The sequence below is a fragment of the Chiloscyllium plagiosum genome, unplaced genomic scaffold, assembly GCF_037043375.1.
Source record: "Chiloscyllium plagiosum isolate Xiang-an unplaced genomic scaffold, Cpla_swu_hap1 HiC_scaffold_12, whole genome shotgun sequence".
Taxonomy (NCBI): Eukaryota; Metazoa; Chordata; class Chondrichthyes; order Orectolobiformes; family Hemiscylliidae; genus Chiloscyllium; species Chiloscyllium plagiosum.
In genome coordinates, this window is record NW_028270150.1 from 65,314,391 (window position 1) to 65,458,569 (window position 144,179).

The following is a 144,179-nucleotide window of genomic DNA, read 5'->3' on the forward strand; positions in this document are numbered from 1 at the left end:
AGCTGACATCTAAAATATTTCTTGATCTCTTTTCTGGTTATACTTACTACTTGAAATTGCACGAATGGTGTTAGATAATTGAAAATTTCAAAGTTAACTTTAAGTGCTTTTATAATTTTCAAATCTATGATGTCTTTATTAACAATTTTTATTCAACTTTGTGTTTTATTATTCTACAGAAACACTAATTATTCCAATGTTTAAGGTAAAAAAAGGATAAATGCTTAACAATCATTAATTTTCGACCTTTTTCAATGACCTGCAGCTTCAGTAGACATGGCACCTTTCATATAAATTTCAAGGGGAATTTGGCCTGCCTTGCTGGTTTATTAACCATTTTTTTGACTCCATTCTTTTTTTTTTAATCAGTAGAAAATAGACAATTCCTACTGTGCTCAAATGACTAAAAATAAACCATCAATTCTACTGGTTGTGGTTATACCAAATCGAAATACTCAGCACTGCTGGCAGCATTTGTGGAGAGAGAACGGTTTTCCTGTTTCGAATCTATGATCTTCCATCAGGGGAGGAAAAATGAAAGTCATCAATTTTAAAATATCAACTCTGGTTGTTTCTTTACAGACTGTGCCAGATCTGACTATTTCTGGAGGGTTTTTATTGTCAACATTGCTGTTTTTGTATTCCTTTGCAAATTTTTTTTATTCAGGCAACCATTGCCTGTTTAATCCTATGGGCTTCAGTTTTGCTAACAAGTCTCAAGTCACTTTTTAAAATTTTGATTCTCATATGGAACTATCATTCCTTGGGCCACTGTACGTTCTTCAGCTGCCATTTGTGATTGTTGAGATTTCTTCAGTATTTTGTCTTCAAGTAGTAACACTACAGTATTGGTTCAGTTTCAATTCCAAATCTGCAGTTTGGTATTGCTCTATCAATTCAAGATCCCTTTGTTCCATTCCTGTCAAATAAGATGGATTAAACCTGTTAGTTTCACTGTATATATGTTCATCCCCTTTAATGTTTTGAAAAATTGTATCTGAACTGAATTGCTAAGACACTTCCCTTCAAATCTATGGGCCTGAGATCTAGTCATGAAACAATCCAGTATTAGTACAATATAAGCATGTTATCTTATTTATATCATCTTTTTGGTTCCAATCTTTCTCCTTTATTACTTTGGTATCCTTCAGTTTGTTCTTAAAACTAGTACATCCTTTAATTTGCAGATGGTTTTTATTCCTCAAATTTCCTTGTAGATTCCAATAACACCATCACCACATCCATAACCTTTGAGATATCATGGATATTTGCTAGAACTGCTGCTTTTGAAATTTGACTCTTGCCTAAATAAATTTTTGGTTTTGCAAGGTGACAATCCGGTTCTCTGTGGGTTGCCACCTTGTGGTGGAGAAGCTTGTGTGGTCCTGAGATCTTGTGTGTGATGCTGACTGGTGGTAAGGTCAAGGATGAAGACTCTGACCAAGAACAATCGATCAAGACCCCCAACGATGGAACAGGCAGACAAAGTTACTTTGAACTCAATGGCTATGAAAGTTACAACAAATCTGTCAACTCCAATCGTTGTGGTCTCCATGCCATTGGAATCAGTTGGTTGATTTGCAAAGTATTGTGTGCTTCTTAGAGTGCAACATCAAGTATATGTCAAATACACACACAGGCATCTTCGCTCTGTGGTCTACTTGCGTTCGGGGGAGGGGGACGGGAGCAGGCAACTGGAAGCTCCTAGTTAAGAACCGGCAGGAAAGCAGTGAATACTTGCTTCAGTCAGTCAACTATTGGACAGAAGTAGGAAAGTTGTTCGGTACCAGTATTCACATCTGAGCAGCCCTATTTAGGATCCATTCTGCTCAGCCTGAACTGGGAAGGGACTAGAAAAGGTGCTGTATAAATAGTCTGCTTCACCCCATCCTGTCTGGAAAGCTGCGTCCAGAGGGATCACCATTATGCAGTTGAAAAACATCAAGAAGTGAGACTATGAAATTTGGAACCTGGAATATACGAGTGCTGATGGAAACTCAGACCAGCCAGAGAGAAGAACTGCCTTTACTTGGGAACTCCAACAATTCAACTTTGACATTGTTCTGAATGAGACCTGCAGAGCTAGAGAAGGGCAACTTTAAGGAAAAGCAAGGTCAATACTTTACTTTTTCTGGAAAGGACTTGATCCTGAACAACTGAGGATCCATGGAGTAGGTTTTGCCATCTAAAATAGCCTACTTCAGAAGTTGAAAAAACAACCACTGGGAATCAATGACCGTTTCATGACTGCGAATCCAGCTCGTCGAGAACCAACGTGCCACTAGCATCAGCACCTGTGCTCCAATTCTGGACACTGAATAAGAAATAAAGGAGAACTTCTATGCCCAACTTTATAACATCCTTTCCTCTGTTCCCAACAATGATAAGAGCATTCTCTTGGGTGACTTCAGTGCCAGAGTTGGGAAAGATCATAGGCTTTGGACTGGAATAATAGGCAAGGTCAATGCCAATGGAACACTCTGCCTCACCAAATGTGCTGAACACAGTCCAGTGATTACAAACCCCTTATTTCGCCAGAAAAACAGGCACAAAGTCTCCTGATAGTATCCATGCTCCAAACACTGGCATCTCATTGACTACCTCACCATACAATCTTAGGACCAACAAGATGTACTGATAACAACAGCTATTACTGGTGGCAGATGGGTACCGGGCAGACCATCAACTCATTCGCCATGAAAATGAAGATTTGGCCCAAAAGGAAACACCAGAATCAGAACACCCAAGAAATTCAATTTGATATCCTCTAATACATCAACCATGTACAGAAGTTTCAACAAAATCTTTAAGAGCAACTGCCTCAACAAATCCCACCATCTGTAGAAGAATACTGGAATCAATTGAAGAACATTATCATCACCTCCTGCAAAGAAATAGTTGGATTCAAGATGAAAAAACATCAGGATTGGTTCGATGATCATGACAAACTACTCCAGCAACTTATTGACGAAAAGAGAAAAGCTTTCATCATCTTACAAAATGACCAACAATCAGCTACCAAATGGAAACTCTATCAGGAATGCAAGGCTGCAGTCCAGAAGAGCACCGGAAGTCTGAAAAACCAATGATGGAGGAAGGAAGCTCAGGAAATCCAACAACGAGCAAATGCCAATGACATTTGAGGCTTCTTCCACAGCCCCCCTCAAAAGCAAAGATGGTTCAACCATCCTGAAGGACTATGCTGATATCAATTCTAGATGGAGGGAAACACTTTGAAGATTTTCTAAATCAAACTGTCCCATTTGACTGGAATGTGATTTAACAATATTCCAAAACAGCCTGTTAACAACTCCCTAAGCAAAGTACCAACACATGAAGAAGTGAAGGAAGCCATCAAAACCTTGAAAAAACATCAAGGCTGCTGGAGTTGATGGAATACCAGCCAAGGTCTACAAAATTGGAGGTAACCAACAGCATCAACTTCTCATCAAGATCTGGATAAATCAAGACATACGAATAGACTTTAAAGACTCAGCAATTATTACCATCTACAAAAGGAAAGGTTATCGATCTGAATGCAGAAACTATCGCAGAATTTCCCTGTTAGTAACAGCAGGAAAGATTCTTCCTGCGTAATGAACAACTGAATCAAGCCTTTAGCCGAGAAGATCCTTCCAGAGACACAAGCTGGCTTTAGACCATTACATGGAACAATCGACATGATCTTCACTTCGCGACAACTACAAGAAAAATGTGAACAACTTGGATATGGCATTCATTGATCTTATCAAAGCCTCTGACTCTGTATCAAGGGAACTCCTATGAGATGTCCTATTCACCTATGGATGCCCTGAAAAGTACATTCAAATCCTGAGATGACTCCATGATGGCATGCTTGCCAGTTATGGTCAGCAACAGTAACCGTGAGCCTTTTCAAGTCAGATCAGGAGTAAAATAGGGACACGTAATTGCCCCAACTTTGTTCACCATCTTTACTGTGACAATTATCCACATCATCAAGGATGACCTACCCCTAGGAATCGAAATTGTCTGCTGAACAGATGGCAGACTTTTCAATCTTGGCCGTCTTGAGTCCAAAACAAGACATCTATGAGTTCCCTCGTCAAGTTCCAATCCGCAGATAATAACAGCATTGCAGCTTTCTCAGAAAACCATCTGCAACAGATTCTGACTCCCTTCAACCATGCACACATGAAACTTGGAATTACCATCCATTCCAAGAAGACTCTGATCATCTATCAACCATCACCCACAGACAAATCTGATGGAACTATCAATTCAACTTGGTGAAACCTGGAAAATGTGAACCACTTTTCGTATCTTGGAAGTCACCTTCTCCTCCAATGTCAACCTTAATCACGAGATCTAACATTGTCTTAAATGCGCTGGAACAGCTTTTGGACGTCTCCAAACAAGAGTCTTTCATGATTGTGACATCTGGACAGACACCAAAATGTTAGTATACAAAGCAGTGTTGATCCCAATGGACAGCATACTGACTACATCTGAAGGTACTGGAAAAGTTCCATCAACAATGTCTTCAAACATCTTGAATATCAGCTGGGAAGATAGGAGAACTAACATCAATCATTGAAGCCTGCGTCATCAAGAATCAACTAAAATTGAGCCGTCACGTTGTTCAGATGAAAGATAAACGTCTGCCGAAACAAATCTTCTACTTCGACCTTAAAGAAGGCAAACATCAAAGAGGCAGACAACAGAAGAGATTCAAATATGTTTGTAAAGCTAACATGAAGAAATGTAACATCGACATCAACAGTTGACAAACCAGTGCCAAGGGCAGGAAACTCTGGTAAGCTATCATCTGAAAAGGAACAGCAACTTTCAAAGCCAGCAGATGTGCAGGACTAGAAGAAAAAAAACAAAGCAAGGCAACAACAACCAAAGCCCAATCTGCCATCTGGAACTACTTGTCCAGAATGCGGAAGACCTTTCAAAGCCAAGATTGGACTCGTAAGCCAACTGAAGACCATAAGTAGATCAAAAGAACGAAGACCATCATCTTCGACCTCTAGGGATAGTCACTGTTATGAAGATGTAGATGTATACTGTACCTTTGAGAGAGGGGAAGCTGGCATGGACTAAAACCACAGAGTGTGCTGAACAATTTAAAAATGTCACATTTGGTTGACACAAATAGCTGATGCTGCGTTGCCATGGTCCAAATTCAAATTCAGCCAATCAGTTTAAATTTGAATTTTACTGTTTGGGGTGATATCAAACCAATGAAATTATCTGATGTTTTGCAGTATAAAACTGGACATTTTGAACGGTACGGGGAGAACTGCAAAGAGCACCAACACGTACAGACTGCCAGCTGAATAGCTCTCTGAAAGGTACCTGTTCATAAGAAAGGTTGTGCAGCAAAAGAGCTAAGAAAAGATGACCCAGGAAAATACAGCAGAAAATCTACAAAGGAGAATCAACAAAGCTGGCTGGTTTCAAAATCTGACTTTTTATGTAAATCTTAATCGGGTTTTTTTTATTGAACTAGTACTGTAGAATGGGAGGTCTAAAAAAATAGGTTGAAGAGAAAGAAGTTGTAAATAGTTTTAGTGTTCTCTTTTGGACTTAAAGAATAACATTGTTAATTTTTACTTTTAAATAGTGAGATCTGGGATAGTTCTTTGCCACTCAAAATTTAACAGATTATGGTGCAAGGTGTGGCTGGTTTAAATTAGCAGAGGGGTTTACCCCATATCGTAACATGACAATTTCTGAATTCTTCCATAATCATAGCTTCCCTTATTCTGAATTTATTTTCTAACTTTAATGATCCCATAACATTTCTTTTTTTTTTCTCTTACGAATTCTACAAATATTTGATTTATGTTTAGAACCACAGAAATGATACAGCACAGAATGGGGCTATTCAGCCCATCTCATTCATGTTGATTCAAAGTCACCTAGCTGACCTTTCTGATCCCATCTTTCTGCACATGGACCATAGCTCTGTAGCTTAAAGCACTTAAGTATCTGGATCTGCATCTTAAGAGTTCAGGATCTCTGCCTCCATCACAAACTCAGACACTGAATTTCAGATGCCTACCACCCTCTGCATAAAACAACGTTTTTTTTTCATGTTCCCTCTAATTCATCTGTCACTTATCTTGAATCTGTGACCCTGGTTCTTGAACAGTCTAAGGAAAACCGGTTCTTCACATCTGTTCTAACTCTACCCCTCCCAATGTTTCATACTTCAATCATATCTAATCTCTGTTCCAAGGAAAACAACCCCAATTTCTCCAATCCTCATAGCTACAATTCTGCAGCACAGGGACATTCTAGTAAATCTCTGTATTCTGTTCAGAGTAATTACATCCTTCCTGTAATGTGGTGACCAGAACTGCATACAATACTCACCAATTTCTTGTATAGTTTCATTATTATGCCCCTACTTCTATATTCTACTGCAACCTTTATGGATCTGTGCACTTGCATGCCAATATTTCTCACTTCCTCTACCCCTCTCAGTATATTCCTGTTTATTGTGTATTTCCTCTTCATGTTTGATGTACTAAATGCATTACCTTATGCTTAGCAGAATAAGTGTAAATCAAACTGTCCCATTTGACAGGAATGTCAAATGAAATCCATCTGCCAATTTCCTCCCACCATCCTATCTATATAACTTTGGAACTTATAGCTATCGTCTACACTATCCACGACATGGTCAATTTTTGTGTCATCTGAGAGTTTCCCCAAGTTGCTGCCCAGATTCACGTCCACATTCTTAATGTATGTAACAGAACAGCAGGGGTACCAACACGAAGCCCTGTGTACCACCACTTGAAACAGCTTTCTGTTTGCAAGGGCAACCATCGACTATTACCCTTTGTTTCCTGTTACTGAGCCAAATTTGGATCCAATTCAAAACATAACACTATATCCCTTAAGCTTTTGCTTTTTTGACCAGTCAGCCATGTGGGACCTTATCAATGGCTTACTAAAATTGATGGAGACAATATCTACTTGTCCTTGTTTCCATGTATTTTTAAAATATTAATAAGCATCAGTATGTTGCCTTTTTAAAACCATTTTCATATTCAGTAGATTGTTCTTCCAACAAATGTGTATACATAGTCATAAACACACTAATGTCTTTTAGCAACATTGTAAGCCCAGTTATTAATTCAAATGAGGCAAAATACTTTCTGGCTTCCCTTCTTTCAGCTATTCACTGGCTGAGTCATGTTGTCTAATCCCCCCATCTCTTAGGAGTTCAAGCTTCTTTAATTTCATTAACAATTCCTTTTCTTCCCTTTCCGCTATTCTGTTTTTTCTTTATCCCTTTTCCAATTCAAGCTGCCTTCTTTACAAATCTGTCCTCCATTTCCATTCCTCTTCTCTCAATCTCTTCAAGTATTTTTATTGTTTCTCTCTTTCCTCTAAGTTAAGTTTCTTTATTTCTAACAGTCTCTTAGCTAATTCTGGCTGTGCTATCTTAATTTCAGATCTCCCTTGTAATTCTAAATGCTGGATTTTAGACATCTCCTTCAAGATCTCGCTTCCACCTCGAACTTCAATTGAACTGTTAACTCTTATTATAGCCTTCATCAAAGATTTCTAATGTACTGTTATGTATATTTTACTCCCAGAAAACTGTTAATAACATTGAAAATCCAGTCCACATGTGAACTTCACCATACTACTCCTGTATTATGTTCAGAACCTTTGTTGTGAGTAACATAGTTGTATCAGTCCCTAGTCTTTCCTGAGACACAAGCATTTGCTTCTGCTATGCCATTGTAATGAATCACCTTTTGGCGCAGTTTATCACTCCACTTGAATCTTCAGTTGTGACTGAACCCATCTTACCCAAAGTGCACAACATCTGCGCTGTTTTTATCTCCCTTTTCTCTGTTTCTTGTATCTTTGTGCAAAGGTAGATCAGAAAAGAATGACAAAACAATTTCAACAAGGAGAGAAAAAATTAGAGTACTAGAAAATGCTAGCAAGAAATCTAAAAACAGACAAGAGCTATCTAATGAAGAAAATTGTTACAGACTGAGCATTCGTCTAATTGTCCAGACTGACTTTCTCTTAATGAAAATAGGGAGATAACAGATAAATAGGTATTTCGCATCAGTTTTCACGTTAGAGGAAACAAGTAATATCTCAAATAGTTGTGAATCAGGAAATGGAATAGAGGTATTAAATCAAGAAACATTCAATTAGCAGGAAAGTGGCACTGGACAAATTGTTGGAGGTAGAGGTCTGACAACGTCTTGGTGGATTTAATCCTCAGGTCTTAAAAGAAGTGGCTGGTGAGGAAAGATCATTCAACCCAAAACGTTAACTCTGATTTCTATCCACTGATGCGACCAGACCTACTGAGCAGACGGGTCTATCCGCTCAAGGATAGATTACCTGTTTGTGTCCCGAACGCTCTCGGTCAGATCCACCGACGTCAAGCCGGTGTTCTTCTCCGACCATTGCCTCCTGCTGGCCGACTGTCACCTACAGGACGAGTAGCGGGCTGGTAAGGGAACGTGGAAGCTGAACACCAAGCTGTTGACCCCGGGAAACATTGAGGAGCTCAAGAGGGACTACGCAGGTTGGAGAACCGTAAAGCCTCTCTTTGAGTCCCCAGCGGACTGGTGGGAAACAGTAAAAGGGAACATCAAGAGGTTCTTCATCCTCAAAGGTGTTCAGGAGGCGAGAGAGAGGCGGGGAAAATTGTCCCAGCTCCAGGAAAGTATGCAGAACCTGCTCCTGCTGCAGACAAGGGGGTGGATGTCACGGAGGACCGCAAGGAGGTGAAGGGCCAGCAAGCCTCGCTCTTTGCTTTGGAGGCCTCCAAGATAATCTTCCGGTCCAGGGTCGGCTCGGTGGAGCAGGACAAGACGTGCTCACGTTTCTTCTTCCAGAAGGTGCACAAAGAGAGCTCTGTGCTCAGCAGCCTGAAGGAAGAAGATGGCTCGCTAACGTCATCTCAGGCTAACGTCATCTCAGGCTGACGTCATGAGGATCAGTAAATCCTTCTACGCCAGTCTGTATGACGCGAAGCCGACCGACAGCGCGGCCTCCCAGTCGTTCCTGTTCTCTATCTTAGACGACAGAACACGGGAGAGGCTGGACCAGCCGCTATCTCTGGACAAGCTGACCAAGGCCCTCCAGTCCTTCGAAAAGAAGAAAACTCCCGGAAGCGACGGCTTACCGGTTGAGCTCTATTCCGCTCTGTGGGACTGGATTGGGCAGGATCTGCTGGAGGTGTATGTCAGTATGCTTCGGGCAGGTAGCATGAGTGAATCCATGAGGAAAGGCATCATCACCCTCGTCTACAAGCGGAAGGGGGAGAGGGAGGAACTCAAAAATTGGAGACCAGTCTCACTGTTGAATGCAGATTACAAAATTCTGTCAAAGGTAATCGCCAACCAGGTCAGGCCTGCTCTAGGGTCGGTGATTCACCCTGACCAAACCTGTGCTGTGCCAGGCAGGAAGATCGCTGAGAGTCTCGCACTCCTCAGGGATACGATCGCCTACGTGCAGGACAGAGGGTTGGACACCTGCCTGATCAGCCTGGACCAGGAGAAAGCCTTTGACAGGATATCACACACGTATATGAGAGATGTTCTCTCCAAAATGGGCTTTGGGGAGGGAATCTGCAACTGGATCAGACTGCTCTACACCAACATTGTCAGTGCAGTCTCAATCAACGGGTGGGAATCAGATAGCTTCCCAGTCAGATCTGGAGTCAGGCAGGGCCTCCCCCTCTCTCCTGCCTTGTTTGTATGCTGCATAGAGCCATTTGCCGAGTCCATCAGGAAGGATGCAAGCCTGAGAGGGGTGACTATTCCTGGAAGCGGGGACCTGCAGGTTAAGGCCTCCCTGTACATGGATGACGTCGCCGTTTTCTGCTCGGATCCGCTGTCCGTGCACAGACTCATGTGCATTTGTGACCAGTTCGAACGGGCCTCGGGAGCCAAGGTAAACCGAGGCAAGAGCGAGGCCATGCTCTTCGGGAACTGGGCCGACCAATCCTCGATCCCCTTCACCGTCAGGACCGACCACCTGAAGGTGCTGGGTATTTGGTTCGGAGGGGCTGGGGCGTGCGCCAAGTCTTGGGAGGAGCGTATCAGCAAAGTGAGGCAGAAACTGGGCAGATGGAAGCTACAGTCGCTCTCCATCGCGGGAAAAAACCTGGTCATCAGGTGTGAGCCACTGTCATTGCTGTTATACGTGGCACAGGTCTGGCCTATTCCCAGAACCTGTGCCGCTGCAGTCACCTGGGCCATCTTCCAGTTTATATGGAGGTCAAAGATGGACCGGGTCCGAAGGGACTCACTGTATAAAGATCTGGGCAACGGGGGAAAATATACACCCAATGCCACCCTCACCCTGATGGCCACCTTTGTGTGTGGCTGCATCAAGCTGTGCGTGGATCCCCGGTACGCAAACACCAAGTGTCACTACGTACTGAGGTTCTACCTGTCCCCGGTGTTGCGAAGGATGGGCCTGGCCTCGCTGCCGCAGAACGCTCCGAGTAGTTGAACCGTTCCGTATCACCTGTCCTTCGTGGAGAAATTTATGAAGAAAAACACCTTTGATCAGACCCTTCGGGAAAAGGAGAGGGCGGATCCTATCGAGCGGTTCCCTGAGCAGACTGTCAAAGCCATTTGGCAGAATGCCTCATTGCCAGAACTTTCCAACAAGCACCAAGACATGGCTTGGCTGGTGGTGAGAAGGGCTCTGCCTGTGAGATCTTTTATGCACGCCCGGACTCTCAGCCGCACGCACGCTGCCCTCGAAGTGGCTGCGGGGGGGGACGATACTGTCACACACCTTCTGGAATGTGCCTATGCAGAGGAAGTCTAGAGAGGAATGCAGTGGTATTTGTCGAGGTTCGTCCCGAGCAGCGCCGTGACGCGGGACTCCGTGCTCTACGGTCTGTTCCCCGGGACGCACACCGAGACGAACATCAACTGTGCCTGGAGGATCATCAACTCGGTGAAGGACGCTCTCTGGGTGGTCCGAAACCTGCTGATCTTCCAGCTGAAGGAGTTGACCCCGACTGAGTGTTGCAGACTGGCACATTCCATGGTCCAGGACTACATGTTGAGGGACGCGCTGAAGCTTGGGGCACCTGCCGCCAAGGCGCGGTGGGGAAAGACCACTGTGTAAAGTCTGCCTGCCTAACGAAGAACAGGGGGCCCATGCAGTCATTTGGGCTCTGCTGACGCCTCAGCTAATTATATGGGCATATGATCAAAAAATGTACAGACCTGTATAAAAATGATAAGTTTTGATCTCTGTATGTAAATGTTTACATATGTATGGCATGACCAATTGTACAGACCATCAAATTATTTATGAATAAAGTATATTTTTGAAAAAAAATAGGTTGAGCCACAGAAAATTCCATCCGAATGTTGTCTGAGAGCCTAAAAAAAACTGATTTTATACAAAGCATTGAACATTAGCTTCTCAGACTAGACTCAAATAACATTGATTATCCCTTCCCGGCATTTTCCCTTTGTGTGCTTATTTCCTGCAACAGTGACAACTCTTCAGAAGTGATTAATTGACTGAAAAACTTGGTAGGACATCCTGTGGTCATCAGAGGAATTACAGCATAGTTAACCTGTCATCAATCAGGAAAATGCTGCAATCTATTATTAAGGAAGTCTTAGTAATGGCATTTGAAAATCATACTGTATGAGAGTCAACATCCTGACCAACAGAGCGGGTCTAAGTTGATAATTTAAACTTACATAAGGGTAAATGAGAACTGATCTATCTGAAGTGGTGTGGTACTGGCCGAGGCAATAGGTCAGTGGAGAAACAGTGGGAGACATTCAAAGGCATATTACAGAATACTCAATAAATATACTGCAACTGTAATCTGAAGAAGATTTTCAACTGAGGGACCCACCATTTGTTATTAACAAAGTTCAGGAAAACATCAGAACTAAGGAAAAAGCATATGAAGTCACAAAGGTAAGTGACAGATTAGATGACTGGTCAGAATATAATGAACAAGTAGGGGGCTGGAGGAACACAGCAAGCTAGGTAGGATCAGGAGGTGGAGAATTTGACGATTTGGGCATATTATGCCTAGCTTGCTGTGTCTTTGTCAACTTTGGATTCCAGCATCTGCAGTTCTTTTTTGACTCTAAGAAAATAAAGAACAGCAGAGAATGACTGCAAGATGAATCTAAACAAATTAGAACATGAGATGAAGCTAGCTAGAAATGTAAAAAGTGTTAAGTTCGATAGGTATCTAAAAAGGAGTAATTTTTTTTTTCTTTTATTCATTTATGGGGCATGGGCATCACTGGCTGGGTCAGCATTTATTGCCTGAACTTGTAGTTGCCCTTGGGAAAGTGGTAGTGAGCTGCTTTCTCAAATTACTGTTTTCCATGTGATGTAAATGGACCTGCAATGCTGCTGGGGAGGAAATTTGAGAATTTTTGTTTAAACACATGGAAGGAATAGTAATAAAAGGATGATGAGTGGCCTGAAGGGGAAATTTAAGGTGATGGTGATCCCATGTATCTGTTTCCTTTGTCCTTTGAGATGGAAATGGTTGTTGGTTTGGAAGGTGCTACCTAAGGAGCTTTGATGAATTTCTGCAGTACAACTTAGGTAGGTTGTATACACTGCTACTACTGAGTGTCAGTGGTGGATTCAATGGATGCTTTTAAGTGTGGTGTTAATCAACCGGGCTACTTTGTCCTTGATGATATCAAGCTTCTTGAATGTTTTGGAGTTGCATTCATTCAGGCAATTGGGGAGTATTCCATAACACTGCTAACTTGTGACCTATACTTGGATAGGCTTTAAGCAATAGGAAGTGAGTTACTCACCAGTTTTCCTAACTTTAGATCTGCTGTTGTCGTCACTGTATTTATAAGGTGTAGGAGCAACCCAACTGGCTCAAAGTTCAGAAGGCAGCAGAGTTTAGGCACATGGCTGTTTAATCAAGCAAGCACCAGTATTATGCAGAGAGAGGCATTCGAGACAATCCACATAGGGCTGTGTCAAATGTGCTCTACCCTAGTACAAGCAGATTCTCATTTTATACATTTTCCTTGTCCCTCCCTAACACTGCACTGGATTCTCCAAATGTGATTGGATCTATGTACATCATTCTATATCAGCAATTTGCTTGCTGTTGTGTGTTTAACTGTCAATTAATTAGATCAGGAGACTTTAAATTTCTCATCACAGGAAATACAAAAGAATGCTGATTCTTGATCAGTTCCAACAAAGCCGTATGGTTACACCTAATGCCAGAATGCTTTAGCTAACAAATTGTGTCTCAATATGCTCATTCAATTCACATTCCAATGTCTGATAATCTCTGTCTTCCCTGTAATGATAAGGGAGGACTATGTGAAACTGGTTTGGATCTTTTCTTCTCATGCTTTTGGTGATTTTTGTGCATCAGTGGATCTATAACTACTTCAGAATCTATATCTATGATTATCTAGAGGATCTTAACTAAAACCTACTCTTAATTTTATAACAGATTGATTAAATAATTCAAGAGAAACAACTAATTTGTGTGAAATGTTTTATCTATATAAGCGATTGCAGCTGCACATTGGATCTCATTTAGTACAGACCTGCTATTGTTCTACTAGCTGAGACTACATTAAGACACACACTCTGGCCACTGTCAGCCATGTTCTGCAGAGCTTGCCAGGGGCCGTTGTCAGCCATTTTGTGCCACTCAGGCATGGGCTAATCCAGTTGAGTTTCTGTTCAATGGTAATCCCCAGAATGTCGATAGTGCAGAATTCAGTGATGGTAATACCATTGAATGTCAAGGGGTAGAGTTTATGTTATCTGGTATTGGAGATGATCATTGCTGAGCAGTTGTGTGGCACAAACGTTATTTGTCGATTTTCATTCCAAGCCTGGATATTTTCAAGTGGATTTTGGTCTTCTAGAAAGTGAAGAAATGGTAGCAGAAACAAATAAATGTTTGCTTCCATCTTCATTATAGAGGAGATTAAAAAAAATTTGAGTACTAGCTGTAAATCAGGAGCATTAGGAGCAAAGGTATGTGGTAAAATTATAATTACTATCCAGGTCCAGATCACTATAAATGTAAGGAGGCTACGTTTGATTTATATCGATCATTTGTGAGACCACATCTTAAACTTTGTGTGCAGTTTTAGTCTCCATATTTAAGGAAGGATATAAATATGCTGGAGGTGGTTTAAATGATATTTACTAGAGTGATACCTGAAAATGAATGGAATGTCTTGTGTTAAGGTTGGAGTTTAGGAGAATGAGTGCTGCTTTGTGTATGAGAACATGAGTGCCGAATAGTCTTGACAAGGCAGACGTGGAAATGACATTTCATCTTGTGGATAAAGCCCAAAGATTAGGGGCTATGTTTTAAAATTAAGAATTGGGCTTCTAGGATGGAGGTGGGGAAAATTAACCAAAATTGATAATTTAAATGGTCAAGAAGTTGGAGCGTTGTTAAATTGTAAGCTATAACTAGTAGCATGCTGCTAGGTCTCAGCTATTTACAACAAATTAATTACTTAAATAAGAAAAATGAGAATAACGTATCTAATTTTGTTGGTGATTTAATGTAGGTAAGAATACAAGATATGAGGAAGAAACAAAGAAGTATGAAGTATGCCTCTATGACTCCATGAAATTGACAGGTAATATGTGTAGGCAATAGATGGTAGATGGTGTAAAATGTGGCAAAATGTGAAAATATTTACTTTGGTAGTGAGAATGTTGTTTAAAGGTGTAAATGATTAAGTGTTGGGGTTCTCAGGCCTTATTTGTACTTACACAAGAAATACAAACGTTTTGCATGCTGCACACCAATCAATTTGGAAAGAAAATGGTATGTTGACCACAGTTGCAAAAAGATTGGAGTGGTGGAAAAACAAGTCTTGCTACAACATTTTGGGGCTTTGATAGATCACCTAGAATAGTATGTGCAATTTTGATTTCCATATTTAAGTAGAAATATACTAGTATTGGAAACGTTCACTAGATTGATTCCTAGGAAAGAAGGGGTTATCCTATGTTAAAAGACTAAATAAGTTTTGTCAATATTCTCTGGAATTTAAAAGAAATCAAAGTATTCTTAGTGGGTGTACACCATATTTTGCATCCACCAGCAGCTCAAGTACTTGTCAGCGTTGGAACCTTTTGGGATTTCTGTCACTGGTGACATACTTAAAATTGTTGCTAGCCATACCCTCTGCCCTTGAACCCCACCCCTCCAACTACAACAAGGATAGAATCGCCCGGTCCTTCCAGCCCACTAATATCCGGATACAGCACATTATTCTCTGCCAATTCTGCCAGCTACAATCAAACCCCACCACTAGAGGATATATTTCCCTCCCCACCCCATCAGCATTCTGCTGAGACCATTCCCTCCGTGCCTCCCTCATTAGGTCCCCACCCGCCACCAACTCAGTTTCCACTCCCGGCACCTTCCCTCGCCGCCACAAGAGGTGTCCATGCCTACCCCCTCAAGGCACCAAAGGATCTTTTCACATCTGGCATAGATTTACCTGCACATCCAAACACCTCATCTACTGTGTCCGTTGCTCTCAATGTGGTCTCCTCTACATTGGGGAGACAGGATGCCAAATAGGGAAATATTTCAGGGAACATCTTTGAGACACATGCATCAAACAACCTCACTGCCCTGTGGCCAACGACTTCAACTCCACCTACCACTCCACCAAGGACATGCAAGTCCTGGGCCTTCTCCAATGTCAAATCCAAGCCACTTGATTAGATTAGATTACTTAGATTACTTACAGTGTGGAAACAGGCCCTTCGGCCCAACAAGTCCACACCGACCCGCAACCCACCCAGACCCATTCCCCTACACTTACCCCTTCATCTAACACTACGGGCAATTTAGTATGGCCAATTCACCTAACCTGCACATTTTTGGACTGTGGGAGGAAACCGGAGCACCCGGAGGAAACCCACGCAGACACGGGGAGAATGTGCAAACTCCACACAGAGAATCACCTGAGGCGGGAATTGAACCCGGGTCTCTGACGCTGTGAGGCAGCAGTGCTAACCACTGTGCCACCGTATGACTGGAGGAAGAATGCCTCATCTTCCGCCTTGGAATCTTTCAACCACACAGCATCAATGTCCACTTCACCAGTTTCCTTATGTCCACTTTCCTACCTCATGCCAGATCCAACCCTCCAACTCAGCACTGCCGTCTTGAATTGTCCTACTTGTTCATCTTCCTTCTCATCTATCCACTCCACCCTTTCACTATCACCCCACACCTGCATCTACCTATTGCCTTCCCAGCTACCTTCTCCCCATCCCCACCCTCCTATTAATCTCTCAGCCCCCTTTCCTCTCGCCACATTCCTGATGAAGGGCTTATGCCCAAAACATCGACTCTCCTGCTCCTCGGATGTTGCCTGACCTGCTGTGCTTGTCCAACACCACACTTTTCGACACCAGCCATGAGCAGCCCCCACAGAACATACAGTGCAATGGAAATGAAACAATAGTTTCTGAGGGCACAGAGGTGGCAATTGGTAAGCGTAACACAACATTGGGAATAGAATTTCACATTTGTACATTGCCTCTTTACATCATCATCAACCATTATTGCAGATGCAAGAATGAAGCTTCATGGCTATCTGTCCTTAGTACATATTAGAATTCTGTCTAATAGTGTGTTATTCTTTTCCTAACATTCCGGTCAGCATAACATCTTGTCATTGTTCAAGACTAACCTTGGCCCATCCCCATCACCAACTTGGAAAGACATTGCCAACCAGACTCCTGACTGATCTCTGTGCAGCTCCTCAGCTGACTTACCACAAATCCTCTATCAGGTTACACTGGATCTGCGGACTGATCATGAGTACTGCCCAGTGTAAGGATACAGACAACACACCTTACATTCCCACCTACACTGTATCACCAGTAAAGTTGGATATGTTCACTATCCAAAATACGTGATTGTATTGGTGATAGTGCAGAGATTTATCACGCTGTTGCCTACGATGAAATTTCGGTTATGAGGAGAGACCGGATTTGTTTTCCTTGAAGCACAGGAAGTTGAGTTTTACAAAATTATGAATGAAATTGCATAATAGTTTGTGAGAATCTCTTCCCCATGGCAGACATGGTTAAGACCATAGTTTAAGGTGAGGAGCAAATGGTTTAAAGGATATATAAGGTCTTTTTCAACCAGAGGTGGTAAATATATGGAACGTGCCATTTATAGAACATTACAGCGCAGTACAGGCCCTTCGACCCTTGATGTTGCGCCAACCTGTCATACCAACCTGAAGCCCATCTAACCTACACTATTCCATGTACGTCCATATGCTTGTCCAATGACGACTTAAATGTACTTAAAGTTGGCGAATCTACTACCTTTGCAGGCAAAGCATTCCATACCCTTACTACTCTCTGAGTAAAGAAACTACCTCTGGCATCTGTCCTATATCTATTACCCCTCAATTTAAAGCTATGCCCCCTCATGCTCGCCGTCACCATTCTTGGAAAAAGGCTCTCCCTGTCCACCCTATCTAACCCTCCGATTATCTTATATGTCTCGATTAAACCACCTCTCAACTTTCTTCTCTCTAACGAAAACAACCTCAAATCCCTCAGCCTTTCCTCGTAAGACCTTCCCTCCATACCTGGATTAGTGGTGCTGGAAGAGCACAGCAGTTCAGGCAGCATTCAAGGAGCTTCAAAATCGACGTTTCGGGCAAAAGCCCTTCATCAGGAATAACCAGGCAACATCCTAGTAAATCTCCTCTGCACCCTTTCCAAAGCTTCCACATCCCTCTTATAATGCGGTGACCAGAACTGTACACAGTACTACACAGTACTCCAAGTACGGCCGCATTAGAGTTTTGTACAGCTGCAGCATAACCTCATGGTTCCATTTGAGAGTAGTGGAGGCAGATATTTAAAAAGCATCTGGATGAGAACTTAAAATGCCAGGGTCTAGTAGGCTGGACCGAGTGCAGGTAAATGGGATTAGTGTCATTTGGTGTTTATTGGTTGTCATAGACATAGTGGACCAAAGGGGCTGTATGACTCCAAAAGATATCATATTGTGGTTACTGCCTCCTCAGAGTTCCTTCACATGAGCTCCCTAACCAAGTCTGATCCATTATACATCACTAAAACCAGGATTACCTATTTCCTAGCTGGGCTCTCCCACAAACTGTTCCAAAAAAACCAGCTTGTATACATTCCACAACTTCCTTTTCTTACAATCCATTACCAATGTGATTTCCCAGTTGCCTGCATATTGCATGAAGGATGTTGGTAGTTGCTTTGCAGGGAGCATACCCTGAAATGTTGGGGAATATTGGCCATGTTGAAAGCCTGAAAGAGCAAGTGGTAAGCAACGCCACTTTATGTCTTTCATCCAGTTTTTCTCTGTCAAGTAAGAGAATAGCAAGCTACATATAAATGTCACAAGGACAAGTAATAATATTTAATGCAAATAGACTTCTTGCTTCCTACAAGTTAAGATTTTTAATGCTAGATTAAAATGGTGCTGGAAATGTACAGCAGGTCAAGCAGCATCTGAGAAGCAAGAAAATTTGACGTTTCAGGCAAAAGCCCTTCCATCAGAAATCAGGGCTTTTTCCTGCTCCTCAGATGCTGCCTGACCTGCTGTGCTTTTCCAGCACCACTCTAATCTCGACTCTGATCTCCAGCATCTGCAGTCCTCATTTTCACCTAAGATTTTTAACGCCACCATTCAAATCTCAGGTGAAACATTAGGCCTTTCTTTTCTCTTTGAGATTCTCATTTTTTCTGAATTCACATTTTTTAAAATTATTTACCGTTGCCGATGTTGCTTAGCAGCTGGGAAAATTCAGCCCATTGTTTATACTGACAGGGTAATTGAGAGACAAGGTGTAAGGTCATTCATATAGGACTGAGACATTTCAATAAATATTTCAGGGAATCATAGGTATCTCACAAAAGTAGTTCACACCCAACCACAGTCATGACTATCTGAGCAAGCTTTATGGGCCACATTGTTTTCTCCTGCTCAGATTTCTTATGTTTTCGTCAAAGAAATAGAAGATGTATTCATCGTTGCTATTTTTAGTAATAATTATAGATGTCTTCAATATTTCGCACAGCAACTTAAGATCAATTTCAATGCAATGCCCACTACAGGTGAATCTAAATAAACAGTTAACAATTGTACTTCCAAAGGATGTGGTTGCATTGGAAGAGGTGCAGAGGAGATTTACCAATGGATAAAACACTTCTTGACACTTGCAGCTGTCTTTAAACTTTGTACAGTAACTTAAGAAATTAGAGATCAATTTCAATGCAATGCACTCTACAGGTGAATCAGTTATTGACAAATCAAATTGAAAATTATTTATTTCAACATGGTAAATGTAAATCAGAAACTGCAAGTTTGAAATCATAATTTTATGTAAAATAATTTTTTCCCATTAATTTCCATCATATCCTGAGTAAATCTGTTGGCATTATTTTCCTCCTTTGGCTTTCTTCCATCAACATTGCGAAGCATTTGGTTTTCCTCTTCTTCTATTTTGACATAAAGTGCAAGTATGAGTATGTAATTCAATGTAAAATGGTGTTTTGGAAACAAAGTAAAGAGAGGGAAAGAAAGATGCGAATAAGAGGGGCGGTAATAGGGTCAAAGAAGATTTTTTAAAATTCTAACATTTAAATTCTGAGGGAATAGATTGGGGACAATATTTCATCCTCACTAACACTCAACACCGGTGCGTACTCAGCCCCCCATTGTAATCGCTGTATACCCATCATTGCGTTGCCAAATACCAGACTAATGCCATTTACAAGTTTGCTGATGACACCACCCTGGTCGGTCAAATCTCAGATGGCGACGAAACAGACTACAGACAGGAGGTGGAAGACCTAGTAAAATGTGCACTGAGAACAACTTAGTTCTCAATGCCAGCCAAACCAAGGAACTCATTATTGACTTTCGGCAGGAAGTTACTCATGCACCCCTCCAAATTAACAGCACAGAGGTGGAACGAGTAGAGAGTATCAAGCTCCTGGGAGTGGTCATCAACAACAAGCTTTCTTGACATCTTCATGTGGAAACACTGGTTACAAAGGCGCAATAAAGTCTCTTCCTCAGGTAGCTGAGAAAATCTGGCATGACGGCAAATACCCTTGCAAACTTTTTAGGTGCGCCCATAGAAAGCATTCTGTCTGGATGTATCACTACCTGATATCGCAACTGTACCATTCAAGATTGGAGACAGTTACAGAGAGTGGTGAACTCGGCCCCAACCTCCCATCTATAGAATCCATCTACCAGACCCACTGTCAAGGAAAGGCCACCAGCATTCTCAAAGATCCATCCCACTCTGGCAATGCTTTTCTGCTCCTGGCCCATGTCCCAAGGTAAAAACAATGACTGCAGATGCTGGAAACCAGATTCTTTTTCCAGCACCACTAACCCAGAATCTGGCCCATATCCCTGCAAACCTTTCCTTTTCCAGTACTTATCCATATGTCTTTTAAACTCAAATGTGTTCTTTGTGAGGACATTGTGTGATGCTCTGAACATCAGAGCACCTTCTAACTTTCTTTTTCACCCTCTTGATTTGTGGTTGCTCGTTTCTTCCATATCCTGCAAGCAATCATGGCATCCATCATTTTATTGAAAAGTCTCAAAAGTATTTATCGAGTCATCAATAGTACTCTTATACAATTTCCAACACCCAGTTTGCTCACAAAGTTATTTTCATTTGGTATATTGGATGGGGAAAGTTGGTGAGAGAAAAGAATAGATTAATTGAATTGATGATCATTCAGAATAACTTGTAGATAGTATTTAGTTTTTGAGAATGTTGGAAGAGACACAGACAATGAACATTCAAGCTTGGAAAGATGGAGTAAAATAAAGTTGAGTAATAAAAGGCTACATAGCAATTGGGATCTTACAAGCCACTTTCTAACACCATAGTTGACAGATCTCATTTACTTGTACATGTGCACCCAACCTGTTCAACCTACTTGGATACCTTCATCCCAATAAGCTTTATGCCTTTAGTTTTGGTTATTTTTGTGTTATGGCCTAAGTGGAATAAGCTTGGACTGCATCAAATGCACAACTCCTTTAGCCATTCAGCAACAGAACAGGATGGGTGACCTCAAGTACTGTAAGACAGCAAAACTGATCCCTATTCCAGGATCACTAGAATAAACATTGGGGTTACTTTTATCCCCAGTGACCACCTGTAACATTCACTCTTACACTCATTTCAACATGTGGACTAAAATCAGTTCAATTCCCCATACTTTCACCCTGAAGCCACTTCCCTCCCATGTCTTGCTACAGTGACTGCAAACCCACCTCGATTGTGTGACCCACCTTCCATTCTCCTGACTTCATTCACTCCAAATGCCCTCACACATAACATGCACTGCTGGCCAGCTAGTTGGAATTGTAAATAATTGATTGCCTCAGGTACAGTACCCCTTCCTTTCAAAACCGTAACTGTTACCTTCTACAAATGTCAGCACACCATTTATCTATTACCTGCTAAATTGCTTGCCCATCTTAAGGACAAATGTTGTGAAATTTGAAAGTGTTCAGAAAAGAGTTACAAGGATGTTGCCAGGATTGGAGGATTTGAGCTATAGGGAGGCGCTGAACAGGCTGGGGCTGTTTTCCCTACAGCGTCAGAGGCTGAGGGGTGACCTTATAGAGGTTTACAAAATTGAGGGGCATGGATAGGGTAAATAGGCTTTTCCCTGGGTTTGGGGAGTCCAGAATTAGAGGGGCATAGGTTTAGGGTGAGAGGGGAAAGATACAAAAGAGACCTACGGGGCAACTTTTTCACACAGAGGCTGGTACATGTATGGAATGATCTGCCAGAGGATGTGGTGCAGGCTGGTACAATTGCAACATTTAAGAGGAATTTGGATGAGAATATGAATAGGAAGGGTTTGGAGGGATATGGGCCGGGTGCTGGTGGGACCAGATTGGATTGGGATATCTGGTCGGCATGGACAGGTTAGACCGAAGGGTATTTCCATGCTGTACAACTCTATGACTCTATGATTATGACAATATCACATTATTTGCTCTATGTGTCTGCCCCTATAAAAGTACCAGAGCATCCTCTCACAAATCACAACTGATTATTCCATCTCGAACCCTGTCATTTTCTTGGAAGACTTGCTTGATGTCCAATTCTGTCCTCGTTCAACTGTCCCGATTCTCATGTGCCCTTGTTGCCTCTAATATTCCACCTCACTCTGGCTGCCCTCCCATAACGTACCCGCCTTTAACCTTGAGAGAGGTCGTTGGGACTATGGGGGATGGCAGAGAGACGACAGAACAAAATCAAATGCTCGCGAGTACGTCCAACAGTCACTTGATATGTAATCTAATCGTCAACTCCCATGTATGAATACAGTGGTTAGGAGACAGGAGAGGAAAAAGGCGAGCATTAACTAAAATGGTGGATGGAGGAGTGGAAAATGGCGGGCCCGGGGGTTGTAACGATGAAGGAAATGGATCCGATTTCCCCCAAGGCAAACATACAACTCAATGTCTCGGCCAAGTTCTTCAGTGTTCGACTGACCCACAAATATTACCCACATGAACATCTCACCATGCCGTCTCTGCAAAGAGTTTCGCCCGATCGGTGGACATTACGTTGGGGGGGGGGGGGGGGGGGGTGAAAAGGGGCATCTTTTTACATACAACCCGGGGGGGTTTAAGCCTTGGACAAATCTCAGCCGCATGAATGCTTCTGAATTTATTATTCCAGCCACCACACGCACCAAAGAAATAAAAACAGGGGAGTTAAAAATAAATCCAGTGCGGTGCGTTAAACCTCTCGGCGCTGAGGGAGGACAGGCCCCGAGCCGGGCGAGCGGCCTGCGCCGGGGTGTGGGAGAAGGGAAGTGGGGGGAGGGCGATGTTAAATGTCTGCAGGCTTTTGCCACTCTCCCGTCTCTGGCCTGACCGCACTTGCTTCTTCCGCATTTTCCTAGGGGTTAGGCTCTGACGTTACGTATTACGACGGCGGCGGGAGCGAGGAGCAGTCGAGTCGAGTCAGCCCCTCCTCCTCCTCCCCGCAGCCATCAAACAACAAAGCCTGATTGGCAGGGCTAGGCCCGACCCGACCCTCCAGCACTCGGCCCAGCCAGGAAAGGCTGAGCCTGGCAGCCCAGCGAGGGAGGCGAAACGTCCCGAAATCGGGCCGCCGGCGGCCGGTTTGACTCACCAGGTAAGGGCAGGGTAGTCAAGTCTCCGGATGTGGGGCCGCTTCACCGGCGGCAGGCGGCCCACGGCCGCTCGCGCTGCAGCTCGCGGACGGCCGTTTGGAACAGTGGCGGTTGGTAGGCCGCGAGGAGGCCGCACTTAGGCCACGAGGGTTTCTCCCACCCCCCTCCCCCCTTCAATCGGGTTGAGCGTTGAGGCCTCGCTAGAGAACTGGACGCGAATTTTGTTTCTCCCTCACCCCCGCCCAAAGAAAACCATTTAGGAAAGAAAACGAGACTGAAGTGCAGGGTGGCGACCAGCCTGCCTTTCCCTTTGTTTTCGATGAAAATGTCGCCGAGAAGGAGCTGCAGCAAAGGCGCATTGTGCGGCCGATGGCAGAGACAAAATGTCGGCTGGGGGCAGGGTTGGAGGAAGGCGTCCGGCGCCATCTTGGTGGTGAGTGGTTTTCTTTTTCCCCTCAGTGAGGGGCAGCATGGAGCCTGTTCCAACCCCCACCTCCTCCAACTGGCTCCTGAGTCACCTTTGTTTTCCCTCCCCTCCCCACCTTCTGCGAGAGGAGCGGAACTCGCGGCCCGGTCACTTCGAAGGAACGTAGTTTTTTTGAAAAAATAAATTCCCGCGCCTTCGTTGCGATGGAATTTTAAATTCTGCAGATGCATTTTCCGATGCTGTGGTGTTTTTATTACCCCACTCGGGAGGCGGCGGCGAGCTGGTTCCTGCGCTGCCCGCCATTTCCATTATGATTATCGTCATCACCAGATGGGCACTGCGGCAGCTTGCTTGCTTTCCCGCTCACTCATCTCTGCACCGCTTTATTAACCCCGGCAAAGTCAGCCTATTTGTTTTTCTCCCTTTTACAATCCTGTGCTCCCTCCCATACCGTGGACTTCCAAGCAATAATTTCACCCATCTCAAAACATTTCTGAATACTTTTTGTGGCAATTCTTTTCAGGACAAATAAATGTAGCTTTTTGCTCTGAACATTATTCGGGTGTGAAACATTCAGACAAATTTGGATTTCAGACTGGGTGGGGTTATTATTTTTAACGGTCGATGCATTTAATAGTAATGCATGCTTTTCGTCTTTGAAATACAGTTTCTGGCGGGATGGGGGAACTAGCTCGTCCATCTGAAAACACTCAATGACTGGTGCAACGAAAAGTTAGCCCTTGCCTAATTATTTTTTACAGTCAGAACGCTCTTTTAAGCTTTTTATTTCTATCTCAAAAGCCACTTTTAAAGCTATAGATTGAAACACATAAGGACTAAGGGTTGGCAGCTCCGAAATGATCCTAATTTTGTTGTTCCTCATTCCCTTCCATGTCATGAGTTACAGCTATCTCGAGGATGTTACTTGCATTCTCCCCAGGGCAGGCTGATATAAAATGCCCGTTCATTTGTCATCTCCATATTTTCCATTATGATTTCCCCAGACTAACTTTCTATAGGTCTAATGCTCATTTTGTTGACTGATTTATTTTCAAATACCTCTGAAACACTTGCTATTTGTATATTTCTAGCTAACTTTTGCTTATAGTTGAATTTTCCCTAATTAATCTTTTGAATCACTTTTTGCATGTTTTAATAGTCTTTCCAATCTTTTGACCTGCTAATCACCTTTGCTCAACGCTATTCATTTTTGTTAGGTTTGATACTTTTATTAGTACCTGCAATCTCCTTGTGGAAAAATATAATTGGCTTTTTACCGTAAAACCCTGAATATATAAGCCTTGTGTTCTTTCTCCAGTGAGGCTTGTGTACGTTACATAGAAAAGGTCCTGAGCTTTCTGGGTGGGGGGTGTAGTCAGTGATCACAGGTTGGAGGGAATAAAGCTGTTAACTACAGGCTGTCCTCACTTTACGAACATTCATCTTCCAAATGTGCATATCAACAAAAGAGCTCCCATATTAATAATTTTCAAGATCCAACATGTAAACATCTTCTACTTAGGAACAACTATTTTACGGCACATTTTGCATGCTTGCATACAAACTAACTTACAAGTGTACTCAAGAATGAAACTAATTCATAACCTGATGATAGTCCGTATTTTAAAAATTGCTATAGATTGTCACATGTTCACTACTCTTGGTTGTTTCTTTCCAAATAGACATTTCGATGAAAAGGTTCATTACTCTTTGTAATGCCCTACCGAACATTAACAGATGGACAATAGAAATCTCTCAAACATGATTTCTCTTATACTGATTTGGTCTATCTTAGATAAAACTTAATTTGCTTCTCAATGATTTTGTACATTAATATTTTAGATATTTTCTATTTCATAGATTTGTCTACAGTGTGGAAAACAGGTTCTTTAGCCCAACAAGTCCGCACTGATCCTCCGAAGAGTATCCCACCCAAACCCATTCCCCTACCCTATTACTCTACATTTCCCCCTGACTAATGCGCCTAACCTACATATCCCTGAACGCTATGGGTAATTTAGCATAGCCAATTCACCTAATCTGCACATTTTTGGATTGTAGGAGGAAACTGGAGCATCCAAAGGAAACCCACACAGACACAGAGAACGTGCAAACTCCACACAGACAGTTATCCAAGGCTGCAATTGAACCCGTGTCTCTGCCGCTGTAAGGCAGCAGTGCTAACCACTAAGCCACTGTACCGCCCTGTTCAGAAATGAACATTAGGGGCAAGTGGGACTTGAACCCAGCTCTTCTCTCTTGAGAGATACATTTATTCAAGAGCTCTTATGATAGTATTCTAACCTACAGCCATGAATGTCAAAATCAAGTTAGCCAGTAGTGTGGCATTTACACATCATCCTTATCTATTGGGTGATAATATCTTGCCAACCCAGCCATTTCTTGACAACATATGTTTCATGTTAAATGCAAAATTATCTGTGGAGGGTCGAAATTGAAAACTTCTCTGAATACTCTGTCTTCTGTAGTCCTCTTTCAGAAGCGTAAAATGCTTGGTATATGTGTACAATATTCATTTAAATTTATTTGAACAAAGGAGTTATATATGGGAAGCAGACTAAATGGATGTGTTGCAGTAGATGTGTTGATATACCTCCTATGTGTAAAATTCTGGGTTTTTTTCCATGAGGAGGGGGCCTTTTTGTCACTACACTGTAATTAGTTAACTTTAATACGCCCAATTTTATTACAAAAACTGAAGTTACAGAATAAATTGACTGCTTCTTTGGAGGCCTCAATGTTTTTTGATAAAATCCTAAAACAAATTAAATAGTTTTAATTTAAACAGTTAATGCTAAAAAGTTATTTCAGTGGCAGTGAGTGCATTATTAATTTATAATATCAAACAGGAGCTGTGGTTTCCTGAAAATTAACTGAAGAATGTGATGGTAGATTGGAGGCATTGTTCAAGCTTCCTTTACTGCCTCTTGCTGTTTTGGATGGTGGTGCATCTGATGGAGCCTGTGCATTTGATGGGCTATCAGTTTGTACTTAACAACAATCCTTTCCAAAGGAAAGAACTGGAAGCGCTGTGTTAAAAATGCACAATGTTCAATCTGTGAATGCACAACCTATTTTTAGTATTTTATTTCATTTTCAGCTGTTCAGTTCTGCCATCCCCACCCCACATAGCTGTTGGCATTTCATAAAACTGCTACACTCTCATTGGGGAGAAATGGGAGTGTGTCAGTCTGCTAGTGGAGTTGTCCAGTATAAGGTTTTTGCCTGTTCTGAAGGCTTTGATACTGTTAATGAAATAAAAAAACAGAAACACATTGGAAATACTCAGGCCAAACTGTGGAGAGGGAAGCAGGATTAATATTTCATCAGAACTGGGGAAAACGTTGAAGATGTTCCAGCAAGCACAGAGGCGGGAACAATAGAGAGGGGAGGGGTAGATAGAGAACAAAATAGAAGGCCAGTGATAGGAAGACAAGTAATTTAATTACAAAAAAGTTAATGGTGCAAGAGAAAAGGTAATGGGACGAGAAAATGTAGTTTCTAGAAGAGATATGAATGATAGAATCATGACAGCTGTTGTCTGGAATTAAAAAGAACAAAATTGGTGCAGAAGTTATCAAAATCTAGTATACTCTAAAGTTCTTGATTAAAAGGTCTGTGCAACTTCACTGTAATACTGCAGGAGTCTGAGGACAAAGAGGTCAGAGTGGAAATGTGAAGAATTTTGCAGTTGTGATGCTTTCACTAAATGTTGTTCCATGGGCAGCAGTTGCCCTATATTAGCTTATCAAAGTAGAAGTGATTAACTTCAGTCAATCAAAATTATGCCCTGGTCATTGAGTGCTTCTGAGAATGTTTATTTTTTAACATGACGCATTATGGCAGTTTTACATACCTTGTATTGCCTTCGCTGATATCAGTACAAACTGAGACCCACTCCTGGAAATATCCTGTGGTTAAGAGACCAATCCATAAGTCATCAGTGTGGAATATGGGCTCAGTACGGAGCATGTTCAGTGTGAGGGTGACTTTGTCTGGGCGAGAGAGATGTCAAGTATATCTGGCACAAAAGTAGAAATTGCTGGAAAAGCTCAACAGGCCTGGCAGCATTTCTGAAGATAAATCAGAGTTAATGTTTTGGGTCGAGCAACCCTTCCTCAGAAGTATATTGGGGAATTTGTTTTGAAATTGGAATTTGGTGCAGAGGGGTAAATAGCACTTTAAGTAAGGTTTACAGCAAATACAGTAAGTCTACAGAGTGAGAAGTGAGTGGGAGAGGATGAAAGGCATAGATCAGAGGCCTACTTGCAATGAGTGACATCATGAACCACAAAGTGGCAAAAATGCAGGTAACATAGTTAATTGGCAAGTAAGATTGGTGAGTATTTCTAGCCTTAAAGTAAATGTATCTTCTGTTTGTGGTTAAGTTCGTTGTGATTTCAAACACCCCTCCCTTTTTTTTCTTGAAAGTACCTTGTAAAGATAATTGCAATAAAGTGTAAGGAACAGGGATACTAGAAGAATTAAGTTTTGTAAAATATCATGGTGATGCAGTGGGAGTTACAGGACAAGGCAGGAACACCTCAATTTGATCCAGGCAAACATACCTAAACACATCCGAGTTGAGGAGCTGGAATCCAAGCTGAAGGCGCTTAAGTCACACCAGGGAAGGAGAAAGTAACTTGGACACTATGTTTTAGAAATGCCCCTCAGACTAGGTAATTCAAATGTAGTCAATGATCAGAGATAACAAAATGTGTTTGTAGGTGAGGCAGATATGGAATCACAGGGCTATTATTCGAAGAGCCTTGAACTTTGCACTCATTCAGCAGTTAGGAGGTGTTACAAGTTATGTGGATGGAAGTTTTGACTGCCTGGAGAACGAGCAAACTGACCACAGAACATTGAAGGTAATAATTTCAAGATTACGACATGAGCCACAGGCAAACTAGCATAGAGTAAATAAAATCAAGAAGTTAAATAAGTCTGGGGAATAATAAATCTGCAGAAATAAATATTCGGGGGTACATGACTGAAAGGACAAGCAGGATGGAAAGGTAGTGGGGTAACTTTGCTAGTAAGAGATAGAATTTGTGCAAAGCAAGAAATTATCTTGGAAGATATTGAATCCACATGAATGGGTGTAAGAAATAACAAAGGGAAGAAGATCTGTAGGCGTGCTAATAGTGGCTATACTGTGAGACATGGAATAAATTAGCAAATAATGAGGGTATGTTTTTAAAAAAACTATATTAATTATGTCGATCAAATTGAAAAAATTAGCCAGGAGGAAGAATTCATAGTGTATTTTGGACACATTCAGTGAACAGTGTACAATGGATCCAGACAAGGTCTGGTTGTTTTGGATTTCATAATGCGTAATAAGGCAGATTTAATAACTAATCTCAAAGTAAAACTGGCCATAATATATTATAATCTAGGATTCAGTTTAAGAGCGAGACACCTTGGTTAGAAGCAACCTAAACAAACTTAAATGAGCATAATTACCAAGGAACAAGGGCGGAAGTGAACTGGGAAAAGAGTTTGGCAGGAAATAAGGTTGAGGAACAGTAGTAGATGTTCAAGAAAATGGTTCATGACTTGCACCAAACATATATCCCAGTGAGGAAGAAGGATTCTAAGAAGGAGATAGACTGACTATGCTTACCCAAGGAAGTCAAGGATAGTATTAAATTGAGGGAAAAATATATGCAATGTGGCAAAGATTAATGATAAGCCAGAGGATTGGAAATTTTCAAAAACCTTTAAAGATGATTTTTCTGAAAAGAGGTGGAATAAATTTTGAGGGTCAGCTAGCATGTAATATAAAAATGGACAATAAAAGCTTCTTTAAAGATATAAAAAGAAAGTGAGAGGCTAAAATGAATATAGACCTCTTGGAGAATTAAGCTAGGGAAACCATAGTGGGGAACCAGGAAATGTGAAGAAGAAGAATATATATTTTGCATCAGACAGTGACAGCTTAAATAATCAGGGCAAAGGGTAGAAGGAGCAGAATAAATACAATTCCCAACCCGAGAGGAAAAAAAGCTTAGAACTAATGAGCTTAAAGACCAATAAGACCCCTAGATCTAATGGGTTGCATCCTAGAAAGTTAGACAAAATAGCTACAGAGATAGTGGATATGCTAATTTTCCAAAAATTTTGGATTCTGGAGAAGTCTCAGTAGATTGGAAAACTGTCAATGTAACATCTTAATTTAAAAAGGAAGAAAGGCATGAATAGGAAAGTTAGCTTAACCTTTGTCATTAGGAAAATAAGTATTATAAAGGATGTAATAGCACAGGATTTGGAAACGTATAATATAATCATGTCATCATGATGGGAAAATCAAATCTGACAATTTATGAAATTTCTTCAAAATAGTAAAAAGTAGGATAGATAATGGAAAACCAAATAGTAGATTTCCTAATATTACTTGATAAAATACTGCGCACAAAGCTTTCTATTAAGACAGGAGCTCATGATATATTAGCATAGACAGTTGACTAACCAACTTAAGAAGGCAGAGTTGGGAAAAGTGGGGTGCTTTGGAGATTGCAATCTGCAACTTCCACAAGTGCAATAGGGATCAGTGCTCATCCACAATTTTTTATAATATATATATATTTTGGATGAGGTAAGTTGCTGTACTATTTCCAAGTTTACAGGTGACAGAAAATTAGGTGGGAAGGCAAGTGGTGAGGATGACACAGGGTTTGCACAGTAATTTGGACAAATTCAGCAGATGGGCAAAACTACATAGAACATTTGTAGGAAACTGTGATATTAAGCACTTTGACATAAAGAATAGAGGATCTAAATTTTATTTAAATGGGGAAATATGGAGAAAAGGTGCAGCAATGAGGAATTGGGGGGTTCTTGTACATGAAACATGTAAAAACCAAGATAAAGAGAATGTTGGTTATTATTTCAAAGGAGAAAGTGAGGACTGCAGATGCTGGAGATCAGAGCTGAAAATGTGTTGCTGGAAAAGCGCAGCAGGTCAGGCAGCATCCAAGGAGCAGGAGAATCGACGTTTCCTGAAGAAGGGCTTATGCCCGAAACGTTGATTCTCCTGTTCCTTGGATGCTGCCTGACCTGCTGTGCTTTTCCAGCAACACATTTTCAGCTATTATTTCAAAGGGAACAGTGTATCAAACTAGCAAAGCCTTAAGTCAAACAAGGTACCAGATAGATGGCACCTGGAATACTATGAACAATTTTGATTCCTTTATCTAAGGAAAGATATACTTGCATTGGAGACAGTCCAGAGGAGGCTCACTAGGTTGATCGTAGGGAAATTTTCTTATGAGGAGAGGTTGAGTCAGTTATGCTTGTACTCATTACAGTTTAGTGGAATGAAAGTTAACCTTAATGAAACAAATACAATTGCTAAGGAGCTTGATGTGGAAGAGAAGACAGAAGTTGTTTCCTGTTGTGGGAGAGTCTGGAACCAGAGACCATAACATCATAGAGTCATAGAGATGTACAGCATAGAAACAGAGTCCATGCCAACCAGGAATCCCAACCCAATCTAGTCCCACCTGCCAGCATCCGACCCATATCCCTCAAAACCTTTCCTATTCATATACCCATCTAAATGCCACCACTTCCTCTGGCAGCTCATTCCATACACATACCACCCTCTGTGTGAAAACGTTGCCCCATAGGTCTCTTTTATATCTTTCCCCTCTCACCCTAAACCTATGCCCTCTAGTTCTGGACTCCCACACCCCAGGGAAGACTTTGCCTATTTACCCTATCCATGTCCCTCATGATTTTGTAAACCTCTATAAGGTCACCCCTCAGCCTCTGACGCTCCAGGGAGAACAGCCCCAGCCTGTTCAGCCTCTCCCTATAGCTTAAATCCTCCAACCCTGGCAACATCCTTGTAAATCTTTTCTGAACCCTTTCAAGTTTCACAACATCTTTCCGATAGGAAGGAGACCAGAATTGCATGCAATATTCTAACAGTGGTCTAATCAGTGTCCTATACAGCTGCAACATGTCCTCCCAACTCCTGTATTCAATACTCTAACCAAGAGATTGCCTGGAGATGAAGTTGAGGATCGTCAGATCAGCAATGGTCTTATTGAATGGTTAAGTAAACTTGATGGGTTGAATGGCCTGCTCCTACTCCTATCTCTCACTGACTTATGATAAGTTGGAAAAGAGATTACTCAGAGTTTCGCTATTAGGCAGTAGATATCATAATTGAGGTATTCCATGTAAACTGTGTTTGGCTGAGCAGATTAAATGGAGAAGTCTTTTTTTAAATCAAGGAATCTTGGATTGTTGATGAGATAATGGAAGAAAATTGTTTTTCAAAACCTCTTGAGCATTGCACTAGAACATAGAACTGTACAACACAGAAACAGGCCCTTTGGCCCATGATATTGTGTGACCATGACGCCAAATTAAACTAACCCTATCGTATATGCCCTCACCACCACCCCTGGCAGTGCATTCCACTCTCCTGCAACTGTGTTTTTAAAAAAAAGCTTGACCCTTGTTTGTTTGAACTTGTCTCCCGCACCTTAAATACATGCTCCCTAGTTTTAGACGTAGAACATTACAGCACAGTACAGACCCTTCGGCCCTCGATGTTTCGCCACCCTGTGGAACTAATCTGAAGCCCATCTAATCTACACTATTCCATTCTCGTCCGTATGCCTATCCAATGACCATTTAAATGTCCACAAAGTTGACAACTCTGCAACTGTTACAGGCAGTGCATTCCACATCCCTTCTACTCTGACATCTGTTCTATATCTATTTCCCCTCAATTTGAAGCTATGCACCTTCTTGCTATTTATCACCAGACATTTCAACTGTAGGTAAAAGATTCTGAATGTCATCCCTGTCTACACATTTCATAATTTTTATGGACTTCTGTCAAGTCTCCCCTCAGGCCCTGCTACTCCAGAGAAAATGATCCCGACGTTTTCTAGCCTCTCCCTATAACTCATACCCTCTAATCCAGGCAGCATCCTGGTAAACCTCTTCTGCACCCTCTCCAAAGCCTCCATCACCTTCCTGTGATGTGGTGACCAGATTGTATGCAATACTCTTAAGTGTGGCCTAACAGGTGTTTTTTGTTTCCAGTATTGTTATTTGAGAAACTGTCTTGTCGACAGAGCATGTGTTTCTGTGTTCACGACAGCACGACCTTTCATGTTTTGTGCACTGTGAAGTACAAGGAATTGATATGCCAATTATTAAAGTAAATCCTCCATCGGGCCCATCCATGTCTGATTACAGCAACCATCACTTTTTATTCCATTAATGAGGTTTTTCCTATTTCTCACATATTTGAGTTATGTATTTTGTTTCAGAATTGTTTTTCTTGCGATGGATTAAAATATTTATATGACCTATCAAGTTGACCCTGGAGCAATATGCCACCTCTTCTCACCTCCTCAGCAATCAACATGGAACTGTACAGCATTGGAATGGGCCGTTCGGCCCACAATGTTGTGCCGAATGTGACACCAAATTAAACTAATTCCTTCTGCCCCGTTTGGTTGATAACCCCCCATTTCTTGCATATTCATGCGCTTATCTAAAAGTCTCTTAAATGCCCCTATCATATTTGCAGTGTTTCCACACTCCTACAACTCTGTGTAAAAAGAAACTTGCCCTCACATCTGCTTTGAACGTACCCCCCTCGCCTTAAATGCATGCCCCCTAGTGTTAGACATTTCAACTCTGGGGGAAAAAAGATTCAGACTGTCAACCATATTCATGCATCTCATAATTTTATAGACTTCTATCAAGCCTTCCCTCAATCTCTGCTGCTCCAGAGAAAACAACCTGAATTTTTCTTGCCTCTTCTTATAGTTCATACCCTTTTAATCGAGGCAGCATCCTGGTAAACCTCTTCTGCGCACTCTCCAAAGCCCCCACATCTTTTCTGGTGACCAAAATTGAACACAGTACTCTACCTATGGCCTAACCAAAGTTTTATAAAGCCACAACATGACTCTTGTACTCAGTTCCCTAACAATAAAGGCAAACGTGCCATATGTCTTCTTCACTATACCTACTTGTGTTCCCGGTTTCAGGGAGCTATGGAGTTGAACCCTAACATCAGTCTGTACATCAATGCTGTTCAGGGTCCTGCCACTAACTATATACTTTTTCTTAATATTTGATCTCCTAAAATTCAGCACCTCACATTTACAAAAGCTCCATCTGCCGTTTTTCCGCCCACATCTACAACTGATCTATATCCCGCTGTATCCTTTGACAAGCTTCTACACTATGCATAACTCTACAGATCTTTGTATCATCTGCAAACTTACTAACCCATCCATCTATATTTTCATCCAAGTCACTTATATATATATATTACAAACAGTAGATGTCCCAGTACGGATCCCTGCAAAACACCCCTAGTCACAGATCTCCAGCCTGAAAAACAACGTTCCATCGCTATCCTCTGCCTTCTATGGGCAAGCTAATTCTGAATCTACGCACCCAAGACACCGTGGATCCCAGGCATCTTAATTTGGACGAGCCAAAGGACCTTGTTATAAGCCTTACTAAAATCCATGTAGACAACATCCACTGCTCTACCCTCATTAATCACCTTTGTCACCTCTTCAAAAAATTCAGTCAAGTTAATAAGACTATGACCTGCCCTGATTGGTCTTAATTAGGCCATGCTTTTTCAAAAACATGTAAACTCCATCCTAAAAAATTCTTTCCAATAGCTTTACAACTATTTCCCAGCTTGAATATGGAATGACGTTAGCTACTCGCCAGTCCTCCCAGACCCCTCCAGCGGCTAATGAGAATACAGAGATCTTGGTCCAGGCTCTAGCAATCTCCTTTTCAATAACTTGGGGTAGATACTGTTTGGAGAAAGTGAGAACTGCAGATGCTGGAGAGTCAGAGTTGAAAAGTGTGGCACTGTAAAAGCACAGCAGGTCAGGCAGCATCCAAGGAGCAGGAGAATCAACGTTTCAGATATAAGCCCTTTGTCAGGAATGTGAGGTCATGGGAATGGGTCTGAGAGATAAATAGGAGTGGGCGGACCTTCCAACCACATGGCATCAATGTCGATTTCACACCTCCCCTCGCCCACCTCCTCTTGCACCCAACCCTCCAACTCAGCACTGCCCTACTTGAACTGTCCTACCTGTCCATCTTTTCTTCCCACCTATCTGCTCCACCCTCCGCTCCGACCTATCACCATCACCCTAACCTGCATCTACCTATCATTTTTCCCAGCTACCTTTTCCCCCCAGCCCCACTGCCGATGCCTATTTATCTCTCAGCCCCACCCCCACATTTCTGATGGGCTCATGTCCAAAGCGTCAATTCGCTTGCTTCTCGGATGCTGCCTGACCTGCTGCACTTTTCCCGCACCACACTTTTCTACTGTAAATACCATTGGGCCCTGGGGACATATCCACCATAATGCCCTTCAAAACACCCAATTCTCCAAAAAAGGTTCTTGACCTCAAAAACAAAGTTAAGTGGTGGACAAGAAAGTCTATGGGTGAACTTCACAACTTGCCACAAATTCAGACCCCTAATTGGTCAAATAACAGGCATTTAAGGACATCAACTTGAAACCAGCCTGATTGCAGATGAGAAATGTGGCTGGTTATCTGATGGGAAAACCGGTGTGTCTCCTGGCTAGGTTTAGGGGGTGGAGGGTTCCTCCATTTAGCCCAATCTGGGAGCAAATCAGCCAGCAAGTGGCAATAAGGAGTGGCTGTTGAGAGTGCAACCCTGGCCCTCTCCTTTTAAGTCCCCCCCCCCCCCCCCCCAACCCTGCCTATCAATACAACCTCATATTAAAATATACATTTTTATAAATCCTTACTATGGCAACTGAGTATCTCAAACTGTAAAGAAGCTGCACTTACAAGATCACAAGTAAGTCAGGTAAGGGTGCATAAAATAGAAATTTGTGAAGTGTCTCACCAGTTTACAACATTTAAAGAGTAGTATTTGCAAGCTTGGGTGATTGTTGGTCAATGCTTTATTTATTTGGTTGATGTTGGCAGCAGATTCACATTTATTAGGCATTTAGTTGGCAAGTGGGCTTTTACCTGAATAAAAGTACAGGCTTTCTTATACATTCTGACAGCATGTGAATAATCTAGTTGTCTGCAATAATAGAATCCGTTGAGTGCAGAAAGAGGCCATTTGGCCCATGGGGTCTTCACCAATCCTTTGAGCATTTAACCCACAGAAGTGCCACCACCATATCCCCATAATCGCACATTTTCCCTGACTCATCCAACTAGCCTGCACTTCCTTGGACACTCTGGGGAAATTTACTATGACCAATGCACCTAACCTGCACATCTTTGGACTGTGGGAGGCCCAGAGACCAGAGGGAAATCCTCACAGCTACGGGGAGAGCTTGCAAACTCCACACAGATTCACGTCCAAGTCTGGAATTGAATTTGATTCCCTGGCAGCGTGAGGCAGAAGCTGAGCTACCATGCTGCCCTCTCAATTATCAATGAGGAAAAAGTAAAGAGTTTGATACATACTTTTAATATCTTCATTGCTAATGGTTGGCTAATTATGGGGTTAAGGATACACAAGTGTTGTGCAATTTTGATTAAGGACACTGAGCACATAAAGCAAGAGTCAGGTCCCTACCCCTAGGCCTTAAGATCTGAGTTGAAGTCCCTGCTGTCACAGAGGTATGTTGTAACATATCCAAATAGCCTAATTATTTTTAATTTTTCTGCTTTTTGTGGTGTAGTGGAAGTGTTCTCCCTCCAAGTGGAAAGTCCAGAATCAGGTGCCATCTGGTATGGAAATATGTCTAAATGGGTTGATTAAAAATACGTTTTCTTGCCCACTAGCATAGCTGAGTGGTCTAAGGTACAGGGTTACGGTTCTAATTTATATCGAGTAAGAGTTTCGCATTCCACCATTGCCAAAGTGTCCAATGCTTCATGTTTAGACTTCCAGTGATAGACTAGAGATAGGAACACTATGAGATCTGAATCAACTCCCACCTTAAGATGTAATGGCCAAGGAGGTATGTCATAATACATTCAAGCAGTTTGAATAGAAAAGTCTTTTATAAAAAGTGACTAACAAACAAAGAGTGCATCCATTTAGCACTCAGAGGAATGGAGTGCTTTTGAACCAATTAAGTATATTTTGTTGACGCATAGGTAGGAAACAGTGGGAGACAATTACTACATCTTTTCAGTTCCACTCTATTTTCAGGAGAACAACAGTCACTATCTGATCAAGGTTCATGTCGAGATGTCACTTTGTAATAAAAATGGACATTTCTTGGAAAGCTCACCAGACCTGGTGGCATCTGTGAAGAACAATCAAAGTTAACATTTTGGGTCCAGTGACCCTTCCTAGCAACTTCAGGATTCTGAGGAAGGGCCACCGGACCAAAAACGTCAACTTTGATTTGCTAGCAACTTCTGTTTTTATTTCTGATTTACAGCACCTGCAATTCTTAGTTTTTATTTAGTATTACTTTGTAATGTTATGAAGAATGTCCAGTTCAGTCTTTCATTCCCCTCTGATGAAACCTCTATTACATGGGAACACTAAATTCATAGATTTTGAAAGATGAAAGTATATGGCAAAATTGAATTGGACTTTATTTTCTTCTAACAGGTGACTCCTTCATTTATCTATGCCTGGATAAGCGTGCCACAGCCAGTGATCTAGTTCTCTACCCACTGAAGAAATGTTCTTAATGGTAGGTAATTCAAGTATGCATGGCTTGTGTAGAGGAACCTCTATTATCCGGCATTCAATTATCTGAATATCGGATTATCTGGCAAGATTGCAAGGTCCCGATCCTCGGCTAAACTATGTTATCCGGCATTCAGTTATCTGGAATTCAATTAACTAAACAAAATACTGCTTACCCATGGCCTTTGGATAATCGAGATTTCTCTAAACATCTAAAAACAATCACTGAAAACTGGCACCTCAAGACTGCTTGTAATTTTAAAATAATCCAGAGTAGATTTCAGATTGAAGATTATCTCAGGGTAACGCTCAACAATTAGCTATTGCCTCAATAGCATTTTGCTTTTACTCTCTTTGAAAAAGTGACAAGTCATTGCTTGTTCAGAAATTTATTGAAGTGAACATTTAGTATTATCCTATTTAAAGCTTTTATTTATTTTAATGTCTCTGATATTATCATGAAAAATATTCCAAGGTCAGCAGAAATTTTGCTAAGTGTGTAGGTCATATAGATTGCTACATAGTCATTAAAATAGCATAGTCAAAAAAACTGTACATTGCACCAGTTTTTGCAATCTGCCAAATTCAGATACAGTGTACCCTGAATAAATCTGTTCTAGCAATACATTTTAATATTCTATGGTCATTAATATTTAATTATTTGAAATTTCTGGTAGTTTAAAGATGGTAAGAAATTTATATGTAGTTTTTGTTTAATAGCCTCCAAGCAAGTCTATAGCATTTAACTTGCATTAACATTACCACTGCTTTGTATGTCATGATTCAAATTATGAATAAAGCCCTGTAGCTAATTGAGCCTTTGGGATTGATCCCCATTGATCGTAAACTTCTTTTATCCTATCTGTGAAAGGATATTGTGAGAAACAAATCATATTTGTATGCAAGTCATGATTGACTCCTTAAAGATTCTTGGTTCCTTTAACAGATTTAGCAGTGATTAATGAAATTTGTAGACCATGGATGAAGATGTAGGAAGGCTTGAACTGCAGCAACAGGAGCCCAAGGTGATATTTGATAACACAGGTAATCGAAACCCCATTTTGTATTATGAATGGTATAATTTGGATTTTCAGTGGCAAGATTACTTTGGCCATTAGGACACAGATAACTGCTCCACGTCTTTCAAATATCCATATCCAGATTTGCATTTTTTAGATACAGTTCTCAAACCTGTTTAGAATTAATTACATTGCTTCCTCTTCGATCAAAGGATATAACTTAAGAGTTTGCATTTGAGAATGTCTCAACCTGAAAATTGACACTTTTTTTCATTTCCTCTTCACCAATCATTGTGCATTTCTATTAGAATATTCAGAAACAAATTCTTAATAGGCAACAAAGGAATACTCATGATCAGTTCAGTTACATGTGCTAAAAGTAACCAGTAACAATGTTAACCATAATGTAAGATAACAAGAATAAGAAAAAAATACTTGTTTGAGAAGGAAAAGTGATCTTTTGTCTGAGAATTCTTCTTTGAGGTTGTTTGTTCAGAAGTCTGCAAAGATCTTTAATTTCTCTTAGAAATACAGTTCCTTGACTTTAGTTTTGACTTTCAAAACCTTTTTTTTTGTTTAACTACTCATTTTAAGAAAACAAGGGCCGAACTAGATCTCTTTCCTTATCAAAAACAATAGAAAGAAACCAGGTAATCTGCACATGAAAAATTAGCTGTTTCTTTAATTGATTTCTTGCATCATATGTAATTGGTTGGTGTATCCGCTTGGAGTAAGATTTCAATCGCAGTGTGCTAATTTTTGTCACCAGAAATCTATCTGTAAATATAACTTTTCTCAGAACTTCATCTGTCATTTTAATGTAGACTTGACATTGCATCCCAGAAATATTGAAGACTTGACAAGCGAGCGCTTGTCATTTTCATAGAGCTGAAATCCATGATAAATATGGAAACAGTCGAGTTGATGTGCGATCAAAATCGCCAGAGTGCAAAAAGAGACCATTCAACCCATTGTGTCTGCATTTGCCCTCTGAATAAGCATTATGACTTAGTGCCAATTGACCCTGCATATTGTTTCAGTTAAAATAATAATCTAATGGCATCTTTCAAGCCTCAATTGAACCACTCCCTCCGCGACTCCCTCGTCAGGTCCACACCCCCCACCACCCAACCTCCACTCCCGGCACCTTCCCCTGCATCTGCAAGAAATGCAGAACTTGCGCCCACACCACCTCCCTCACTTCTCTCCAAGGCCCCAAGGGATCCTTCCATATCCGTCACAAATTCACCTGCACCTCCACACACTGCATCTGCTGCACCCGATGTGGCCTCATATACGTTGGGGAGACATATATTTGTGGAACGTTTCAGAGAACACCTCTGGGACACCTGCACCAACCAATCCAACCACCCTGTGGCTGAACACTTTAACTCCCCCTCCCACTCCACCAAGGACATGCAGGTCCTTGGCCTCCTCCATCGCCAGATCATGGCAACACGACGCCTGGAGGAAGAGGGCCTCATCTTCCGCCTAGGAACCCTCCAACCACAAGTGATGAATGCTGATTTCTCCAGCTTCCTCAATTCCCCTTCCCCCACCTTTTCTCAGTCCCAACTCTCGGACTCAGCACCGCCTTCTTGACCTACAATCTTCTTCCCGACCTCTCCGCCCCCACCCCCTCTCCGACCTATCACCCTCACCTTAACCTCCTTCCACCTATTGCATTCCCAACGCCCCTCCCCCAAGTCCCTCCTCCCTACCTTTTATCTTAGCCTGCTTGGCACACCCTCCTCATTGCCGAAGAAGGTTTTTATGCCCGAAACGTCAATTCTCCTGCTCCTTTGATGCTGCCTGACCTGCTGCACTTTTCCAGCAACACATTTTTCAGCTCTGATCTCCGGCATCTGCAGTCCTCATTTTCTTCTAGTCAAATCTCATTTAGCCTGCTCTGAGGAATACAGTCCCAAATTCTTCAAATCGATCTTCTGAGTTCATTCCTGAAATCATTCTTGTACATCTCTTCTGCACTCAGCCTAGTATATGTAATTCTTTACTGAAGTGTAGAACTGTCAGCAGTACTCTAGCTGCGGTTCAACTAGCATCTTGTACAAGTTTAGGATAACCTTCTTGATTTTGTACTCTCTGTTATAAACAAAGCTAGAATACTGTATGCTTTGTTTACTGCTGTCCACCAGTCCTGCCATCTTCAATAAGAACATAAGAAATAGGAGCAGGAGTAGGCCATTTGGCCCCTTAAGTCCTCCCACCATTCAACGAGATCATGGCTGACCTCCAGACCCCAACTCCTCCTCCGTGCCATCCCATTGCAGCCCTTAATTCCTGATATTTCAAAGATCTATCAACCTCTTCTTTTAAATACTTGCAGTAATCTCACCATCACAATTTACTGAGGTAGAGAATTCCACTCATTTCCCCTCACAATCTTGTCTATTTTTCTCAGGTTACCCCACATTCCTTTAAACTGTAATAAATAAAGACCTAACTTGTTTAGCCATTCTTGATAAGTCAGCCATTTCAACCCAGAAATCAACCTAATGAATCTCTTGAATGGCAAACGCATTTCCTGAAAAAACTCAATTTCTTCTCATTAGCACCTTACTTATCTGTTATCTTTGGGATGTTTATAGTGTCCTTCACTATGAAGGCCGATGCAAAGTATTTCAGTTATTTAAATGTTTAAATTATCTGCCATCTCCCTGTTATCTGTAACTAATTTCCCAGTTACATCCTCTAAGTATCCCACGTTCACTTTAGCTACTTTTGTTTTATATATAATTAGAAACATTTGCCATGTTTTGATATTTCTTGTCAATGTCTTTTTGTTATCAGTTTTTCCCCTCTTTATTAATTGTTCAGTCATCTGCTGCTTGTTCTTTTTAAAAACAAATTCCCAATTGTCTGGCCTAACATTAGATTTTGCTCCTTTGTATGCCTTTTATTTTGACTGGATACTCTTCTTGACCGCCATTGTTAATCATGGGTTGTCCATCCTTCTCATTGAGTTCTTCTTGTTGATTGAAATATATTTTTGCTTAGCATAATGAAATATATGGTCTTATACTGCTCATTCACTGACCTTTCCACTCTGCTTTAGATAATAATATCTTCATGCCATTGGAATTGTCCTTGTGTAAGTTGAGGACACTGGTTTGAGACTCAAGTTGCTTCTACTCAAACTGAATTTGAAATTCTACTATGTTGTGATTATTACCTCCTACAGGATTCTTAAACAAGAGACCTGATAGTAATCTGATCTCATTGTACGTTACTAGATCTGTAATATCTTGTTAATGATTTGTGCATGTTTACACTCAGGTCTTCTTCTACATACCCTCTAGCATAGTTTTTATTTTATACTGTCTCTCCACATTTACAATATTAACAATTTTATATGATCTGCAACCTTTTAAAATGTCCCCCGTAAACACCATGGTTTAGATCACTAATATGTCGTGAAAAGCAAGGGTCCCAATACCAACCCTCAGCGAACTCCACTATAAACTTTCCTCCAGCCCAAACAAAATCCCCGAACCATTACTCTCTGTTTTCTATCACTCAGCTAATTTTGTGTTTACATTGCTGCTGCTTTTATCCCATGAGCTCAAATTTTTCTCACGGGTCTGTTGTGCAGCATGGTATCCAATAGCTCTTGGAATCCATATATGCTACGTCAACAGCTTTCTCCCATCAATCCTCTCTGTTACACATTTTTAAAATTCCAGCAAGTTAGTAAAGCATGATTTTCCCTGAAGAGACCCATGCTGGATTTTCTTAATTAACCTACACTTATTTATATGACTATTCATTTATCCTGATTTACTGTTTTTAGAGATTTCCCCTCAACTGAAGTTAAAATGATTGATATGTCATTTCTGGAATCCCTGAAACCATTTTTAAACAAGGACATAGTGTTTGCTACTCTCCAATCCTCTGACATCCCTCCTGAATTTAAGGAAGACTTAAGAATAACCAATGCCTCCACAGTTTCCACTTAAGAACAGACCGTTTAAGACCACCTCCTTACCAAAGTTGAACTCCTCTCGTGACTGAATTTCTTCCTCTGTCCCCAGCACCTGGGTAGGACCTGTTTTCTTGGTAAAGATAGATGCAATTTATTCATTGAGTACCTCAGCTTTGCCCTGATTCCATGTGTAAATCCCCTTTTATTTTTTGGATTTTTAATCAGCCTGTCCTTTCAACTGTCCTTTTATTACTGATGTGTCTTTGGAAGACCTTGGAATTACCTTGAATATTAGCTGTCAGTGTCTTTCCATAACTCCCCATTCCTTTTAATTGGTGTTTCAGCTGTCTTCTGAAACCTGGTTCTTAATTGTACTTTCTACCAGACACCTGTCAGAAGGACAGTTTTTTTTTCAATCAAGCAAGAATGGGATCTGTTTGACAGAATATGTCTTGACTGTGCCAGGATGTTTCATTTTTTAGCTACTGTTTTGTCCCTACCAACCCTTGGCTCCATTCTATCTGGACTGGCTCTATTCTATCCGATCCAGCTCCATTCTTGCCCCATTGAACACAGCATTTTTTCCCCCATTGTATCAGAAAAATATCTCTTTCCTGATGGAATAATTTAATTGGAGCGAAGATGATATCTTGGGATAATATTGTCACATTGGCATTAAGTGATTATTTACGAGAACTGTTTCCCAGTTGTGAACTTCTGTATGTCACTAATTTGAGAACCCGTGGACAAACAATGCAGCATTTGGTTCCTTCGTAACTGAAATAATTTCATGGAGGCCAGTATTTCATGACTAAGACATCCTTTTCATGAAAAGCTCACCTTAAACCTATGCCCTCTAGTTTTAGACTCCCCTACCCTAGGGAAAAGACCTTCACTATTCACCCTTTCCATGCCCCTCATTATTTTATAAACTTCTATGAGGTCACATCTCAATCTCTGACACTTCATGAAAAATAGCCCCAGCCTATTCAGCCTCTCCCTATAGCTCTAACCCTGGCAACAACCTTGTAAATCTTTACTGAACCCTTGTAAGTTTTGCAACCTGCTCCTTCCAGCAAGGAGAGCAGAATTGTACACAGTATTCCAAAAGTGGCCCAACTAATGTCCTGTACAGCTGCAACATATCCTCCCAACTCTTATGCTGACCAATAAAGGCAAGTGTGCCAAATGCCACCTTCACTACCCCCTCAACCAGACACTTCACTTCCGAGGAACAATAAACATGCACTCCACGGTCTCTTTGCAAGGCCTTGATTTTTTTTTAAGTAGCCCTAGAAGGGGTTTGTAGTCTGTTACTATTGCAAATTTACATCTATAAAAGTATTGGTGGAATTTTGTCTGCAGGACCTTACCATTAAGTGTGTTAGTCATGCCCTGATTTGCTCTACCAAAATGCAATGTTTATCTAGATTAACCTCCATCTACGACTCTGGCACATTTGCCCACCTGATCAAGGTCTTGTACTCTGGGCTAACCTTCTTCGCTGTTCACTGCACCACCAGTTTTGGTGTCACCTGCAAACTTATTAACAGTACCTGCTCTATTCACATCCAAATCATTTATATAAATGACAAATAGCAATGGACCCAGCACCGATTTTTTGCAGCACACCGCTGGTCACAGGCTTCCCCTGGATGTCTTTGGAGGAATTCAGTCAGTATCTGGCGGCAGCCTTCACTCAGGACAATCACTCTTGCTCCCCATTGTAATATGCCGTCCTCAACAGTGATCTGGTCTTACTGCGTCCATGAAAGGTTTCAATTCTGGTTGTGATGGCCTTTCTGTTTCCTCTATCACTACAGCTGTTTTATTTTGACAGGAAGGAATTATCTTGTGTCCACAGTTGGATGTGGTAATTGGTGACTGGAAGGGTAGGCACCACCAGTGGTGTGCCTGTCAGTGGGAGGCAAGTCATGGTATCCGCATTTGTCACTTGGCCTTCTGGATTGTGTTCCAAATTGTAATTACATGCCCTTCGAGTAAAGGCCCCCCATTGAATTCAACCAGAACCTATAGATGACACGGCCTTGACTTTTTTAAGTAGCCCTAGAAGGGGTTTGTGGAATTTTACCAATACAAATTTATATCTGTAAAAGTATTGGTGGAACTTTGTCACACCAAAGATGACCATATTTGTGTTCGGCATCAGCCAAAGTCTGGGAAGCGAATGTTATTAGGCGTTTCTCTCAGTTGGGCCATTTGTGAGCCAACACTATGCTGATACCATATGGGGAGGTATTGCATGTCAGAATAACATCTCACTTGGAATCATAGTGGGCTAAGACTTTAGACAGTGATAGCTGCTTTTCACTTCTCTAAACTTTACTTCTTGGCTACGTGACCATTTCTAAGGCTGACCTTTTCAATAGCAGATAGAAAGGGGCCAGGTTACGTATGCATTTTCCATAATAGTTCACTGAACCAAGGAAAGACCTAAGCTCTGGAACAGATATGGGAGCCTGGGCACCTTTTGATTGAAGGATAAAGTGAGGGCAATGGGTGAAACCTGGTCTTGTAAACTCTGTTGCCCAAGAAGGTCGCTTGGGTGTCTGGAACGCACATTTTTCGCTTCTGAAGTGTACATCCACCAGGGAGAAATGTCTTAAGGACTATGTCCAAGTTCTCCAAGTGCTCTTATTGGCATTCTTGGTTATTAGCACATCATCCAGATAAATGACGACCTGTTCAGATTTGTAAAATGTTCTCCGTCGTCCTCTGAAAAAGGGTGCAGGCTGATGATACCCCCAATTGCAGTCTTATATACAGGTACAAACCCTTGTGTATTAATTGTGGCATACAGTGTTGCAACCTCAGATACGCGTGGCTCACGTCCAGCTTCATTAAGGACACCCATTCCCCCCAGTTTTGTGTACAAGCCTCTGTGTGGGATTTGGTATTTATCCAGCTGCAAGAAGCAGTTTATCGTTTGCTTAAAATTCCCACAAAGGCAAACCGGCTAGTCAGGATTCATAATCAGTACGGTGAGTGCTGCCCATTCCATAGACTGTACTGGTTTGATGGTTCCTTTGCTTTCAAGCCTCCTGATTTCTGTCTCTACTTTTGCACGTAAAGCAAATGGCACTACGTGGAATTTGCAGAATATTGAAACTGGTTCCTGGTCAGAGGGTGGCCTTGACCCCTTTTGATAGTCCCTAGACCTTCTTGAAAAATCTCTGGGTATTTAATTAGAACTTTGCTAAGGCAGCCATTTGAGCCAATCAAGTGAATCTTTCTGAACCAATTCCACCCCATCAAATTTGGGCCTGAGCCTTTTACTACAATTAGTGTTAACTGCATCAACCGCTTCTCAAAGGAGACTGAAACCAAAGTCATACCTTTAATTGGTCACAGTTCCCCGGTGTACATTCTCAGGCTATCTGAGGTCTGGTATGTGAACGTAAAGGTTGGAGTCCAGAGTGGATCTTGTTAAAGACTGTTTTGTGATCGTTAATTCAGCTGTGCCAGTATCAACCTCTGTTAGACTCAGGGGACCAGGTAACCAAGCACTTACTTTGATAAGTTCTGAATAGGCTGTTGCTAATCATTTTAACTGTTCCAAACCTGATGTAGGTGAACTTTCCAGGGTGTGTATTCTCTTGGATATCAGCCTATGAGTTCTTTTACTCAAGTCAGACCTTGTAGGATTCCTTTGCTGTCTCAAGCCCACATACTGGCAGCAACTACAATAGCTTGCCAGTCTGGACTCTGAAGAACACTTTAGCTATTTGGCCGAGGCACGGCTTTGTTTTGGGGTTTTACTGTGTGCTGATTGCCATCCCTCTGCTCAGGATATGTCCTGCATGAGGCTATGCAGTTGCCTACACTCAAGTGGTGTTCCCCAAGCTCAGTCAGACAGGTCAGGGTGTCCACTTCCATCGGGATGCCCTGTAGCTCCTGCTCCTCTTGTCACATTTTCTAATGACAAAGCCAGTTGTATTGCCTGTTTGAAATCCAGTTGGGCTTCAGCTAGTTGACACTTATATGGTTAAGTCATTAATCCCAAGTACCAAACGGTTTCTCCTCATCTCATCTCAGGGTTAACCCAAAATCATATGCCTCAGCCAGTCATACTAACTTTGTCAAAAATCCGCATAAGGATTCCCCAAGTTCTTGAACTGCCAAATAAAGCCAATAGCAAGTTTTGAGAAGATTTCTAGCTCCAGTTGAGGTTCTGGATGTAAGTTTGCTCGCTGAGCTGGAAACTTCATTTTCAGACATTTCGTCACCATACTAGGTAACATCATCAGTGAGCCTCCAGTGAAGCACTAGTGATATGGCCTGCTTTTTATTTGTGTGTTTAGGGATTCTTGGGTTGGTGATGTCATTTCCTGTTCTTTTTCTCAGGGGGTTGTAAATGGGATCCAAGTCAATGTGTTTGTTGATAGTTTGTTTGGGTTGGAATGCCATCCTTCTAGAAATTCTTGTGCATGTCTGTTTGGCTTGACCTAGGATAGATGTGTTGTCCCAGTCGAAATAGTATCCTTCCTCATCTGTATGTAAAGATACGAGTGAGAGTGGGCCATGTCTTTATGTGGCTAGTTGATGTTCATGTATCCTAGTGGCTAGATTTCTGCCTGTTTGTCTAATGTAGTTTTTGTTACGGTTCTTGCAAGGTATTTTGTAAATGACATTAGTTTTGCTTGTTGCCTGTATCGTGTCTTTCAAGTTCATTAGCTGCTGTTTTACACATTGATCTGAATCCCATTTACCACCCCTGAGGAAAAGAACATCACCACACGAAATCACATCACCAACCCAAGGAAACCTAAACACACAAAGCAGGCCATATCACCAGTGCTTCACTGATGATGTTACCTAGTATGGTGACAAAATGTCTGAAAATGAACCTCCTAGCTCAGTGAGCAAGCTTACATCCAAAGCCAATAGTGTCTCAGAATTAGAGCAAGCTTGGGATCATAATATTCCTTAACTAATTGCATCAACTGTTGAAAGGTTTTAGTATCTGGTGCCTAAGGGAAAGTTAGGCTCCTTGAAAGACTGTGGATCTGCAATTGTTGCTTTTCATTGCCAATGTCATTTGCCCAGAAAGAAAAACACGTTCTTTTCACATTCTGGGGCCACTCTTCAAGTCAACAAGTCAACAGATCAAACAAGTCAACTTCCCAAAAAATGTCATGATGCCAGAAGTGCTTACCCCAACTCAAAGGTGACTGTTGCAAGCAAATTTTCTTTAGGAGCATACTGTTTTTTCATAAACACTGAAATAACTTCACAGAGCAAATATCCTGCCACCAAGTCACCCTTTATTTACACGTGGGTGTCCTTGACACTGATCCAGTTCCCTCAGAGCCAATCCCTAGATTGAGTAGAATCCCTAAGATGCCTGTTTTATACCTGTCAGCCAGGACTTTCTGATTGGGGTTGCTAACCTGGGCCAGTCAGAGAACTCGTATTCCATGAGATCCACCTGGATAACCTTGTTCCAATCACCACAATAATGGAACTGAGCGACCTTGGTTTGATATCAAAACTGCTCCAACTGATGCCAGAAATTGTTATGAGTTGGTCTAGAATTTTGCCAAAATGGAAAGCAGTATTGTCTCCTAATGAAACACTCTGGTCAAGAATTTCCTTTTCCATTTCATATGCTATAATATATCCCAATGATAGACATACATTTCTTTCTCTGATAAATTGTGATTATTACATCCAAGTGCTTGTTATTTCAAATGCGTATTCTGTACATTTGTTTTACTGTCCTATGTTGACTTCCAGCTCGCCCAAAATCCTTATTCGTGTGCTTAAATGCCTCAGTGCTTTCTCAATCTCAACATTGTAATCTCTTACACTGTTACAAACCACAGTTCTTCTTCCTTCCTCAAAAGTTACTTCTCTGGCTTATTGCACACTTCATCTTACTTATTACCCCTACTGGCAGCTGTTACAACTACACTCTTCCCATTCATCCTACTCCTCGAATTTTTCATTTCTTTCATTCAAGATGTTAAATTACAGATTTGAGACGGCCCAGGGAATCCTTTATGGACTCAGACCTGTCAGCCTTTCTTTCTTGTTTCGTCCCGGACTGTTTGGAATAAAAAACCTCTTACAGACAGTTTAGTTTAATTTTAGTCATCCCCTTTATTTACCAATAGCAACACTGTTACAACATAACACTGATACCTGTAAGCTAAACTAACTAAGTTCTAATAACCTAGGAGAATAGGGTGCCAGCTTTTCAAGTGCCCCAGCAGGCTACTCCGATGTATTGATACAAAGTGGCTTCCTTTATACAAACAAGTTTACAAAAACATTGCACATTCTTAATTAGACAGATAACAGTGGAAAAACAATTCATAAAGAAGTTAATTGATAGATCTGTGTACGCTCACCTAATCACTTGTACAGACCCTAAGCCATACATCAGGTGGGAAAAACATACTCAGCCAAGTTAGGCGCTTGCTCGCAAGATAAACTCCTATCATTAAAGAGGTACCAGTCTGAGCTAATTGGAGAGCGCAGCTCACATGTCAGATACCATTGTTTACAAAATGGCTTCTTAGCAAGGAGCTGGAAATGTGTTGCTGGAAAAGCACAGCAGGTCAAGCAGCATCCAAGGAACAGGAGAATCGACATTTCGGGCATGAGCTCTTCTTCAGGAATCAAGGAGGACAAACTTTTGACAATAAAATGGCTTCCTGACACATTATGCCAGAATCTCTTCAATATTAGGCCGAGAATAATTTCTAAGCTAGGAGCAGACTCCTGCTTTTTAAGCGCTGAATCATTCTGTACCTGAGACTGAGATGTTATGTAAAGTTGCATTTAAACTGATTCATTTGTCTTTGAATTAAACATGCTTTCTTTTCAGCGCTGTGATTCAGATTCAAATAAGACATAATATCTGATTAGTTAGAATTGACAGTTGGGCAGTCTGTAAGGTCTGTAGAGTGGTCTGCAAGAACAGCAAGTAAGTTAAAGCTTCACGAATATTACCTTTTACAGAGCTTGTATTTAATAACCGATAATGGTTACTCAATATCATCGCCAAGTCCTAAAATGCAATTAAGTTCAATCCATAGCAGGTAAGTAATGACTTTTCAATGGCTTCAACAGCCTTAGCATTAAAATGGTCTCTCTCTCTCTCTAGTGTCCTTTTGAACTCTCAAGTCAGGGTCTTGTAATAGCAAAAATGTTTTTCTTTCTGTGTCTGCCCAGCTTGCAAGGGTAAAAAGAATTCATTATAATTGACAGAATTGACCATCAATTACAAGGCTTTTGATAGTACTGAATTTCGTTTCATGGTCAGAATCAAACACTTTCATTAATTTCACAAGGGAATAGCCGTGAGTGTTATCACTTGGTATCCTGTTTACACAGATTCACTGATGCTAAGACAAATGTTCTTAATTGCCTTAGAGCATCCTGTTATCACTTGGTGAGCACAGATGTTTTTACCTTTTGCATACCTTGAGTTCCCCCTTTTTCTGAGCCTTCCAGCCTGTCTTATTTTCTCGTGTTTAGCAAACGTGTTCTATAATTCAGCATTACATTTTAGTCTGAATGTTTAAAGGCAAGGTTTAAGCCTCTAGCTTTTCTCAAAGATATCTTTCAAAAAACCTAATGAACTTGACCAAACACTTGGTGATCCCTCCAAATCTCTCCTTGTCTTGCCTGCAGTGATGTTTGTCCAGCATAAATACTGTAGAAATTTGAGGTGCTGTGCTCCAGTTTCTTTCTGTCCAAGGATGTTAGACAGCTCAGGCATGAAAGGAGTAGAGAGAATTTTTGTTTTCCCTTTAACAGTTCTGGATTTTGTTGCTGTTATACTATCAGCCCATGGAAACTTGTGAGTTTAATCTCGGTTCTGCAAACAATTAACTGTATCTTCACAGGTGGAATCATGGCTTAAATGTTACAGCGAGGGTTTAACACCAGAATGTTTGCCGTGTGCACATTAACACAGAAATCATGAAGTTGCAGCCTGTCGTCCACTGGTCCATCACCGGTTGCACTAGCGATCCTCCAACCTGTAGAACCAATAATTAATTAAATCAGTTGGTCAAATGAGAATTTTCCTCATTTCCACTCTCACATCATTATTAAAAATCGTTATAAAAGTATGATTTATTCAATTAAAGTTTTAAACTATGGTCTGATTAACAAGTAAAACAGATCTGTCCTTAAAAATAATTTTATGTTGGAGTGTTGTTTAATATTTACATTAGAATTAGTTGCATTCTTTAATTTAACAAGTTATTTTCTCTGATACTTTAATTTAACATTCTGTAGAACATTGCTCTATTTAATGTATTTTTTAAAAGTAATTTTATTTTAGTACCATCTCTAAGTAATTGAAAATTCTTTAATGTAATTGGCTACTTGGATAGTAACACTGTGCCTCCAAGCTGGAAATCTCCATTAAATAATGGAACAATCAATTGCGGGGTGACACCAAGTAAAGGTCTCACCGCAGATCACAAGATCTTTCAGCAGGGTTTTCTTTGAAGTCAGCAGTGAGCATCTTTTCTTCCCTCCTGACCACAGCATTCAGATTAATGTCTCCTGTAAGTTGCATACAGAGTACTCAGAAAACCAGAAAGTATCAATCTGTTAACATCGTACCGTCAGTTCTGCTATAACGCGGTAGTTCTGCTCTCGTGCAACCCCAGGTTATAAGAAAATCACATGATATCAGCACTGTTGAAACTAATGGTGCCAGAATTGCATTATAACCAATACACGCTATAAAAATTTGCACTGTAGAAACAGTGCTCCCAATTCCTCAATCTTGTTATAGCAAATTCACATCAATGAAATGTGCATTATCGCAGATAAGTTTAAAGTTTAGCACATTTAAACACATAGGTCATGCACAATGGAAGCAATATAAAGGGGGCATTAAGTTGGAAGGATAGACTTTGCATTCTTCTGATTAGTTTCCAGCCAAATCAGAATACTGAGCAATGTGAAAAGCCCAATCCTACTAAAAATAAGCTTTAGATGAAATATATAATCTCTTTATAATTTTGAAAAGTAAACTGATCAGATAACTTATGCAGGAGGAAATATTGGTTTTGTTTTGCTGGAGACACTTTCAACGTATTATTTTGTTAGCTTACCACCCTTTACTGATTTCAGAATTGCTTTATAGGAGACCTAAGCTTAAAAAATGTAATTTTTTTTTGCTTTAAAGTTGATTCATTTGTACTGTGTATCAGGTGTGAAGTTAATTAGAAAATGAGGTCTGCAGATGCTGGAGATCAGAGATGGAAATGTGTTGCTGGAGAAGCGCAGCAGGTCAGGCAGCATCTAGGGAACAGGAGAATCGACGTTTTGGGCATTAGCCCTTCTTCAGGAAGTTAATTACTCTTGTGTTAGGTCAATAAAAATATAGCTTTATATTTTAAAGATTTTTCTGTATCAATTTTTGTTTATAGCCCATTTTAATTGTTTATCAGTTTTAAATTATTCAATCAGTAAAATGTAGAAATTTACTTTTATCTCCAAATCTAAACCTTTGTTTTGCTTTGATTGATTTAAGTAACCTTATATTAGGATAACAGTGGGATTATGTAATAGGTGTCAAGAACTGAAGTTTTGTGAGGCAAGATAATTTTCAATTTTTTTTTAGTTTTTATTAAAATTGAACCACTTGCCCACTTTAGACTGTTCTTCTGTATTAATATGTTTGTCAATATTAATGTGCTAATATCTACTATCCAATTTCAAATTACTCTGGTATGTTTCACTGTTGCACTCATGGAGTTTTTATGATTTTTGAAGTAAGAAATTAAGGTAAATGTATTATGGATTTTTTTCTTTGTTCTGAAAGTTGCTAAAATTCAGAAAACTTACTTGGAGGCCTTTGTTCCAAATACTGCACCAGTAGTAATCTGTTTAATTTTGTATTTACTTTTAAAATCAAAATGTTTACAGTTCATAGGACATGTATCTACAGGACACTTTTTATTAATTAAAAAAAATGACAGTAACAGTTTAAAAGTATCTTCAAGGAACTTTACCGAGATGGTACTTGAAGTATGAATTACTGATATCTAACTGTGTTCCAAGGGTTCTATATTTCTGAATACTGCACCTCAACGATCACTTTCTGAAATGTTTTAATAATGTGAAAAGTACTGAAAATTAGAGTGGTCAAGGATATTGTAACAGATTATCATGAATTCTGTACTAGAGGGAAATAAATGTATTCCTAGTCTAAAAACAATGCTGTGAAAAATCTATGAAAGGCAATAGTAATAACGGTTGATAACAATCTACTTCTTTTAGCTGATAATTGTAGTGAGTATATAGAGGTTAACTAAATAAACTGCATTTTTTATTGTACTTTTTTTCCATGTCAAATATAATGTTGTGAAAGTAAACATTTCCCTTAATTTTTATAGTTCAAGAAGTGACTTCAGAACACATTGATGGACATCATATTCTCGTAGAAGTTCAAGAGACTGTCTTTGTCGATTCTGCTATCAATTCTGGTCCCCACTTTGTCTCTGGTGATACAGACTCTGTTGTAATACAGGATGTCATTGAAGATGTTGTCGCTGAAGATATTGTTGCTGAAGATGTTCACTGCCCTGATATTATTGAGGAGCCAGAAACCATTATTGTACCTGAACAAGTACTGGACACTGATGTTGCCACAGAGGAAACCTTGACTACAGTCCCTGAAGATGTTTTGGCTTCCGACATCAACTCAGAGACCATTTGTGTATCAGAACATGTCCTGACAAGCGAAGATGTGTCTGATATGGCTACTGTTGAGCAAGTTGCTGTCACAGAGGCTGAAATAGTCACAGGCACCTTGTCACCTGACGTTGAAGAAGTTCTAGTGGCCGATCCTGCTACAGAGACTGAGATAGACACACGGAGTTTACATGTTCAGAATCGAGAGACCGTTCCAGTCACCATTGAGGCTCCAGTAGGAAATAAAGACACCAGTGAGGATTATTTAATGATTTCCTGTAAGTGACGAGAGAGGTAGGCCTTTGGCACATGGAAAATGAAATATTAATGGACTTTATTCTTGTATCTCTGAAAAGTAGCTGAATTAATTGTTCAGCATATTATATATTGTGTATAGTTTAAAAAATCACACAACACCAGGTTATGGTCCAACAGGTTTAATTGAAAGCACTAACTTTCAGAGGATTGCTCCTTAGTCAGGTGGTTGTGGAGTACACAATTGTAAGACTTGTGTACAGACAGAATTTATAGCAAATGTTTACAGTGTGATGTAACTGAAATTATACATTGAAAAATACCTTGATTGTTTGTTAAGTCTCTCATCTGTTAGAGTGACCATGTTAGTTTCACTTCTTTCATATGTAAATCACAAAGCTTTTTTTAAAAGTTACATTCTCAGGTTAACCTTAACAATTGGTGTCAGCCCAGATAATATGTTGAAGGTGGTAAGCCTCCTGTGTGCTGTTGTCCGTGCCATACTGTTTAGACTGATTCTAATCTAAAAAATGAGTTAACAGAGTCTTGCATGGATTCATGCAGTTTTTGAGCAAAGTACAATGTAACTCTGCAAGTACAAATTCACCTATATATATGTGTGAGAGGGTGCATGTGGGAGTCTGTGTGTCGGTAGGAGTGTGTGAGGGTCTCTCTGTATAGATGTGTGTGTGTGTGTGTATACAGTGCAATGGTGGTCACCTATAGTGTGACATGAACCCAAGGTCCCGGTTGAGGCCCTCCCTATGGGTACTGAACTTAGCTATCAGCCTCTGCTCAGCCACTTTTCACTGCTGCTTGTCCTGAAGTCTGCCTTGGAGGACGGTCACCCGAAGGTCCGAGGTCAAATGTCCTGGACCGCTGAAGTGTTCCCCAACTGGGAGGGAACACTCCTGTCTGTTGATTGTTGTGTGGTGCCCATTAATCCATTGCCATAGCTTCTGCTCGGTTTCACCAATGTACCAAATCATATATTGTATAGGAGACATGGAGGCTGAAACACTTGCAACTTATGACTAAAATGCGGGAAGAATAAATTGAATTTATTATAGAGAGTTTAAGTTTATAATTATAGATTACCTTACTAAGCCGCTGTGGCTTCTATCTCCAAAATCAGACTCAGTGTTGCAGGTGAGCAAATATTGCTACAAATCTTTGAGTTACTTCTTTTAGCTACTCCTCCATCCTAATGATTTTTTAGAGACCTTGTATTCAGTAAATAACGGTTTAATTGTTTCCATCTTAGTTTTTTTTCAAGTCCTGAAATTTGCATTAAATTGCATCTTGATGTTAACAATCAATGGTGTATCCTTGATTCAGTAGTCACACTAAAGTCTGGATGAGAAGATTGTCAGCTCATGTTATGTAGTGGTGCTCACCTATTTAGACAAATGTTATTGAGCTATTCTGGAGCTCCTTAAATGAGTCTTTATATTGTTTTTGATTCCTTGACACCCTCTGCTGGGACAGGGTTTCTGAGGTATCATTCGTACCTAGGACTTAACTTTTATCTTTTTTTTGTGCGGGAGGCTGAACAATGAGTGTCAACAACCTAAATGAATGTCAGACGATCAAAGCTTAATTTTATAATACAAGCCTCTATGCTTAATTGTTATCAAAATGAATAATTTCGTTTTAAATTAACCAGTTGTGTTCATTTGTATAAATTTACTTGAGGATTAGCTTTCTTTATCAATATGTATTTAGAGTGTGAGAAATTGGCTCTTGTTAAAAATGTTGTCTGATCTATTACTTCATTTATTGAAATCTTGCGCTGTCCTGTTCCTTCAAAGCTTTACCCATTGCTCATTTGCAAGAATCATTGTGATAGGGTAGTGAAGCAAAATAACACATACTTAAGAGATCAGAACAGTCAACCAACTGTGTTTTTTAAAACCTGGTGCAGATATTCAGGCCCAAAATTCTTGCTTAGGTACTTAAATGCTGCAGAATTTATTTTTTCTGTATTTTTCATTTCAACTATTGTTAATATCCAAAGCTATCACTTTTTATATCCTTTTGTCTCAGCAGTTTAATAGTGTATATTTCCCAACTGAGTTGTTGAGCCTGAAGATTAGTTTTTAAGTATATTCAATATTCTCTGCATGCATCCTGGACAGATTCATGTAAACCATCTTTTTTAAAAAAATCATGCAAGGGAACATACTGTGTGGTTGAGTTGTTGAGAAAGCATCTTCATAGATTCACTCAGTATCTGGTTATAGTTCATAGCACAGTCTAGTAGTTATATTATCAGTTTTCAGTCCTTGGAGCTAACTGTCCCAATTATCTTGAGTAGAGAAATATGTTAACATTTCCTGATTATTCTGTTTCACTGTCCAGAACCTCAACCGTGCTATACATTTTAAATTTTGTTTTAGCTTGTCTTAACTGTGTAGTATTTTTTTTTATTAGTATTTTCAGTTTTGCTAATTAAATAGTAGTTTCATCTAGCAAAATTTAAATGGTAACAGCGAACTTCTGTTTAGCTGTGTTTTCCCACATATAATTCTGTTCTGTATGTAAATTTTTAGTGGAAAACATATTTGCTAATATAGCTCAAAGGAGTCTGATCAGCACTTTCCTAAAAACTAAATGGTTTGCAAGAAGCATGTCAAAATATTTTTTGCTATATAATGTGATACAATTAATAGTAAATTGTACACTTTTTATTTTAAAAAGTGGATGATGATGGAGGAAAGATTGGACATGAAGGAAATAGTGAACTAAAAATTGAAAGTGGCCTATCGGCACAGGGCGATCGTTTAAAAACAGATGGTGCTTGTTCTGAAGTCATTAAAGTTTACATTTTCAAAGCAGATGATGGAGATGATGATTTAGGTGAGTAATTAGGTGTAATACTGCTATGTAAGTTTTTTTTTCAATGGTTTACTTAAAAACTGATAAACAATTAGGATGGAGAGTGTGAGTTACGACCATATTCTGTGGTTGAACTAGGTGACTTTCGGCAAAATTGTTAACTCAACTAATTTCTTGGCTTTTGTGTAATGGTTGTGGCCTTGTGTTATGTGAGTAACTAAGAAATAGGTTACTAAGAGTCCAATATATGTGTTTTTACATGCTTTCTTAGATCATTTTTGCACAGTGAAAGTTTGGTGTCTGTGTAGAACTTGGATTGTTACAAGCACGGAATCTACTGCCCCTCTTATTTCCCCTTGGAATGTTACACTCAAATTCAAGCTTTCTATCAAGAAAATAGAAATGAAGTAAGGTATTCCCAAGAATGTAAATTTCAGAAAATTTAGTTTTTGGCCTGCCCTATTTGTCCTTGCTTTTGTATACTCACTCCCATTGTTCCGTCGGAAGCATGTTGTCAATAAGTGTCTGTACTTCAAATATCCACAATGGTGAAATTGCAAGACTTTTTAATCTATACAGGAGTTTCTGCACTAGCAGATTCCTACAGTCTGCAACCGTGCCTTGTGTTATTTCTGTGAAATTTCACTTGTTTTGAGTCTGAGAAAACTATTGCAACAATAAGAAGTCTTTATAAGCTGAGGAAATGGGGTGATATGGGAAAAATTAGAAGAGTAGGAATTGCTGGATTTTGATGTACTTTTTAATGTTGCAGTGCTGTTAACCTTTTCTTTACTGCAATTTAAGGTGGAACTGTGGATATTGGTGAAAGTGAACCCGATAATGATCATACAGTTGGCCTACTGGACCAGGGCAGTGTAGGCAGAATATCACGAGAGAAGATGGTTTACATGACTGTTAATGATCCCAACCAGGAGGATGAGGACATAAGTAAGTAGCTGGTACAAATGTCTAACATTTAATTTTTGTGTTGTATATTAGTACAGGTTTAATGTTGATTTTGATTTTGTAAAAATAGGATTGTAACTAACAATGTTAAACACTACAGCAACAAATACTTTTAAAGAAAAAAATAATAGAGAAATAAATACATAACAATTTTTAAAACATTTTCTCACAGGATATGGGAATCGCTTGTTGGTCCAGTATTTATTATCCATCTCTAAATTCCCTTGAGAATCTGGTGGTGAGCTACGATGTACAGTTCCATTAGGGAGGAAGTTGCAAGATTTTGACCAGTAAAAGTGAGGAAATGTTAATACAGTTCCAAGTCAGGATGGCTTGAACTTTACGAGTAGTGATGCTGCTAAGCATTTGCTACCCATTATGCCCTTGTACATGTTAGAGGGTTGCAGATTTGGTTATAGAAGAAGCCTCACTGAGCTACTACATTCCAGCTTTTGTATGGTACATACATTTGCCACTGTGGCAGCGGTGAAGAAAGTGAATGCTGATGACGATGAATAGGATGTCAATCAAATGGGCTTCTAACAAGCATCTTGTTAGAAAATCCAGAGAAGCCCAAGCAATTGGAGAATTTTCCATCACACTTCTGGTACATACCTATAGATGCCTTTTTGGAAGTCAAAAACTAAATTATTAGCCTAGCCTCTAATCTGTGTTTTTGTAACCACTTTACTTATATGGCTAGTCTGGTTCAGATTCCGAAGATTTTGACAGTGGAGGATTCAGCAGTTGTATTGCCGTTGAGTGTCAGGATGGCCTTTGTCCAGCATATGTTTGGCACTTGTTAGCCCGAACCTTGATGTTGTTCATCCCTTGCCACATATAAGTGTGTATTCGAAGACTGAAAATGGTGCTAAACATTGTAAAGTCATCTGTAAACATTCCCACTTCTGACTTTATCGTGGAGGAATGCTATTGATGAAGCAGATGAAGATGTTTGTGCCTCAAAAACTATCCTGAGGAACTCCTGTATTGATGTAGCGGGACTGAGATGATTGGATTCCAACAATCATCAACATCTTCCTTTGTGCTTGGTATGAGTCCAACTAGTAGAGTTTTCCTGCTCATTCTTGTTGACTTCAATGTTTCTAGGGCTTCTTGAGGAAATTCAAGATGTCTTGAAATGGTTGTGAAACTTTGTTCTTATACTGGGGAGCCCATTTTATATAATTTCATTATCCCTGATGTGTCTGCTTAGTTTTGCCAGTGTAATTTTTTTGTTTATTCCTGGGATGTTGCTCACCTAAGCAAGCTTTCATAAATTACTCTTGCCTAGATATCCTGAAAATAGAAGTCACCTTCATGAGTGATTGATCTTACCAGGGAATGATTATTTTGGAGCTAATTATGTTATTTTTTGTATTGGTAATATGTTGCAGTAATTTTGCTAATGTCAGAAGTGGCAATTTATTAATTTTTATAACTTACCGTAATGAGATTTTAACACACAGCTTCTGGATTGCTGTGTTTGTCTGATAATAACACGCTATATTGTTTGATTAAACTTGCGTAAAAGCTTCGCTGTTTTTAGTAATTTAAAAATTGGCCCATGTGCATATATATATCCTGTAGTCGAGTGATCAATAACTTGCATTTGCTTACGTCATAGTGAATACAACACAACAAGAAGAGAACTGCTACCTTCAAACAAGTGAGTGCCTTTTTTATTGTATATATCCTAAAATTGAAGTTTAGATAGCATTGGAATATTGATTAGGTAGTCTTATTACTCAAATTATTGCTTCATTTTGAGCAGTAGTTTTTATGGAACTATTCTAAACACTATTCCCTGAGCATATTGATTAAAAGCACAGGACATGCTTACGGCTTGAAAAGGCTTTTAGGATTGAGGTTTTAGACAATATCACAACATATTTACATTATATTTTTTTGATGTAATCAAGGCAGGTAGTTCTGGGATAATGCACATTTCAGCAGCACGATTTGATTATAACATTGCTGAAGAACTAGGGAACAGTATTTTGGAGAACGCTTACCTCTTGGCAATAGCGCAATTCTGGCAGGGTTCAGTTCATATGCTTCAGCCTACGCACTCGTGATGTCAACACCATTCTACACATACCGACGTCAGCTGCTGACAGAGCAGCTTTCTGTGAGAAGTACTATATAGAGAGCAGCTTTCTTACATTTTTTTTTACATGTACTATGTGAAATTTTCTTTTTTGTTTTGTTAATAAATATGATTTAAAACTTTCATTCAGCCTGTGGTATACTTTGCATTAGACTTTTGGGTGATTCTTGAGCGATTGTGAGTGTTTTGTTTTTGCTGGTCTGCCTCAACTCCACTTTTCCCATAGGCCCCACTTTTTCATTTATGAGAGGTTTCGCTGCACCACAACAACATTGTTATAGGAGAACTACCTGTAAATTATTTTAATCCCAGTTGATCTCTGTGGTGGTAGTTACAAAATTTGAAGAAAATTTTGAATTAAATAGATACTGATTGTAATCATGACCTAATGAATGGAATCAACTCATGACCAAACACAATTGTTATGACATGGCAGTGAACCTCTCTGTAAAGTAAACCAAACACCCAGAAAAGCTCACCTCGCCACGTAATCTGTTAAAATATGAGTGCTGGAGATATCCCAAATTCCACTATTTAAAGAAAATAATATCAATTTATTTTTTAACTCTAAAAGTGAACACTAAAGAATAACTATTCACAACTCTAAGCCCCCCTTTCTCTTAACCGCTTATTATCTGACTCCAACTCTTTAACAATATGCTGTTCCAATAACACACATTCAAATTACATGAACTTAATTTCAAAACCACACAGCCGCTGTTGTCTTCGGTGTCTGTCTTCTTTCGGCTAAAGATTTCCCTGGGTCGTCTTTCTTTTTACTGCGAGTATGTTTCATATGAAAAGGTACCTTTTGATAGAGAGTGTTTCCTAATTTCTTGGGTCTCTCCTGATGGCAGTCGCGCTCTCTGCAATTTTCAAAATGCCTACATTTTTATAGCCCCAACATTGGATCGTCTCATTGGTTAAATGTTGGCAAAACAATAAATTCAAACTCAAAGGGTTTTAGTATCCTGGGACATAATTTAAACTGGTTACGGTTGAGTTGTTGTCAAACAGCAACCAAATCGGGTATCAATTTCACAGGCAACTGTTACATATTTTCAATTTTCCAGTACACCTTTGGACTGCCATCTAGTCATATACATAGGTGTGTGTAAGCTGTCAGTTCAGAACAGCATTCAAGCTCTCTGAAAGGTTCAGTACACATCTTCAACTTCATAACACAATATTGGAAACTTTCAAGCTAAATTTGTTTCAATTTAATTAAATGTAATACTTAGATATCTGTAAACTAAACTCTTTAAGTATTCATATCAAGCTTCAGTCCCTTTTTTTTGAAATATAAAATATTTATCATTTGAAGAGCGATGTTGCTTGTGGATAGCAGCATAGTTGTGGATTGTGGGTAGACAAGCAGACTTTCTGTTTTTCAACATGATGGCAAAGTTGTATCTGGCCTAAGAATATTACCTAAAGTGCAGTTTGTCATTTTTCCCCCAGTGTGTTCAGATTTCAGTTCTTCTGTATCATATTCAATTCCTGAGGAATTTAGCTGTTGCATCCACATTTGGATTTAAGCTGTGATGTTTTCTGGAGGTGGGGCGGTTCTGGTGGAATATGAACACAGCTTTTATTTCTTTTCCTGAACTAAGGAGTTTCAAATCCCCTCTTTTTTTACAGTAGTGCTTATTCTACCCCATACCAATGTTGTGTGCTTTTAGTTGTAGGACAAAGTGAAGAAACATTGAGTGCAGAAAACTTCATTCACATTTCCCCCCACCAGGAAGAAAAACACCCGAGTGATCAGTGACAAGCAGTGCAAGAACAGAGCTTTATTGACTAGTCGCAATTGATGATTCCTTTGATGAACTTTAACGATTTGGAATTGGCTAATATTGCTGTAATTGGTCTGGCTAAATTAATCCTGCATTTTGTCACTAAGATACACCTGGGCAAATTTTGAATAGAAGTCATCGTCACAGATATTCTAAAATTCATTTTTTGAAGGGCACGATGAACTTTGATGCACAGGTTTTAAGTATTATGTGCATGATGCTGTCAGGGATTCATAATAAGCAGGAAGAGGGGTAAGCCATTCAGGTCTTCAAGTTGCTCCACCATTTAATAATGTAATACCTAATTTCCTAAAATTAACCCCACCTTCCTCCAATCTCCCCTATGCCTTCAATCCTTCATACCAAAAAATTATTGATCTTTGTCTTGTATATACTTAATGAGTGGACATCCACAACTCTCAAGTATAGAAATCCAAAGATTCACAGATATTAAAGTGGAAAAATTTCTCTTGATGTTGACTCTTTAATCTGATACTGTGATGTTACTGAGATCATCTCTCATTTTTGTAATAGGAAACATTGATCTAGTCTACCTTGTAGCCTTTGTGTATGTAGTCCGAAACTGGACAGTATGGATTGAACAGATTGTTGCTAATTTACACAACCAATCAAAATGATTTGGATTGTTGCATTCATAATCATCTGTTTGAGTGTAAAAGATGGATGAATAAATGAAGAACTTAAGGAAAACAATCTGGCACCTGAAGAAGAAAGATGCCATTGTTTCAGCTCGGCTGATGAAGATATTTTTAAACTGGATACATGAAAGCCAACAGTTACTTAAATAATGATGCACTTTTCCCATTATATTTGAGTCATTTTCATTTTAACAGTATTAAACGTTTTACTTTATCCTCAATAATATGACTAAAATTGCTCTTTAATCACCATTAACATCTACTACCACTGATTATGAAACTGATTTACCTTAGAGATAATAAGGAAATTATTGATTTACATAAATTTACGTATTGGGAAAGGAAAAAGGAAAATCTAAATGTGAACAAATTAGGTTTACCTCCACAACATTATACAAGAATTGGATCCATATTGCCCTGAAAGTTTTTGCTTTTATGTTTAGTAGATAAATATATACTCATGTATCTATGTCTTGAGTTACTTTTTAACGAATTGAGAGAAATTCTCTGCCACTTCTCAAGCCTATTGATTGGTTTTTGCAGGTTGTACTGATATTGCAGATGAAGTTTACATGGAAGTCATTGTAGGAGAAGATGATGCAACAGTCGGTCATGAGCAACAAATTGAAGACGCAGACATTAGCAAAACATTTGTGCCTGTAGCTTGGGCTACTGCATATGGTAATTATTTTTAAATTTTCTTCCTTAGCATTTCCTTTTTATTGTAGGATTATTTTCAGTGTAATGTTATATATTTTATTGAAAGTTTTCTTTTGCATTTTATACTTATCAAGTCGATGCATCTGTAAGAAAGGGATACAATTTCCCTTTCTCCACCCCTACTCAACATTCCACTGATTACTACATGAAAACTTAGTCTGCAGATAGATAGATGAGGAGACTTTTTTTCTGAACTTTTGATTTCAGTAGCCTGAAGCATAGTCTGCATTTAGTCTGTTTTGAAACTGCTAAAGTACGTTCCTACTCATTCAAGTCCCTAGAACTTTCTGGCACAGTGGGACATTAAACTATTTGAGGAAATTGCTAGTGCTATTCCTTAGTAAGCCACTGGGAGTGAAGTGTGTCCAATTTTACTTTGCTTCAGCTTTCTGCGCTTGGTGGGTGAGATCTTACAAACTAATGGAGGATCATGGCACACAGTAAATTAGAATAGTGTACATGACATGTTATAATTTGAAACTAGAAAAGAAAGCAATCTGTACTAAACTCAACCAAAAATTGAAGATCTCAAAAGCCTAATATGTAAATAAGGACAATGTCGTGAGTTTGGGTTCTGAGGAAGGTTAATTGACCTGAAATATTGACATTTTTTCACTCTCCACAGATGTTGCCAAAGTTGCAGAGTAGTTCTAGCAATGCCTGCTTTAATTTCAAAGCTTTGGGCAGGATAACTGTGCATTTTAAAATAGGAAGGCAAAATCAGGACCATAGGCCATATTTAGCTATGAAGATTAAGTCAAAAGATTTTACATAATGCTTACCAAGTCATCATTTTAGTTGCTGGAGTGTATTTTATCCTTTCACGATCAAAATTGAATCTGACAGAGGTCAATTTCTGAAATTTGTTGATTTTGTTTTGTTTTTTTATTTTGGCTTCTAGAATATGCACAAGAAGCACCGGTTATATTTTTAATTCTGAGTTAGGAACTGTAGCCAAATTCTGTGGATTAAATCAGTAATTCTAATATAATATACATATCTCTGCACAAAAATGAATTTTTCTTTACTCCGTGTTTGAAATCCATAAATGTCTATTAATATTGCCCGTTGTCCTTGCATGAGCCAATAATATGTTAAAAGTTGTTGATGACAGTATCACAGGTATCACCATGACTCAGTGGTGTCAGAAGATTATTCTTGAGTATGCAATCTATAAATGTATATTCACCAACTGACATCACTAAAATTGGTTATTTGGTCATAATTGCATGGCACTTTGGTGTGATAAATTGGCAGCCAACATTTCCAGATTACAATAATCTGCATGTGACCATGTATCAAAAATACCGCAGTGGCTCTAAAACCCATGAGGTGCTATGAGGTCGTGTAAGGTGCAGTGTAAATATGTTCTTCTTTATTATGACTGGCTTAAACATACTTTATTCAGCATTCAGTGCATTTGCCAGTATCAATCACTGAATAGTAATTTGAAGTAGAATTTTTAAGGCAGTGATGGAGTGTATCTGTTAAAGCAACTTTCTGGGATTCCACCATGTTGGGTTTTCTAAGTGGAATGGTTCTGTTTTAATGGCCCTTCTGTTTCAACTAATATTTTAGAACTGATAAAATTAATATCCTGTACAGTTCTTCTGCTATAAGACCAGAAGACATAGGAACAGAAATTAGGCCATTCAGCCTATCAAGTCTGCTCTGCCATTCAGTCGTGGCTGATGGTTTCTCAACTGCATTCTCCCGCTTTCTTCCTGTAACCTTTGATCCCCTTGATACTCCACGCATTTTGTTAAAGTGAATTTGCTGTAACACGATTGACAAATTGGGGACACTGTTTCTAAAGTGCAAACTTCTAAAGTGTGTGTTGGCTGTAACATGATTACATCACCAATACTTTAAACGCTGTTTCTAAAATGTGATTTTTCTATAATATGGTGTTGCACAAGAACGCAACCATCACGTTATAAAAGAATTACCTGTATACAAAGGAACCTCGATTATCCGAAAACACGGACAGGGAGTATTTTGTTCGAGTAAATTGAATGTGGGATAATCGAATACTGGATAACATAGTTAACCAAGCATCGGGACCTTGCGATCTTGTTCACATAATCTGAAACTCAGTTAATCAAATACCGGATAATCAAGGTTCTTCTGTACTGGTTCTGGCACAGCAGCAATGACATATTCAATGCTATCTTTTATATTTTAAAACCTTAAGCTAATGTAAAACTTTTCAGTGGATTTGTTTACCTGTAAAATACATTGGAAATAATACTTGCAAATTGTAAAATTTTAATGTAATATGTCCTGAAATGAATGCGGATCATTCATATTTGTGTTAGGTTAACAAAATATAGTAAGACACTGTGAATGGCAATTAGTCCTAATCTTTGAACTGCAAAGATCTATTTTAAAATCTTAGTGTTATTGTATCCATGCTTTCATAGCTTCTTCCAACTTGTTGGAAGCATGTAGGGACTGTTTAACCTTTGCTTGTGACCAAACTTTCTTTCTAGGAGATTATCGTATGTACTCTGTCAAATTACAGAAGTATTTGCATCTTCTTTGTCTATTTTTTCATCTCCTCCTTTCTTGTTACTACATTGTTTTTAAGGTAAAGATTAATTTGATCTTATACAATTAGAGGAATGGATTGTCTTTGGAATTGGTGTAAGAAATAAGTTAATTATGTAAAGCAGGAGATAAGACTTGATTAGCTAGCTCCATAGTAGTTTTGGATCCATCTTGGATGAATTTCTTCAAATACAACTCTTTAAATAAAGGCCCAGGCATACATCTAGATAATAATGGCCAAATGTAACAAATGAAACATTTTTTTAAAATTCTATATAAATATAACATATTTTCAAAAAATCAATTAAGGTACCCACATAGAATATGTAAATGAACAATAGAAATTGATCACAATGTTTTGTCCTTTCTCAGGTAACAGTTCTGAGACTGTAGAGAACAAGAATGGAACTGCCAGCCATCTTCTACAAGCAGATGGAACAGCTGAGCTTAACAGGCTGGCAAAACCAAAGTCGAGGAAAAGGAGGAGATTTGAAAGTAGACAGTATCAGACAGGTACAGAATGTTCCTCATTGATGCACATTCTGTGTTGGCTATGGAGGAACATTTTTATGGTGCTATTTAATGATTGATTAATTTCAACTTAGCAAAACTGACTACTTTCCATTTCACATACATCTTCAGGAAATATGACTTCACTATATCAGCTGACATTACCTGTGATAGTTTCTTTGATATCTTTTTAACATTCGGTGCACCAAGAACTATCATTCACAGGCAATATAACTGGGAAATTTGATCATACATTCACACTTTTTTTTAGAAAAAACTTTCCCTTCATTCAGGTAAGAAAGTGCCTGATGCACACTTCGAACTCTGGCAGTGTGGCCAGTTATCATTGGGTGAAGGTTCTGCTTTATGCTGCACTTGTGGTTGTGCAGAATTGTGCTGAAAATCTACTTAATGTTAAAGAAGCTTGTAACATTGGCCATGAAGATAGAGTCAACTAATAATTAAATTCTCGTATTCCAGAATTAGTTAAACAGGATTTGGACTGAGATTTTCATTATCATTACAAACTTTGATTTCTACACCTGCTACACAACCATCCACTAATTTTCCAATATAGTGGGCAGTTGCTACACTATTTTAAAAGCATCCACACTCATTTAATCATGGAATGGCAACAGTCATGTCTGGTTAATATATGCTAACTGCCTGGTAATTCTAGGTGCAGTACTCATTTCATATTAGCAGATGCTGCTCCCTGTATCTTTTACTTTTTCATTATTTGTGTAGGTCCATTCACTGGAAAGTAGAGATTAAGAGCCATTCTCCTGTTTTGACCTGTTGCCTTGCATTGCTGTCGTATTGCCATATGAATTAAAAGAGCCAATGACAAAAGCACATATGAAAACCAAGCATCATTGTGCTATTAATTATTGTGCTACAATGTCTTTATAAAGCCAGTGTGAAGATGTTTGCCGTTGCCTATTACAAATTATAGCTCAAATGTGGGTACATGTATATGAACAATTAGCAATCAAAAAAACATAGTTGCGTGAGAACTTGGCATGGATCATATTGCTTTATTAGGAAAAATTGAGCAGTTTGCAACTGTACTATTTGGAATTGAGAAGAAGGAGATTTTATTGAAATGTAATGATTTTTGGGGAATTTGATAAGATAGATCCTGATAGAATGCTTTTTATCGTGGGAGAGTCGAGAACAAGTTGGACACATTTTAAAATTAAGGGTCTTCTAATTATAGAATCCCCACAGCATGGAAACAGGCCATTCGGCCCAACAAGTCCACACCAACTCTCCAAACAGCACCCCACTGGGCCTGTCCCTCTATCCTATCCCTGTTACCTTGCATTTCTCATGGCTGACACACCTAACCTGCACGTTTGGGGCGGCGCAGTGGCTCAGTGGTTAGCACTGCTGCCTCTCAGCGCCAGGGACCCAGGTTCGATTCCTGCCCTGGGTAACTGACTGTGGAGTTTGCACATTCTCCCTGTGTCTGCATGGGTTTCCTCCGAGTGCTCCGGTTTCCTCCCACAATCCAAAGATGTGCAAGTTAGGTGAATTGCCCATAGTCAGGGGTGAAAATGGGGAATGGGTCTGGGTGGTTATTCTTTATGGTCAGCATGGACGGGTTGGACCAAAGGGTCTGTTTTCATGCTGTACATCTCTATGACTCTATCCCTGAACACTGGACAATTTGGCATGGCAAAGCCACCTAACCTGCACATCTTTGTTCTGTGAGAGGAAACTGGAGCATCGGGAGGAAACCCACGCTGATGTGGGGAGAACATGCAAACTCCACACAGTCAGCCGATGCTGGAATAAAACCCGGGTCCCTGGCACTGTGAGGCAGCAGTGCTAACCACTGAGCCATCATGCCAAGATGGAAAAGAGGATTTTCTTCTCAGATGAATTTGCTTCCACAACAGTGAAAGAAGGGTGATTGAATGTATTTGAGGTTGAGTTAGACAGATTTTTGATTGACAGGGAGGATTATGGAGGTGGTAGGAAGAAATGGGGAATGAAGTCCACAATCACATCATCCATACTCCTTTGAATGGTGGAGAAGATTTAATGAATGGACTACTCCTATTCTTATGATCTCGTTAACACTTGAGCAAAGATGCACTGAGCAGTTATCTGATAGATGCAACAGTTCCATAGGCTTACTTCGCCTGGTTCCAGATCCTGTGGGTGGTGCTATTAAGCCAGACCACCAACATTGGCTGCTAGACAATGTCCAGCTGATTTTTGCCATTCTGAAGTATCCTTCTCAAACCTGTGAACCCTCCTACGCCCATCATCTGCAAGTGCACGTCCAGTACATCAGCCATCAAACAGCAAATTAAGTGCCATGCTGGTCCCTCACTAGGCCACTTATTCTATGGGCTGAATCTTAGGGGTTTTTTTGACTAAGTCTGTGAATTTGCATTGAGCTTTTAGGAAGGATATCTGCTACAAGACCTAGCATGCTTTCTTGCCATATCTTATTGAACTTGCTTCACTAACTACCTAACCTACCCTTATTGGCTCCTCATGTCCAACTCCAGGTCCAATTTACCAGATGCTATTTCCAGTGGCATCTTTTGTCCTGTCATCATCTTTAAAAGGCATTGTGCACCAAACACCGTCAGTCCTGAGCTGCCCTGCAACGTTCTTGAAGTTTGTTCAGGGTATGCAGAGAGATGGAAATTAGCCTTTGGCTGTGCAGTCGGGGACCTGAAGGTCCTGCTGGGTAGTGTGGCGCAGACAGGGCTTCCTCTTCGCTCAGAACCTGGATTGGAGATCATGACATAAAACAATACCAACCTAGTGTGAGGTTGCCACCTGAAGTAAAGCTGCCTCAGTCATCTGGATTAATGTGCAGTACTGTAGGTAGAAGGCCAGTGGTCTTGTGTTGTAACTGTATTGGAACCGCTTGTTGGGGACATGACTAGTTTTGGAGCACAGGTCTTCAGTTATTATTGCAGGATATTGTTAGGACCCCTAGTCTTTCAGTTTCCGGTAGAGTGAATCAAATTCGGGTTGAAGACTGGCATTAGTGATGCAAGGGTGGCACAATGGTTAGCATTGCTGACTCACAGCACCAGGTCCAGTTCCAGTCTTGGATGACTGTTTGGAGTTTGCATATTCTCCCCTTATCTGCTTGGGTTTCTGCCAAGTGCACTGTTTTCCTCCCACAGGCCAAAGATGTGCAGGTTAGGTAGATTAGCCGTGGTAAATGTGGTGTTACAGGGACAGGGTAGGGGACTGGGTCTTGGTGGGATGCTCTTCAGAGATTCAATGCAGACTGAATGGGCAAAATGGCCTCAATCTGCATTGTCAGGATTCTGTGACCTCCGTGGTGCCTGGGATGGATCATCCACTTGGCACATCAGGCTGTAGAAGGTTGAAAATACATCAGACTTATCTTTTGCACTGGTGTTGAGGATGGAAATATTTGTTGAGCCTCTAGTTCTGATAGTTGTTTGCTTGTCCACCACATTCATAATTGGCAGGAATACAAAGATTAAATCTGATCTTTTGATTATGGGGTTGTTTAGCCCTGTCTTTTAAATGCTGTTTCCACTGTTTAGCATGCTACCATTCTGGCTGTGTAGTTGCTCCAGATAGGCACTTTTTTAAAGTTATGTCTGGTGCTTCTACTGACATAACCTCCTGCATTTTTCATTTAACCAGAGTTGATCTCCCTGCTTTGTGATAATAGTGGAATGGGAAATGTGCCACTCCATGAGTTTACAAATTGTGGTTGAATATAATTTTGCTGCTAATGGCCCATGGCACTTGATGCTCAGCTTTGAATTGTGACCCATTTAGTATGATGGGATGACAATGAAAGGATCTCCACAATGACAGTGTGGTTTTCGTTCCTACTGATACTGTTTTGGTTGGATGCATCTGTGACAGGCAGATTGGTGAGGATGAGGTTTGATAGATTTTTCCCTCTTGTTGGTTTCCTTACCACTGCCAAGAACAAGTCTAGCAGCTATGTTATTTTGGACTCAGCCAGCTCAGTCAGTAATTGTAGCCTAAGGTTTAGGACTTGGTGAGCATAGTCAGTACTCGGGCTATGGAGCTATTCTTGACTTTGAATTGCTGCCCCACCCATTCTTCAGCATTCCTCCATGTGATTTCATCTTGGAATTAATACTGATGCAGCATTGGGTATATTTTGTTATGGATGTATGTTAGTATGCTGCAATAAACAGGAGATTTATCTTTGATTTGATGATGTGAAGGAGCCGGTCTTGGACCGGTGTGGACAAAGTTAAAAATCGCACAACACCAGGTGATAGTCCAACAGGTTTATTTGGAAGTGCTAGCTTTCGGAGCGCTGCTCCTTTATCAGGTAGCTGTGGAACAGGATCACAAGACACAAAGCTAGTGCTTCCAAATAAACTTGTTGGACGAAAACCAGGTGTTGTGATTTTAACTGTGATTTGATGGAATGAGGTTTCATGGCATCAGGAATCAATGTCTAGATCAGTTCCCTCCAAACTGTATACCACTGCGTTGCTACCTTTGCTGGGTTGGTGGATCTATCCTGTGGTGAGACAGGACAAACCCTGGGATGCTGGTGGTAGTACCTAGAACTTTATCTATCAGGTATGATTCTAAGAGTATGACTGTGGCTTGACTAGTCTGGGAGAGTTGTCCCACAATCTTGACAGAAGGTTCTAGATGTTAGGAAAGCAGACTCTATGGGGTTGACAGGGGTGTTTTTGCCACTGCAGTTTTCATTACTTAGGCCAGTGCCAGGTAGTTTTTCTAATTTCAGTTCATTCTTCAGACTTACTCGCACTTTGATATAACTATGTGGCTTACAAGTTCGTTTTAGACGGCAGTTGAGAGTCAATTGCATCATTGTTTGTCTGGAGTCACATATAGGCCAACTTCCTAATTGTTTGTAAAGTATCTGGGTTTTTAAATTTACATTCATATTTCCAAGTCATCATGTGCTTTCTTTAAAACCATTATCCCTGTTCCCATCCTCCTCCACTCTAACCACCTTTTGATGCGCCACTGGCTTACATTGATGCGTGGATTCATTTGCCTTGGGTACTATCTGGTGGCACATTCAACTGAACAGTTTTTTTTCTACTTTGTTGACAGGCTGATCACTATACACAATAACTGTCAAAGGAATGTGCATCACAATCCATTTAATCCTGTCCAGACCTATAATTTACTTTACAACAGAGGATTTTGGATTACATTCAGGGATGGGATCTGTTACTTTTTAATCTCTCCCTCAACTGAAGGGTATTAATGACAATGGCAGAACCATTCATATCTGTTTTGATTAGATCAGCTAACAAAAAGTGCATTGATCAGAATTGTAGGGCACTATGCTCCTTATTAGTTGAAACATGAGGGAGGGCTACCTGAGAGCGTTTTTGAGTACAGCTGCTTCTTTTCAACATTCCTGGGCCTAGTAGGAGAAGAATGGAGATTTTATTTTGAGTAAGTAATTTAATTTATTTTATTACATAGGACAGAGGTTTGATTTGCAACTTTCTCATTTATGCTATTTTGAAGCTTATGTAAAATGTAACATTTTAAGATCGTTGTTGAGATGCATGAAAGACAATTTAATTACAGAAAGTTATTCACTTTCTGTCTGTTGTGGGCAATAATGTAATGATAATGTCAATGAACTAATAATCCAGAACCCCAGCTAATATTCTAGCACCGTGGGTTTGAATCCCACCATGGCAGATTCAATAAAAACCTGGAATTAAAAATATAAACTAGCCTAAACAGCAGATTGTCATTTTTATAAAACTCTGGTTCACTAATGTCCTGCAAGGAAGGAAATCAGATGTCCTTACCTGGTCTGGCCTACATGTGACTCCAGACCTAATAATGTTGATTTATAACTACCCTCTCAGCAATTAGTGCTGGCCAAGCCAGCAATGCTCATATACTGTGAAAGAATAAAAAAGAATAACTATGATATCCCTGGAACCATTAAAAAGTAACAGATGTACTAGTTTGATGTTATAGTAATAATTTGGTGCTGAAGACTGACATTTTATTCTTCATTCTGTTACAGCAATCATCATAGGGCCAGATGGACATCCCATAACTGTTTATCCATGTATGATCTGTGGAAAAAAATTTAAATCCAGAGGTTTCCTGAAGCGACACATGAAAAATCATCCAGAGCAGCTGACCAAGAAAAAGTACCAGTGTACTGACTGTGATTACACTACTAACAAGAAAAACAGTTTACACAACCACTTGGAGAGTCACATGCTTATGAACAAAGTGGAGAAGACCTATGAGTGCGATGAATGTGGCAAAGTGTTTTCTCATCCAGGAGCACTGGTTTCCCACAAATTGGTTCACCGTGAAAAAGGAGCCACAAAGATGCACAAATGCAAATTTTGTGAGTATGAGACTGCAGAACAAGGGCTTCTGAATCGCCACCTCTTGGCTGTGCATAGCAAGAATTTTCCACACATATGTGTGGAGTGTGGCAAGGGATTTCGCCATCCTTCAGAGTTGAGGAAACACATGCGAACCCACACTGGGGAGAAACCTTATCAGTGCCAGTACTGTGACTACAAATCAGCTGATGCCTCAAATCTGAAAACTCACATGAAGACAAAGCACAGCAAGGATCTACCATTCAAATGTGAGCATTGCTTGATGACATTCACGGATGCCAAAGAACTACAGAAACATGCCATCATGCATCAGGGACACAAGACCCACCAGTGCACACATTGTGATCACAGAAGTTCCAACTCTAGTGATTTGAAGCGCCATATTATTTCAGTCCACACCAAGGACTATCCTCATAAGTGTGAAGTATGTGATAAAGGCTTTCATCGACCCTCTGAGCTTAAGAAACACATGTCCACTCACAAGGGTAAAAAACTGCACCAGTGTAGGCACTGTGACTTTAAAATTGCAGACCCTTTTGTTCTTAGTCGTCATATTCTTTCAGTTCACACCAAGGATTTGCCATTCAGATGTAAACGTTGCAAAAAGGGCTTTCGACAACAGGTTGAACTTAAGAAGCATATGAAGACCCATAGTGGCAAAAAGGTTTACCAATGTGAGTACTGTGAATATAGCACTACTGACGCCTCAGGCTTTAAACGGCATGTTATTTCAATTCATACAAAGGACTATCCACATCGTTGTGATTACTGCAAGAAAGGCTTCCGAAGACCTTCGGAAAAGAACCAGCATATCTCTCGACATCATAAGGATGCAGTTTTGGTTGAGGGGTTACCATGAACTATTACCAAGTTAGGAAGCAGCTACTTCCAGTGCATCCATTTAATGGTAAAGAATATTGTGTATATTTGTCGTTAAAGACTTAAAAATTAAGTTCACTTCAATAATTGAACTAACTTATCCCCTTTTCCAATTGTATTGTCATAGATTGAAGATCTAGTCTAAAATGCAAATTAATGTCCACAGACATAGAAATCCATTAAATGGACAGGTTTTGCGATATGGTGTCAGATCTTAAGATATGAATGTAATAAATTAGTTACAACAAATCAGCTACAGCTTTGGCTTCTGCCATTATATAATTACTGAATCCAAAATTAGCTATTTCTGAAACAATTTAGCTTCAGTTTAATTATTGATGGCAAATGTGGTCCTTTTATTAGTTTGTATCATTGCTCAGTTTTGTTGAAGTGCTACAGTTTATGTGCTTGCTTGCTTGCCTGTTTTCTGGCTGAAATTCATGTTATCAGCACATCCTCCTGTATTTTGAAATTTCATTTGGTGTTGGAATTGTAGTTATTTTTCCATCTGTGCTTTTGATGCTTCAGTGTATTATGGTAATGGTATGTTTTCAGCCCTTATCTGGATTTACATTTTTATTACAGTTTCATCTTTTAAAAAGAGGGAAAAAAAACTTCACTTGATGTAACCTTGGGACTAAAGGCCTTTGCCTAACTACATTTTACTTGTTCTTCCAGATGTGCTTCATTCCTCTGTGTCAAATGTGGTCTAGCAATGCATTGTTGTGGCAGGATTATTTCATCAAATTTACTTTTCCGTATATGGTGTGTAAAAAAAAAAATGACATTGCTCATGTTTTTACAAGTGTACACATTTTTTCCAGAATTATATTTTGCCAATGTCTTTATCTTGTAAAAATAAAACAAATAGCGCTATATGTTTTTTAAAAAAAGTTCTGTGCTTTCTGTATACTGCAGCTTAATCTTAAAGCAGCAACTTAAAAGAAAATGTATGTATTAGTAGTATTTGTTCTGCATGAGCTGCAAAATCTATTTTAAAACAAATAACTCCAGATGTAGGGAAATGTTTTACATGATGTACCTCAGTCTGATCATAATGTTGGAGAGGTGTTGGGGTATTGGGAAGGGTGTTGCAGGGAATTGTGTGGTGAAAGAGAGGCTTTCTTTCTGACTAAATCTTTATAACATACAAAGTAAAAAGAATGTATATTTGATAACATTGAACAACCACTGTTGATAATCTTCTGAAATAGCCTTCAAATAGTTTATTTGTTTGAGAAACTTGATATAATTGGACGGTTAAAACAATAAAATTGCAGTATAATTCAGGATTTTCAGTATAACATTTTTGAGCTTCAAGATGATGTCCTGCTTCTAATCTCTACAGCATCCTGTAAGGTTTGAAATGCAATGAGTTGGCTTCATTTGTACGTCAGCAAAGTATGAATGGTATGCAAATGAAAGGAAATTTCAAATGGAAGAATTGAAAATTATATCATAATGTAACTGGCAAAACTCATAATTCTGCTACATGTTTTCAATGCATAAGCATTTTTTTTGCTGAAAATGGGAGAACATACATTATTTTTTAAAATGCATGATATAGGACAACATTCCATTTCTATAAAGGACTTTTTTAAAAGCCATATTCAAAATTCTTCAGAAAACAGTTCATTTGAAATCACTCCAGAAAGAGAGCCTATGAGAAGTATTTTAAAAAATTGCAGTTTTTAAAAGCTTTGCAATTTAACCCCCCACCACCACCACCTTTTCCTTCCTTATTACAAAATAGCGTAAACTCTTAATTATTTGAAATCTGCTTGAAAACATAGATTTTGCAGTGCATTGAATTAGACACTACTTAGTAGTTATATAAATATTCTACTGTTTCATTTAGCTAACTTCAGCCCCTCTCATTCCTTTTTAATGTGAACTCCATATTGCAACAATCTCCATTCTCATTTTTGAACTTTTGTAAGGAAATCTTTAGTGCTGTAATATCCACTATATGCCATGTGAAACTTAGTTGAATTACTGTCTTGTCAGAAACATGTATGATATTACATTTGCTATTTTGATACTAGGAACCTTTGGAAGTTCCTTTAGAACTGTACATGACAGCAGATGCTGTGCTATTGGTTGAGCTTAAGCACACCTCATTGTAATTGTAGTGCCAGAGGCTATGGTCCAGACCATCTTCGCAACTGCCTGCACTGCTCCAATTTAATACTATTTTCAGAATAATGGAAAATTGATGAAGGGGAAATAAGAGAAATTGTACATGTTTAAAATTTTATTTTAAAAATGAAAGACATACTGTATTAGAAATGTTAATAGTTGATTATTGTGCAGACATAATTACTCTATGAATAAGTTCTTTAGGTGTTAATCAATTAATTTGTTTCATGGATTAAATCCATTTTTGTGGCAGTTGAGGAAAACTTTTGAATGGGTGCAGCATTTTTTTAAACTGAGATACAATATAGAGTGTTCAACAAAATGCCAGCTGATTTGAAAAGAAAGTTTTATGTCCCTGTGCCTGTAAGCAAAACCATCCTTTGTGATATTATTGTACTTAGCAATGTACTTCATTTAATCTGTAAACAAATAAAATTCAGATTATTTTCCTTTGCATTATTTACTGAATTTTCCCCACTGTTCTGTAAGTACATTGGTAGTAAATATACTGTTCACTGGTAGTTAATACATATCTGTACAGATTTTTAATAGCTCATAAATATTTGGGATTATAAGTAGTAGCCAAATATAGTCTTTACAATAAACATTTATAGGTTTGCCGTCTCTTAAATGTATTCTTGATAAGCTATTACATTGTCCTTACATTCTTAGAACATTAATTTCAATGCTGCAACCAAGGCAAAGATTTCCTGCAGACAGCTGGGATCAGCAGTTTCAAATAAACATTTACTGGAGAGAGAAAAACAACCTAGACATGAAATTTGAACAAGACAAATCACACAAATATCCACCAGAGGAACTAGTGGACAGAGCCTTCATCAGCTAATGCAGTGTGTCATGGTTGAGCAGCATAATGGTCTGTACCATAGTTCCTTACATGCCTAATAGTTAGTTCAGCTATTTCCAGTGCAGTTTGGGATTCCAAGTAAAAATGTACCCCTCCCTCAATATCTGACAATATAGGCTATCTTGCAGGGTGTCTAAGTTGCTTTGTATTTGGAATGGTGGTTAAAAGAAGCCAAAAACAAAATACCTTGGGTGTAGTTCTTATACTAGCGCATTTGGTTTATTGTGACAAAGCAAAAGAAAGCAAACATGAGAAAGGCAACTCTGGAAGTAAAGGCATGCTGAATAATATGAGCTGTCACTATTGTATAAATATGCAGGTGAGTAGCGTCTGGAATGTCAATAATTCAACTCTGGGATACCAGGCTGAACAGAAAACAATCCAGCGGTAAATCTTGGAAAGATGTATAAAATCATTTATGTACTAGGACGATTAACTTAGTCTACATCCACTGGTGTATATATCATGACAACATGAAGTCAGAAACACAGAAGGTGAGTGAACAGATTTTTTTTTAATGTAGCATACATAAAATAGCTAAGTTGATTATTTGTCAGTAATTCTTCACTGTGTCATTGCTTAGAACTTCCAAACTTCCTCACCTTGTTTCCTGTTGAAGCTCTGTATCCCTCCTGTGTCAATTTTAAGATTCTCATCTTCAGATATCACCACATCAAGCAACTCAACCTTATTATTTCATCTTCCTTTGTGTCTCCACATTGACCTTTACTGCCTTAATAACAAGCTCTCTCCCACTGACCCTTCTACTCTAGTCATGTTGACACTCCACTTCTGCCTCAAACTGCAAACCAGTTTATTTTACTTGAAAACCTTCCCTGCTGCTTTTAAAAACATCAGCAAAATGCAATTATTTTGCTACTTTGCACATTTCTCTCCAGTGTTCTTAAGCCAAGATTTATTTCTGTCCAATTTCTTGTGACGCATATGAAGATGATCTCCTTGTCCATAAATGATTTACTAGCTCTAAAATACAAAATATTAAAGTTTTGAATATGTCTGCAAAGTAACTTTATGTTTGGAATATCTAAAACAATATGTAAAGCTCAACGCTGAGAAGCCTGAAATTTGTTCTTGGGGCTAATAACAGAGCTGAAGACTTCCAATAAGTCATGACCAGGATCTCCCAGATTTCATTAAATGTATCAAGGTCAGAAATGTAGAACTGACAGCAAAAAAGAGCCTTTTGCAGATATGCCAGAACTTAGTGTTTGCAGGACAGTTTTCTGTTCATCAATGGGAAAATTACTGAAGTCAAAAAAACCCCAGAAAACTATTTTAGCAGCAAAGTAAGTAAAATGCCTTTTTTTTTGTTGTTCCAAAACAAGATAAAGCACGAAGTTTGCAACTTTTTGTCGTCATTTGTTCAAACGTCACAATATTCTCAGGGCTGCTTAGCAAATTCAAATGTTACATATCAAACTTTGCACTGACTAACATATCCACATTAGCTGCAATGTTGCTTTAAAGCTATTTTAACCACCAAAAATATAAGCAATGGAAACTATGAAAGAATTATATGAAATAGCTCCACAGAGGTTGGCATCCCATCGCCAAGTCTCCCGTTATTTCCATGTGGAATGTGCTTAACACTAAGCCAGCTCTCGAGTAAATAGGCTGTCTGGCCCTTCTGTTTATTTTTTTCTCTCCTGTTTATTTTTTTTCTCCTTTTTACCCCCACACTGCCACCTAACTGCGGTAGTATTTATTTTTTTCCCCAGCACCCATGTGTGTGTGCAGGTGTGAGACAGTGAAAGACACAAGGTGCACGAATCTTTATTCCATTTCCACCACCAGGATGAAAGGAAACACCCGAGTGGCCAGTGACAAGCAGTGCCCTAACCCTTCTGTTTATTTTTTCTTTCTTTCTTTTTTTTTAACCCCCACACTACTGCCTAACCGCAGTAGTGCTTATTTTTCCCCAGCACCCATGGTGTGTGTGTGTGCAGGTGTGAGACACAAGGTGCACGAATCTTTATTCAATTGCCACCACCAGGAAGATAGGAAACACCAGAGTGGCCAGTGACAAGTAGTGCCCTAACCCTTCTATTTAAATTTCTTTTTTCTCAAAGATGATTGTTAGGAGCAAATTTCTTCAGGAGCATGTTTTTTTCTCTCGTTGCCACCGAAATATCTTCATGGAGGCTGGTATTTTGTCACCAAGTCACCCTGTATTTACCGGTGGATAGTACTTGACACTGGTCCAACTTCCTCAGAGTCAACAGAACCTCTGACCCTCCTGTTTATTTTTTTTCTTTCTCTCTGTCCCCTAACACTCCTGTTTATGTTTTTTTTCCTTCTCTTCCCCCACACTACCACCTAAACGCGGTAGTGCTTATATTTTTCCCAGCACCCATGTTGTATACCAGCGACTCCGAGTTTCCTCGACAAACTCCCGGAGTTCCGAGGGGGAGATCGACGGGGGGCACCTGGGACTCAAAAATGTCACTGCAGACAGAGTCTGCGTCGTCCCCAGTGTCCACCACCGATCCCGAACCCTCCTCTGGGAGGTCGCCCTCGGTCACCGACCCATCCCCCACCGAGAGGATGGGGGCTGGTCCGGCACCGCCAACTGGCCTCAAACCCCCGGCGACCCCACCCCCAGGGTCACCGGCAGAACCTTCCTCGGCGCACCCCTTCACGGAACGCCCCGAGTTCAGGTCGTCGGGCGGCAGAGGCTCGGGGCCCAGCTCCTCAGGGAAAAAGGTCCTCCCCCAGGGCCAAGGCCCCCGGAAAAACAGTCTGGGAGGGAGGAGCGAGGATAACACCTTCCTCCGCTCCCCTCCGCCGCTCGACGACTCAGCAGAGGGTTCTCCATTGTCACCCGCACCACAGCCCGCGTGGTTATTAAAGTCCTCCCCAAGGGCCGGAGGAGTTGAGGCAGCAGGCGGCCCTGCTGTAGCGCCTGGGGGTTTGGGTAGGACGGGCCGCAGTGTGGGACAGTCGAGAGGCACCGTTGGCTCATCCCCTGGAGAGGAGCAGCGCCGTTGGCGTGGTGCTGGAGTGTCTATCCTCTCCAAGGGCCGGCGCCTCTTCTCCAGAGAGACGGGGGGAATTTATGGGTCTTCCCCTCTCCACCCGCCTTGGTGGTAATGGTGCTCGAGGTCCCTCCCCCCAGCCTTTCCCAGAATACGATTGGCTAGGGGAAGACAGGGGGCGTGGGGAGGGTCAGCCATGTCACTTCCTGCCCCGCCCCTAGTTTATCAGGTGATGGTGGGCGGTGCAGGGGCCCAGAGACACGGTCACTGCAGGAGGTGGGGCAGCGGTGGTTTCCCCCAGGTTAGTGCCAGTGTGTAGCTGGGTGGGGCGGGGTTCGGGCTCGGCGGGGGGGGCCGCGGGCCAGGTGTTGCAGCGCAGGGGCAGGCGTTGAAGCCCCAGGAGTTTCTCTATCGGGGTTGGGGGTGGATATGGGGTCAGTGGAGCCAGGATCAGGTAAGAGTTTGGGGGTCAGGGTTCCTGCGCTGGGGCGACGCTGGCATGGCCGCAGGGGCATTGTCGGGGCAGGGCAGGTTGTGGGCTAGGTGTCGGGGAAGGGGATAGGGTGGTTTTCCCGTGGGTAGGCCTGACGTGTCGCGACTTCTTGAGCGCCTTCTCTCCGGCCGGACGCTCACCCCTCTCCCTGCCAGAGGCTGGAGCATTGGAAGCCTCCGGTGCCAGGGCTTGCGGTGTTGATTTCGGGGGAGGGGGTGCAGCGGCACCACCGTTGGTATGGGCTGGGCAGCTTTCTGGGTGGGGCAGTTTTTTCTAATGTGCCCCACCTCGTGGCACAGGTGGCACCACACGCCGTGCACCGTCCAGAAGGTGCGGTAGTCCGCGCCCTCATGGAGGAGGGTGAAAGAACCCTCTGACCTCCTCCCGGGCCAGGCAAATGAACACCTGGCGTCGGAAGGAGTAGATGTGTCGGAGGGCGGGGTCCTTAAGACCGAGCGGGAGCGGTTGGACACCCAACCAGATCTCCCCCAAAGTGTTGAGGTGGGGGAGAAGGAACTCACTGGAAATGAAGGGCGGGACGTTGGAGATCACGACCCTCTGGGCCGTAACCTCCAAAGGGTCGACGGGCAAATGTGTCCCGCCCACAGTGAGCCCCCTCTCAACGGCCAGGTGGACCGCCTGCTCGGTCTTCAGGAAAACAAACGACCTTCCCGTACATCTGGGCCGCAGCGACAATGGCCAGTGGGCTGACCACACTCGCCATGGCCTTGCTGCAGGCCTCGATGGACATATTGGGGAGTGGATAGGCCTTGACCCCCAGGCGTTTGGTTAGGTGCCTGAAGGGGGTTGAGGTTGCGGCCGGGGTTGGGACAGCCGAGCCTAAGGCAGCGGCTACCCCGGCGTAGGTGCGGCTGGGCCCCGCGACCTTCGGGCTCGCCATACTCTGCTGCTGGATATTGTGCCCCAGGCAGCAGCGGTGGAGGTGGGCCTCCAGTAGTGGAGGTCCTGGGGAGGGGACAAGTCCCAGGCAGCGGTGGTGGAGGCAGGCCTCAGGCAAGCCCTAGGCAGCCCCTTGCTTGTAGCGGTGGGAGCAGGCCTGTTGGGGAGGGTCCCCAAGGCAAGTCCCAGGCAGCCCCAAAATTGAGTCCCAGGCAGCAGCAGTGGTGGAGGTTGTGGGAAGGGGCCCAAGGCGAGTCCAAGGCAGCAATGGTGGAGGCAGGCCTCAGGAAGTCCTAGGTAGGCCCTCGGCCGCAGTATTGAGGGGGCAGATCTGTTGGGGAGGGTCCCCAAGGCAAGTCCCAGGCAGCCCCAAAATTGAATCCCAGGCAGCAGCAGTGGAGATGGGCCTCTAACAACAGTGGCAGTGGTGGAGGTCCTGGGAGGGGCCCCAAGGCAAGTCCCAGGCAGCAGCAGTGAGGCAGGTCCCAAGCAGCAACAGCTGAGGCCGGTCCAGGCGGAGTCCCAGAGACCAGCAGTGGGAGTGGGCCCCCAGGTCAGCAGCAACACTCCCTTGACCTGGGTGAGGCCCAGGCTGCAGCTCCAAAAGTAAGCCCCAGACTCAAAAGCTCTCACCTCTTTCTGCTTCTACCTCCTCCTCTTCTTCTTCCTTCTTCTCTCTCGATGTGGGGCAGCTAGTCCAGGGACAGTCCCCTTCAAGGAGGAGAGTCCTTGCACGTACAAACACACTCCCACACTGATCCAACTCTAAATAGAGACAAACACCTGAGTGGCCAGTGACAAGCAGTGCCCTTCACAAAAGGGCACCCTTCTGTTTATATCTGTCACCCAGGGCTCTGTGATTAGGGATGTTAATCTGGTCTAATCAGAGAATTTGAGTTTCATCTGGCTGACCTCATTACAATCACGACATCCTTCCCCCTCAGAGTCAAAGGACATGGCCTGGTTCTTCTTTTTGTTAAACCACCTGGGACAATTTATGACTGGGTCAGGTTCCTCCCAACTCTGTCTCTGATACAGGCAGCATGTAACACACAATAGCTCACCGTCTGCATCTGGAGTGTCTTGGAAGAAATTCATTCTCTTCAGGTGGCAAAGGCAGAAACATCTGCCATGTTAATCTCAGATTCCCAGGTATCTTCAACATTTGACAGAGAGGGAGAGCCAGCGGGTTCCGGAACAGTCGGAAAGGCTGTAGATGAGCCAGGTGTGCTTTGTTCCTGTACCGTTTGCAAGTTTGCAACTTTCGTATGGTCCATGTGCTTGTTCCAGACTGTCAGGCGTACCTGAGTTCCATATATCATTGGACTTGACATCGTGTTAATCATGCCTGTTATTCAGGCTGGGTAATTCCTATGGTTACTACACCAAACTTCGTACCCTGAAGTCAACTGTCTTGCTTAACAGAGTCTTGTGTCTGTTGTTGGTAATCCTGATGCTGTTTCACACTCCCCCCAGCCCAGAAAGATCTGATTTAACCTGGTATGGTGTCTTCTCCCCATTAGCAACTCTGCTTGAGTTATCCCTGTAGTTGTATGAGAGGTAGTCCTTTCATGAGAAAGGAACTGGGACAGTTTGGTATCTATTGAAGCTGCAGGCTGTTTATTTTAAGCCTGCTTTCAACGTTTGGCTGCTCTTTCTGCCAGTCCAATGGCTGACAGATGATATGGAGCTGTCCTTATATTGTTGAATACCATTCAATTTTAGGAAACACACAAATTCTCTGCTTGTAAATGATGGCTCATTATCTGTGATCAACACTTCTTGGAGTCCATGTATTGCAAAAGATGTGCAGTTTTTCTGTTGTCCCCACAGTTGACGAATGAATTCTATGCAAGTTCAGCCACTTTGAGTGGGTGTCCATAATGACTAGGAACATTGAATATGCAAATCATTTCATTGACTCAATGTATAACCGAGTCCAGAGTTTACCCGGCCGTCTCCACGAATGTGGGGTAGCAGCTGGCTGTAATTTCTGTCCTTGTTGGCATTCATAGCACTGTCCCACCATAGTGGCAGTGTTTGCATCTATTTTAGCTACCAGACATAATATCTCACCAACATCTTCATTTTGGAAACCCCCTCGATGACCCTGGTGGGGTTCAGCCAGTATTTGGCAGTGACCTTTGCTCAGGACAATCACTCTAGCTCCACACAATAATATGCCGTCCTCTGCTGTGATTTGGTCTCTCCAGGTCCAAAAAGATTTCAATTCTGGTTGCGATGGGTTTTTGTTTTGGCGATCTGGGATAGACCTTGTAAAATGTTCTCCATCGTCCGCTGAAAAATTGATGATACTCCAAATAGCAGTCTCTTATATTAGTACAAACTTATGAGTATTAATTATAATATACTTCTGGGAATCCTCATCTAGTCACAATTGCAATTATGTATGGCTGTGTCCATTTTTGTGAAGGACGGCCTATGCCAGCTTTGTGTAGAAATCCTTGATGTAAGGGATTTAGTTTTATCCAGCTGCAAAAAGCGGTTTACCATTTGTTTAAACTCCACATGAAGGTAAACCGATCTATCGGGCTTCACAATTGGTACGGCCTGTGCTGCCTATTCTGCAAATGGGATTGGTTTGATGATTCCTTCGTTTTCCAGCCTCCTAATTTCTGCCTAGACCTTTGGCTTATATGCAATAGTAACTTGGCGGGCCTTTCAGAATCGTGGGATTGCTTCCTGGTCTACATGTAAGATGGCCTTGGCTCCTTTGATAGTCCCTAGACCTTACTGAAAAAAATGTCCAGGTTCTTAATCAGGCAGCCATGTTCAAATCTCAAAATATTGACCCAATCAAGATGAATCTCAACCACTTTCACTCCATCAGGCTTGGGTCCGAGCCTTTTACTACAATCAAGGGTAAATGGTCCCGTAGGAGACCAGAACCAAAGTTGTCCCCTTAATCTGTCAGGATTCTGTGTTATAGGTTCCCAGTCTGGCCAACATAGAGGTGTACAGCACAGAAACTGGCCCTTCAATCCAATTCGTCCAGGTCAACCAGATATCTCAACCCAATCTAGTTCCACCTGCCAGCACCCAGCCTATATCCCTCCATATACTTCCTAATAATATACCCATCCAGATGCCTTTTAAATGTTGCAATTTTATAAACCTCTATAAAATCACCGGAGGATACTGGCAGGTACCTTTGTCAGAAAGAGCAAAGACACTTTAAGCTTTCGCAACGCCTGTTGTCTTGTGCAAACTTAAGTTTTGGAGTTCAGACCGAATCTTGTTAAAGATTGGTTTTGTGATCATGATATCAACCTCAATTACAACCAGATGACCATTTAATCAGATGTTTACTTTGGTTCTAATTTGAATGTGCTAAGTAATTTAAGTGTTCTAAATCAGATGTAGATAGACTTTCCAGGGTGTACATTTTCCTGCATACCAGCCCAAGACTTCTCTTACTCAATTTAGGTCTAGTGAGGCTCTCACTGTCTCAAGTCCACATTCCGGCAGCAACATAGTGGCTTCCTGCCCTTGATCATGAAGAAAGTTTTAGCTGTTTGGCTGAAGCTTAGCTTTGTTTTGGGGTTTTGCTGTGGACTGACCTAGATACATCCTGAGTGAGGCTATGCATTTGCCTACACTTAAGTGTTCCCCAAGGTCAGTCAGACTGGCAAGGTGACTTGCATACTCCACTTAGAGTCATAGAGTCCTAGAGTCATACAGCATGGAAACAGACCCTTTGGTCCAACCAGCCCATGCCGAACATAATCCCAAACTAACCTAGTCCCACCTGTCTGCTCCTGGTCCATATCCCTCCAAACCTTTCCTATTCATGTATCATGTCTGTACCCATATCCATCACTTTCTCAGGAAGTTCATTCCACATGTGAACTACCCTTTGTGTAAGAAATTTGCCTCATATCTTTTTTAGATCTCTCTTTTGCTGAAATTTCCAATGATAAAGCCAATTGTCATAGCTGTTTGAAGTCGAATTGAGCTCCAGCTAATAATCACTTTTGCATGGGTACATTATTAATCCTACATACCAAGCAGTGTCTCAGCATTTCACTTTGGTTTAACCCTTAAGTCACATGCCTCTGCCAATTCTCTTAACCTAGTCAAAATCCTGATATGTATTCCACAGTTCACAAGTTGCCTAGTAAAATGGATAGCATTTCAGAACTAGAGCAGGTTTGATGTTGTAATATTCCTTAACTAAATCAGTCAACACTTGAATGGTTTTAATATCTGGCACCTCAGAGAAAGTTAGGCTCCAAAATAGCTGTGCGTCCACAAGCTGTCAGGAGAGTTACTTGTTGCTTGTCATTTGCCCAAAAAAATTGCATTCTTTCCACTTGGCCCAGTTTTCGACAGCAGGATTGAATAAGTCAATCACCCAAATAATTGCATGATACCAGAAATGCAACTCAAAGATGACTACTGTGAGTTATATCTTCAGGATTGTGCTTTTCTCTCAGCGCCACTGAAATAATTCCACAGAGGCTGGTATCCTATCACCAAATCATCCTTTATTTACATGTGGGTGTCCTTGACACTGACCCAGCTCCCTCCATGCCAGCTCTGAGTGAATAGGATGTGTGACGCTCCTTATCTGTCAGCCAGGATTCCCTGACTGGACCAGGATAGCAGCCCCAACCAGGGAACTCATATTCTGTGACATTCCCCTGGCTGATCTCGTTACAATCACTACATTATCCTATTATTAAAGTCTAATGTTCTTTAAAGAAGGTTGTCTATTTAATCATGTCTCAGTATTCTGAAACATTAACTATGCTTTTTTTTCCACAGATGCTGCGAGACCTGATGAGGTTTTCCAGCAATTTTTGTTTTTATTTCTGATTTTTAGTATCCACAGTTCTTTGGATTTTTTTTAACGCTTACTGAAGACATGCTGCACCGAGACTACTTTTCCAATAGCTAAAGGTCTATAGAAGTTAAAAATAGTAACAAGTGTGAGTGATCAGATCAAAGGAAAACAATATAAAGCTAAATGTCATTTTGTTAAAGCTGCCAAGTCATTGCCAGAACTGAAACCTCCTGCACATAAAGCAGCCTTAAATTTTACCAACACAGCAAAGAGCTAAGTGATAATCAGTCCCAGCGGTTAACCTTTCCCTCAACAAATGCAACAGTTCAGTGCCAATTACCACAATAACAACATTCATCATGGCACTATTTCCCACAGAAATCATGTTGCCACAGGAATCTACAGGCAACCTCTCAATAGTATTCAGACATAATCCCATTTCACCATAGAATAAGGCTCACAGCTTCTCCAAGATAATGCTGACATTCCAAAATATTAAGTGGAACTAATATCTGGAAGTCTTGTCTCCAGTTTGAACATCCCCATATTCACTGATAGTAAAAGGGGCAGGGCACGTCTCATACATGAGGGAAACCCAGATTTAGCTGGCATTTTAAATTAATGCCAAACAAATGTATAGTCTGCCTCTATCAGAGAGGTAAAGTTATTCACATTGTGACATTATTTAACTATACAGCCCTTTACAAAACTTCTTAATTTCAGCAGTATGAGGTTGAAAAGAAATATGATCCAGTACTTTTGTTGTCATACATCTGAGGACTAGTGATATGTCATTTTTATTGCTTCACTGGTTTCCACAACTTATAATTATCCTCCAGTAGACCTACATTTATAGTTTAATTGACAGATCAAAAGTGTTTTTAAGGGATTAATGACTTGAGGTTTTTTTTACAATGTTTTTAATGGTCTTTCATGAATGGGAGTTGATTTACCTTTATTGTTGTAACCGATATACAGAACTTCATTTCTGCTATTGATGGATACTAGCTGAGTGGCATAGTGGATGTAGACAAAGCATGGTGGGTGAGTTGGTAGTATTTGCCATTAAGTTAAAATTGAGGTTTTAAGCATGAGTGGAAGATATGAGGTGGCAGCAGGACTGGAAGGTGGCATAAGGGCAAGACAACCTATAATATGAGTAAGTAACTAGGATATAGTCCCACTGAAGTCAAGCAGGCCTTTTAAACAGCTGATCTCGACTCTGTAATCCTTGCAATTAACTCCAATCTGCATATTGGGACAGTGGGCCCAATTCTATCCTTAAAACAAAGATCATGCTATATAGGGGAGTTTATCCAGAGGCAAGTGTAGCGAGCTGGGAAATTTTCTAATCCGCACTATCTCAGAAGCCAAAATCTGGGCCTATTTGCACAATAAGTATGTAGTGACTGACTTGTTCTTTCTAATCTGTAACAGTGCAATCATTTTGTTCATGTGTGACTTTCTGGGGCTATGTATATCAAGTAATTTGCATGCTTGTGACGTCTGATTTTATGTAAATAAAGGTTTTGGACAGTAGCCATTTTACAAACTACATTTCAATCTTTATAGTGGAAATCTATGCCATAATAGCTCCCAAGTTACATGAAGATGTATTTATTTAGCTGATACAATTCTAAAAAAGTTGTATTCCTCTGCAGGTAATTTAAAAATCACTTCATTGTATAAGCATTTCTTAGAAAGCAACAAAACAACTTTACAGATCTTGTTCCATATCCTTTCAATTGGGATTTCTATTCCATCTTAACTTCCACATCCCAGATTTCTTATTCACAGTTTGCGTAAAACAAATGTGTAGGTTTTCCATGTATTAAGTAATTATTTTATTGATACATTTGTGGTTGAACTTTCCATTGTTTTTTTTCTCTTAAGAATGATTCATGATTTTATTTCTAAATTTGAAAAGAAAAATCAATCAAGATATTAGCCTTGCTTCAGTGGTTGTAGTCTCTTTTCGAATCAGAATGCTTGTGTCCCACTCCAGAAGCTTGAGCTCATAATATGTGCTGACATTTTATTAGGATACGGTGGCAGTGTTACATTGTGATTCACTTGAGGTGTTAAACTATGGCCTTATAGACCCTCTCAGACAGCGTAGTTTTTTTTTTAACTTAGTTACTGTGATCAGGAGGCAGCACCATGATTTATAGTCAACTTCAGGGTTAACACATCTGTAATCTCATATAAAAGGCTGCTATGATTCCTTTAGAGACCTGTAACTTTTGAAAGGAAATTCCAAGTTCTACTTGATAGCTGAAAGAATAACAGGTCAGGATTACACTTTTAAAACTAACTTTCTCCTCTTAGACTTGACGCACATCACGCACACCATTGAATTACAACTTAGCATAAATAGTCCACAGTTGCTTGCAGTTTCCAATGGGTTCCCATTTTCCCGCAGTCCCACAAAATATTTTCAAGTAACAGTCTCCAGGTACTTTTGCCAAGATGTTGAGAGCTAGAAATCCACCTACAGCAGTAAAGTCTGTTCCAATGATCCTTATTCCCCTGCCCTTATCAGAATAAACCTCCAGTAATCTGTCAAAGGATGCATGTCATCAGTGAATGGCTATCTGCTTCCTGGATCTGGTTGTGGTAGCTCAACTGAAGCTCCTCGATGCTGCCTGAATTGCTGTGCTCTTCCAGCACCATTGATCCAGAATCTGGTTTCCAGCATCTGCAGTCATTGTTTTTACCACACAGTTTAGCAGCCTTTTCTCTCTGCTTCTCACACAGAGCTGCTATCCATTGCTGACATTCATTAGCTTTCAGGGAAATATATAATCTGAACTCAAAAATAACTTTCTCTGTCCTCTTTCCCATAACAACATGAAACACATTAATCTTGCATCCAAGTAGAGATGCTAAGTGGTTATAGGTAATCTCAAATCATCTTTCCTAAGAGTTTTCCTAATCAATGTGTACAAAGATGTTATGACCCTCCTCCAGAGCAGGTGGGACTTAAATCTGGCCTCCTAGATCAAAGAGCCACTGCCATTACATCATAAGAGCCCTATTTTGTTTTTTTTAATCACAATATATAGGTGTCTCTGGCCAGGCCAGCCCAATTAATCTTAGAGATATTTTTAATTAAACTGTTCAGAGATGTTAAGACACCGTTCTAGAGCAGGCAGGACTTGAACCTGGGCCTCTAAGCTCAGAGGTCGGGACATTACCACTGTGCCACATGAGCCCCCAATTCATCTTAGATACAATTTCACAACAACACAAGTATTACACCATGTAACAGCCATTGTAGATATTGACTAATCAACCTGCGTAGAGCTGCTATTATTTCTGGACTAGGTGTTATTTGATCTTGGGCATTCTGGCCCAGAGGTAAGGAAGCTGCTACTGCACAACAAGAGCTTGTCAACTCAACTTTGATTTTTCATCTAATTTCAATCTGTAAGATTCTGTTTATAAACTGCATGGATCCCATTTCTACATTTTGTCAACTTGTTCAGACATGTTTTGACACACCTCTGCAGTTAGTGGGATCAGGACCCCAGGCCTCCTGGCTCTGAGTTAGGGACAGTAGCATTGAACTACAGAACCCCCAATTCCCCACATACGCTACTCATCTTAAATATTTTCTAATCAATCTGTACCAGAAATGGTTCATTCTAGAGATATTTTCCGAACTAACCTATTGAGAGATGTTATGATACACTTCTGGAGTAGGTGGGATTTGAACCCAGGCTTCCTGGCCCAAAGGTAGGAATTCCACCACTTCACCACTTCAGCCGCAAACTGACAGATATTTTCTAATCAATGCGTTCAACGTTATTACTGCACCCATCTGGAGCAAGTCAGACTAGAACCCAGGCCTCCTGGCTCAGAGTTAGGGGCACAACCACTTTGCCACAAAGCCCTAGGGTTCATCTTAGTTTTTTATAGTCAATCTGTTCAGTCATGTTGTGACACATCTCTGGAGCAGATGGGACTTGAACCTATGCATTCTGGCTCAGAGAATAGGGATACAACCAGTGTGCCTCAAGAATCCTATGGTTCATCTTAATTTTTCTTTCTTTCTATTAACCTATTTTTCTAATCAACCTGTTCAGAGAAATTATACCTACTACTAAACCACAAGAGAGCCCATGGTTCATCTTAGTAAACCTTCAAATAGGAGAGGATGGTTTTGATCAATCAACCTCTGGATTATGGGATCTGGGTGCTCCTGCTGCACCACTTTGCTAGCACTGTTCATCGTCGAAATACATAGACCATGTATAGCACACCTGTGTACAACACTATGTCAATAGTACCTTTATGAGCCTTTTGGAGACTTTGGGTCTATTCATGGCAAACCCCAGAGATAACTTTCACTGTCTTCAGTCACTAACAAAACACTTCAAATTAGTTAACCATGATTTATGGTAACAAATCTACAATGTCTTTCTTTAAATAATCCATCACGTCCAAATAAATTTTATCTTCTGAGGTTAAACTGACTGGCCTAAGTTGCAGGCTTATCTTGCATACTTGTTTTTTAATAAAAGTGAAACATTTTGCAATTCTCAAGACCTTTAGTATCAACCTATACCTAAGAAGAATTATGAGAATATAGATTTTTGTTCCACCAACTGCATGGGTGTGAATTCAACTCCTGCCCTCAGAACATTAGTTTTGATTGATAGGCTACTAGTCCAGTGAAGAAATCACAATGCAGCCATCTCTTTCAAATAGACTGAAAGCAAAAATGAAAATAAACCCCAATACCCAGTGACTGGTTTGGATTTGGGATACACGACTTGAGACAGTATTTCACATAGATACACCGTGGCTTTCAAAAGAGTTTTAGATAATCCTTTGATAAGTAAAGATTTGTAGGGGCCCCAGAACTAGGGGATTGGAACTAGCAGAACTGCTATTGCAGAGAACTGGAATGGACATGAGTGGCCAAGTGCTTCATTCTGTGCTATAACCATTACAATTTACCAATTCTAAACATAAATGTTGATGCAGTTGAAACATCATTTTGTTGCAGTAGTTCTGTTGACTTTATAATATTAACCTTTTATTTGAAACAGGTAAGAAATTCAGACAGAAATGACAGGCTGTCAGTTGTAATTTAAAGTGACAAGATGCAATGTGGCATGGTTTTGTCTTTGTCAAATACAACAGAAACACGTTCTCTTCTGTAATATTCAAACCAGGAGTAGCTAAGATTACAAGGCTAGTTTTTGATAAACAATAAACTAGGCACTTAGTTAAAATAAAATTTAAGCTAGTGGCTTAGTTGCTAGATAAAAATGATTAAGTCTTAGATATTTTATCCTAACTTTTGGGCTCATAATCTGAGATTTTGTGTTTCTTTGATGGAAATGGAAGATCATGAAATATATGTAAATTATTCCTTTTCACATATTGGTCCAATTTACTTTTGAAAGCCAAGCTTGAATCTGCCTCATATTCTGAAGGAGTGTATTCCAGATCACAGCTCCACTCAAAATAAAATAGCTTTTCCCCATGTCGCTATTGCTTTTTTTAGCAACCACTTTAACTTTGTGTCCTCTGGTTCTTGGTTGTTCCACCAATGGAATAATCATCAGCTAGAAATGCCACATAAATGATCTATCTTGGCCTTTACCAAAGGTCCCATCATCAAAGATGCCAATCTTCAGCCATTTTAATCACTCCATGTACTATTAAGAAATGGCTGAAGACATGAGGTACTGCATAGCAACATTTCATTTAAGCTGCACAGTTACACAGCCACTGGGAGGCTCCATGAATGCTGGTCAGCATGCTAGACATATTGGCTTCCACTTGCAGAAGTTGCTGCTGTGCATGGACGGGAAGAAAATGTTATAGGGTATATTGCTGCATCAACTTCGGACCCTGGCAACAACATTTGAGCAATAGAACTGAAGATTTATTCTTCAGAACAAGCCATGCTCCAGTTACTCTGTTCCAGGGCATCTACAATATAGGTATCTACCTGCCAATGTGCAACATTGCCCGGCTATGTTCTGTTCACAAAAATAAATTTACCGCTTTTACCATTGTATCAGTAACTCTCAATGAGATATTCATAAATGCATTCAATGATCAGTAAAGTGGTGGTAGGGATTATCAAGCAGTACTTGCAAAGGAATAAGGAATATTTACTCAGTAATGCACATTATGTGTTTGCCTCAGCTACTCAGCTCTTAATCTCATTGCAGACGAGATACAAACATAAACAAAAGGCTGAACTCTCAAGGTGAGGTGACATCAAAGCCACATGTGGCATCAAGGAGCCCTAGCAAAGCTAGAGTCAATTTGAATCTGGTGAAAATATGCCACTGGTTAGAATCATACCTGGCACAAGGGAAAATGGGCATTGCAGGTCAGTCATCTTAGTTCTAGAGGTTCATCAGAGTAGTATCCTAGGCCTAACCATCTTCGGTAGTTCTCTAAATGATCTGCCCTCCATTATTAGGTCAGAAGTGGGAGTGTTCCCTGATTATTTGCCCAATGTTCACTGTCATTTACAACTCCTTAGATACTGAAGCAATCCATATCCAAATGCATCAGGATTTGGACAATATCCACGATTGAGCTGACAAATAGCAAATAATATTTGACCCAAACAAATGCGAGGCAATGACCATTTTCAACAGAATCTAACCATCACACCTTGATTTTTTTTTTAAAAGATTAGATTCCCTACAGTGTGGAAACAGGCTCTTGGGCCCAACCAGTCAACACCGACCCTCTGAAGAGTAACCCACCCAGAACTAATGCATCTAACACTAGGGCAATTTAGCATGGCCATTTCGCCTGACCTGCACATCTTTGGACTGTGGGAGGAAACTGGAAGAAACCCACACAGACACAGGGAGAACATACAAACTCCACACAGTCGCCCAAGGCTGGAATCGAACTTAAAACCCTGGTGCTATGAAGCAGCAGTGCTAGCCACTGTGCCACCCCAAAGACATTAATGGCATTACTATCACTGAATCCCCACTATGCACACCCTGGGAGTTACTTTTACAAAAACTGAACTGGACTGGCCATTAAATGCTGTGGCTAGAAATGTTAATCAGAGACTACGAATCCTCAGTGTGTATCTCAGCTCTTTATTCCATGAAGTCTTTCCACCACGACAAGGCACAAGTTAGGATAATGATCCCCAAATATCTGGATGGATGCAACTCTAACATAAGAAGATAAGAAACAGGTGCATGATTAGGCCATCTGGTCCCTCGAGCCTGCTCCACCATTCAATAAGATCATGGCTGATCTTTTTGTGGACTCAGTTCCACTTATCTGCCTACTCACAATAAGCCTTAATTCCTTTACTGTTCAGAAATCTATCTATCTTTGTTTTAAAAATATTCAACGACGTAGCCTCAGCTGCTTCACTGGACAGGGATTTCCACAGATTCACACGCCTTTGGATGAAGAAGTTTCCCCTCAACTCAGTCCTACATTGACCCCCGATATCTTGAGGATAAAGCTAGTTTCACCCGCCTGTGGAAATAACCTCCCTGTTTATACGTTCTCTATACCCATTCATTATTTTATATGTTTTTATAAAATCCACCTTCATTCTTCTAAATTCCAATGAGTATATTCTCAGTCCACTCAATTTCTCCTCATAAGTCAACTCTCTCAACTCCAGAATCAACCTAGTGAACATTCTCTGCATCCCCTCCAGTGCCAGTACATCCTTTTTCAAGTAAAGAGACCAAAACTGTACACAGTACTCCAGGTGTGGCCTCACCAGCACCCTATACAGCTGCAGCCTAACCTCCCTGTTTTTAAATTCCATCCCTCTTGCAATGAAGGACAGTATTCTACTTGTCTTCTTAATTACCTGCTGCACCTATAAACCAACCTTTTGTGATTCATGCACAATGACACCCAGGTCCCTCTGTACAGCAGCATTCTGCAATCTTTCACCATTTAAATAACAGCCCATTTTGCTGTTATCACTCCCAAAATGGATAATGTCACATTTACCAGCATTGTACTCCATTTGCCAGACTCTTACCTACTCACTAACTTACCTAGATCCCTCTGCAGACTTTCAGTGTCCTCTAGGAGAAAGTGAGGTCCGCAGATTCTGGTGATCAGAGTTGAGAGTGTGTTCTGGAAAAGCCCAGCAGGTCAGGCAGCATCTGAGGAGCAGGAGAATCGACATTTCGGGCCAGAGCCCTTATTCCTGATGGAGGTCTCTGGCCCGAAATGTCGATTTTTCTGCTCTTCAGATGCTGCCTGACCTGCTGGGCTTTTCCAGCAACACATTCTCCACACTCAGTGTCCCCTGCACACTTTGCTCTACCTCTCATTTTACTGTCACCCACAAACTTTGACACACTACACTTGGTCCCGAACTCCAAATCATTTGTGTAAATTGTTGAACCAACACTGATTCCTGAGGCAGACCACTAGCCACTGATCACCAACCGGAAAAACATCCTTTTATCTCCATTCTTTGCTCCCTGTAAATTAACCAATCTTCTATGCATGCTAATACATTACCCATACTACCGTGCATCTTTATCTTATGCAGTAGCCTTTTGTGTGGCAGCTTGTTGAATTGCTTCTGGAAATCCAGATACACCACATCCACCAGTCCCTGTTGTCCACCATGCTTGTACTATCCTCAAAGAATTCCAGTAAATTAGTTAAACATGACCTGCTTTCCATGAACCCATGTTGCATCTGCCCGACGGGAAAATTTCTATTCAGATGTCACACTATTTCTTCCTTGATGATAGATTCAAGCATTTCCCCACTACGGAAGTTAAGCTAACGGGCTTATAGTTACCCTCTTTTTATCTACCTCCTTTTTTAAACAATGGCATCCCAGTGCTGTTTTCCAATCTGCTGGAACTGCCTCAGCATCCAGTGAATTTTGGTAAATTACCATGAGTGCATAATTCTATTTCCCCTGCCATCTCTTTTATTATCTAGGGATAAATTCCATCAGGGCCAGAAGACTTGTCTGCCTTTAGCCTCATTAGCTTGCCCAAGACTAACTCTTCTGTGATAATGATTGTTTCTAGGTCTTCATCTGCCATAGCCTCCTTGTCATCAATTATTGGCATGTTATTTGTGTTTTCCACTATGAAGACTGACACAAAATACCTGTTCAGCACCTCCACTATTTCCTCATTTCTCATTATTAAATCCCCATTCTCACCCCATAAGGGACCAATGTGTACCTTAGCTATTCTTTTTTGTTTTATATATTTGCAGAAACTTTTGCTATCTGTTTTACATTCTAAGCTAATTTACCCTCATAATTTAACTTACGTTTCTTTGTGGCTTTTTTTTGTAGCTTTCTGTTCACCTTTAACGATTTCCCAATCCTCTAGTTTACTACGAATCATTGCCACTTTGTTTGCATTAGCTTTCGATATGATACCCTCCTTTATTTCCTTAGTTATCCACGGCTGATCATTCATTTTCTTACAGCCCTTCCTTTTCACTGGTATGTACTTTTGGTGAACTCTGTGAAAATCACTTTGAAAGTCCTCCACCTTTCCTCAGTTGTCCCATCACCCAAGAAGCTTGACAGTAGATCAAAGCAGTCCACATGATTGGCACCACATCCACAAACATCCAGTCTCTCCAGTACCAATGCTCAGTTGAAGCAGTGTGCACTATTTATAAGATATACTGCAGAAATTCGCCTCTAAAACCTTTTTAGACAGCAGCTTCCAAACACATAATCACTGCCATCTACAAGGGCAAGGGTATTAGACACGCGGGAACATCACCTGCACTTTCCCTGTCAAGCCACTCTAAATCCAGATTTGGAAATATATTGCTGCTCCTTCATTGTCACTGGGTTAAACTCTTAGAGCTCCCTATTGGCATTGTGGGTCGACCTACACCAAACAGATTAATGGTTAAAGAAGGCAGCTCACCACCACCTTCTTGAGTGTAACAGATGGGCAATAAATGCTGGTCCAGCCCTTGCCTTCCCCATCCTATGAATGGAATAAAAGTAAACAGAATCAGATCAACACCTGACAGCAAAAAAGTCTAGGGCTATGGGTAAAAAGGGTTTGGAGTGGAGTTGAGTTGCTCCTGCTGGAAGTTAGTAATGGTCTCTGTCTGTGCCGTAACAATTCAATACGTTAAGCCCTTGGTATCAATAAAAATAAGCCACAAACATTATTAAGCACAACATTATTAACCTGATGCAGTGCATTCAATCTGCACACATTAGGGACTGAACAACACAGCTTACACTTCATAGGTAGATTAGCTACACTGTGTGGCAGGCTTTCTCATTGTCAGAACTGAATATTTCTGTGCACCCTTAATACACAATACAAGAAGCAACAATGACCTTTAGAAGTGAGTTGATTGCATTAAAAACCTACCATACCTCATCTACTACATGTTATATAGATTAATCTGCATTAAGGTCAAACCCAACACATCCACAAAATCCCCTACATTCCCATTCTCGAGTTTATGATTAGAGATGCCAGTGTTGGACTGGGGTGTACAAAATTAAAAATCACACAACACCAGGTTATAGTCCAACAGGTTTAATTGGAAGCACATTAGCTTTCAGAGCGACGCTCCTTCAGGTGATGAAGGAGCGTTACTCCGAAAGCTAGTGTGCTTCCAATTAAACCTATTGGACTATAACCTGGTATTGTGTGATTTTTAAATTCTCGAGTTTAGGTTGCCTTCCAGCCTAGAGATTGATCTGAAGATGATATCTGATCTCATTTTCATGTGGTTACCACAAGGATACCTCTGTCCACAGCCTCAGGCTAAGGAATTCTGATCAGACCTGAGCCAGGGTCCATTCTTTCTTTCCTGTATGAACCTCCCAAGTCCTAGCCTCAGTTCCAGAAATGCCTCTGCCAAGAGCATCTTCATTTCCAATCTCAGGCTCACTTGAACCTGTGGAATTTGTTGCTTTGAGTCTCCAGAAAATAAGAAGCTGATCCTATTCTGTTTTTATTGCAAAAAATACTTTATTCATAAAAAAAATCTTTATATACATACACGATTACAAATGCAGTTCAGTTCTGTATCATCTTCGTATGTGGAAAACGAACAAACATTGGAGTTTGATTTTCTCTAGAGTTGCAACAAATCCAAAGGCAATTCTTATTTATGCAAGATACAACTTAGTGTATTGAGGCACCAGGAGAATCCGATAACTGAAAGGAGCACGATTGTACTTTGGCAGAAAGACTTTAAATGCTAACCCACCCCCATCTGATCAGTTTCCTTTCTACTTTAACTTAGACTGGGTATGGCACAGCTCCTCTGCCCCCTCACCTGGTTATGTTCCAAACCTCCACTCACAGTGTGCCTCAGTATCAGGTTCCCACCACCATCCGTGACCTCCGGAGATTTAGAAATATGTTCAGCAAATAGACATTACTAGAATATTACTCTTCTCTCGGCAACTCGTGAAAAATCAACAGGTTGAGAACTCTTAGTCAAAGTTGCTTTTTGAGTTAGCTGTAACGTTCTAGGGCCGAGCTTCTCATTGGCCAGTCCATGTGGGACTCCTGCAGCTTTCATGGGATAGACAATGTTAAAAATCACACAACACCAGGTTATAGGTGTTTAATTGGAAGCACTAGCTTTCGGAGTGTCGCTCCTTTATCAGGTGGTTGTGGACCACCTGTGAGACTATAACCTGGTGTTGTGAAATTTTTAACTTTGTCCACCCCAGTCCAACACCGGCACCTCCAATTGATGGGATATGGTATTCAGCCTTTTTCAGCCTCTTTAGCTGTCTGGAGATATGGTTAAAAATCACACAACACCAGGTTATAGTCCAACAGGTTTAATTGGAAGCACACTAGCTTTCGGAGCGATGCTCCATCATCTGGTGATAGTGGAGGGCTCGATCGTAACACAGAATTTATAGCAAAAATTTGCAGTGTGATGTAACTGAAATTATACATTGAAAAATTGATTGTCTGTTAAGCCTTTCATCTGTTAGAATTCAGTGATAGTTTCACTCCTTTCATGTTTAAATCACAAAACCTTTTTTTTAAAGTTGCATTCTCGGGTTAGCTGTTAACAATGGGTGATAGCTAGACAATATGTTGAAGGTGTTAGCCCCCTGTGTTCTCTGTCTATGCCATGATGTTTAGATTGATTCTAATCTAAAAAGTGAGATAACAGAGTTTTACATAAATTCATGCAGTTTGTGAGCTCAGAGTTCTACATGAATGCATGCAGTTTTTGAGCAAAGTGCAATGTAATTCTGCAAGTACAAATTCACCCCACAAACATATATGTGTGCATATGGGTCTTTGTCTGTGTGTGTGTCTGTCTGTCTGTCTGAGGTGGGGGTTGTGAGTGTGAGAAAGTGTGTGTGTGTGTGTAGTGAGTGCAGAGTGTCTTAAGTCTGTGAGGTGGTGAATGTGTGAGAGTGGGAGTGTGTGTGCCTATAAGGACGTGTGTGGGTGTCTGTGTGCGCGTCTGTGTGTACCTGTGTCCGTGTGTATGTGAGAGTGTGTGTGTGTAGGAATATCAGTGTGTGTGTGTGTGTAGTGCAATGGTGATCATCTGTAAAGTGACATGAACCCAAGGTCCCGGTTGAGGCCCTCCCTATGGGTACCGAACTTAGCTATCAGCCTCTGCTCGGCCACTTTTCGCTGCTGCCTGTCACGAAGTCCACCTTGGATGATGGTCACCCGAAGGTCCAAGGCTGAATGTCCTGGACCACTGAAGTGTTCCCCAACTGGGAGGGAACCCTCCTGTCTGTTGATTGTTGTGCGGTGTCCATTCATCCATTGTCGTAGGAGAAAGTGAGGTCTGCAGATGCTGGAGATCAGAGATGGAAATGTGTTGCTGGAAAAGCGCAGCAGGTCAGGCAGCATCTAGGGAACAGGAGAATCGGCGTTTCGGGCATTAGCCCTTCTTCAGGATTCCTGAAGAAGGGCTAATGCCCAAAACGTCGATTCTCCTGTTCCCTAGATGCTGCCTGACCTGCTGCGCTTTTCCAGCAACACATTTCCATCCATTGTCGTAGCCTTTGCTCGGTTTCCCCAATGTACCATGCCTCCGGGCATCCTTGCCTGCAACATATAAGATAGACAACGTTGGTTGTGTCACATGAAAATCTGCCATGTACAAGGTGGGAAGTGTTCCCACGTGTAATAGTGGTATCTATGTCCACAATCTGACACGTCTTGCAGCGTCCACAGTGACAGGGTTGTATGGAGTTGTCTTGAGAGCCGGGCGGTTTGCTACGAACAATGATCAACCTGTTGACTATAACCTGGTGTTGTGTGATTTTTAACTTTGTACACCCCAGTCCAACACCGGCATCTCCGAATCATGGAGATATGGGGTTGAAAATTTCAATGACCGCATACAAATGGGTTTGCTTGTAATCTCAGATTGCCTGAGAGCGTTTTGTACGGGATGTTTACCCTATGACCTGGTTAGTAATGAGTGTTGAGGGCGTTTGTACGTTTATGTTTACCTTCGGGAGAATGCGAACGTGTGGGAGTGAGAATGGGTGAAGGTGCATGGAGAGAAGGAACAGCCCCACATTGTGCAGCACTCGCCAGCCTGGTTTGGACAGCGGTGCTGAGCCTGCTCTCAGTCTCACTGCTGACTCCTCACAGACAGTTCCTGTGAGTGTGTGTGTGTGTCTTGGAGAGATGTCGGACGGAGCAAACCAGAGCCTGGAAATTTATTGCGGCTCCAGCCCACCCAGGGCCGTGGATATTTTAAAGAGTAAGTAAGCAAGTTGGCTTCTGTCCAACCCTTGTCGGTCTACTCAGTGGGGAGCAGCGTTTTGTGAATCAGCCACTCGATACCGGGAGGGTGAAGATGCTGCTCAAATCCTGCAACCTGAGCAGCTGAACTCAAACTGGTCAATGGAAAAGGAGCCTGGGGAGTCGCGCAGGGCAACAAAGAGCCCGGGGACAGCCCCAGCTCCAGTTCGGGGGGTTGGGGAGGTGGATGAAAAGGGCCAGAGTCCCGGTGCCTCCCCAGCCTCAGGGAACACTCCCTTCCTCAGGAGGCACTCAGTCTGAGGAGCGGGGCTGCGGCTTCTCCCAGCCCCTGTCACTGCTAACTTTCCGGCCTTTTGCTCGAAGTTGCTGCTCTGCTCTCCCGAATTGATTCCAACTCTTGTCGGAGCTGATGTGGTGAGAAGCTGCAATCGAGCTGTTACTGAACTTTGCTCGATTAGACACACGGGAAATCCATCCAGTCTTGCAGCAGTAATACCGTTCTCTTATCTAGTTTTCACCCGTTCATGTGCAACTCTTTCTATTCCGTCCTTTTCAGATTTGTTGATGTGGATAACTCCTTAATTTGCTGGTCACAGCATTTGCAGACCATATACTGTTACAGTTTATACAAGTGCTAAACTTCTCTGCTGTCAGTATTGTAATTTGCAGCTATTTCAACGATATAACGAGCAAATACATTTTCAATTATAATGCCAGTATCAAGTGGTTTAGTTCGTGTAATGCGGTTTGAGTAGACTGCCTGGATTTGATCCAAACACTACAACTTTGCAATGATTTCTGGCGAGAATGATTCGAGGTCAGAAGTGGTAGATTGTGAATGGATCGTGAAATCAGAAATTGGCAAGAAAAATTATGGAGTTAATATCGATGGCTTCTGATTGACCAGCTCCTTAAGCAACTCTTTATTGCGCATCTTTATCATTGATAATCTTCTGCTGTCCTTAGCCCTCTTACCTGTCCTCCTCCTCACTCTTCCTCCACCCTGATCTTATGACTTACATTGTTTAAATTCCTCTTGCTCATTTGACTTTCACATTCCTGTTTTCTCTGAGCATCAAGTCTATGATTATGTACTGGGCTGCACTGCCAGCTGCTTCAATTTAAAAACAAAACACTTTGATCATCTTTGAGATATAGAGTGATACAAAGAAGGTATCAGATCTGGCCTTATCTGTGATTGTTTTATTAGTGAGACCTCTTGAAATAGTAATGTCAGGGGGATTGGTTGTGATTATGGATTGAAGAATTTACACATGAAGAGAAATTACAAGAAAAGAGGGCAGAACTTCAGGAGACAGGATTCGGTGAGTTATGAAGTTGGTTGAAATCACTTTTTCACTCAGAGGGTGGAATGAGCTGCGAGAGAAGTGGTGGAAGCCAGTACATTTGCAACATTTAATAGGCATTTGGATGGGTATATGAATAGGAAGGGTTTGGAGGGATATGGGCCAGATGCTGGCAGGTGGGACTAGATTGGGTTGGGATATCTGGTCGGCCTGGACGAGTTGAACTGAACGGTCTGTTTCCATGCTGTACATCTCTATGACTCTATGACTGAGGATGAGGAGTCATTCAGTACAGATACTGAGGGAGGAAATGTCACTTATTATCTCTCTCGCTCTCTCTCTTTCTCGTGTTCTCTCTCTCGCACGCTCTCTCGTATCAAGTGGTTTAGTTCGTGTAATGCTCTTGCGCTCTCTCTCTTGTGCTCTCTCGCGTTATCTTTCTTTCATGCTCTCTCTTGCGCGCACTCTCTCTCGTGCGCTCTATCTCTCATACTCTCTCTCTTGCGAGCTCTCTTTCATGCACTCTCTCTCGCGCGCTCTCTCTCGCGCACTCTTTCTCTTATGTGCGCTCTCTTTCTCTCTTGCATGCTTTCACTCTCTCTTGCATGCTCTCTCTTGCGCACGCTCTCTCTCTCACGTGATCTCTCTCGCGCTCTCTCTCATGCGTGGGCTCTCTCTCTCTTACACGCTCTCGTGCACACATGTTCTCTCTCTTTCACGCGCTCTCTCTCTCTCTCTCTCTCTCTCTCTCTCACACACCCACACCATCTCAAGTTCTCCAAGGATCTATTCCTGGCTCCCTATTTTCCATGTACACGTGGTTCTTTCATAACATCATTGGCATGTCCATAAAGAGATGGAAATGTGTTGCTGGAAAAGCACAGCAGGTCAGGCAGCATCTAGGGAACAGGAGAATCGACGTTTCGGGCATTAGCCCTTCTTCAGGAATGAGGAAAGTTGGTCCAGCAGGCTAAGATAAAAGATAGGGAGGAGGGACTTGGGGGAGGGGCGTCGGAAATGTGATAGGTGGAAAGAGGTCAAGGTGAGGGTGATAGGTCAGACTGGGGTGGGGGCGGAGAGGTCGGGAAGAAGATTGCAGGTTAGGAAGGCGGTGCTGAATTTGATGGATTTGACTGAGACAGGCTGGGGGGAGGGGAAATGAGGAAACTGGTGAAATCCGAGTTCATCCCTTGTGGTTGGAGGGTTCCTAGCCGGAAGATGAGGCGTTCTTCCTCCAACCGTCGTTTCGCTGTGGTCTGACGATGGAGGAGTCCAAAGACCTGCATATCCTTGGTGGAGTGGGAGGGGGAATTGAAATGTTGAGCTACAGGGTGGTTGGGTTGGTTGGTCCGGGTGTCCCAGAGGTGTTCCCTGAAACGCTCCGCAAGTAGGCGGCCCGTCTCCCCAATATAGAGGAGGCCACATCGGGTGCAAAGGATGCAATAGATGATATGTGTGGAGGTACAGGTGAATCTGTGGCAGATATGGAAGTTTCCTTTGGGGCCTTGGAGGGAGGTGAGGGGGGAGGTGTGGGCGCACGTATTGCACCTCCTGCGGTTGCAGGGGAAGGTGCCGGGAGTGGAGGTTGGGTTGGTGGGGGGTGTGGATCTGACGAGGGAGTCACGGAGGGAGTGGTCTTTACGGAATGCTGATAGGGGAGGGGAGGGAAATATATCCTTGGTGGTGGGGTCCGTTTGGAGGTGGCGGAAATGGCGGCGGATGATGCGCTGTACATGGAGGTTAGTGGGGTGGTAGGTGAGGACCAGTGGGGATCTGTCCTGGTGGCGGTTGGAGGGGCGGGGTTCAAGGGCGGAGGATCGGGAAGTGGAAGAGATGCGGTGGAGGGCATCGTCGACCACGTCGGGGGGGAAATTGCGGTCGTTGAAGAAGGAGGCCATCTCTGATGTGCGTTTTTGGAACTGGTCCTCCTGGGAGCAGATGCGGCGGAGCCGAAGGAATTGGGAGAATGGGATGGCGTTTTTACAGGGGGCAGGATGGGAGGAGGTGTAGTCCAGGTAGCTGTGGGAGTCGGTTGGTTTGTAGTAGATGTCCGTGTTGATTCGGTCACCTGAGATAGAAATAGAAAGGTCGAGGAAGGGGAGGGAGGAATCTGAGACTGTCCAGGTGAATTTGAGGTCGGGGTGGAAGGTGTTGGTGAAGTGGATGAACTGTTCAACCTCCTCGTGGGAGCACGAGGCGGCGCCGATACAGTCATCGATGTAGCGGAGGAAAAGGTGGGGGGGTGGGGCCAGTGTAGTTGTGGAAGATGGATTGTTCCACATATCCTACGAAGAGGCAGGCATAGCTGGGGCCCATGCGGGTGCCCATGGCTACTCCTTTCGTTTGGAGGAAGTGGGAGGATTGGAAAGAGAAGTTGTTCAGGGTGAGGACCAGTTCAGTCAGTCGAAGGAGGGTGTCTGTGGAAGGGTACTGGTCGGTACGGCAGGAAAGAAAGAAGCGGAGGGCTTTGAGTCCTTCGTGATGGGGGATGGAGGTGTACAGGGACTGGATGTCCATGGTGAAAATAAGGCGTTGGGGACCGGGGAAGCGAAAATCATGGAGCAGGTGGAGGGCATGGGTGGTGTCCCGAACGTAGGTGGGGAGTTCTTGGACTAAGGGGGACAGGACGGTGTCAAGGTATGCGGAGATGAGTTCGGTGGGGCAGGAGCTGGCGGAGACAATGGGTCGGCCGGGGCAGTCAGGATTGTGGAGTTTGGGCAGGAGGTAGAAGCGGGAGGTGCGGGGTTGTGGGACTATGAGGTTGGAGGCGGTGGATGGGAGATCCCCCGAGGTGATGAGGTTATGGACGGTCTGGGAGATGATGGTTTGGTGGTGGGGGGTGGGGTCATGGTCAAGGGGGCAGTAGGAGGAGGTATCTGCGAGCTGGCGTTTGGCCTCAGCGGTGTAGAGGTCGGTGCGCCAAACTACTACCGCGCCTCCCTTGTCTGCTGGTTTGATAGTGAGGTTGGGGTTGCAACGGAGGGAGTGGAGGGCTGCGCGTTCCGAGGGCGAGAGGTTGGAGTGGGTGAGAGGGGTGGGGGAGTTCAGGTGGCGGTTAATATCGCGGCGGCAGTTGGCTATGCAGAGGTCGAGGGCAGGTAGGAGGCCAGCACGGGGTGTCCAGGTGGATGGGGTGTGTTGGAGGCGGGAGAAGGGGTCGTCAGAGGGTGGGCGGGAGTCTTGGTTAAAGAAGTAGGCGCGAAGGCTAAGGCGGCGGAAGAATTGTTCGATGTCACGCCACGTGTTGAATTCATCAATCTGGGAGCGTAGGGGAATGAAGGTGAGGTCTCTGCTGAGGACTGATCTTTCATCCTCAGAGACGGGTAGGTCTGGAGGGATGGTGAAAACACGGCAGGGCTGGGAGCTAGGACCTGGTGTGGGGCTGGAGCTGAGTGTGGGGGCGGGGTTAGGTCTGGGGGCGGGGATGGAGATCGGCGTGGGGGCGGGGTCGGGCGTGGTGATGGCGATAGGCGAAGGGGCGGGGTTAGACGTGGTGACGGAGATGGGCGTGGGGGCGGGGTTAGGCATGAAGTCGGAGATCGGCGAAGGGGCGGGGTTAGGCGAGGTGACGGAAGTCGCCGGGGGGGCGGGGTTAGGCGTGGAGATCGGCGTGGGGGCGGAGACACATGCGGCGTTAGTGACGTCAGTGGTCTCTATGAGGTCACCCCTCAGCCTCTGAAGCTCCACGGAAAACAGCCCCAGCCTATTCAACCTCTCTTTATATTTCAAATCATCCAACCTTGTAAATCTTTTCTGAATCATTTCAAGTTTCACAACATCCTTCTGATAGGAAGGAGACCAGAATTGCACGTAATATTCCAACAGTGGCCTAACCAATGCCTTGTACAGCCGCAACATGACCTCCCAAAGCCTGTACTCAACACTCTGACCAATAAAGGAAAGCATACCAAACGCCGCCTTCACAATCCTATCTAATTGCAACTCCACTTTCAAGGAGCTATGAACCTGCACTCCAAGGTCTCTCTGTTCAGCAACACTCCTGAGGACATTACCATTAACTGTATATGTCCTGCTAAGATTTGCTTTCCCAAAATGCAGCAATTTGCATATATATAAACTAAACTCCATCTGCCACTTCTCAGCCCATTGGCCATCTGATCATGGTTCCATTTATACCAACCTACAATAAATGGATTTCAGCTGTTTAAAAAGGCAATTCACTATCTTCAAGGGCAACTAGGGATGGATAATAAATGCTAGCCCAGTCAGCAATGTCTACATTCCATGAATGGAAAATAGAAAAGAGAATTGACAATTATCTGCTACTGATTGAGAGTTCTCTTAGTTAGTTTGCAGTTTATGACTAAATTCATTTTCTGTTGTATTGAATCGTACTGGAGAAATCAACAAATTCTATCATTTGAGCCTACTCCATCCCAAGAGTTTCCAGGTGACTACATTCAATTCTGCCGAGAAATATGGATGGGGCTTCTTGCAGTGTTTTCAATAGGTCACTTAAGGTATTTTAGAGATCACTGAAGAGTAGTCCAAATATTATAGGCAGTTGTGAAAGGAGTTTGTGGGAGGGGAGAGAGAGGTGTAAACTCCATGTGAGGCAGTGCTGCTTTTGACTGAAACAAAAACAGCAATTGCTGGACAAGCTCAGCAGATCTGGCAGCATCTGTACAGAGTACCCAGAGTTTTGTGTCCAGTAACCCTTCTTCAGAACTGCTTTTAACTATACTGCTGGGAATACAGTTGAATTACATGGGTTCTGTGCTAGGGACTCTGAGAAGTCAAGTTGGGATTTGTATGGTTCTGTGTTGTTCGAGTTCAGTAAAAAATTTTAAGGATTAGTACATAGCAAAGTGTTTGGGCCAGGCCTCACGAAAAGGGGCTATGAGAGCTCATAAGGAGCAATTGTTGAGCCCATTCATGACAGAGCAGGTCTTGAGAAGGGATTTCACGGCCAGATCAGCAAAGGTGAAGAATTTTAATCCCACATGAAGTTAAATGAAATTTTAATGATCCAGTGTATTTTAACATCTGGGGAGAATTGCTGAGAGATCTGTTGGATCAATCTTGATCATATTTGCTGTTTGATTGCAACTTTGGGTATTCAATCACATTCGTATTTACTACATGTTAATTCTAGTGTTAAAGTCTGGAATTGTGTGAATTTAATCTCCACTGGATAAGTGGAGTCTCCTGAATATCTCACCTGTCTACCTTTTTTTTAAGGAGAAAGTGAGGTCTGCAGATGCTGGAGATCAAAGTTGAAACTTTATTGCTGGAACAGCACAGCAGGTCAGGCAGCATCCAGGGAACAGGAGATTCGACGTTTCGGGCACAGGCCCTTCTTCAGGGCCTGTGCCCGAAACGTCGAATCTCCTGTTCCCTGGATGCTGCCTGACCTGCTGTGCTGTTCCAGCAATAAAGTTTCAACTACCTTTTTTTTAAGAAAAATTACTGGTCCCTAGCTAGACAGTAACGTAAATTTTGGTAGTCTGGTCTGGAATGGTAAAAAAATTATAATTTGGAAGGTCCCAGTCAAATTTTCAAACATTGAATAAATAACACCTTGAGAAACACTTGCTAGTGTTCCCACCCACAACCAGTTCTGAACTTTAGTACAGTTTCTGAACCATTCCACTTGACGTTTTGCGCTCCACCCTTATCAGCATAAACATTAAAGCAATCAGTTGAACATTAACTAAAGAAAATAATGCATATTGCAATTTTTTATATTGAGTCACATCATCCAAGTTCTGTATCTTTCAGTAGCAAAATGACCCTCCTGAATGTCTAATTTTTCTCATGGAAGAGGAGCTGCCAGTATACAAGCTGGTACCATCAGGATATCTCAATCTTTCACAGTACTCGTTTATTGTGATCATCCTTCAGAGAGTAGCATGGTGGTTCAATCGTTAGCACTGCTGCCTCAAGACTCCAGGGACTTGGGTTCACATTCCAACCTTGAATGAGTGTCTGTGTGGAGTTTACATGTTCTCCCCATGTTTGCATGGGTTTCTTCCAGATTTTCAGCTTTCCTCCCACAGTCCAAAGATATGCAGGTTACATAGATTGGCTGTGTCAAATTGCCCCTAGTGTCCAGGAAATGTAAGCTAATTGGATTAGCCTTGGGAAATGCAGGTTTACAGGGATAAGGTGTGGGGGGGGGGATGTTGGGTCTAGGTGGGATGCTCTTCGGAGGTCAGAGCAGACCTGGGCGGGCGGCACGGTGGCACAGTGGTTAGCACTGCTGCCTCGCAGCTCCAGAGACCCGGGTTCAATTCCCGTCTCAGGCGACTGACTGTGTGGAGTTTGCACGTTCTCCCCGTGTCTGCGTGGGTTTCCTCCGGGTGCTCCGGTTTCCTCCCACAGTCCAAAGATGTGCAGGTCAGGTGAATTGGCCATGCTAAATTGCCCGTAGTGTTAGGTAAGGGGTAAATGTAGGGGTATGGGTGGGTTACGCTTCGGCGGGTCGGTGTGGACTTGTTGGGCCGAAGGGCCTGTTTCCACACTGTAAAGTAATCTAATCTAATCAGACTTGATGGGCTGAATGGTCTCTTTCTGCTCTGTAGGGATTTTATGATTCTTCAATAACATCATAAGTATTTCCTCTGACACCAATTTGCCTGCTCTGGAAGATACCAATTCAACCGTTATAGAAGATATCAGATCAAATTACATATGCATTGTTTAATTAACTTTATTTTGTTTTTAAAAATTCATTCTGTATTCTGGCTGGAATTTTTATTCTGAGAAATAAAAAACTAATTCTTCTAATAACTGAAACTTTTTCCATAATCTTCACAGTTCTTTGAATCTATTTTCATTTGAAGTGTCTGCAACAGATATATTTCTATATTTCACAACATTTAGAACTTATAAAAGGACATAACAATAGAAGAAATAGAAACTGGATTTGGCCCTTTGAGTTTGCTTTGACACTGAACAAGATCATGACTGATCTTCCACTTCTCTTTCTCACACTATTCCCAGTTCCATTAATTCATTCAGTGTCTTGAATGCATCAACCTGTAACTTGAATTCAGACAATGAATGGGCATCACAGCTTTCTGGGACAAAGAATTCCAATGATGTGCAACACCTTGAGTCAAGAAATTTCTCATTTCAGTCCTAAATAGCTGACCCTTTACTCTGAGTTTGTGACCCTATTATTGTACAGTCCCCAGCCAGAGAGAACATTTTCTTAGAGCTTTCATTGTCCCTTACTCTAAATAAAGATCAAAGAACAAAGAACAGTAAAGCACAGAAACTGGTCCTTTGGCCCATCAAGTCCTTGCTGACACATGCACCTTTCTAAACTAAAAACATTTTTGCTTCTACATGGTCCATATTCCTCCATTCCCTCCCTGTTCATGCGTCTGTCAAGATGCCTTTTAAACGTTACTATTGTATCTGCTTCAACCATCTCCTCTGGCAGTACATTCCAGGCACTTACCAGTCTCTGTTTTAAGAAATCTGCCTCTCGCATCTCCTTTAAATTTCCCTCTTTATCTTAAACCTAAGTCCTTGAGTAATTGCCATGAATGCCCTGGGAAAAAGACTCCATTCTATTATCCATTCTATCCATGTCTCTCATAACTTTGTAAATTTCTGTCAGGTCATCTCTCATCTTTTGACATTCAAATGTAAACAAACCAAGTTTGTCCAATCTCTCCTCATAGCTAATACCCTTCAAACCAGACAACATCCTTTTCTGTACGCTCTCCAAAACTTCACATCGTTCTGGTAGTGTGGCGACCAGGACTGTACACAAGTTTCCAAATATGGCCTAACAAAAAAAAGCCCTCCTGAGTGACAGTAACAAATCTCCCTGTCAGGATGTTGATACATCTCCAGTTTATTGCAACTGTCCTTCTACAGGCTCCACCTGCTGCCTTATTTTTGTACCTCTCAATTCAATTGCCTCTCATCATCTAAATCCCAGAGAATGTAGGGTTAATCTACTCTGTCTTCTAGTGGTTTAATCTCCTCATCTAGAAACCAATCTAATAAACCTTTCTTCAAGAATGTCCTTCCTTGGGTAAGAAGATGAAAACTGTATCTAAGACTCGAGCTGTAGCCTCACTACTGGCCTGTATAATTTTAATAAGATTTCTTTACTCTTATCCTACAGTTCCTTTGTAAAAACAATTTGTGTTGCAACTTGACTGCTGGATCTGTTGTTGGCCTTCTGTGATCCACGTTTAAGGATACCTAAGGTCCTCTGAATGTAAACATTTTTTAGTTTTTCTCATTCAAAAGTACAGACTCTTCCTGGGTTCTGAATGGGTTCTATTCTGGAGTCAGTTTGCAAGTCTATTTGTATGCAAGTCAAAACACAATGCAGGATAATATAAAGTACAAGAATTGTTAATATGTTGGATCTTTTAAAATTTCTCCCCTGTATGAGATTCTATTCATAAGTCTTAATTCAAAGATTCCACATACTCTGTTTTTTGTATTTTCCCACTAAATTGGTTACCTTCATACTTTGTCACATAGTATTCCTTAACCTTGCGCACTCTCTTAATCTATTCCCTCTGCACCCTAGTTGCAACCTCCTCACTGCTTACTTTCCAGTTAAATTTTGTATTTCCAGCAACATTGAATACGCAAATCTATGCCCTCATCCAACTCATTAACATAGATTGTAAATGACTAAAGTCCAAGTGTTAATTCTTTTGGCACCCCACTGATTACAGCCTGCCAACTCAAACATATTGTGCTTATTCATACTCTGCTTTCTTTCTGATGACCAATCCCAATACATGCCAATATCTTACTCTCATTGCATTGTGAAATAATCTCTTGGTAGCACTTCATTAAATTTTTTTTTTTGAAAATCCAAATGTACTCCCTCAGCCATGCTCCTAAATACATCCGCAAAAAGTTCTAACTGATCTGTCAAATTCAGTTTTCACTCTGCTTAATCATATTATGAATTTTTAAAAGTGCTGTTATGACATATTTCATAATAGATTCCAGCATTTGACTATTGTCAGGGTAACTGACTTTTAGTTTCCCACACTCATTTTTTTCTTCCTTTTTTAAATGTTAACGTTACATTTTCACCTTTTAAATCAATGGAACTATTTTGGAATCTAAACAATTGCAGATGACGAAATTAGATTAGATTCCCTACAGTGTGAAAAGGCCCTTCAGCCCAACCAGTCCACACTGACCCTCCGAAGAGTAACCCACCCAGACCCATTTCCCTCTGACCTAACACTATGGGTAATTTAGCCTGGCCAATTCACCTGGCCTGCACATCTTTGGACTGTGGGAGGAAACCAGAGCACCCAGAGGAAACCCACACGGACACGGGGAGAATGTGCAAACTCCACACAGACAGTCGGCCAAGGCTGGAATCAAGGCTGGGACCCTAGTGCTGTGAGGCAGCAGTGCTAACCACTGAGTCACCGTGCCACCCCATCTAGCTATTATCTCTAAAGCTACCTGTTTTATTACCTTAAAATTCTGATTATTGGGTACAGTGGATTTGTTGCTAATAATTCCATTCATTTTCTCTGTTAATATTTTGTTGATCGATTTTTAAATTGTCATTTTCACTAGATGTTTAGTTCACCATTGTTTCTGGATTTTTTGTGTCTTCTATGGGGAAAACAAGTATGAATTATTTATTTAATATCTCTGCCATTTCCCAGTTGCTTATCTCCATTATAATTTACCTCTGCCCCTCATGATGGCAAACATACTTGCAAATTTAGGGCAGATGTAGTTGTTCAGTGCGGTGAGCTTGCTCCACCATTTGACAAGATCATGGCCCATCTGAATGTGTCTTTTACTTTCCTGTTTACTGTCTAGGTCCCTTGATTCCCTTTTAGTTAAGAATCTGTACACTCCAGCTTTTAAAATATTCAATGACCCTGCCTCCACCACTTTCTGGAGAAGAGAATTTCACTAACTGAAGATATTCTGACAAAATAAATGCTTCTGTTCATCTCTGTCTGAAATTGAGGTCTCTTTTTTTAAAAAACTGTGTCCCCTAGTTTGAGACCGTCCTACAAAGAGATACGTTACTTCAGCATGTACCCAGTCAACATCCCTTAGGATCTTGCATGTTTCAATAAGATCATCTCCCATTCTTCAAAACTGCAAATATGCTGAAACTATCCAACTTTTCATCACAAGATAAGTCTCTTCATTTCAGGAATTCATCAAGTGCATATTCTCTGAACAGTTTCTAATGCAGATTAATAAGGAGACCAACACTGTCAATATTACGTACTCTCCATTTTCAATTGTCTATCCATACTACTCTCAAATGTGAGCTCTTATCTTATGTAGTATTTTCTGATTCACCAACTTATCACATGTCTTATGAAAATCCAAATACTCTATACTAGATCTACAGATCCTGTTTATTCACTTTTCTTGCTTCTACCACAAAGAATTTTAAAAAACAAAGTCAAACACAATTGCCATCTCACAACCCATGTTAACCGTGCCTGATTGCACTTTGATTTTCGCAGTGCCGTCCTTAATAACAGATTCCAACATTTTGAATTTGATGGATCTTGGTTAATCAATTTGTACCTTTCCTGCTTTCTGTCGCTCCCTTTTTCTAGTACAGTGGATTTGTGTTTTCCAATCTTTTTCCAGAATTGAGGAAGTTTAAAACCAATGTATTGACTACTTCAACAGCCATATCTTTTAAGATTCTAGGAGAAACTGCATGAGGACCTGGAATGTTTTTTTAAATTCTTTTTGGGATGTGGGGTGCTCCTGGTCAAGCCAATATGTGTTGCCCAGCCCTATTTTCCTTTGAACTGAGTACCATGCTGTATCTTTTAGTGGCTAGTTTAAGTGTCAATCATATAGGTGTGGATATGGAGTCAATTTTGGACCAGATATCCTTCCTAAGAGGATACTAGTGAACCAAATGAATTTGTTTTATAGGGATCAATAACAATTGTCCTGGTAGCCATTATTGACACAAACTTTATATTCCAGTTTTAACCAATTAAATTTCATCAGCTGCCATGGTAGGATTTGAATCTCTAGCCCTATAGCTTGAACTTCTGGATTACTAATAATGACATTACCATGATGCCTCCATCTTCCCTGACAGCCTTTGGTTCCAATAATTTTCTCAATAGACAATGGACAATAGTGCAGGAATAGGCCATTCTGCTCTTCGAGCCTGCACCACCATTCAATATGATCATGGCTGATCATCCTTAATCAGTATCCTGTTCCTGCCTTATCTCCATAACCCTTGATTCCACTATCCTTGAGAGCTCTATCCAACTCTTAAATGAATCCAGAGACTGGGCCTCCACTGCTCTCTGGGGCAGAGCATTCCACACAGCCACCACTCTCTGGGTGAAGAAGTTTCTCCTCATCTCTGTCTTAAATGGTCTACCCCATATTTTTAAGCTGTGTCCTCTGGTTCGGCACTCACCCATCAGCGGAAACATGTTTCCTGCCTCCAGAGTGTTCAATCCTTTAAGAATCTTATATGACTCAATCAGATCCCCTCTCAGTCTTCTAAACTCAAGGGTATACAAGCCCAGTCGCTCCAGTCTTTCAGCGTAAGTTAGTCCCGCCATTCCAGGAATTGAGCTCGTGAACCTACACTGCACTCCCTCAACAGCCAGAATGTCTTTCCTCAAATTTGGAGACCAGAACTGCACACAATACTTCAGGTGTGGTCTCACCAGGCCCTTGTACAGCTGCAGAAGAACCTCTTTTCTTCTATACTCAATCCCTCTTGTTATGAAGGCCAGCATGCTATTAGCCTTCTTCACTACCTGCTGTACCTGCATGCTTACCTTCATTGACTGGTGTACAAGAACACCTAGATCTCTTTGTACTGTCCCTTTACTTAAATTGATTCCATTTAGGTAGTAATCTGCCTTCCTGTTCTTGCCACCAAAGTGGATAACCACACATTTATCCACATTAAACTGCATCTGCCATGCATCTGACCACTCACCTAACCTGTCCAGATCACCCTGTAATCTCTTAACATCCTACTCACATTTCACCCTGCCACCCAGCTTAGTATCATCAGCAAATTTACTAATGTTATTACTAATACCATCTTCTATATCATTAATATATATTGTAAAAAGCTGCGGTCTCAGCACCGATCCCTGCGGTACCCCACTGGTCACTGCCTGCCATTCCGAAATGGAGCCGTTTATCACTACTCTTTGTTTCCTGTCAGCCAACCAACTTTCAATCCAAGCTAGTACTTTGTCCCCAACACCATGCGCCCTAATTTTGCTCACTAACCTCCTATGTGGGACTTTATCAAAAGCTTTCTGAAAGTCCAGGTACACTACATCTACTGGATCTCCCTCATGCATCTTCAGAGTTGCATCCTCAAAAAATTCCAGAAGATTAGTCAAGCCTGATTTCCCCTTCATAAATCCATGCTGACTCTGACCTATCCTATTACTACTATCCAGATGTGTCGTAATTTCATCCTTTATAATAGACTCTAGCATCTTTACCACCACTGAGGTCAGACTAACTGGTCTATAATTTCCTGCTTTCTCTCTCCCACCTTTCTTAAAAAGTGGTACAACATTAGCCACCCTCCAATCCATAGGAACTGATCCTGAATCTATCGAACTCTGGAAAATAATCACCAACGCATCCACGATTTCTTGAGCCACCTCCTTCAGTACCTTGGGATGTAGACCTTTCTCAATACCTTTCCTGTGTTGATTTTAATTGTTTTAAGTTCTCCATCCCTTTCACCTTTTTTTTATTAGATTAGATTCCCTACAGTGTGGAAACAGGCCCTTCGGCCCAACCAGTCCACACCGACCCTCCGAAGAGCAACCCACCCAGACCCATTTCCCCTTGACTAATGCACCTAACACAATGGGCAATTTAGCATGGCCAATTCACCTAACTTGCACATCTTTGGACTGTGGGAGGAAACTGGAACACCTGGAGGAAACCCACGCAGACACGGGGAGAATGTGCAAACTCCACACAGACAGTCACCCGAGGGTGGGACCGCACCTGAGATCCTGGTGCTGTGAGGCTGCAATGCTAACCACTGAGCCACCGTGCCACCCGATTACAGTTATTTCTACTGTATTTCTATTATTTATGTCTTCTGGACTGAACACAGATGCAAATAGTTTATCCACTATTTCCTTTATTTTCCATTATTAATTTCCAGACAGTCTCTCAGAGGACCAATCCTCACTTTAGTTGCTCTTCTGGCATTGTGGTATCTGTAGCTGAACCTCTGGCTCAATGACTCTGTGCTGAAGCTTCTTAAACCGCAGACATTTACTTGAGAAATGTTTGTCTTAAATAACACCAGCATCCAGAAACACATACATTCTACAGCCAAAACGCATCATAACATTTGCTTTCACTAATCTCTGCCTAGTCATTATTTATAGAAGCACTTGCAAATTATTTTATTTCTCTTACTAGTCCAGCCCCATTCCTCAACCCCATTTCCCCATTTTCTCTCCATAACCTCTGATCACTGTGACAACCAAGAACCTATGTATCTCAGTTTTAAATATACTCAGTGACCTGGCTTCCAAAGCCTTTTGTGGTAATGAATTCCATAGATTCACCACTCTCTGGCTGAAGAAGTTTCTCTTCATCTCTTGTGCCCTCAGGTTCTCATCTCTCCTGCCAATGGAAACATCTTCCCAATGTCCTCTCCATCCAGTATTCTGTATGTTTCAATTAGATTACCCCCTCATCCTTCTAAATTCCATTGAGTATAGACCCAGAAAACTCAAATGTTCATCTTATGCTAAGCCTTTCATTCCTGGGATCATTCTTGTGAACCTCCTCTGGACCAGCTTCAGGATCAGTACATCCTTCCGTAGGTATGGGGCCCAAAATTGCTCACAATTCTTAAAATGTGGGCTGACCAGAGCCTTATGAAGCCTTAGAAGTACATCCCTGCTTTTAAACTTTAGTCCTCGAAATAAATGCCAACATTGTATTTGCCTTCCTAACTACCAACTCAACCTGTAAAGTTACCTTAAGAGAAACCTGGAAAACTCCCAAGACTCTATGCACTTCAGATTTCTGAATTTTCTCCCATTTAGAAAATAGTCTGTGCCTATTTTCCTACCAAAGTGTATGACCTCATACTTTCCCAAGTTGTATTCCATCTACCACTTCTTTGCCCACTCTCCTAACCTGTCCAAAACCTTCTGCAGCCTCCCTGCCTCCTATATACACCTGTCCCTTCACCTAGCTTCTTATCGTCTGCAAACCTAGCCACAATGCCCTCAGTTCCTTCATCTAGATCATTAATGTATAAAGTGAAAAGTTGTGATCCCAACATTGACCCTTGCAGAACACCACTGGTCACCGGCTGCCATCCTGAGAAGGTCCCTTTTATCCCGACTCTCTGCTTTCTGCCAGATAGTCAAGCTTCTATCCATGCTAGCGCCTTGCCTGTGACAACGTTGGCCCTTATCTTACTGAGTAGCTTCCTGTGCAACACCTTGTCAAAGACCTTCTTGAAGTCCAGGTAGCTGACATCCATTGTCTCTCCTTGGTCTAACCTGCTCATTACATCCTCAAAGAATTCTAACAGATTTGTTAGGCATGACCTCCCCTTGATGAAACCATGCTGTCTTTACCCTATTTTACCACACATTGCCAAGTATTCAGAAATCTCATCCTTCACAATGGACTCCATAAGCTTTGATCATCCTTTGCCGAATTCTAAAATTGTCTTATCCCTCAAGCGCACTACTCTTTTTGCAAATATAATAAATCCTTCCTTTGAGCTAATCTTACCAATCTTCTTGTTGGCAATGGTTGGACCACATTTATCTCTGGGATCTTTGCACCTTAAAGTTATTTGAATACTAACCATTACATCATAACTTATAATTCAGTTTCCCAATCTATCCAAACCAACACATCCCTCATAGCTAAGTGGTTTGATCTCCTATCCAAGGTTTGGGATATATCTAAATTGTGTCTGAACTGAATATAATATTTAATCATATTGTGGTATTTTTCCTAAATGTCCTTTGCCATTAATTTATCAATTATCCCTTTCTCACTGCACACCACTGGATCAACTACTTGATTCTTTGACATACTGATCTCGAAAACTGTCTTGTATGAGTTCCCTGAACTTATCCTCCAAACTATTACTGTAACTTTGGTTTCTCCAGTCTATGTAGAGGTTAAATACCTCTTATTATTGTTGTAAGTTGCATCCAAAGTTTCCTGGTTAACTTTTTTCCCTCGACTACAACTACTGCAAGAGAACCCATAAACAACTGCCAACAATGCTTTCTGTCCCTAGCTATTTATTTAGTTCCACCCAAACTAATTTATCTTACTCATTTTCAGAGTTAAGTCATTTCTCTCTGTTCATTTCTCATCTTTATTAAAGGGTTACCTCTCCTTCTTTTCCCTGTCACTGTGGTCTAGATTCTGCATCCTGAATTCAGCTGGTTGGGCTGGGCAAAATTAGGACTTTCTGCATTGAGGCCTTCCAACATACAAGGGGGACTCAATGACATGCACCATATCAGAATCTGTGGGCAGTATAGCGTGGCACAGGAAAACAACATTAAGTTTTTTTTTGTCATAGAATGCTTACAATGTGGAAACAGGCCATTTGGCCCAATGACTCCTCATGACCCTCTGAAGAACCCACCCACACCCATTCCCCCACCCTATTGCTTTACATTTCCTCTGACTAATACTGGAAGCAAATAGCAGTGCTGTGGTGTTAAAACAAATTGAGCAGCCATTTCAGTAAAATTGGAGTGTAGAAAATGGATTAGGTAAAAACAAGGACTGCAGATGCTGGAAACCAGAATCTAGATTAGAGTGGTGCTGGAAAAGCACAGCAGGTCAGGCAGCATCCGAGGAGCAGGAAGCTTTTGCCTGAAATGTCAATTTTCCTGCTCCTTGGATGTTGCCTGACCTGCTGTGCTTTTCCAGCACTACTCTAATCTAGTATATAAAATGGAACTTGCCCATTACATCAACATTTTTACTATTATAGATGTTAACATGGCATATTCAGCCATGTAGGAATGCAGCAGAGAATCTTACTGTTAAAAGCTCTGAAATATTTGATTACAGAGCTGATAGGGGAGAGTTTCAGAGTAAAGAAGGTAACAAGTATCCTTAGTTGGACCTTGGTTGAGACTGAGCAGTGTTATGTAACAAACTCACTAGCATTGTTAAGTTGGCCACCATAAGAAATTCAAATCTGTAAGACAGTGGATGTAAGGAATTAGAAATCAGCATGACTTAGCCTGGAGTTAAAGTGTGTATGTGGCTAAAAGAATTGGAATTTAATTTGGAGTCTTGGATGGGGGGGAGAGGGGGAGGGGGAGTGGGAGAGGGCAGGGAGGCGGTTGCTTCCCTCAGGGTTCCCTAAGGTTTCAACGACTCACAACAGCACAGAACAATAATCACGGGATATTGATCCTCATTTGGAAATGTACATACCAGTTTACAAGTTACACTGTATCTTTGTTTTTTTCCACAGCAGTAAAAGTCTTTCCAAACACCTTTTCTTCCCTCAGTGATCCTTCTTCAAGCACAGGAATTTTCCCAGCAATTCTATTCTCATTTGTTTTTGATATACAAACACCTTTTCCCCAACTGCTCGTGGTACACCACAAGTTTGCCAAAACCATACACGTTTGTTTTTACAAATGAATACAGTTGGATTGGTTGTATTCCATCTGAAGCTTATTTTTAACATGTCAGTATTTTATCAAATATTTCCTCTTGAGCTGGAAGTGCACTTTTAAAATTTTTACAAGGTGTGGACATCTTTGGCTAGCCAGAGTTTACTTTCCATCCTTAATTACCCTTGAGAAGATGGTGGTGAGCTGCCTTCTCGAACCGCTATTCTATTTACTTTATAACTTCACTATTTGCTGATGAGCATTTCTACAAATTTCATCAGATGCCTTGGTCAGATTTGAACCCATGCCCTCAAAGCTGTTCCCAATGCATCCGAAAATCCACACTCAATGCTACATGTTGCCCCAAGCAGAGTCTAAATGTCTCTCTCCATCAGTACCACCTCATGCTATCTCAAATCTTTCTCAGTTCTCTTTTTTTTTGTCTCAATCAACATTTGAACAAGAAATTTTCCTTTTCAGGTGTTAAGGAACACAAGCTCCAAAAACGCACAGGTACCAATGCCCCTCTAGATTCTCCCTTCCCTCCAACTCTATTCCTTCCCTTAATCTTACCTCATACCATTGTATTCATTCTACCCTATGAACAGTCTGAATCCTCTCTGCTTCAACCTGAGTGCCTCCATCCACCACCACCCTCCTCCTGGCTGAGCTTGTTCTCACTTTGAATAACTTCTCTTTTAATTTGTCTCACTTTTTCCAAGTGAAAGGTATGTCAATGTGTATCTGCAGGAGTGCCAGCTATGCCTATCTGTAGTTAGATTATGTGGAATATTCCTTGTTCCAATCCTACTTGGGACAGGGGGTTGAGTCCATAACTCTCTCGGATACACCAATGATGTCATTGGTGCTTGCTGCTGTTGATTATAATTGGAAAAATTAATCAGTTTTGTTTCAGATTTCCATCTTTCTCTCACCTTCACCTCATCCATCTCTGACTCTCCCTTTTGACTTCTCTGTTTCCATTTCTAGGTAAGCTGTCCCCTGATACCCATTAGATCCTACCAACTTTCATATTTATTGATTCACTGCTCCATCACTTCTAACACTTCTCACCTTCTCATGCATTCTGAAAGTGTAACACTTGCCCTTCCACCTCCTCCCTTTATACTGTCCAGGGCCCCTTCCAGGTGAAGCAGCTTTTTACCTGGACTTTTTCAATCTTATTTGTGGTGATTGTAATGAGATCAGCCAGGTGGACCTCTTAAATATACATTCCCTGATTGTGGCTATTATCTGGTCCAATCTGGAAGCCCTGACTGATAGATATAAACAGGAGTGCCAGAGGTTCTGTTCATTCTGACAGCTTGCTGTGTGGAGGCTGGACCAGTGTCAAGTACTATGCACATGTAAATAAAGGGTGACTCTGTGGAGCTATTTCATTATCTACTGTAATCACTGCTCACAATATAGTTTCTTTTTGCATTGCGAGACCAAATGTAGATTCTGTGACTGCTTTGCAATACATCTCCACTTTTGTCCATAGGACCTCTAATTCCAGACCTTACAATACCTTACTATTTCAATAAACCATCTTGCTGTCATGGTAACATTTCTGTCTTAGGTCTGCTGCAGTGTTCCAATGAAGCTTATTGGAGGAACAACATCCCGTTTTCTGTTTAAGCACTTTATAGCCTCTAGAACTTAACATTGAATTCAACAGCTTGATGACATGATCTTTATTCTTCATTTTGATGACAACCTACCAAGACTCTCAGCTCTGTCTTGTTTGTCATTTGTTTGTTACTGTTACTTGGCTGATTTTTCACCATTTTATACCTGTAATGTGCTGAAAAATAGTCTTAGTAGACTCAAAACATTAACTCTATTTCTCTCTCCACTGATACTGCCAGACCTACTGAGTTTCTCCCGCATTATCTGTCTTCATTTGCCCAGAACAATGGCCTGGGCCTAAGGATTACAAGTCCTACAGTCATCAGGATAATTTGCAAGAAATGCCAAAGGGAAAACACCATTTATACTGCTTGAGAGGCAACAGTTGGGTTGATTTGTTGGCAAGCAGATGATCATGGGCAGGGATGTTGTTAAGGAGAGCTAATGATGTCTGTCAGTTAACTTCCAAGCTCTCTGTAATGCAGGCCCTCTGTATTACTACATGTAGATTCTATCACACACAGGTGCACCACACTGTGAATCCAACTGACAATCCTAAATTGGTTGTAGATGTAATACCTCACACATTCAAGATTATTTAGCAAATGCTGTCCAATAGCATATTACATCTAATATTGAATACTGTACTGTGAGATTTTCAAGAGTGGCTGATAGATCGTAGTCATACTTCACTTAATGTGTATAGCCTAAGAGATCTGCTGTTTGATATGATTCACCATTTGAAATTGACAAATATGGTATATGAGTTTCAGTGTTGTTGTGATGCTAGGTATATAGGACATCAGTTCCAAACACTTGTGTAATGTGTAAAAGTTATAATATGGAAGTTTAAAAACATCAGTCTGTTTATACAATTAAAGTTAATTGTTCAGCTCCTAACCCACTACTAAGAATTTATTCAAATATACACATACATAATATATATTACTAATATATTTAGAAAAATGTTATCAAGGTGGTAATGAAAACAGTTCATTTCCATAATGGTTTTGTTTCTTTCCACAGATTTGAGTGTGTCTTCTATCATTCTGTATAGTGTACTCACTCTAATGACTTTAGTTGCAAATCTTGTGTATTTTGAGGAAGTTATCTACCTGTTAAGAAACGTTCCTGCCACAAACCGGAGAACAACTATAATGTGGGTCAGTGGAGTTTCATCTGTGAGTACACTTTCAAACATCTAATTGAAAAATTCATACATTCCTTGCTTTTGAAGAGTGACTGATTTTAAAGACAAAATTCTGATGATTGGAGTCATACCTGGCACATAGGAAGATGGTTGTGTTTTTGAAAGGTAGTCATCTCAGCTCCAGGACACCTCTGCGAGATAGTATCCTTGTGCTTTAAGTGCTTTATCAATTACCTTTTCTCTATTAGAAGGTCAGGGTATGGGGATGTTCACTGACAACTGCATGATGTTCAGCACCATTCACTACTCCTGAGATACAGGAGTCCATGTTCATTTGCAGCTAGACAATTTCCAAGTTTGGGCTGATAGTAGTAAATAAATTTATGTCAGTAAATGACATCTCTAACAAGCGAGAATCTAATTCTTGCCTTTTAATGTTCAATTGCATTACCATCACTAAAACCCCACTGTCAACATCCTGGGGGGGTTACCATTGACTAGAAATCATTCAGGACCAAGCAGCCTGATTGATTAGCACAACATCCACAAATATTCAGTCATTGATGCTCAGTGGCAGCAACTATCTACATCTACAAGATGGACTGCAGAAATTGACAAATGATCCTGAGACAGCACTTTCCAAATCCACACAGATTTCCATTTAGAAGGACAAGGACAGGAACCAGACGGGAATTTCAAGTTCCCCCTCCAAGCCACTCACCATTCTGACTTGGAAATAAATACACTTTTCTATTTTTCTGCATTTCTTGAATTTCCCACGAAGGATTTCAAATTGAAAAATCACTTGCTCACATAAATTATGAGCAACTTGGCATAACTTGGAGATCTGTTTGGAAAACAATGAACCAAAAATTGAGGAATACCAGTATTGTCTGAAACTCCATCTTCTCCTAACTTACTTTATCAAAATATTGTAGTGAAGTAAAGAATAGAGAAATATATGTTGGTATTCCTTGATGTCTTGTTGTAAGCTCTGATGATTGAGCAATATAATATTTTAATTAAAAATGCAAATAGAAGGTGCTGACAAAGAATTTTAAAATATCTGATAGGTCGCAAAATCCCTAAAGTAAAAGTAAGTATATGAGCTACTTATCTAAAATGTGATAAAACAGTCAAAATCAATCTGCTTTCCCCATCATTAGCCATATCCCTATCCACAAAAAACGATTCAAGAATAAATTATGCATAGATACTTTGAAAATGCTGGGAATACTCAGCAGACCTCACTGCATTTGTGGGGAGAGAAGCAAAGTTAACATTTCAGCTCTTGGATTAGAACCAAAGGTGCAGCTCTGTCTTCTGGCTGTGGTGAAACATTGGGAAAATATGCCGAGAAAAGGGGAAAAAGAAAGAAATGTCAAAAGTTGAGAAAGGGATTACGGATTTTCTCTTTAAACTTTAAATGGTGAGTTCAGATTCTCACTACTGAGCAGCAACTAACTAATTTCCATGCACTTGCAACTCGTTATTAACCTAACTCACCTAATTTATAAGCCACATTTTATTCTCCTTTCACTCCCCAAAAACTGGATAGGCAGATTCCCAACATTAAATACAACATCAGCACCAGGCAGCTGCAGCTCTCCAGTGCCTTGTTCTGGCCTCCACCCAACCCTGCCTTTACTACATTGACTGTGGATGCTCAGCCACTTTCACCCCCACTGACGCCACTCACCTGAATACCGCCGACAGAATCACTGATGACATGCCCCCCCCCCCCCCCCCGTGGATCCCACAGTCACCACCTCCGGCTCCGGGTGAGCATCACTTCTGTGAGTGATGTCACCCCCGGTCCCTCCACTATCACGCTCACTCCAGTTACAGGCTCCACTTCCACTCCAGTTACAGGCTCCACTTCCACTCCAGGTCCAAGCTCCCAGCCCTGCTGAGTTTTCACCATCCCCCAAGACCTCCCCCTCAGTGAGGACGAATGATCAGTCCTCATCAAAGGATTTACCTTTATCCCCCTCCGCTCCCGGATCAACAAATTCAGCACGCATTGTGACGTCGAACACTTCTTCCACTGCCTCTGCCTCCAAGCTTACTTTTTCAATCAAGATCCTGGATTAGTGCTGCTGGAAGAGCACAGCAGTTCAGGCAGCATCCAAGGAGCTTCGAAATCGACGTTTCAGGCAAAAGCCCTTCCTGATGAAGGGCTTTTGCCCGAAACGTCGATTTCGAAGCTCCTTGGACGCTGCCTGAACTGCTGTGCTCTTCCAACACCACTAATCCAGGATCTGGTTTCCAACATCTGCAGTCATTGTTTTTACCTTTTTCAATCAAGATTCCCACCCACCTTCAGAGGATCCCTTCACCTGCCTCCAACACACCCCATCCCCCAGACAACCTGCACCAGTCTGTTACCCACTTTCAACCTTATTATTTCCAACTTCCACCGCAACACTGACCGCCTCAACCTGTCCACCCACCTCCCCCACTCCAACCACTCAAAATCACAACACACAGCCTTCCACTCCCTCCTGTCCAACCCCAGCCTCACCATCAAACCAGTGGACAAAGGGGGTGCAGTGGGAGTTTGGTGCATTGACCTCTACACCGCTGAAGCCAGATGCCAACTGGAAGACACCTCCTCCTACCACCCCCTTGACCATGACCTCACCTCCCATCACCAAACTATCATCTCCTAGACGTACACAACTTCATCACCTCAGGGGATCTCCACCCACAGCTTCCAACCTCATTGTTCAGGAACCCAACACCACCCAGTTCTACCTCCTATGCAAGATCCACAAGTCTGACTAACCCATCTGACCCATCGATTCAGTCTGCTCCTGCCCCATCAAACTCTTCTCCACATACCTTGCTGCTGTCATATCCCCCTGTACAGGAACTCCTCACATACATTCAGAACAGGACCCATACCCTCCACCTCCTCCAAGACATCCATTTTCCTGGCCTCCAACGCCTCATCTTCACCATGGACATCCAGTACCTGTACACCTCCATCTGCCATGACCAAGGCCTCCAAGCCCTCAATTTTTCCTCTCCCAACATCACCACCAGTACCCTTCCACTGACATTCTCATTCGTTTGACTGGACTGGTCATCACCCTCAATAGTTTCTCTTTTGAATCCTCTCACTTCCTCCAGATGAAAGGGGTAGCCATGGGCATGCGCATGGGCCCCAGCTATGCCTGTCTCTTTGTCGTTACGTGGAACAGCCCATCTTCCGCAGTTGTACCGGCACTACTCCCCTCCTCTTCCTCGGCTACATTGATGATTGCATCGTCACCACCTCATGCTCCCATAAGGAGGTTGAACAGTTCATTAACTTCACCAACACATTCCACCCCGACTTAAAATTCACCTGGACCATCTCAGACATTTCCCTCCCCTTCCTGGACCTCTCCATCTCCATCAACAGTGACCAACTCAACACTGACATCTTCTACAAACCCACCAACTCACACAGCTGCCTGTACTACAACTCCTCCCAATCTGCCTCCTGTAAAAATGCTATCCCGTATTCTCAATTCCTCTGCCTCCTCTGCATCTGCTCCTAGGAGCACCAGTTCCACCACAGAACACACCAGATGGTCTCTTTCTTTAAAGACCACAGTTCCCCCTGCCACGTGGTTGATGATGCCCTCCAGCAAATCTTATCCAGTTCCCACATCTCTGCCCTTGAACCCCACCCCTCCAATTGCAACAAGGACTGAACCCCCCACCCCCCCCTTGTCCTCACCTTCCACACCACCAATCACTGTGTACATCGCATCATCTTCCACCATCCACACATGTCATTTACTGTATCCATTGCTCCTGATGCAGTCCCCTTGACATAGTGGAGACAGGACGCCTACTCGTAGAGTGCTTCAGAGAACATCTGTGGGACACCTGCACCAACCAACACCAACGCCCCATGGCTGAACACTTCAACTCACCCTCCCACTCAGCCAAGTACGTGCAAGTTCTGGGCCTCCTCCATTGCCACTCCCTAACCACCTGATGCCTGGCGGAAGAATGCCTCATCTTCCGCCTTGGGACCCTCCAACCCCATGGCATCAATGTAGATTTCACCAGTTTCCTCAATTCTCCTCCCCCCACCTTATCCCAGATCCAATCTTCCAACTTGGCACCACCCTCATCACCTGTCCTACCTGTCCATTTTCCTTGCCACTTATCCACTCCACCCTCCTCTCTGACCTATCACCATTACCCCCACCTCCATCTACTTATCGCACTCTCAGCTACCTTACCCCAGCAACACCCCCCACCCCACCCCGCTTATCTCACCACCCCCTCAGCTCACACAGCCTCATTCCTGATGAAGGGCTTTTGCTCAAAACGTTGACTGTCCTGCTCCTCGGATGCTGCCTGGCCTGCTGTGCTTTTCCAGCACCACATTCTCGACTTTAATCTATAGCATCTGCAGTTATCACTATCACCTACATCTGTTCCAATGTCTTATGGTCGTTTATATTTTCATTTCAGGTGGTGGCAACTACATCTTGTGTCGGGATGTTCATTCCTCTGGCATCAATGATCACAGATTTAACGACAGTAGTGTATGTATTTCTATTGAGTTTTCTATTGTACCAAGTATGCATTGCTTTTTAATTGTCTTCATTAAATTCTGGAAAGTAAAAATGCCTTAAAATTACGTTCTGTCTAGACCAAGAATCAAGAGCCCTTCAATCAAATCTCTCTCTCTTTTGTTCAAAAATAAATTGCTTACATGGTTTATGGAGATGGAATGGAATAAACTGTGCTGTCTCTGATAAGAGTTTTAAAGTATAAGATAATAACTATAGAAGATAGAGCTCACAAAAGAAAGTGCAGCTGTCTCCCTTTACAACATCTAATATGAAACAAGAGTGCAGATGAACGCAACTGCCCTTTCTATAATTTCTTCTCTGTGAGGTAATTAAGAATAATTGATTCATTTAGAAACATGACTGGTAGAATGTAGCTTTAAAGGTATTTTTAATCTGTAATGGGTGATTTCAGAATTTTAAACTAGTTAGAATTTATGCTATGATAATGGAAATTTCCCACAAACTATCCCTTGGTCAAAGTGCACAATGTTGTGATCACAGGAAATATAAATTGGAGCTGAGATAACCATACTGCAGGCCTGATCCTATTGAGCCATAGCAAGCGTGCATATTTATTTGTATGATCATAGTATTAACCCCAAGTGACAACATTTGAATTATTTTCTAGAAATCCTGGCAAAGCACTTACTTCAATCAATTTGTTCTCTCTTCCTGGCTCTCTGCCTGTAAACAGAGAACTAACTTGCAGACACATGTTGTGGTTAAGAATTGCATAATAGTAAACTGGTGATGAATGTCTTTCCAAATTCCATTCTAAGCTGATGGTAATAATTTATTTTACATGGCAAATCCTGAAAATAAAATGGATGAGATTGACAATTTAATAATGTTCAGTAATTATGGATGAAAATTTATATCCTGTTACTTTGTAGCTATGCACCATTATGCCTACTTTATCCGATTTGGGATTTTTTGGCAAAGCAACTCGGAAATTTCTTGACAAGTCAACTTTGTAGTCTCGGTTGAGTGTAACTAATTTTTATCTCAGAGCAATGATAAGAGAGAAACCTCACACAGCATTCACAATCCAATGTAACAACTTATCAGTGGGACAAACTTCACAGAGAAAATTTTGTTTTTTAAATTAGCAGTTACCAAGTTTCTTTCAACTGGAAAACTTTTCAGCATGAAACATAGCAGGAGACCAGCAGGAAACTCTGAGAGAAATAATGTAAATACATGGCCATGATAGCTGAGAAATATTTTAAAGCATTCAGGATAAAGCAACAACTATCAAGAATACAAAGTTCATATGCATGAACTATATTTAATAGAATGAATTTCTAGGAACATTTTTATCATTTCTATAGGTATTTTGCAATAGCATTTCACAAGTTCCAAGAGATGATGATAGAAGAATTTGGTGGAGATGAGGCCTTTTTGAAAAGATTTGAAAATACACCAATGACGTTTAGTACAGGACCCTGCTGTTGTTGCTGTCCATGTTTACCAACTGCAAAGACTTCAAGGTGAGGTAAATATAATTTGCAAAAATGTTTGTGGAACTGTCACCTGTCATTTCTGTAATTGGCACATGTTGTTTATTCTGAGTTGTAGAAGTTAAAGTTAATAAGTGGTTTGAGTGAAATCCTTGATCAGTTTAACAAGGAGTCTGGATGATATTCCATAGAATTATAGAGTTATACAGTAATGAAAACAACCCTTTGGTCCAACTTGTCCATGCTGACCAAGTTTCCCAAACTAAACTGGTCACATTTGCCTGCCTGTATCCCTCTAGAGTCATTGATAGGATGAGATTGTGTTCTCTTTGTTAACTGAGGGTTTTCAGTGAAGTAGGTTATGTGATGTCAATGCAAACCCTTGTAGGCCAGAAAAACAAAATAATGATAAATTTCCATGTCTGGAATGGAACATGGAAACAGGAATAAGCTACTCAATCCCGCAATCAATTTAATTAGATTAGAATTAATATGTATTTCATGTTTATTTACAACTTTCCCATCCCACAACCCGTGGATTTCATTTCTTTTAACATTCTTATCTAACAAAAATCTATCAATCCTAGTTATGAAATTTTCAATTGCCCTAACTTCACCGGAAAACTGTTACAAATTGCTCTTCTCTTTTTTGTAAATGTGGATATAACACTGATGCAGTGAGAGACTCTTGTATTATTAGGGATGAAGACATATTAGGGATTTGTAAATGAAATACTTCCTATTTTTCTCAGCTATAATATACATGACCTTGAAATATTTTATGTTGACAGAGCAAAAATTGAAAAGGTCTTCCAGACCCCAAGTTCTATTTTATGTTTCTTTTAGCTGTATTCTCAGATGCATTTTTGAAAACATATTTGTTCATTTTAATTTGCAGCTGTGAGAGTCATAGAGTCACAGAGCCATACAGTTATACAGCACAGAAACAGATCCAACTTGTCCATGCCAATTAGAAATACTAAACTGATCTAATCCCATTTGCCAGCATTTGGCCCATCGTCCTCTAAACCTTTCCTATTGCAAGGACCCATCCAGATGCCTTTTAAATGTTGTAAGTGTAACTGCGTCCACCTTGGGCAGCTCGTTCCATACACACAACACCGTCTGTGTGAAAATGTTGCCCCTTAGGTCCCTTTTAAATCTTTCCCCTCTCACTTTAAACCTATGCCCTCTAGTTTTGGACTCCTCTAACCTGGGAAAAAAGCCATGGCTATTCACCCTCTCCATGCCATTTGTGATTTTATAAACTTCTTTATAAGGTCATCCCTCAGCCTCTGACACTCCAAGGAAAAAAGCCCCAACCTATTCAGCCTCTCCCTATAGCTCAAACCCTCCAATCCCATCAACATCCTTATAAATCCTTTCTGAACCCTTTCAAGTTTAGCAACAGCTTTCCTACAGCAGGGAGACCAGAGTTGATGCAATATTCCACAAATGGTCTAACCATTGTCCTGTACAGCTGCAATCTCCCAACACCTATAGTCAATGCACTGATCAATGAAGGCTAGTGTACAAAATGCCTTCTTCACTATCCTACCCACCAGTGACTCCACTTCCAAGGAACTATGAACCTACATCTCTAGGTCTTTTTGTTTGGCAAAATTCCCCAGAACCTTACCACTAAGTGTATAAGTCCTGCAGCACCTCACAATTATCTAAATTAAACTTCATCAGCTACTCCTTAGCCCATTGGCCCATCTGATCAATGTACTCTGAGATAACCTTCATTGTCCACGAAAATCTTTGACATCTTACCAAAGTGATCATATTTCACATGTAATTGTAAATGGTGAGTATTCATCAAAGGAAAGCATCACATAAAATCCCAATCATATTTTCGCCAGATAGTCTCTCACAATGAACATTCCAGAAGAGATCACTGATCCATAATCAAGTCAAAATCTTCCTACGTTTTCTTTCCCAGCCCAATCAGGTTCGACTCCAGCCTCGGGTGACTGTCTGTGTGAGGTTTACACATTCTCCCTGTATCTGTGTGGGTTTCTTCTATGTACTCCAGTTTCCTCCCACAATCCAAAGATGTGCAGGCTAGGTGAATTGGCCATACTAAATTGCCCATGGTGTAGGTAATTAGTCAGAGGTGAATATAAGGTAAGGGAATGGATCTGGGTGGGTTACTCTTCAGTGGGTCAGTGTGGATCTTTTGGGCTGAAGGGCATGTTTCCCCATAGTAGGGATTCTAATTCTAATCAGACACTGAGTAAATTCAGTTCCTGATTTGGACAGGCTCTTCTCATAACAAAAGTAATGGCTGGAACGTTATTGGACAGTGGCTCAGTGGCTGGACAGCTGAGAGCAACCTCACCGAGGCAAGATATGGAAGCCCCAACTGTAATTTCCATTCATCAGGCTGTTAATTTACAGTCAGGACTTCTGCCCCTTTAAGGAGGGATTTCCCAGCCTATCAGATAGGTGGCAGCACTGTGAGCAGTGGCTTCTGTTGGAAGAGCAGCAAACCCAGGCCAGGCATCAGGAAGGAATTCAATTTGAGTCAGGTTAGGTTTGCCTAGCTGGGGGCAGAGAGTCACTTTTGAGATTAGAAAGGACTTCTTTCAGCAGAAATACCCTCTCTCACTGAAGAAGTAGAGCAATTCTTTGTGGTCGAGACTGTGGTGCTGGAAAAGCACAGCAGGTCAGGCTGGATCCGAGAAGCAAGAGAATCAACGTTTTGGGCGTATGCCCTTCATCAGGAATGAGGCTTGCGATCTGGGGGCTGAGAGATAAATGGGAGTGGGGGGTGGGGCTGGGGGCATGTAGCTGAGAATGCAATAGGTAGATGAATGTGGGAGAGAAGGTGATAGGTCAGAGAGGAGGGTGGAGCAGACAGATGGGAAAAACAATGGACAGGTCAAGAGGGTGGTGCTGAGTTGGAGGCTTGGGAGTGGGATAAGGTAGGGGCGGAATGAGGAAACTGGTGAAATCACATTGATCCCATGTGGTTACAGGGTCCCAAGGCAGAAGATGAGGAGTTCCTCTGCCTGGCATTGAGTGGTTAGGATTTGGCAATGGAGGAGGCCCAGGACCTGCATATCTTTGGTGGAGTGGGAGGGAGTGTTGAAGTGTTCAGCCATGGGGAGGTGGGGTTGGTTGGTGCAGGCGTCCCAGAGATATTCTCTGAAATGATCCACAAGAAGGTGTCCTGTCTCCCTGATGCAGAGAAGACCACATCGGGTGCAACGGATACAGTAGATGACATTAATGGAAGTACTGATAAATTTTTATTGGAGGATTCTTTGGGACCTTGGACAAAGGTGAGGGAGGAGGTGTGGGTACAGGTTTTGCACTTCTTGCGTAGCAGTGGAAGGTGCCAGGAGTGGGGTGAGGGCTGGTGGGGGCGCGTAGACCTGACAAGGGAGTTGTGAAGGGAATGGTGTCTCTGGAATGCTGATAGGGGTGGGGAGGGAAACATGTCTCCGGTGGTGCAGTCTATTTGTAGGTGGCGGAAGTGACGGAGGATGATACAATGTATGTGGAAGTTGGTGGGGCGGAAGGTGAGGTTTGGGGGGTTCTGTCCTTGTTGTATTGAGAGGGGTGGAGTTCAAGGGAAGAGGCCTGGGAAGTGGAGGAGGTGCGATAGAGGGCATCGTTGAACACCTCGGGGGGGAAATTGTGGTCTTTGGAGGCCATCTTGGATTTTCTATGATGGAATTGGTCACTCAGGGAACAGATGCGGCAGAGGCAGAGAAATTGGGAATAAGGAATTCCATCTCCATTTCTGGCAGCCGATTAACTCCGGACATCTACTACAAACCCACGAACTCCCACAGATACTTGGACTACACCTCTTCCCACCCTGTCTCCTGTAAAAACACTATCCCTTATTCCCAATTCCTCTGCTTCTGCCACATCTGTTCCTAGGATGACCAATTCCACCATTAGAAAATCCCAGGTAGCCTCCTTCTTGAAAGACCGCAATTTCCACTCCCACATTGTTGACAATGCTCTCCAGCACATATCCTCCACTTCCCACACTACCACCCTTGAACAATACCCCTCCCAAAGCTAGAACCCCCCGGTCCTCACCTTCCACCCCACCAACCTTCGTACACATCGCTTCATCCTCCACCACTTCTACCACCTACAAAACAGATCCCACCACTTAGGATATATTTCCCTTCCCATCCCTATTATAGTTCCAGAGAAACCATTCCCTCCGCAACTCCCTTGTCAGATCTATGCCCCCCACACCAGCCCTCACCCAACTCCCGGCACTTTCCCCTGCCACTGCAGGAAGTGCAAAACCTGCGCCCACACCACTCCACTCACTTCTGTCCAAGGCCCCAAAGGATCCTTCCACATCCAACAGAAATTTACCTGTACCTACCTAAATGTCATCTACTGTATCCATTGCACCTGATGTGGTCTTCTCTACATAGGGAGACAGGACGTCAACTAACGGATCATTTCAGAGAACCATCTCTGGGATGCCCGCACCAACCAACCCCACCACCCCGTGGCTGAACACTTCAACTCCCCCTCCCACTCCACCAAGGATATACAGGTCCTGTGTCTCCTCCATTGCTGAATCCTAACCACCAGAGGGCAGGAGGAGGAATGCCTCATCTTCCACCTTTGGACCTTACAACCTCATGGGATTACTGTGGATTTCACCAGTTCCCTCATTTCCCCCCTACCTATCCCAGTCCCAAACCTCCAATTCAGCACCACCTTCTTGACCTATCCATTGTTTTCCCATCTATCTGCTCCACCCTCCTCTTCAACCTATGACCTTGCCCAATTTTCATCTACCTATTGCATCCCCAGCCCCCCCCCCCCCCCCCCACCTCCCCCCCACCTCCCATTTATCTGTCAGCTCCCTGGACCATAAGCCTCATTCCTGATGAAGGGCTTATGCCAGAAACATCGATTCTCCTGCTCCTTGGATGCTGTCTGACCTGCTGTGCTTCTCCAGTGCCACACTTTTGACTCTGATGTCCGGCACCTGCAGTCCTTACTTTCTCCCAATTCTTTGTGGTGCCCAATTAGGTGGACCCCCATCACCTTAGCCCACAGGATAGTGACCAGATAACTTATTAATGGTGTTGGGAAGTGGCCCTTAAATGTCTTCCCATCATTCTTCATGTAGCCCACAAAATCCTGTCCAAAATTTCATATTAGGAAGTCTCTGATGCACAATAACATAATGTGACAAAGCTGCAAGGATGACTTTTCTAACACAGTATCCATATAGTGAGCTCCTTATCATTGTTGAGTGATGTTTGTTTGGTTCCTAACAGAAAACCAATTGATTCTAATCCTGTAATGTTCATTGGCTCTGTAAGATGGTTAGAAGTATACGGGTTAGCATGCCATCATTTCAAAGTAAGAATATTTCTAATGTAATATAAGGTGCCATAGTCCACAAAAGGATCATAGGCAGTTCTTTTCATTAGGGAAAAAGAGACAATTATTATATGAGGTTGCTCAAAGGTAACACGTCCACAAGCCTGGGGTAGAATGAGGTACCACAAACAGTGCAGGGACAGAACCCACAGTGTTGGCATTATTCTGTGCATCACTCTAGTCATCTAGCCAACTAATATAACTGATCTTGATAGTGTATTAATTGTATTATGATTAATGAGTGAAGCGCATTATTTAATCAAACACCTTGAGCATTTGTAATAAGAAACTACAATTTATTTAATTTCAAAAGAGCACAAAGGTTTTGTGGCACAGTGATAGTATCCATACATCTAGGCCAGAAGGTCTGGGCTTTAGTCCTGCCAGCCTCCAAGAGGTGGCAGAACATGCCCTAACAAGTTGATTGAAACAAATATAGGGAGGAACTTATTTCCATGGCCAGTGGGCACCGTGTGGATTTTGCCCAATATTTGTTCCCCAATCAATATCCATACAAAGAAAATTCTGGTTATTGTTGATTCCGGTTTATCGGAGTTTGATGTGCACAAATTGTTGGCAGCATTTCCTACATTCCAACTGTGACTACACTTTTTGAAAGTGCTTAATTGTAAATACTTTGAGACTTTCCAAAGTCATGAAAGATGCTACATAAATTCAAGTCTTTATTTTCCTTCAGGAAATATTACACAAGGTGCTCCATGAAGTGGTTTGAGATAAGTCACTTGTTGGATTACAATGTTAAGTGTAAATGGGAGACGGATCTGATGACTTACATATCCATCTAAAGCTGTTGTTTACATATATTCATGTTTTTAAATTTCCTTTCAGGCGCTTGATGTTCTTGCTGAAATTGGGAACATTTCAGCTTGCTTTCTTACGGCCAGTCCTAATGATCTTCACATTAGTCCTTTGGGTTAATGGAACATTCATCCCAGATGACGTATGTTCTTTTTCCCTATTGATTTACATGCTAATAGATGAAAAGGATGAATAAAAATGTTGGTGATTAATTGACAAATTTTATTTACAGATGGCCATTGACACATTGCCATCTTCTGAGCTGTTAATTGAGCAGTACCTTTTATAAAGCTGACAATTGTTAATCAAGGCTGCAATATGCTTTTAAAAATATGCATCATCATTTTTCAATATCTCTGCAGTATAATGTTCAGGGAAGATGGACATTGGTTGTAGAGAATGTTCCGAAAAAAGAATTGTGCTGAAAGAATACTTAGACCTCTAAATAGATCTCCATTTCATTATGTCTCACCATACATTGTTAGCCAAATATTAGCAGTATGTTTCAAAGCTGTTGTCCATATTTGATCAATTACAAATTACCACTGTAACACCAAAATAGCAATATCAAGTGTAGCTCAGCCACCACTATAACCATAACAGGCTGATTGAACTTTTCCATTTCACATTTAATTTTTTTAAAAAATTCACTTGTGGGACGTGTGTGTTGATGGCTGGCCAGCATTTATTGCACATCCCTAGGTGCCCTTGAGAACATAGAACATAGAACTGTACAGCACAGGATGTTGTGCCGAACATGACACCACGGAACATAGAACAATACAGCACAGTACAGGACCTTCAGCCTTCAATGTTATGATGACCTTTTATCCTACTCTAAGATAAGACTAACATACACACCTTTCATTGCACTATCTTCCATGTGCTTATCCAAGAGTCACTTAAATGTTCCTAATGTATCTGACTCTACTACCACCACTGGCAGTGTATTCCACACACCCACCACTCTCTGTGTAAAGAACCTACCTCTGAAATCTCCTCTAAACCTTCCTTCAGTCACCTTAAAATTGTGCCCCCTCATGATAGCCATTTCCACCATTGGAAAAAGTCTCTGGCTACCAACTCTATCTCTGCCTCTCATCATCTTGTACACTTCTTTCAAGTCACCTCTCATCCCTCTTCGCTCCAATGAGGAAAGCCCTAGCTCCCTTAACCTTTCTTCATAAAACATGCCCTCCAGTCCAGGCAACATCCTGGTAAAACTCCTCTGCACTCTCTCTAAAGCTTCCACATCCTTTCTATAATGAAGCGACCAGAACTGAACACAAGTGTGGTCTACCCAGGACTTTATAGAGCTACAGCATAACCTCGCGGCTGTTACACTCAATCGCTCAGCTAATGAAAACCAATGCACCATATTCCTTCTTAACAACCCTGTCAACTTGGGTGACAGCTTTGAGGGATTTATGGATGTGGACCCCATACTGCCAAGAATCCTGTCTTTAACCCTGTATTCTGCATTCAAATTTATCCTTCTAAAATGAATCACTTCACACTTTTCCAGGTTGAACTCCATCTGCCACTTCTCAGCCCAGCTCTGCATCCTGTCAATGTCCTGTTGCAATCTACAACAGTCCTCCACACTATCCACAACTCCACCAACCTTCGTGTCATCAGCAAACTTACTAACCCACCCTTCCACTTCCTTATCCAAGTCACTTATAAAAATCACAAAGAGCAGAAGTCCCAAAACTGATCCCTGCAGAACACCACTGGTCACCGAGCTCCAGGATGAATACTTTCTATCTACTAACACCCTCTGTCTTCTCCGAGGGACCTTGACTGAAACCTTACTAAAATCTCTGTAGATAACATCCACTGCTGTACCCTTGTCGATCACCTTTGTCACCTCCTCGAAAAGTTTGATCAAGTTAGTGAAGGTGGTGTTGAGATGCCTTCTTGAACCATTGCAATCCATTGTAGGTTGACCCACAATATCCTGAGAGAGGGAATTCCAGGATTTTGACCCAGTGATGGTGAATGAACAGTGACATATTTCGAGGTCAGGATTGTGAGAGACTCAGAGGGAAACTTGCAGGTGCTAGTGTTCCCATGTGTCTGCTGCTCTTTTCCACTGGATGAAAGTGATTGTTGGTTTGGAAGATGCTGTCTAAGGATTGTTGGTGACTTTCTGCAGTGCGTCTTGTGGATAGTCAATATTGTTGCAACTGAGTGTCAATGGTGGAGGGAGCTTATGAAGGGCTTATGCCCGAAACATTGACTCCCCTGCACCTTGGATGCTGCCTGACCTGCTGTGCTTTTCCAGTGCCACACTTTTCAACTCTAGCTCTCCAGCATCTGCATTCTCACTTTTTCTGAGTTGATGGGGTACCAATCTAGAGCTACTTTGTCAAGTTTTGATGAAACTGCACCTATCCAGGCAAGTGAGGAGTATTCCATCACACTACTGATGTGTACCTTGCAGATAGTGGACAGGCTTTGTAGAGGTGGGAGTTGAGTTACTTACTGCAGTATCCCTAACCTCTGACCTGCTCTTGTAATCACTCTGTTCATGCGGCAAATTCAGTGGAGTTTCTGGTCAGGATGTTGTTTACTGGGGGAATCAGTGATGGTAACACTATTGAATGTCTAGCAACGTTAGTTTGATTGTCTCTCATTGGTCATTGCCTGGCATTTTGTGTGGGATGAATGTTGCTACTGTCAGCCCAAACCTCAACATTGTCCAGATCTTGCTGCATTTGAACACGGACTGTTTCAATATCTGAGGAGTTGGGAATGGTGCTGAACATTGTGCAATCATCGGCAAACATCCCCCCTTAGAACATAGAACATTACAGTGTGGTACAGGCTCATCGGTCCTCGATGTTGCACCACCCTATGAAACCAATCTGAAGCCCATCTAACCTACACTTTTCCATTCTCATCCATAAGTCTATTCAATGACCATTTAAATGTCCTTAAAGTTGGCGAGTCTGCTACTGTTGCAGGCAGTGCATTCCACACTCCTACTACTCTCTGAGTAAAAAATACAGTCGACACAAACAGGTGACATTGGCAGCCCATTTCTTTTCCTGTTTTTAAAAGGGCAGGAAGAGGGTGGGGACGGTGCCATTTTTACATCGGGACCGTCTTGAAGATGGTACCTCCTTCCTCTCATTTGAACTTAAAAATCCACCCTCCAGCCTCCTTGCCCCCTCCTTCCCTCTCAAGCTCCTCAAACCCTCCCTGCTAATGCCTGGGCTGGGTCCATGATCCACTGGGGCCTCCATCCTGCCATTGGTGGTAGTCCCAGCATGCTTGGTTATTCTAATACACTTGTGAACAGTTTCCAAATTTTCAACCTGCACAATCTGACCTAAGACACTCCTGTCCATAGACCAATTCTCAACAAGCCTCCATGCTTGAGATCAATGAGCTATACTGAGTCCCGTCTTATCATTCTTGTCCTAGTTTTTCAAATCAGTTAAATGTCTTGGCCCTGATTTCCTACCCTCCCCCAACTGTTTCTAACCTCCTCTCACCCTCCATTATGTTGACACTCCCCTCAATTCTGAGCACCACTGTTCATTACTGAGACACGAAACCTTCCTCACCATCCCAAAATCTCTTCCCTCCTTTGAAATGTTACTTAAACATTCTGTCCACTTTTATTTGATCATGCTTCTGTGATGTGTTTTGACATGTTTCACTATGCTAATGTCACTCTATAAACATTCTCTTTTCATTGGGCTTCGACACAAGATGCTAAAGTCAACTGAATTAGTGCATGCGCAGCATTGGGGGGTAGAGTGTCCACTTGGTAGGACAGCAGGCAGTTTGTTTGTAGAAGGCAGTGATGTAGTGGAATGTCACTGACTAGTAATCCAAACGCCAAGCTAATGTTCTGTACATCCCACCATAGCAGATGGTTAAATTTGAATCAGTACAAAGTTCCCGAATGGTGAGCATGTGATTGTCGTGAAAAAAAGACATCTGGTTCAATAATGTCCTTGTGGGAAGGAAATGTGGCATCCTCCCACTGAATGGCCTACATCTGACTCCAGACCCACAGCAATCTAGTTGCTCTTAGCCACCCTCCGGGGAATTTGTAATGTGTAATAAATGGCCTAGCCCGTATTCTATGAGCAAATTCTTAAAAAGGCTACTGGTTTTCCCCAAGCGAGTGGAAGAACTGGGAGGTTTCTATGTTGGAAGGCAGCAACAGAAGATCAAGATTCATCTTCAAGGTCTGTTCCAACAAAGGCTCTGAAAGGGCTAGTCAGAGTCAATGTTAGAAAATTAAACTTTAACTGGTCAGATCACAATTTGAGATTGACAAGAAAGGAAACTACAACTGTACATTCAGTTCACTATTCAAATAGTACAGTTTGTATGTTCTGGAAAGGGCTAGAAACTAAAAATAGCTAAATATATTTGCTTTGTCTCACGTATTCTGCAAGGATGCACTAAATCTTTAATGTTTGTGACAGGTAGTTCAGATAGAATGCTCACTATTCCATTTTAACCTGCCAGAATGCACAGTTGTACATCTAGATTTTGGGTAGTAAATTAAACTTAATTATGATGGACACAGGTGGACTTACAGGAGATATTAAACCAAGAGACCATCTAAAGGGTAACTGAGGGATTATACCACCTGCAACTAATAAAACTGCGACGTCCTCCCAGCTTTGTTTAACAGCATATATTTACCTTCAAACATGCACTGGTGCTTTGAGTTTGAGTGGGTTCCATTTGTTTGTCCAGGCCACAGATACTTAAATTTGCTTAATAGCACAACCTAATGGCCCCAAACCCATGTCACTAGGAATGGAAAGCAAATAGACTGAACATCATTAATAAACATTCAGGTTTTGGGTTACTGTGCTAACTCCAGCTGCTGTGCTGAATATGGACTTATTTCATCATACTTAGCCTGTACTTTGATAAACAGAAATATACTCTATACATTATACAAAGTTTTTTGGTCTTCACTTTTGTTATCCTGAATCTAAAGTAGATTGAGTTTAAAGTAGTTCCTACTAATTCCAAAATCATGATTTATTTTACTTTCAATTGTGTTCTTGCTTCAATAGTAGTCAGTTACAAATAAATAAACCATGAAGCAATATCTATCCTGAAATAAGAGCAGCTAAAAACCAGCATTTGTACCTTATCAGGTTCTGAGTATTATTATGGCATCTATGAAGGTGGTCTCTTGGTGATTACTGATTAAAACTTCTGACTTTATGATGGAGGGAAGGACATTGATGAAGCAGCTGAAGGTGGTTGGGCCCAGGAAACCACCCTGAGGAACTCCTGCAGAGATGTCCTGGAGCTGAGATGACTGATCTCCAATAACCACAGCCATCTTCCTATGTGTCAGGTATGACACCAACCAACGGAGAGTTTGCCCCCGATATACGATGATTCCAGTTTTGCTACAGTAGTATCAATGAACACTCCATTGAATGCAGCCTTTATGTCAAGGGCTGTCACTCTCTCCTCCCCTCTGGAATTCAGTATTTTTGTCCATGTTTGAACCAAGGCAGTAACAAGGTCAAGAGCTGAGTAGCCCTGGCGGAACCTAAACTGGATGTCACTGAGCAGGTTATTGCAGAATAGGTACTACCTGATAACACTGTTGATGACCCCTTCCATCACTTTACTGATGATCAAGAGTAGACTGAATGGGGCGGTAATTGGCTGGGTTGGATTTGTCCTGCTTTTTGTGTATAGGACATAACATGCATAATTTGTCACATTGTTGAGTAGATGTTAATGTTGTAGCCATACTGGAGAGCTTGGCTAGGGGAATAGCAAGTTCTGGAGCACAAGTCCTCAGTATTTTCACTAGATTGTTGTCAGGCTATAGCCTCAGTATCCAGTGCCTTCAGCTGCTTCTTGATATCACATAGGGTGAATTAAATTGGTTGAAACAGGATCTCTAATGCTGGGGACCACTGGAGGAGGCCAATATGGATCATTCTGGCTGTAGATTTCGGTGGCTGCTTTAGCCTTATCTTTTGCAATGATGTGCTGGGCTCTTCTATCATTGAGAGGATGAGGATATTTGTGGAGCATCCTCGTCCAATCAGTTGTTTAATTGTCCATCTTCAGGAATGCCTGATGTTGCTCTTGGCATGCCCTCCTGCACTCTCCATTGAACCAGGGCTGATCCCCAGCCTTCATGGTAATGGTTGAATGGGAATATGCTGGCCACAAGGTTGCAAATCGTGTTGAAGTACAATGCTGCTGTTAATGGCTCCTAGGTCTTGAGTTCCTACATCTATTCAGATTAGCATGATGATAGTGCCACATAACACGATTGAGGGCATTCTTAATATGAAAGCAAAACTCCACAGGACTTACTGATACTAAGATAGACAAATGCTTCTGCAGCTGGCAGGGTGGTAAGGATGAGGTGAAGTATGTTTTTTTTCCTCTAGTTGGTTCGCTCACCACCTGCTGCAGACCCAATCCTGCAGCTATGTCCTTTAGGATCCAACCAGCTTGATCAGTCGTGCTGCTACTGAATCACTCTTGTTTGTGGACATTGAAATTCACCACCGAGAGTGCATTTTGCACCAGTGCCACCCTCAGTGCTTCCTCCAAATGTTGTTCATGTTGGAGGAGTACTGATTCATCAGCCAAGGAAGGATTGGATGTAATAATCAGCAGGAGGTTTTTTTGCACACATTTAACTTGAAGCCGTGAGACCTGATGGGGTCCAGAGTCAATGTTGAGGGCTTCCAGGACAACTAAGTCCCGATTGTATGTCACTCTGCCATCAACTCTGCTGGCTGTGTCCTGCTGGTGGGGCAGGTAATGTTTAGGGATTAGTTATGGTGGTGTCAGGGACATAGTCATACTCACAGAATCATAGCTTATAGACAATGTCAGGCAGTTGCTTAACTAGTGTGTGTAATTAAATGCAACAAACGTGAAACAAATAATTTGTAGGATAGAGCTGAGAATGGTTGCATGTATTTTCACTGAATGTAACAAGTATATGATTTCTTATTTTGCAGTTTTCTCCTAGTGGACCTGCCTTATGGATTAATATTTCCCTTGGTGTGTCCACAGTGTTTGCACTGTGGTCACTTTCAATTGTATTTTACAAAGTCAAAGGTGAACTTAAAAATCAGAAGATTATGCCCAAGTTCCTCCTTTTTAAGGTAGATTGAATTCTGCATTTTGCTGCTACTTAATGTTTGCTTTTCATTTGAATGGGAAGAAATGTTAGGGACTAAATTAGTTTGAAGGGATATAATAAAGAATGCATTATTGTAGAAAATAAGCAGAATTATAGAATATTAACTTTTTAATACACTTGCATAAATCAATAATCATTTTATCAACTTATTTTTTGGATATGTTCTGACATGCCTCTGTAACCATCACACCCTGGGACTTGGACACAAACATTCTCATCTAGAGCTAGGGGCATTACCACTGCATTGCAAGGCCTTGCAAGCCCACCATCTCCAGCTGCATCAATAATCTTCTCTATATCATACTGTTAGTAGTGGAGATGTTCACTGATAGGTGCACAATGTTCAGGATCGTTCACATCTCCTCAGATATTGATGCAGTTCTTGCCTATATGCAGCAAGACCTGGACAATATCTAATAAATGGCAAGTGAAATAACTGCACAGAGGTCGGTATACCATTACCAAGTGACCCTTTAGTTATATGTGCACAGTACATAGGCTCTGACCATCCTGCTCAAAGTCTTAGACTGAGGAGATCTTCTGAATCTCCTGTTTCTCCCTGTCAACCAAGGCTTCCTGACTGGCCCAGGTTAACCCAATCAGGGATCGTATAATCAATGATATCCACTTGGCCCTCCTTCCAATCACTACAGCAAGTAACATTTATGTCATGCAATGACCATCTCCAACAAGAGAAGTTAAAATTAACTTTAACGTCTCTTACTCAAATAAGTACAGTGAAAAGTTTACAAATCACCATTTATGACACCATCTTTGCTACAAGAGTACCAAGGTATAGATTCTTAAGGACAAATTCTTAGGGAAAAAAATAGAAAATAAATAAATAGACCAGCATTGCAGATCATAAGAATAAATTTGAAGAAAAAGAAATAAAATGTTCAGAATAACAGTCCTTTCAACCCAGCCCATACTGATACCTAGTCTTAAGTCCACTCCAGCCTGTGCAGGGCTTTACGATGAGGCTGGGAGATCACTCTGGAATCATCTGGAAGCTGGAAGGCTACAGTGAGGCCATGCTGGGCTGGGAGACCTTCCACACCAGGCCTCCGAGAGATGGCTACCCCAGACATGGAGATGTCCATGTCATGCTGGGAGACAGCCATCTTGGGATACTGGGCTGCCAAGAGATCATCATGCCAGGCTGCTAAGTGACCACTAAAGCAAAAAAAAACAAGAAAAGAAATAGATGGAGTGGACAAGTTATGGCTGAAGTGTCCTACTCTGTCACCATCTAACCATCATCCCTTGACATAGAGTGACGCTATCATTGCTGTAGATGTAACTATCAACATCCTATACGTATAAGAGCAGGTCAGAGGCTAGGAATTCTACAGCAAGTAGACCATCCCCTGCCACCCCAATGCCTGATCACATCTACAATCAGGAATATTATACAATACTCTCCACTTGCCTGGGTGGGTTCAGGTCCAACATCACTGAGGCAGCTGCTTGATTGGCCTCCTATCCACTGTCTTCAACATTTGCTCCCTTCACCACTGGTGCACAATCTGTACAACCTTCAAGATGATGTACTGCAGTAACACACTGGCTCCTTTGACAGCATCTTTAAAACCTGTGACCTTGACCACTTAGAAAGAAAGAAGGGCAGCAGATGTCTTGGAAATCCACCAGTTATAGAAAGTAGAACACCTAAAACAAATACTTGAATTTATTCACGTGGTCATTAATGTGATTCTTGATTTCTTTACTTATTCTATTCATTTATTTAAGCTATTCAAAAATGATCTTAAATTTCTTTTAACTGACTGTATTGTGACATTTTATCAGTAAAAATCCATGGAGTAATTGGAAATAATTAAGTCCTACCAAAGGAAATGGACATCCAAAATAAACAAAGCCTTCTGGATTTTCAAAGACACCCTTATATATGGAGTCAAAGATCTTAAGAAGCATATGTTCTCATGGTTCAAATGTTACATGATCAAAATACTATGCAGTGTATTCAAAAAGAATGGGTACCCAATGAACACAGTCTGCCGATTTCTCAGCAACAAACCCAAACAAGCAGACAAAACACATCCAGGAACCCTAGCCACTCTCCCCTACATCAAAGACATATCAGAAATGACTGCCAGACTACTCAGACCCCTTGGCATCATGGTAGCCCACAAACCTACCAACACACGAAAACAGCAGCTAATGAACTTGAAAGACCCTATACAGACAATGAGCAAAACTAACATCATTTACAAAATACCATGCAATGACTGTAACAAACAATACATTTGACAAACAGGCAGAAAACTAGCCACCAGGATACATGAACACCGACTAGCCACAAAAAGACATGACCCTCTCTCACGTGTAACCTCACATTTGGATGAGGAAGGACACCACTTCGACTGGGACAACACATCCATCCTAGTACAAGCCAAACAAGGACACACACGAGAATCCCTAGAAGCATGGCATTCCAACTGGAACTCTATCAACAAACACATCAAGTTAGACCCCATCTACCACCCCCTGAGAAAAGGAATAGGAAGTGACTTCACCACAGGAAATAACATCACCACAGGAAATGACACAATCAGCCCAAAGAAACCCAAACATATAAATAGAAAGCAGGAATTTTCAGCATTGCTTTGCATGAGGCCCACTGAAGATGTTACCTAGTAAGGTAACGAAATGTCTGGAAATGAACCTCCAAGCTCAGCGAGCAAACCTACATCCAAAACCTCAACCTGAGCTACAAATCTTCTCAAAACTCGCTTACACTATCAAACTTTCCAGGATTCCATCCAGTAAGAGTTGGCATGCTCATCCTCTCTCTGGCTGCAGCCACAGAAAACAAAGTGAACAAATCAGCTTCTAAAGGATCACATGAAGAGAATGTAGAGAAAGTTAGGCAGCAATTTAAAAGTAGGTCATAGCGTCATGGAAACAGACTCTTCAGTTCAACCCGTCCATGCCGACCAGATATCCCAACCCAATCTAGTCCCACCTGCCAGCACCTGGCCCATATCCCTCCAAACCCTTCCCATTCATATACCCATTCACATGCCTCTTAAACATTACAATTGTACCAGCCTCCACCACATCCTCTGGCAGCTCATTCCATACACGTACCACCCTCTGTATGAAAAAGTTGCCCCTTAGGTGTCTTTTATATCTTTCCCCTCTCACCCTAAACCTATGCCCTCTAGTTCTGGACTCCTCGACCTCAGGGAAAAGAATTTGTCTATTTATCCTATCCATGCCCCTCATAATTTTGTAAACCTCTACAAGGTCACCCCTCAACTTCCGACGCTCCAGGGAAAACAGCCCCAGCCTTTTTAGCCTCTCCCTATAGCTCAAATCCTCCAACCCTGGCAACATCCTTGCAAATCTTTTCTGTACCTTTTCAAGTTTCACAACATCTTTCCAATAGGAAGGAGACCAGAATTGCATGCAATACTCCAACAGTGGCCACCCTTGAGGGTAATAATATCTGGATTACTCCTAGTGCCACGAGCTGGTGAGGGTAGGAATAGGAGGATAGAGCAGATGAATGCATGGCTGAGGAGCTAGTGCAAGAGAGAAGGATTCACATTTTTGGATAATTGGAATGTCTTTTAGGTATGAAGTAACCTGTATAAGAAGGATGGATTGCACCTGAATTGGAAGAAAGCTAATATACTATTGGGGAGATTTGTTAGAGCTGCTCGGGTGGACTTAAACTAGTGGGGGAGGTGGTGAATGGACCCAGGGAGATAGTGAAGAAAATGATCAATCTGAGACAGGTACATGTGGGAAAAAGAATAATTCAATCAGACAGGGCTGGTAGGAACATTGTAGAGAATGAGATAGGGCTGATAAATTAAACAGCATTTATTTTAATGCAAGAGGCCGAACAAGTAAGGCAGATGAACTCAGGGGATGGTTGGGAACATGGGACTGGAATATCATAGCAATTACAGAGATGTGGCTCAGGGATGGACAGGGCTGCAGCTTAATGTTCCAGAGTATAGATGCTATAGGTAAAATCGAAAGGGGGCAAGAGAGGAGGGAGAGTGGAAATTTTGATTAGGGATAACATTATGGCTCTACTTAGGGACAATATTCTGGGAATATATCCGGGGAAGTTATTTGGGTGGATGATCGCCTTAATAGTCAGTGGGAAACTGAGAAACAAATTTATACGGAGATCTCAGTTATCTGTAAGAATAATAGGATGGTTATGGTAGAGATTTTAATTTTCCAAACATAGACTCGGACTGCCATAGTGTTAAGGGCTTGGATGGACAGAAATTTGTTATGTGTTTACAAGAATTTTCTAATATAGTATGTGGACATATCTACTAGAGAAGATGAAAAGTTGACCTACTCTTGGAAATTAAGGCAGGGCAGGTGACTGAGATGTCAGTGGAGGAGCATTTTGGGGCCAGTGACCATAATTCTATTAGTTTTAAAACAGTGATGAAAAAGAATAGACTGGATCTAAAAGTTAAACTTCTAAATTGGAGGAAGGCCAATTTTGACAGTATTAGCAAGAACTTTCTGAATTTGATTGGGGGGGCGGATGAACACTGGTAAAGGGATGGCTGGAAAATGGGAAACCTTCAAAAATGAGATAACGAGAGTCGAGAGAGAGTATGTTCCTGTTAGAGTGAAGGGCAAGGCTGGCTGACTAGAAAAATTGAGGTTATGGTCAAGAATAAAAAGGAACCATGTTTCAACCATATTTCAGGTACAGGCAGCAGAAATCGAGTGATTCCTTAGAGTATAAAGGGAGTAGTGGGAGTATACTTAAGAGGGATGTCAGGAAGGCAAAAAAGGGACATGAGAGAGCTTTAGCAAATATGTTTAAGGATATTCTATAAATTCATGAAGGACAAAAGGGTAACTAGGGAGAGATTAGAGCCCCTTAAAAATCAGCAAGGCCATCTATGTGTAGAGCCGCAGGAGATGGGAGGGGTACTAAACAAATATTTTGCATGAGTGTTTACCATGGAGAAAGATATGGGATATATAGAATGTGATGAAATAGATAGTGACATCTTGAAAAATGTCCATAACACAGGGCAGGAGGCGCTGGATGTCTTAAAATGCATAAAGGTGGATAAATCCCCAGGACCTCAACCTCAACAGGACCTCGAACTCTATGGATATCTAGGCAAGTGATTAGTGGGCCCCTCGCTGATATTTGTATCAGCGATAGTCACAGGTGAGGTGCTGGGAGAATGGATGCTGGCTAACATGGTGCCATTAATTACGAAAGGTGGTAAGGAGAAGCCAGGGAACTGTAGACTGGAGAACCCGACATCGGTGGGGGGTAAGTTGTTGGAGGGGATCCTGAGGGAGAGGGTTTACTTGAATTTGGAAAGGCAATGACTGGTTAGGAATACTCAACATGGTATTGTGTGTGTGGGAAATTATACCTCACTAACTTGATTGAGTTTTTTGAAGAAGGAACAAATAATATCGATGAGGACAGAGCAGTAGACGTTATCTATAACAAGCTTCCTCATGGTAGACTGGCTAGTAAAGTTAGATCTCA

At 41.5% G+C, this 144,179-nt stretch overlaps 2 protein-coding genes and 1 long non-coding RNA gene across 6 annotated transcripts in view; 2 read left to right on the forward strand and 1 right to left on the reverse strand.

Annotated features, from left to right (window-relative positions):
• Positions 1–19,335: 19,335 nt before the first annotated feature.
• On the reverse strand, positions 19,336–23,373 carry LOC122555090 (uncharacterized). The gene is made up of 2 exons (XR_006313156.2): positions 23,217–23,373; positions 19,336–19,524 (listed from the first exon to the last, which is right to left on the reverse strand). It is a non-coding gene; the product is annotated as an uncharacterized LOC122555090 (long non-coding RNA).
• On the forward strand, positions 22,932–75,217 carry LOC122555088 (zinc finger X-chromosomal protein-like). 2 transcript variants are annotated; one of them, XM_043700762.2, is made up of 10 exons: positions 22,932–23,219; positions 37,250–37,334; positions 38,277–38,374; positions 52,684–53,259; positions 55,937–56,095; positions 56,879–57,022; positions 58,668–58,709; positions 62,149–62,286; positions 65,248–65,388; positions 71,417–75,217. In XM_043700762.2, exons 3-10 carry the CDS (start codon positions 38,308–38,310, stop codon positions 72,610–72,612), a joined length of 2,463 nt encoding a protein of 820 aa, XP_043556697.1. In that variant the 5' UTR covers positions 22,932–23,219; positions 37,250–37,334; positions 38,277–38,307; the 3' UTR covers positions 72,613–75,217. The 2 variants fall into 2 exon arrangements, with proteins under 2 accessions (XP_043556697.1, XP_043556698.1); XM_043700763.2 differs by lacking the exon at positions 22,932–23,219 and adding an exon at positions 23,446–23,650.
• Positions 75,218–98,357: 23,140 nt separating this feature from the next.
• Positions 98,358–144,179, forward strand: part of LOC122555550 (organic solute transporter subunit alpha-like) — a 49,840-nt gene continuing 4,018 nt past the window's right edge. Inside the window, exons 1-6 of one of the 3 annotated variants that reach the window (XM_087992398.1) lie at positions 98,358–98,539; positions 119,114–119,268; positions 123,717–123,790; positions 125,152–125,310; positions 131,512–131,623; positions 138,474–138,620. In XM_087992398.1, coding sequence (XP_087848524.1) covers positions 98,464–98,539; positions 119,114–119,268; positions 123,717–123,790; positions 125,152–125,310; positions 131,512–131,623; positions 138,474–138,620 — 723 coding nt within the window. In that variant the 5' untranslated portion in view covers positions 98,358–98,463. Of the gene's footprint in view, positions 98,540–98,622; positions 99,031–119,113; positions 119,269–123,716; positions 123,791–125,151; positions 125,311–131,511; positions 131,624–138,473; positions 138,621–144,179 lie in introns of those variants that run through there. The other 2 variants (XM_087992399.1, XM_087992400.1) reach the window with 2 other exon arrangements.

What these genes read in the sequence shown, in the direction of transcription:
- LOC122555088 (XM_043700762.2), top strand. Translation starts at nt 38,308, where the DNA reads ATGGATGAAGATGTAGGAAGGCTTGAACTGCAGCAACAGGAGCCCAAG. An exon ending in GGTGATATTTGATAACACAG is followed by an intron (nt 38,375 to 52,683) that starts GTAATCGAAACC and finishes TAATTTTTATAG; the next exon opens with TTCAAGAAGTGACTTCAGAA. An exon ending in TGATGGAGATGATGATTTAG is followed by an intron (nt 56,096 to 56,878) that starts GTGAGTAATTAG and finishes CTGCAATTTAAG; the next exon opens with GTGGAACTGTGGATATTGGT.